Genomic DNA, 144179 nt, shown 5'->3' on the forward strand with positions numbered 1-144179 from the left:
CAGGACCACCTCGCCCAAGCGCGGAACCGGTCTCAGTGCTCTCCAAGCTGTGGAAGTGGCAGGACGTCAGGTGTTGTAAACCTCCGTGCGCCGACCGTGTCACGAAAGACCAACCGAGCGAAAATTCCGGGTGAACTTATGCAACGAATTGAAAATGAACCTGATTATTCGGACAACGGTATCAATTGTGATGAAACATGGGTTTTTGAATAGGACCCAGAAACAAGACGCCAAATATCTGAGTGGCACATCGACCAGTCCCCCAAGCTCAAAAAGGACAAGAAAAGACATTTCCGCTAACTGGCAACTCCATCACGACAACGCGCCTTGCCACAACGCGCTACGAGTCCGCGAGTTACCAGCCAAACGCCAGGTGCCAACGCTGCTCCACCCCGCCCTATACTCCTGACGTCGCCCCAGCAGACTTCTTTCTGTTCCCTCGGATTATGGCAGCCATGAAAGGAACCCTTCTTTCGTCCATAGAAGAGATCCAATCAGCCGTGACGAAGACCTTGCGAGAGGTCCCCGAAGACGCCCTCCAGGATGCGCAGAATCTGTTCTGCATATATATTTTTAAAAAAATAATTGCATTACTTTCGGAACTCACCCTGTAGATACCAAACTAATGGTTTTCCTGATGTGATGGAATGTTGAAGAAAGGGTGAGCAAAAAAATCATTATTCATTAACGCGCCCTGCGGACACAAAAGATACAGAGTGTCGTGCAGGCATAACGCATATGTTTGCTCGCACTCTACAAGCATGTGTGCATTACTTTTCAGCCTACCCTCGTGTGTGTATGTGTGTGTGTGTATATATATATATATATATATATATATATATATATATATATATATATATATATATATAATGGGTCGCGGTAGTCCAGTAGGTAGAGTGTTGGACTGCTGACCGGAGGGTCCCGGGTTCGATTCCCGGGCAAGGCACTCTGGGCACCTGCAGCTCCACCCAAGCTAAAGTGATTTTTCGGGTACCATGTCTTCCAGGGAAACCATAACCGGCACAGGGAAAGGAACTGGCCCCCCTACCCTGATGTGTGAATTTCACACGCCGTCGGGATTAGTACTGGGTGATCTCTACCATCACCTACTAAACCGACCTTCGGGTTGATTACTGTGTTTATGGTTTATCTATACACACACACACACACACATATATATATATATATATATATATATATATATATATATATATATATATATATATATATATATTGAAAAAATCACATCGGTCAACAAGTTAAAATTTATATGGCTAATATATGTATAACTTACAATAATTTCGGATAGAGCTCCATGAATCAATCGACTTCCACCCACCTAATCAAGCTAAACTTATGCGTTTCAATCCCCCAAAAGTCTGTCGTACTCTTTCCGCGCCGTCATTACGGTTTCAGCTTGGGTATTTTACCGCGACGTTCGTTCGTTCGGGGGTACCCGCCCGCTTACGATGGAAAGGCATTAGTTGAAATATATCGAGGAGGGTCGAGGGAGGGTGACTGATATTAATGGGGCAGAGTGCAACCCCTTCCGCGGCGAACGCGCCACGGCCGAAATTCCGCCCGGTGTAAAACATGGCCCTTGGCGTAAATCAACGCTAGAAGCGATTTTACGTCGGCGGAGGAGGGGTTCGCTCCGTGGCATCGTCATCTGTTAGGACTCCTTGGAATGGGGTACCCCTGCCGGCGAACCCTGACCCGTCCCTACATCTCCATTTCTTCCCGCGCCGGAGCGCGGCTTCCATTGCTTTTGCGATAATACGCTAACAAATCATGGCGAAACGGAAGGTCCAAACGACTTCCCGTCAAGTGAACGGACTGTTTAATGACATCCGGCGCCGTGACCGTTAATGAAGTTATTTCGATGGCATCAAATGGATTTATTTTTTGGTTCAATTTTGGAACATTCCTCGAACGTTCTGATATTATGTATTTGTGCAGAAGTTGACAAAGCAGCCTCGCCTTTGGAAATATTTGATGATGACTTATTGGCTCCTGGTTTTTACTTTAGAAAAAAACATTAGGCGGAGGACTATAATTGAACGCAAATTCGAAAGCCTTTTACGGTAAAGGGCGTTTTGGATTTTCAGCCAGTTGTGAGTGGATGATGACCGCACCTCTAGACGTTATTGTAATAATACTTTCTTGGCAATCAGTGACTGAATCACTTTCATTTTTTCAAGCAGACTATTATTTTGATGAAATTTGGTATTATGCACATAGATACCTAATTTAAATTAGTCATTGCATTTGCCATTTCTAACACTCACCTCTAATTGACAACTCATTGACTAGGAGAATGAAAAATATTTTAACCCATTAACTTCATCTACTGGGTCAGCAGCAAAACATGGTATGGGAGAAGTTCGACTGACATCAAGCGATGAAGAGCCCCAGCTAAGAACGCATGCATGAAGAAGAGGCAGTTACTATGTCTAAAGAACCTAAGGCTGAAAACAAGGAAGCATTTCGTCAAGACTTTCGTGCAGAGCATGGCGCTCTATGGTTCTGAGACTTGGAACATTGGAAAAGTGGACCAGCGAAGAATAGAAGCCTTTGAAACATGGTGCTGGAGGAGAATGCTGAAGATTCAATGGACAGACAAAGTGAGGAACGGCGAAGTAAATACATAGAAGAGCAGAAGAGGAAAGGATCATATGGAGAACTCTACGGCAAATAAGAACTAGATGGATTGGACACACATTGAGGCACAATGGATTGATTAGGAATATAATAGAAGGAAAAATAAAAGGGGAGATTCAACGAGGAAGACCAACAGACATGTAGATAGGACAAATTAAGAAGGATGTAAAACAAAGAAGGTATCAGGGATTGAGGGAATTGACATAAAATAGAGTAGAATGGAGGGCTGCAGTAAACCAATCTTAGGATTGAAATACTGATGATGATGAACTTCATAACCATTGCATTCACAAGTCGTTGCTCAAGTTAGCAATATCTCGGTTCGGAAATTATAATATTTTGGTGACTCTGAGCAATCGAGGCTCATTAATGAGCAGGATCAACGTAATTTGAAAGGATAATGCCTGAATATTCATTCTTCAATCATGGTCTATATTCTTCAGAAAATCGTGAATTAATTAGTTCACGACGTAAACTAAAACGCCTTCATCCTACTCGTGACCACACGTGCTGTTTGAACTTCTATCGTCATTTTCGAAGAATTCAGCGAGCGCGATAATTGGCGGTCAATTAAGCACCTTGTTTTCGCGAAGGGAGAACGGCATCGCCCTGCTTCCAGAGCGATGGCGTCCATTAGCGATAACGCCCACAGGCGATAGGGAACTTGTTTACGTTCCCTCTCGCAATGGGCCGTACTGCTCCTGCAGACAAGCAACGGACACGGCGGTGATGCGATAAGGGTCTCGGAACGCACCGCAAACTCCCTTGGTCTCCCACGACACGCATGCAAAGTGCGAATGAATGGTGAGCATGTCACAACACCACCTCTCAACGCGTAGAATGTCAAAATCAACGTGAGGAGCTACTTTAATTCACCCCTGATGCATTCCCTACTAATTAAGGGTTCACAGTCCCTTATCCTTCATTTTATTCCATTGGTTTCGGTGCTCATTTTGTGACTCAACTCTCATAACGTTGCTAAATTTTTAAATGGGAACCATGGCGATTTATTCGCAATAAAACATACTTAGTGATGACCAAAAAAATTAGTATTGAAACTATTTTTTAAAGCTGGTTCACGCATTAAAAAAACTACAGACCTTTCCGTAAGCCATTTATCGTCCCCGCATCATCTCCTGTGACTCAGGTAGTCACAAAACTATTGGAAGAATTAGCATTGCAGCCAAGTTGTTGACCGTAGGCTTAAATACAGGCTAACTTTACTGCGTACATTTGAGGCAGGTTACTTATCTGAGGATGTGAAAGGCATATTACAGGCCCCCATTTACTACAATAGATAAGATCACCGACGTGAAATCAGGGAGATTTATTGTAGAACGGATGGATTTAAAATGTCGTTTCATCCTCGTACCATTAGAGATCAAAATAGATATGAAAGCAATCGCGTAGGAGATGATTGTAATTGGTATTGTAAATATTTATCGATATCCTGTACGTTTCTCCCTGCATGTTGTTCTTTTTATTTCATCAACCCATCTTTTTAACAGTTCTACATCATGATTTGAATATACGCATCCTGATTTTTTAATAATGTTGCATGCGAGTACTTCCTTCCTTACGTTTGATTAGCATTTTTCGAGTGCATGATCAAAATAATATTTTTGCAGAGGTAATACGGCTGGGATTTTTCATCTACTTGGCCTTAGACCCATCACCACACGTCCTTGCGGTGGCCAGCGGGGTATTGTGCAGATAAATACGTATTCCGAATCCCACACGCGCTGCGCCATGTTGGCCATGCTGAGACGACGGCTGAGAACAGACATTCGCCAAGAAAGTACACGTTGAGGGGAGGGTGAAATGGTTTGAGGGAAATGGCCGAGAAAGTCGTGGGTCAAAGAGTCAATGGTATACGGTTTGACTTTGCGAAATCCCATGGTTTTAAATGAGAGTAAATGACTTATTTTCACGCGATTACGTTAAGTGAACCGTGGTTGACAATCGCGTGGAAAATAACCAAACATATTTCGTTTATGGGACATGAACGTCAAAAAGATTTCTCTCGAGAATGATAAAACGAGGCGGTGGAACAGAAGAAATAGACACATGGAAGAAATAAGTGCAGAGAATGGTATGCGCCTGTTTCCATCGACTTCCGCTCCAAAGGGAAGGCGATGCGCGTTCCTTTTATTGCCGTTAGATACACTGAACTTCTTTCACTTCGACAAGGTGTTCGCCCTTGATATTGTACCAAGCGGTGAATTTTCACCATGAAAGGAAAACATTCGGTATTTTTTAATTGTGATTGCGAAGGTCATTTCCTTACTGAAGGGAAAAAGCAAATACGTTGTTTATTTTCATTTCGTTGTCACCAAGAAAGACATCTAATGTTATCATTTACAAACTTGTAGTTAGCTTGAGCTAATAAAAATACACATAAAAGTTTTTTACATAAATATCCATTGTATATATATATATATATATATATATATATATTCATTCACATGGAAATAGATATAAGGAAAAGGGATAGGAACACATATAAAGGACGAACACCGGAGAGGTGGGGAAGGCTGAATCAAGCTGATCAAAAGCGCAAAAATATTTTCTAGACTGGGAGTTGAACACCGGATCTTTGCCGGGCGGATACTTTAACCTCACACAACACACGCAAACACAAACACACACACACAAAGACACACACACTCAAAGACACACACACACGAGGGTTGATATTTATATATTTAGTCGTGACAACACTAAGTGCTTTAGGCGCCTTCTGACGTTTTCATATGAAAGTTTGACCCTTTTAACGCTAACTCTCTCCAGAAAATTTTGTCGTTTGATCATAACTTGTGTTGTTCACAGTTACTCGAAAAATTTGTCCCAGGGGAAATATGGAGTTAAATCGTGAACACTCTCGTGCGATGACTTATTACGGCTTTCGCCCTGGATTATGAGGACAGGAGTGCATCGATCAACTTACTTCCAAATTCCTAAGAAACTGCGGGAGATGCCGCAACAGTAACTTTTAACGGAGTCATCCGCTAATGTGCATTTCAATGCAACAATTTCAGAGTGTAAAAATCATTCGCCTTGACTGGGATAAGTGACTGGGATCCCAGTCAAGGCGAATGATTTTTACACTCTGAAATTGTTGCATTGAACTTACTTCCACTTTTGGCGATGAAGCCCCATCTCTTTTGCCACTGTGAAACGCTGGTATAACGGATTCCATCGTGGCCGCCGTTTGCTCAGCGACGAAAGTCGTGAAGGTCGTCCAAAATCAGTTATTGTGGCAGAAAACGTTGATGATGTGAAAGAACTAGTAAAGTAAGGTCGTGATGAGGCTTATCCTGAGATGGAGGTATCCTTGGGGATTATTACTATCTCGAGCATCAATAAGATATTGCATGAACATTTAGCTGTGAAAAAGTTTGATCGCGTTGGATCCCGCATAATTTGACAAAAGCTCAAAAAGATGCTCGTGCCAATTGGCGCAAACAAATGCTCAGGAAATACAATCGCGGTGTATCAAATATGTGTATAACATCAACACAGGTGAAGAATGTTGGATCTATGCGTATGAGCCCGAAAGAAAACAGTAATCACCTGCATGGGTCTTCCAAGACGAGCCAAACTCGACAAAAGTGATTCGTGGACGAAGCACATCGAAGCAAATGATCGCCTGTTTCTATAGGCTAAATATAATAAGGCTAAAAATATAAATAGTAACCTTCGTACCTGATAGGAAGTAAGATTTCTGACAAAACAACAAACTCGTATTTTGTTTTTGGATTTGCCCACCCCGAAATGGAACGACGCGCAAGGAATGTTGGGATGAAATTGTTGGGAAACGTTGACAATTCGCGATTAGACGCATCGCGTCAGATCCCTTTCCCGGAAAAGTACGTAATTCGCCTTTCTCATCGTCGACCGCCCTGGAGGATTTTTTATGGTGCTCCTCTTTTTGTTCGGGGGGGAGAATGGGGGGGGAGGGGGTGAGTCGGACGGAAAACAAAATTCCCCGGCCCAAGCAAACCTTGGCCAAACGGGCCTCTTTAATGACGGAGCATTGTTGTCGCAACAAACGAAATTACGCATCGTTACTCACTCAAGCGGCTCGAAATTATTCTCCCAAGGTGCTGTGAATTGTTCCCCACCACCGAGTGAGAGAGCCTTCATTCGCTTTAGAGACGCGGAAAAGCAAGACGTCGGTTATGACCGCATTGTTAATCAAGCAATTAAGGTCACGTGCATGAAGGGTGCAATAATTCCGCCGAAGGGAGCAGCGAGCACAAATATATTTGCTGACCGAGGAATTAAGTTCACCACGGAAGTTGGGGCCATGAATGCTAATATCCTCCGCGTTCTGTATTTTGCATGAGAGCCATATGTATGATCAATGGATTGCCTAATGGAAGAGGGATAATTTAGAAGGGAAGTCAAGTTAACTTGTTGAGAGGGAACTGCTTAGGGCATCATTGGTGCACGCATTTAAAAATAATTTAAACCAGGGATGTGTTCCCCGAATTGGGTATTCGCCTAGGCGAAGCAGAAACGTTCCATCGCGTCTAGGACAGTTAGCATACGTGTTGTTAAAGATTCTTCCCCTTTCGGTATTCATTCCTGAAACGGTTGAACTCTCCGCTAAACCGGAGGCATACAGGAACGACTAATTATATTTGACAGACGAATTGTGTGATTGCGAACTGCTGCAATCACCATGGACTCAAAACCTGGATTACTCATAATCGATTACATTCAGCAATGGAAGCCAACGAACTTCATTGGAAACGGTGCCGCTGTGTTTAAACTGATTGCTAATAATCGCTTCCCCAAATAAAATGGTTCATTTATCTCTCGAAAATATTTCGGGCGATCAAACCACTTGGAAGTAATGAGAACGCGTACTCTTAATAAAGATAAAGGCTCTTTAAACAACGTCGTGTTGGTCATTCCTTGCGCCCGGTTGACCTGGGCGCACAATAACGTACGTCTTTCGCATGGCAATCTCTAAAAGAGAGACAGGAAAACAAAACCCGATGACCGAGATAGATGATTCGAGTGCCATGAGTAGAAAGATAATGAATGGCCGGTAAGAAGAATGGTTTCTCTCGTTTGCAATTCCATTCACTCGGATCAGGGATACCGAATAAAGTTTTTCAGACCGATCCGTGAAATTAGGGTGAGATAGGTGTAATTTGCTAAAATAGCCAATGACAAAACAACGAATGAACACCTTTTAGCTGCAGTATATTGCTATTCCACAGTTTCAACTCATTCGTATATATATATATATATATATATATATATATATATATATATATATATATATATATATATATATATATATATATATTCACATTATTATAAGGTAATCTACCGGATAAGGTAGGTTTTGGATGGACACGACTACCAAATATATATTTTGTGACTCTTAAAAAGCACAATCTAGCAACCCGCACTATATCAAGTCCCTCTTCATCTCTGTGTACTTCCGTCCTTCCTTCACCCCCCCAACATCCCTATCCTGTTCCTGTCCTTTCCTCGTTTGCCTAACATTCTCTCCTCATTTACAGTCTTCAACATCCCACTACCGCTCAATACACCCTTCATCCATTTTTCCTACCTCCATAGGATTTCTCCCAACAAACCCCTCTCTTCGCCCACCATACCAAGTACTTCCTCATTTGTTTTCTTCTCTGCCCATTCATTCGCATGGAAATAGATATAAAGAAAAGGGATAGGAACACATACGAAGGACAATCACAGGAGAGGTGAGGAAGGTGGAATCAGGCCTTTCGCAAGTGTGAAAATACTATATTTCCTTGACCGGGACTTGAACTCCGGATCTTTCCACTTGCGGGGCGGATGCTCTAACCACTTGAGCTATCGAGGAGCCGTAATTTACACTGTGATTAGTGGGTATTTTATATTAACCAAATGAGGAACAACACGAGGCACTAGAGGAAGAAAAGTAGTTAAGCAATCATGTAACATCATAAAGAATAGGAGCAGTGCATTTTGTGGCAGGCATAGCCAGAAGAAAGAGACGAGCCGCATTGAACTCCGACTCCGGTTAAATACACATTCAAACACGAAATCCCACTATATGGCGAACAAATATTCATTCACACGGAAATAAATATAAGGAAAAGGGATAGGAGAACATGTAAAGGTGAAACATTTCTTAGTTTCTCCTAACAAAACACCACCTGGCATCCGACACTGCAATAGGCCCCTCTTTGATTTCGCATACTTCCTTCCTCCCTTCATCTCTATCCTATTCCTGCCCCTAGCTCGATTAACTAACATCCTCCCCTCTATTACAGTCTTCAACACCCCACTGACAGTCAATACGCCCTTCATCCATTTTTCCCGCCTCCTTATGATTTCTCCCAACAAACCCCTCTCCTCCCCTCTCACCATACCCACCACTTTCTAGATATTTTTTCCTTTCGGACCATTTCACTTTCTCCATTCTTCTCCACATCTACATCTCAAAAGCATCCAATCTACGCCTATAACCTTTCTTCATTGACTATGTCAGCGCGCCGCACAACACCATGCTCCTCACCGAAGTTTAAACGAGCCTTTTCCTTACCACCCTCATTCAACTTCCCTCTCATCTTTTCCTGGAAGCTTCACTGTCCAACAAAATCCTTCCTCCCATAGCCCTGCTACTTTGACCGTTTTGTTACGAAAACATTTCCGCCAAAGGTAACCTATTCCACCTGATTTATGACCTCCTATTTTAATCTTTAACTTACCTTTCCTATATCTTGAAAACTGCATAGCTTTTGTTTTGTTTACATTGCTTCTCATTCCATATCCATCGCACCGACTCTCCAATACGCTCAGCAATGTTTGCAATCTCTTGGCGGACTGACGGACTTAATTTTGATCATTCGCATTCCTAACTGATTTTAGGAGTTCTTACACATTTTTCTCTTATCTCGAGTACATCCCTTCCCTCTTCAACCATTTCCTCCACGTACAGGTTTGAGATTACGGTTAATAATGTACATCCCAGTCTTGCCCCTAATCCTAGCAATAATAATCCTGACTCTCCATCCGCCACTCGCACGTGAGCAGTCTGAGACATATACAGTTGGCTGATAAGTCACCAATTCCTCCATTCTACTCCTATTTCATGAAATATATTCATTACTTTTAAACCATTCCCTCTATTAAACGATTTCCGGTACTCTCCGACAGAAAACCAACACATCCTGATTACATTCAATGTTCCTCTCTAATAGCGATCTCATTACTACTATGACATCACGCCTTCCTCTCCCTTTTCTGAGCCCAAACTGATCATCCCCTAATTAATAACTTGCCTTAACCAACATCCTCTTATTGATGATATCGAGAACTACTAAAGATGCATGGAAAATCAAACTTATTGTCCTTTAATCTGCAGAAACAGCCGCCTCTCCAATGTTTTGGATCTGTTAATAATACATAACGGACGAAATCTTCCGTCCAAACTCATCCTCATAAATGTTGGAAAACAGTCCATGAAATATCTTCCTTCCACGTTTTCCTAAACCACAAGTACTTTCACGGGAATTTTACTCAACCTCATGTCCTTGTTTGATTTCAATTTCCTTAATGCCCATTCCATCTCGCCATCAAGTGCGCCTGGACCTAAGCTCTCCTCATCTACATGAGGAGAGCTTAACTTTTCTTTCCTTGCCTACACTTGGGGGGCTTAATTAATTTACCATCCACCTCCTCCATTGAAGTGCTGAAGTCAAGTGCTGAATTCAAACCGTGCTGGTTAAGTGTGCGCATGATCGCAGATCGTATTGGCATTCATAAGATGGCAGTGCACACACCATTATCACCGAAAATTTGGCAATGCGAAAGATCTGCGTTAAACTCGCCCTCCCGAAGGTCTTTGGACGGACGACCAAGAAGAGAGGGTCTGCTTGCCCAACTCCTTCAGAGTCCTGACTTGGAACCAGCAGACTATTTCTTCTTCCCAAGGGTGAAATTCTCCCTCCCTCAAAGGAAACCACAAACGGACCCAAAGTGCCGTCAAAGAAGCTTGAACGCTTACCCTTAAGGACTTTCCGGGATCCGCCTCCCAGGGAGCCTTCGAGTCGTGGAAAAGTCGCTCGGGTAAAAGTGTGTGAACGCTCAAGGGATTTTATTTTTAAAGATTTTGAAGCATTGTAGCAGTATCTGAAATTAATGTATTGCTCCGAAATTTTCCCGATACTTTTTATACAAACCATATATCTTACCTGATAATCATAAAAGCTTAATAAAAACTCAAACAAAAATAACTTCGATATTTCGGTGTTTCCAGCCACCTTCAATATGGTACAAGGAGCCACACACACAGACACATATTATATATATATATATATACACACATACACGAGGGTCATCCGGAAAGTAGTGCCCGTTCGTGCCGCATGAAGTGCTGACGACGCGAGTAGCCGCTGGACGAGGTCAGATAGCTTCAGTGGCTTGTCTGCCTTCTCTGAGCCAAGTTGCGTGACGCTAGCATTGCCTGTGTTGTTTCTGTGATTGTTTACAATGTTTAAAAAAATTGAGAACGCCGCCAGTTGTGAAGTGAGGGCAGTGATTAAATTCCTCAATGCAAGAAACGTTCGCCCATGTGATATTCATCGCCAATTAAAGGAGGTGTATGGAGACAATGTAATGGACGAGTCGTCTGTTCGGCGGTGGTGTCGCAACTTCAACATGGGGAGGGGGAACACACACGACGATGAGCGTTCGGGGAGACCGTCTGTCATTACAGACCAACTGGTGAGCTCAGTTGACGAATTCGTGAGGAACGATCGGCGCGTCACAATTGATGACATCTGTGAGCATTTTCCCAATGTTTCTCGAACAATTGTTCATGAAATTGTTAAACACCATCTGCATTATGCAAAAATTTGTGCAAGATGGGTCCCTCGCGTATCTCAATGAGCTGGCGGCGAAGGACTATGCAGCAGGAATACAGAAACTTGTCACACGTTATGACAAATACCTTAATTTGCTTGGAGATTATGTTGAGAAGTAGTTTAAAGTATCCTCTTTCAAATAAAATTTTTTATGTTTGTTAATATTTACTTTTGTGTCTTTATTTCACGAACAGGTACTACTTTCCGGATGACCCTCGTATATATATATAGTATATATATATATATATATATATATATATATTACACACATATATATATATATATATATATATATATTACACACACACACACACACACATATATATATATATATATATATATATATATATATATATATATATATATATATATATATATATATATATAACGATTGTACGGAAAAACTCACACGAGCGGCACAATAATGGGCTCTTTTCTATTTGTGTTATATATATATATATATATATATATATATATATATATATATATATATATATATATATATATATATATATATATAACCATAAACACTGTAATCAACCCGAAGGTCGGTTTGGAAGGTGATGGTGGAGTTCACCCAGTACTAAGCCCGACGGCGTGTGAAATTCACACATCAGGGTACTGGGGGCAGTTCCTTTCCCTGTGCCGGTTATGGTTTCCCAGGAAGATCTGGTAGCCTAAAAATCACATAGCTTGGTTGGAGCTGCAGGTGCCCAGAGACTCACCCGGGAATTGAACCCGGGAAATTCACGGAGATATAGAGTATAAAAACTATACATAGAGGATGGTTGAATATTACTTACGAAATTCAAAACTATTTACATGATAAATATAAAATGCCGGCCTCGGGGGGGGGGGGGTGACGTCCTCGTTTGACAACCTAGAGGTCGCGGGTTCGATTTCCGCCAAAGTGGACTCGCCCTCGCCCAGGCCTTGGATGTTTGTGGCTGTACTTTTCGCTATTTCAAGTGTATAACGAAATTCATGAAATATAATCCGTTGCAGTGCAATGTAAAAGGCTTAAACTGTACTGTTTTCGGATCGGTACAATGTAATAAATACCATAAAAGCTGTGAGACCGAATATTTACACTTGCAAGGAAAATAATATCCTTCATTAAGGGTTTAAATCAGATCTACATTCACTTGCCTATTATTTTGTTGACGCACTGATTGAAAATAATATCTACGACGATATAGTTCAAGACTTAGTACACGAGTGTTGTTCTCTCCATGAGTTTAGCGACGTCATACGACATCGACAGACAAGCAACGGTAAGTGGAGGTGTATGAAGGAGCTTGGGGAAATTCCTACGATAAACACTCACGTGCCAACGGGAATGTCTCAGAGTAGCTCTGTTGCAAATCGCAATTAAAACAATCCTTAGGGAACTTTACTTCCAAATAGCTGCAATTCATAAAAATGGCTCACTGACAACGCGAGATCTTCAAATTCATTTCAAACGGACCCTCAAAACCTTGACCCGTAACGCGTCATCCGGAGGTGAACACAGAAAGGTGAGTATTTCAGCACGTATATGAAGCCATTACGCGAGTCTCAAATACGGTGGGAAATGAATAATTCCATTTCAAAATATTCGTTTGACAAGATAAGTCCAACCGGCGACCGTGCAAAATTCATGCGCGAAGTCGGAGAAAGTTCGGAGGTAGGTGAGGGTGTGAAGGGGAGAGGGGGAGGGGGTGTCAGCGCCGCGTTTCCATTCCGCATTAACGAGGTATCTTTGCATCTCCATCGCAATGAGAGAACTCTCTTTCGCAACCCCGGAGGACATAAAATTGAAATTAAATCATGAATCGCAGACCACACTAGTTGAATTGAGTAATTTTCCAGACGGATTGCCCAATTGGTGTCCGACAATGACACGGACTAATCTTCACGAACAGCAGCAGTGCACGCGTGCATATATCGTATCAACGATACCTTTAGGTGATTGGAACGGTTACATTTTGTAACAATTGGTAAGGGTACGTGGGGACACGGCTACAACCAATTGCAGCAGTCTGAATACCCCGGCCGCACGAAAGATCTCCCATCGCTCCTTTGACTCTACACCTTTCGGGTCAAGCCCGGTATCCTCATCCCCCAGCGATTTCATCTTTCGTTTCCTCACGGATACACATTTTGGAGCCGAAAACCAAACCTTTCGGTCTTCGAGTGAGGGTAAAGAGATAGAGATAGAGGTAGAGAGAGATAATCAGTGCAATCGAGGCTAGGTGAACGGCGAACACGAGCAAAATGTTTCAGGGAATGCGCGATGCTCTAGTTTCGAGATTTTTCAGTCGTTTACTTGAGAGCGCACCGCAAGTGCAGTGGCATAGCGAAGAACGCCCCCGCTTATCCGTGTTGGCCGGTGAAAGGGGGACGGGGGGTGTGGGGAGGAAAGAGGAGGGGATGTGGGGGTGGGTTGAAAAAAGTCGGCGGCGGAGGCAGGGGTGGGGGAGGGTGAAGGGGTGGGAGGAAGTGGGCAGGAGGGGGTGGGAGGTGGGCAGGTTGGAGGGAACACTGGCCTCACCGCAAGGAGGTAGGTCCTTCAAAAACTTCCTCTCTCGCTGGAAGAGCGGACGCGCGTGAACGGGGTCGACTGAATGAGTGGAAGCCTCGCTTTCAGTGGGGAAGGCTGCGGAGGAAATCGCCATGTTATGAAAATCGCTTGAGTCACACGCACCGGGACGCGTAGCGACGACAGGAGTGCCCACGGGGGGATCCCGAGAGAGAGGGGGGTGGGAGAGCGGCGGAGGGAGGGAGGGGTGTGTGTGTGCGGAAGAGAGGTTTGGGCGGAGGCCTCCTGGGTGAGCCGAGACGGAGGGAAGGAACATCCCTCCTCGATCCACCGCCGGATTATTATTTCGAACTCGTTGAGGTAAGGACGTAATACTCTCTAAAACTCGAAATAGCACCCTCCAAGTCTCTCTGGGTTTTTTGAATTCCGATCCGCGAATAAGCCAGGGTCTTGCGACTACTCTGTACATACTTCTACACTTTTATTTAGATAGATTTTAAATGGGGAATTGCAAGTCGCCGCTAGGGTGTGTGACAGGGGTTGGATACACACCAGACTAATTTTGACCCGAATATTTTTACCCCTACCGCGGTCGGACAATGTTATTCCGATCCCTTACAGTTCGTGGAAAAAAATGGCATCTTTACTCTTATCTGTTCTACACTTAATCTCTCTAATGTTATTGACATGAACTCTCCTATCGTAATACGATGGGGGTAATGATACATTTTCAATACCACTACTAAAGAGTCGCCCTTCCAATTTATGTGCAAGAGATTTAATCTGTAATTTAATCTTCTCTCCGGGAGTAATTCCCAGCCTAGCTCCTTAAATATTTTGGATACGCTGCTAAGTTTATCATAATAAAATTTTACAAATCTAGCTCCACTACGCTGCACGCGAAGAAATTCGGTCATTTTCACTTGTATACTTAATAAAATAATATTTAGCAATGATGAGGAAGATTTATTATCATCATCCCCATCGCACTACGCTAGGAGAGATCATTTCAATAAAATTCGAGAAATTAAATGTAAAACAGATTTGAGATGTCATTTTTTCCCACGAACGATGAGGGATAAGAATAAAATAACGTTTGTACGACCGCGCTATAAACTAAATACGCTTCCACAAGCTGCTTCAAATTTGCCAACATCTCCCACGAACATGTAACCCGAAGGTATTTCGAAAGGATTCTCATTTTGAAGTTTGCCCACCAAGTTGCTGACCCGTGTTTCCCCTCCTTGCTTCCAACTCCCAGGTTAATTCCGGCAGAGCATGATGTTCCCCTTTACTCTAGAGAAGGATCGTGCATGCATTAAACGCACTAGACCTCCAAATCGGTATTGGATCGCCGATTTAATCAATCGATTTCACGAGAGAATCTCTAATGCTACCGGAATGTAATTTATGGACTAGAAAATGTTGTCGTTCATCAATTATAAATACTGTTATTTCCTGAATTGTGTTCGTAAGTTTTCATTAAAATTCGGTTAAAATACTGACATATCCAATCCGATGGCAACTTTTTAACGTAAAACATAGCGATTATTCTGAGGAAGGATTATTTTCATGCTGAAAATGATCTAAATTGAAAATATTTTTTTAATGTGTTGCTGTTGGTTAGCAATATCCCCTGATATTTGAACCTGCCGTAATTACGCTCGAATTCTCAATTAATTTTGCATTCATGATATGATGTTTTTATGGTGCATTCAGCGACCTGGAACGAAAGTCAAGCCATTCCATTATGGAGTAGCAATGAGCGAAATCATTCGTATCATATACTATGAGGTCATACATTACATATCCGAGGTTATCACGTCGTGATGTAACGCGTGACACGGCACATGATCGTGAGTTTTCAGATGAGCTTCACTATTTCTCCAAAATGGTCCAATTAATAATAAATGTTCTCGGGTGTGCCCAATCGTGGAAATTATTGAATAATCACGCGACGAACCACGTGACAAACAATGGATTATTGAACGCGTTCGATTGCCAGTTCATTATTTCGCGTAGTGTTTTCTTAAGGAATTATGAATGAGATGGGCTTCAAATTCATGTCTCTCCTGTGAGAAAAAAAACCGTTTATTATGACAGCCTGAAGAATTTTTGTTAAGCTAAACTACGATACGCCATTGCAATCGATAACTCCTTGCTTTCATTATTTGATGAAAGCCTTATCGGAAAATGGGTGAAAATTAAAAAAAAACCATTTACGATTCGGTGATTTTTGAAAGTGATTTTCATAAATCCTCTTCAAAATAATTGAATGAATTTTTGTCACCGTTTCATTATTGAGCGATGAAATAAATATTTCAACGTAGAATGGCGTTAGATTTTCCGATTGCGGTATTTTCCACTGATAGAGCGTGAAGAACTAACTCATTGAGTCATTACACGTATAAAATTTGAGGGAAACCGTTGGTTTTCTTACCCACGCCATTGTCCCAGACCCTCAACGGTTAATGGCATCGGGTAAATGAGGATGGTTAAGTGCACCGCTAGGAGAGATTTTATTTTTTATTGTCGTGTCAGCCTCTGTCACAAGCGTGAGTGATGGATCGATATGAAACTAAAACATTTACTATACAAGATAGCTTCCAGGGAGTCAGTGTTCTTTAAACGCGCGCCTATGAAAAGGAGAGGGTCGATAACAGTTCCATTTTCTCACGACAGAGCGCTCTCGCGTGCGGCCGAAGAGCCTCTGCGTCAGAAATACACAATACAGTCACTGAGTGGCGCTATGTCGGAACAGGTGGACATTTTGCTGTTTTGATGTTGTGTTTGTTGTCTTAAAAAATGACAGAAGAGGAATGCAGTCTGTCACTCCGCTCAACTTAGCCTCATCCTGATCTTTTTAATGTTCTCACTCTGAAAGGAATCAAACCAAGGTTAGTTTGTCATGCTTGCTATTTTATTTTAGTGAGTTTATGCGTAACATAATCACTCATCGAGCGAGGTTCGAGACGATACCTGTGATTTTATTATTCCTATGGTAACAGTGACGATATTGAAGTGCATCTCTTATGAAAAAATGCGAAATGTGGATTCGAATATTAGGTTTGGAAATGTGCTAGGTTCTGCTTGTGAAGACGAACTGTGCGTTTTTGGGTTGAAGGTGGAGCGCGAGGCTGGTTCCTTGCGTTCCTTCTATTTGCAAATGAAATCGCATATGCTTTTCTTTAAATTAAATGGGTGGGGGTGTAAATTGTGGTGTCTATGGTAGAGTAAAAATAATGGCCATTCAATTAAAATGTAATCTTTAATTGATTTCTGTTAGATCGTCCGCAGACTACGTACAGGTGCTACCTTGTGGCGGAATTTCAAATCTGAAGGTGTAAATTAACGCCTCCGAGCGATTATTTTGGCCTCCTATTATGGTTCGTGTCCCTAATTTTCAAGGGTTCCGTTATTCTGGCATAGATATCGATGTCACTTGCATCACTTCATCGCCTTGCTTCGTGCATTTAAAATTTAAGAGTCGAAATATCGGATTACTTTCGCATAGCGTCCTCATATTATTCCGCGATAGTGGTTCAGTGACCGTTCTCTAGTAAATTAAGCCTCAAAAACCTTTCTCTTAAATTGAACTTTCGTTTAAAGTACGGAGCCTTTGTCGTTCGGGGAAAATATTTTTTTGACCTTTTTTCGCATTTTCATTATTTCTTTCGGTCAGTCTTGATTGAGGGCATTATTTGAGCACATTTAAGTCGGTTTTTTGTTTTACTGTCATCGAATTAGCGTATATATATATATATATTCCCTGTTTTATTATTAACATACAATGAAGAACATTTTTTCGTGTGTTGCCTGATGACACAAATTGAAACGCCCTTGGCATAAGCGTTAAAGATGGATTCTTGAATTTTACTCGAGCAATTTACCCGTCGGAGTATTAAATGGATTAATTTCCCTCAATGATTCGCCCAGCATCTCTCAGCACTGGGCGATGGCATGAATTTTGACGTTGAAAAAAAATTCCCTTCCATCCAGTTCGCTTTGACGTCAGCTGTTCCATTTCCGTTACGTTTACGAGCATAATCAAGTTTGAAAATTCGGTTGGTAATACGAAAATATGTCCGCGTGGTATGTAAGTCTGTGATCAATAATTTATTTCGGGGATGTCGACTACCAATAAAGTGATCGGTCGATTCTTTGCCAATGGATACTACGCTTAGATTTCCGTCTGGCCTATCGTCCTTTACCTCGTGGACCTACGTTACTCACGGGACTTCCCAACTTCGTCCTACTCCTTTCTCTCTGCATCGCCGGCCATGCCTCCATCACCACCCACTCGCTCCCATCCTGCTGGTTGGAGGAAGCGAAAGGTGGTGTGGGTGGGTGGGTGGGTGGCTTGGGAGGAGAAGTGGTACCATCCATGATGTTTCGCAATTTCCTTCCAAGGAAGGTTTGCCTCTCCGGTGAGCGGCGCGTGTCCCCTCCCCTCCCTCCCACCCAACCCCTCCCCGACCGCTCAGAACCGTGAAACCGTGAAGCGCCGTCTTTCACCTGCCCCCCAAAGCACTCCCTTCCTCCGGACACCACCCACCCTACCCCGGTCGCCTCATGACTCCTCACATCTGGTTTCGGAACTGACGTCTCCGCTTTAAAAGCCAACCGCCACCCAGGGGGAGAGAGACCGTGACTTCGAGTGACTCAAAAGTCACCGAAAAGGAAGTGCGAGCACCGGGAAATGGACGCCTTGCCCGCCCTCGTTGTGTTCACTTGCTCACGCGAGTTCGATCACCAAACGGCAGTGACCCGTGTTCCACGAGAGGATTCGGTTTTACTCCTCGCCCCATACAGTGTCGTTGTTCCTATCTCTGCATCCGACGCGTCTGGGGCGGTTGGTCTTTCTTTCAACCAGTCAGTGACTCAACCTTTTTAAGTGTCCGCATTTTAAGGTGCGGTGAGGGGCCGTTCCCTTCCAACCGGCCGAGCCTTCCATCCCTTACGCAGTGTACGGTTCTTTTCCGGTGCCTTTTTCTTTCATTCTCTCTCTCTGGGGAGTGTTTCCGTAAAACCGACTGATTTGTTCGACGGGAGGCATTTGAGTTGGCGGAGAGGGAAAGGAGGTCCTCCGCTTCCATTCTCCGAGGATCCTCGGAAGGAAGAAGGTTGCCTTCCCGCCGCTATCAGTCGGAGACCCCGCGTGTGTCGAGAGTGGAACGAAGGGGTGTGCGGAGGGGGGCTGGGAACTCGGCTGCAACAGATGATTGTTTCCATGGACACCGCCAACGAACGGTGCCTCGCGACTGGAGCGTGGGATTGTGAAAGTGTGCTTCTCTTTATTAACAACAATAGCACGCGCCTTACCCACGAATTTCAGTGACTTGGTGTGAAAGTTCGTGCGTCGGAGGACTGGTGCTTGCTCCCTCTAATTAAGTTGGTGAGATAAATCTGTTCAATTATTTTATTTTTTAAGAGCTCTTCTTTCAACTTCGTGGGCGGCAGTGGTTTTGCTTTGGGGTGCGTCGGTTCGATAATTCCGGCGCGGTGAGTCGTCTTGGTGAATCATCGCGCGATGCGTTTTATTTTCTTTATTCTTGAGGCCATCACGCCGGCGCTGCCACCCATCACCACCGTTTAAGCGTCCGCCAAGTGGGCTTTTAATGATTCCCATTATTAATATCAATTGCCGACTCTGTGCGCGAGTTGTCCGCAAGGTCGGTGTCATGGTGTTGCTCAGTTTTCCCTCCCGACTGTTCACTTTCGTCTTTTGCGCGGGGAAGATCCGCGGAGGGGCCGCAATGGCTTCATTGGCGACGTGCCGCTAAGTGATTCTGCAAGTCGCGAAACTGTCCGCCTTTGATTGGCCTTGGTGCCCCGGTGAGGGGGGGGGGTGCCTTTTCTATTGAAATGGTCACTCGCCTCCTACGTGCTCGGCATGTCAAGTCTGTGGACTTAAGACCCCGAAACCTATTTCTCATTGGGATCACGTTTTCACCCTCGATTTCCTTTCTTATGGACGTAACGGAAAATGCTTGCCAATTTTTTTTAAATACAATAGGTTCGCAATTTTAAGTTCGGGAGTGCTCCTTACTTAATGGAGCTTCCAATCAGCGAAGGCATCAGGCGATGACATTGAAATGCACTTTGATTAGCGTAGTTTGTCTCCTCCCGGCGCGGGAGGTGTTTCTTTTGTTGGTACTCCAGAGCCTTTTAATTATATCTTCCGGGTCGGAAGCGCTCGTTGAGATCACCGCGAACTCCTCAGTGAATTTGGAATCCTCCCCTTCAACCTTTTATAGTCATCGCCATAGTTACCAAGGTGAAAAGTCACGCGTTAATCAAATAATTTGTTTATGTTCTAGTTTTTCTGCCTTGTGTGTTTTCACGAAGTATATGCACATTTTTTTTCGAAATTTTAGAAATCTCGTCATTTTCTCTCGCAATGGACTTAAATAAATTACACATAAGTGGTTAAATTATACTTATGTATGTTTAAATATATTCGAAATAGAACGCTCTTCGGCAACGCACAAATGTATAAAAAAACTGGTGTAGATTTTTTGAAACATAGAAACACAAAGAAAAGACGTTCACATATGTAGTTATGACAATTCTACGGCAAGTTTCTGATGATGACCGCCGTGCCGTCAAAATGTCGAAACTAAGTACGTGAGTTTCCTTTCTTTGTGGATCTATGTTTTAAAAATCAATCTGTATTTCCATGTAAATGATTGTGTCTCTGTATATGTGTGTGTGTATATATATATATATATATATATACACACACACACACCAACACACAGAACAATAGGTCTGATTAGGCACGCAGCTAAATTTGTTCTCAGGATCATCAACAAAAGGATAGAGAGTAGGGCAAATAATTACATAGGGGATGATCAGTTTGGGCTTAGGAAATGGAAACGCGCGCGTGATGCCATTGCAGTAATGAGATCATTAATCGAATAGAATACAACCAGGTGGTATTTGCCTGTTTCGTAGATTTCGGAAAAGCGTTTGATGGAGTGAATTGGGAAAAACTAATGATTATATTGCAGAAAATAGGAATAGATTGGAGGGAAAGGAGACTAATCCGCAACCTGTACATGTCTCAGACCGCTCACTAATACTGCCCATCCGTTCTCCGGGGAGTCCGGATGGGCAGTATTAGGAAGAGACGTAAGGCAGATTTGCCCATTATCACCGGTAATGTTCAACATATATGTGGAGGAAATGATGAAAGAGGCATGGGAAGAACTGGAGGTAGGAATGAATGTTGGAGGGGAATGTTCAGTTAGGTTTGCTGGTGACCAAGCTCTAGTTTCTCAGTCAGCCAAGGGGTTGCAAGCATTTCTGAGTGAATTGGAAACTCAGTGTGACAGGTATGGGATGAGAATCAATATTAATAAAACAAAGTTTATGCGATTTTCCAGAAAGAAAAAGGCGAAGCTAAAGATTGAAATAGAAGGACAAAAACTAGAGCAGGTAGAACAGTTTGCGTATCTGAGAAGTAATTTGGACCAACACGGTCAAAGTAGTAGGGACGTAAGGAGAAGAATTGCGCAAGGCAAAGAGGCTTTCACAAGGAGGAGGGAGTTGATGACAAGAACGTTGAGTAGGGACGTTAAGAAAGGACTCGTAAAAACTTTGATATGGAGCGTACGGCGCGGAAATGTGGTAATTGAAGCAGGAGGATAGACGTAGACTGGAGGCATTTGAAATATGGGTGTGGAGAAGAATGGAGAAGGTGAAATGGACAGAAAAGAAAACAAATGAGGAGGTACTTGGTATGGTGGGCGAAGAGAGGGGTTTGTTGGGTGAAATCCTATGGAGGCAGGAAAAGTGGATGAGGTGGGTATTGACCGGCAGTGGGATGTTGAAGACTGTATAGAGGGGAGAATGTTAGGCAAACGAGGAAAGGGAAGGAGCAGAATAGGGATGTTGGACGGAATGAAGGGAGGAAGAGTGTATTCAGAGATGAAAAGGGACCTCGTATAGAGTAGGATGCTGGATTGTGTTTTATTAAGAGTCACAGAGTATTTATTTGGTACTTGTGTCCATCCTTTTAACATACCTTAACCGGTAGATTACCTTATGATATATATACACAGTAATCAACCCGAAGGTCGATTTGGTAGGTGATGGCAGAGCTCGCCCAGTACTAAGCCCGACTGCGTGTGAAATTCACACATCAGGGAAGGGGGGGTAGTTCCTTTCTCTGTGCAGGTTATGGTTTCTCAGGAAGATCTGGTATCCGAAAAATCATATACGCGTATAAATATAAGCGTATTCTTTGCCTCGACTTAAAAGGTTAAGGCAATAGGGGCAGTGTTCTATTTATCTTCAAATGTCTCGCCTTAATCTTTTCCTTTATCTGTTTGGAGAGTGGATGGAGTGCGGATATGTATCGCCCACGTGTACCAAAAAAATGTTTCTGCTTTCCTTTTTGCAGAAACGATCATTGAAACACACTTTTAAGTGATGACTCATCACGATTGAGAGACCAGGAATTCAGCAAACAGATAACATGAGCCACATTTACGCAGTGATTTGACTAGACAGATGTTTGTCAAAATATCCTCCCTTTATCTCCCTTGTTTGGTGTTGTGAAATTAGTAAATAAGAGTTTGCTACCGCCCGACCACGTTGGTTAATGTCGAAGTTTATTCTATGCCTTTTATATTTTCAAAACACTGTCCCATATGAGGTGGTACTCGTCTGTGCGTATGAACAGGGAATCTGCTGACCCCCTTTACCCCCGAATGGATTTGGAAGCTCTTAAAAAAAAAAAAACCATCGGCTCGAATAGTATGTCACACTCGGAGAAACACATTTGTTGTCGCGCCTGCATTCCTTGGAATTAACTGCCGCCGCAGTCGGAGGCGTCGATGTCGTGTTCGAAGTATTTCACAATGCATTTTGAGTTCGCTCGTGGGTGAAGTGGACACTATCGGCTCTTTTGAGTGTTAGCGAGCAATTTTGCGGGTGATTTGACGTCGATAACCAAGAGGCCAAACCAAAAATATATTTTAAAACTCTTGATAGACGAGAACGATCGGTAAATAAAACCTTTCAATCCCTTTCCTCTGGCACATTGGCTACACGATATAAAGTTGAAATAATGTCAATCAGAAATGCTTTATCGACGTCTTTAATCTCTTATGCAATGCGCAGACATGTCGCGGCGTAACTCAGGTCCCCTCCTCTTTATCTCGCAAGCCTCATGGTCAGAGAGCGGACGTTTTAAACCCGAAGGTTACCATTGGAGGCTCCCCTCTCTTCGGCTAAATACTCATATCCGCGGCGCGTGACCGTTTAAAAAATAAAAAAAAGCACGGCCTTAGAAAACTCGGCGGTTCGCGGCATTTCCGTTTAAATAAATTAGACAAATATAGTGCGTCTTCTGTTAATCGCGTTAGCGTCTACGACGATGCTTAACCCTAATGGTGCCTGGCCTGGTTGGCGAAAGGGGGAGATCATCTCTGTTGAGTATATATGTTACGTTATCAATGGAATTGGATTCCGCGCAGTAGGGTGGAGTAACCCGGGCAACCGCCAAAGGGCCCACCGTACCTAAAGCCGTGACGGACAGGGCCAAGTTTCTGTACAACATTTTTATCCGACATTGGGACGAGAAAACCGCGTACGACGACTTGGAAGGGCTTAGTGTGACATACCTCACCTTCACTGCCGCGAGGGCTTTGATATTACTCCTCTGTGGGGGAGTGAAATGTCCCGTCTTATTCCGACTCGTATTTACGTATACTTGGCGCATCACAGGTACCGTTGTTTACAGTTCTCGCAATTACGTGCGTTGTTTTGTCATTGTTGACTACGCCACCTCACCATGCTCGCTCCTCGTTGGTAGTTGCGTAACATTTCTAGACATTTTATGTGCGTGTACTCTTCTTTTCCGTCACGCTAATCATACTCTTTCAGTTTAGTCCAGTATGAGAACTGCCCTTAGGAAACTTTCCCCGTATTACCCCCGGCATTTTGGGACGAAAAATGTTTTTATGGGTAAAAATCATATAGACGAATGGTCTTTGATATCGACGCAAAAATCCGCACAAAACGTATCCGAATTAAATTGTTATTTTCGTCAAAAATCATCGAATGATCTAAAATAGGTTAAAATAAAATGACAGTGAGTTAAAATAAAAGTTTTTTCGGTTCTGAAGGGTGAAGAAACTAAGAGAAAATATACCGATCTGGACCAAAAAGTTCGAATAACTTCGCGTAGAATCATTCTTCCGGACCCGGAAAATTCACAAGGGCATCAGGTGAACCCAGTCGTAGGGGACAGTTTGCAATTTGCAACTGCAAATTTCCCTACTACGACTTAGGCCGAATTGAATTGTACGTGTATATTCAGCAGATTGAGGCGAGATGTCGTGGAAGTTCGTCATTATGGGAAAACAATATTTGCACTTTTCCACAGATTTATTCGTAACGTACAATTCGCGTTTCAGTTCATCGAACCATCTTCAGGTGTAAGCCTTGCACCTTAAGATGTTTCAATGAACTGATTCGCGTCGTACGTTGCAAATAAATCTGTGGAAAAGTTCAAATTTTGGTTTCCCATAATGAATTATACGTGCATTAACCGAAAAAGTTTTAATCTACTTTTAATTACCTTAGTATCGTAATTGGTTTATAATTAAATGCAAAGACTTTCTTCGAGAGCGAATTCTTGGGAACAGCAGAAACACAGGCCCATCGCTTAAGAGAGAAATTAACGGAACAATAGTTGGAGAAAGAAAATGGCCCACATCTGAAAAGAATAATTAATTCGGAACACGAAGCTCTTTTTAACTTTTAGGAGTTCTGGCAAAGAATGACGGCAGCTACGACTCCGATATCCTGCCTCTAACAGGCGCCTAATTATATCCCTATAATTTATTAACGGATAGATCGCATGGTTTTGGAACCCTTTATTATTCTCTCTTAACCGCGTCAAGTCGAATACCGCGATTAAAGTTTTAGGAAATCGATTTCAAGCGTCCCATTATACGACCTCATCCAATGGGAATGAATCATGGCCGTTCCCTCGCGAAGATAGACGATCGAACACAATAAAATAGAATTATTGCGCTCGGGTTCATTGCCGGAATAAAAACTGGTGCCGTTGGTGATCGTGTTCATCGACGGGCCTCGCCCACACGAAACCACAGAGGACCTCATGGTCAATCTCTATTTCCCAAATGCAATAAAAAATTACGATTCGAACACTTTACCTTTGGCCATTAAATAATATTCCGTCTCTGGATTAGCGATGAGGGAAATTCCTTGCTTCAAACTTTTTCACTACCGCGTGAGGAAAGTTTTCGACCTCTTTGCATCATTAATTACTACCACGGTTAGATTTTGAATTATGGACACCCAAAAACGTACAGCAGAAAGTAATGCTACGTCCTGATTGTGTTTTTTTAATAATGTCGGAATCCGGACTGCTCTCGAGCAAAGTAGAAAATGTTACCGGAGACCTTCGCAAGAAAACTTACCCACCTCCCCCACGGGGGGGGGGTGGAAGGGGGGGAAGTGGTGCAATCCATTACATGTAGTTTCGCGCACGCCATCCGAAATGCAATTCACCTCCCCGCTGGGTGTTAAATAATCTTCTTTGTTTTTTCCTCCTCGTCATTTTTTTTATGACTCACGACCGGGAAATGAAAGAATTTCCTTTCGCGTGCCGCTGAATTTCACGGCCCCTCTCCGCGATCCGTTTGTTTGCCCACGTAAATAATTTCCCCAGCAACTTCCGTCTGGGCCGGGAAAGGGCGCCTCCTCGCGGGCGCCCTGCCTCCGTCGTCCCGTCCCGTAATTAAAAGCCCCCCCCTCCCCCGTATTGAAACGCACCCGGACGCCGACGCCTTGTGGTGCATTCCGCTCCTCTTATTTTATTCATCCCGATGACGAGAGGACTGACGTCGGGGAACCACAGGGGAAGGGGTCGGCGACTAGTTCGAAGGCTTCGCTTTGATTATTAGGTGCATTGTTTTTCTGTAATTCGGATGGGAAAGCTCTTCCCCAGAAATATGTCTCGCGTGGAGAGAGAGAGAGAGAGGGGGGGGGAGCTTATGACGTGCCATCGCCATAAGCCCTTATCGGATGGGTCGTTGATCCTTCGGAGGAAGAAAAATCGCCGTGGAAATGAGGAACGCATCACGTTTCATATTTATGCTCTGTCCCAAAAGTAGTAGGACTGAGCCGATTAAAAGAACATTTATTGTCAGAGTTGATAAATTCACTCAAAAGTCTTCCAAGTAGTACCCTTTTGCGTCCACGCATCGCTGCCAGCGGGTTTCCCTCGCTTCGTACGCCTTCTGGAATTAGGCGCCTAGAATGGTGATAAGCTCCCTCGTCACGGCCTGTTGTAGCGCGTCCACCGAGTCGTCGTGACGTCCTTTCAGCACGGATTTGAGGCGGGGAAGAGGGAGAAGTCTGGTGGGGCGACGTCAGGGCTGTAGGGTGGCTGAGGCATGGTCGAGAAGCTCTTGGCAGATCCGCGTGCGAGTCTCCTTTTGTTCATCCGAGAGCGTCCGCGGCATCAACTTCGTACACACCTCTCTCATGCCCATGGTATTTGTCAAAAGTCGATGCACATGACTTTTAGGGATGCCAAGTCTATCAAAAACCTAGCAAACACTTAATCTGCGATCCCTGTCAAACAAAGCCTTAACTTTTGCAAGATGCCCGTCGGTTTTTGAGGACTTAAGGACGTCCTGAACGTTCGGCGTGATAAGCACTTTTCAAAATAAACTTTTCGCTTCCCTGTATCTCTTTAGTTCGTTTGCAAACTGTGTGCAAATCCCCCTTCCCTGCTCGGAGATCTACAGGTAATGAATGGTACGCTACAATCCCTTCACTGGCGTGGAAATACTGATCTTTGCTTTGGTTATCTCAAACGAGTACTGACCTCATGGCATCCGACTTCCATTCTCTTCCCTGATGGTCTAGTCTTGTCTTCAATATTTCCACGTCTTTAATATTTAGATTTCATTCTTTGCCTCACTCTCTTGGCTCTTACAATTCGCCCCTGAGCGAGAAGAACGCGTGTGTACGTGACGAGCATAACATCCATCATTACGTCGTTTGATCGAAATGCGAAATCGAAATGCAGTAAAAAGTGAATAATAATATGCGTGGAAAATGATCGTCGCCCGTAGCTGTGGGAAGCGAGATAGTTTTAAATTGTTACAAGGAGGGATATTTTCACTTTACAATTATTTCAGTTTAATGTCAGTTAGTCATCTTCTAAATCATTTCATATAAATTAAATTTTCATTAGATTAGATTTAAATTAGATTACACATTTTTAGGCACAGTATTGAAACAAAATGAAATAATTTACTTTGTAATTTTACACACAAAAATGTGAAGAATTAAAAAATTACGGTTTAATTGGTGATGGTAGAGTTCACCCAGTACTAAGCCCTATACGGCGTGTGAAATTCACTCATCAGGGAAGGGGGGGGGGCAGTTCCTTATTACGCTGTGCCGGTTATGGTTTCCCAGGAAGACCTGGTAACCGAAAAATCATATAGCTTGGGTGGAGCTGCAGGTACCTGGGTTGGACTTGTCCGGGAATTGAACCCAGAACCTCAGTAGTCAAACGCTCTACTCCCTGGACTACCGCCACTTACACACACTTGTATGTGTAGCGACAAAATGCTAGTGATCTGTCTAAATATTAGTGCTGATGGCACATGAATTTAATGGCAGTATTGATGGCTTTATTTGAGGAACATGAGCGAGAGAAATACTCTCTTGTAGTTAGTGTTAAATGAATAAAATATTGGTCCAAACTCTGACCTCCCTTCGGTCATTCCTCCGATAGAGATAGGTGAAGTCTCTCGCTCTCCTTACTGCTCCCATCATCTGTATCGAACGGAAACTTTTCCACCTGGCCTGGACACAATCGCCATCATTTGCACTGCGGAAATAATTCCCCTTTTGAAGATCGCAAAACCAATGCCACTCTTCGGAGTTGCTATTTTCGACGCGAAAAGCGAATTTTTTTTCGGAAATGAAATGAATCAGTATTAAATTTTTATTCACGTCATCATTGAGACCCGAGAGTCAAACAAGGGACGAGAGTCACAACCTCCATCTAAATCCTTGCTCAAAAAAACCTTGAAAAGCAATATTATGCATTTCACAGTGATTTATTAATTCCCCTTCGATGACTTTCAGGAGCGGTGAAGGGACGAGTCACGGATTTTTTTATCACTTATGAATTTCCATTGTTAAAAGGAAAATAAAACATCTGTGCCCTAATAGAGAGCAAGTTTTACCTGGTTTAATTGGGAAACATGGACGAATAATATTAATTTTCTTAGAGTGCAAACGTTTCAGTACACCACGTTATATGCATCACAGGTTGTTAAGACTTCCTCTCAAGCATCTCAATAGAACCGAAACCAAAATGTACATGCTCTGTTCCAAAAAATAAGTAGAATGAATCTGGGGAAAACCTTATTGCGGATCAAAGTACAAATCATTTAAATCTTCAAAACAGCACCCCCTGTGCATCAACACACTGATGCCAGCGCCTCTGCCACGCTTCTGGTACGCTTCCTGGTAGGCCTCGACTGGCATGTCGTTCAGGCACCTCGTCACGGCTTCTTTGGCATAATGCATTGGTCCAAAATGGCACTCAGAGGGGTTTTACTTGGGTCCTACTCAAAGGCCCCAGTAACCACATGTTATAAAATTCGGGTCACAGTGGTCCAAGAGGTACAGGGCAAGATTGTCACACTAGCAGCAGTCTTCCGATATCACCTTGGAGATCATCTTAGCACACCTTTCTCTTGGCTAAATCTTCTGCGAGAATGCAATGCGCTTTGGTTTTCGGAATTTTTCTCTCTTCTGCTTTCACATCCTGACACTTTGGGGTCAATTGGAATTGAGCATGTGTCTCACTTTTTGCATATTTCATCACACTGTGTTGTTGTTGATGGATGTGTCGAGGGCAATCCTTGTCGCCAACCTCATCTCTACCCTCCCGGGAACATCCTGTACGAGTAGAAAACCATCACTTGGCACATTTCTCCATCTCCATAAGTATCCTTTACCATGGCCATGGTCTCCGAACACCAATTTCCCGAATTTAACACAAATCATTATCACATATCATTGCTTCATAGAAAGTGGCATCGTGAATTCGTGACGTGACCGTAGAACAGAGGTCCTGTCTAGCAGTAATCCGCCGACTGTAACGGCCCGCAGACATCTGACGCGGGTCGTGTTGCTTTCCCAAGATCTCTCACCCCTTTTCCCGCCACAAATCGTCCCACTCCACTCGTCGACTTCGCTAGGAAGAATCGTTTTACTTACTTTTTGGGACAGTCCCGGTATACCTGCTACTGTGGCGACCACAAACGACCTAACAGCCTTAAACGAATTTGAGAAAGTAGGTTAATGTCCTTTTTTGTGAGTTTATCCACGGGAAATGGACCTTGCCTATGTGTTCATGCCAAAAAAATGAATTTTCTAAGAAAAAAATAAATTGGTTCTGCCACTGTGCCCCCGCCTATGCATTTCTGCTGAATTCTACGTCCGAAATCTGTTTCAGTGTTAGTCTGGCTTGAAAACAGCCGATTTCAATTTTATTGATACAGAAAACAAATTTGCAAGCGTTCCGGGACGTCAACGACATTACAATGAGGGAACCAAATTCCAAGCTGTTTTAATGGCGTCGTCCGAGACAATTCACGTATTATAGCACTCCAGAACACCTGTCAATTTTATCCAATGAATGCATGACTATGAACTATGGCGAAAGTGTTTTTTTTGCGAAAAATATTGTTTGCAAGTTTTTTAACGGAGAAATGTCGTTGTACATCTCAATCGGGAAGTAACAATTTTTTATCGTTGCTTTTCTATTATAACCGTTTGGTCCGAGTTCGTTTTTTATTGTGAAAACGCATGTATTGTTCTTCTACATCACTTTTAAAAAGTGCCTTTCAAATGATTCAAAGAACACAAATGGAAAATACTCAAATGAGCAAATATTTAGGAGCTTTACTTCATTTATCATGTTCATCTTACTCAACTATTTGTGTTTCAGCCTGTGTCGGTCGGTGTTCTTCTTTCTAAATTGGTACATTATAAATTGAACACATCCCCGCCTGTGGTGGTAAGATTATACTGGCGTTAAATCTTTGCCTTATTGGGAAATCAAGCTGTTGTAGGTCAATTTTATTTTCGGCCCGTTTATTCTGGAACATTAAGTGCTGCCGACCTCTCCGACGCACTTAAATTCTATCGCTTACCTAATAAATAATCGGAGATGTTTGGGAGAAAAAAAGATAACCAAAAATACATTACGTGGAAATCCTGCTTAACATGAGGGAGGGAGGCCAATCGAACGCTTAAGAAACTCATATCTCGGGGAAAGCGATATTTAATCACCGCTTGCGAAGAGGGAGACATTTTAAGTTATTATGGTCGTTAATAGTGAAGTATGTTGTTACATTTCCGTGCACTAGCGTGGCTTTTTGCATGTTAAACAGTTGAAACGAGCGATTGAAAAAGTCGCTGCAACGTTCCCCGGGTAATTGTGAACTGAAGGGCGCATTCCACCGGAATGGCTGTTTATTCAAACGATTCGTTGCTTTTCTTAAATCAAGCATCTTGTTTTATACCTCTGAATGTATATTTCCATAAATGAAATGATTTGTATGAAGACATTCCGAAACGTTTTGAATCCAATTAAAATAAAATATTTGAATCCGATTTCGCATACGTTTTGACATTTTTGTGTTTATGCGACGAGTAAAATTCATCTGATTACGAGTACAATTAATGCCGGGGTGGGATGTGAAATATTCAATAAAAAACGTCGGCGATGTCAATAGAAAAGACTCCCAAGCCAATTTGTGCGCCAAAAGAATACTCAAATACTAGCATGCACGGTATGAGAAACAGAATCTTAGTATAAACATTTACATAATACCCTTTAAGCCGCCGAAAGGGCGTGCGGTGGGGGGTGTTTGGTCACCACCGGTAAAAAGGAACAAAGCCACATGCAAAATCAACACATATGTACACGCAAAACTAAACCCACAGTGGCGTATCCATTCATGCAAATACATCTGCTATCATCTAACAATAAATTGCACCTTAGGATACTGTAAGAAATTTATCCAATAACGTGCAAGCTGGAATTTGAAAAGTAAAATGGTGGAATTCCACTACCACATGGACATATAACATACAACGGTCTCCTCCCTCGAAAACACAGGTAGGGAATGTGACCCAACGCTGCAGGTAGCGGGAGGGTCCCCCCACAGAGAGAGAGAGACGAGGGATGATACATACGTATTGTCTTGGGAGTAGCTTCCATCGATATCAGTGAATGTTTAATTTGAATCGCTTTAAAAATGTCTTAAGTAAGTTTTCAATTCCATTAGTTCGACATTTAGTTTTTTCTTTCTATTTAATACTTTCTATTTTTAATTCCTTAATTGCGTGCATGTAGACACACTTCCCGGGTAATATCTTGTGTAAACATATTATTTGGTTTACGTTGACGTAAAAATACAATGTCGTATTGAGAATAAAGTTTAGTTTGGACCAGTAAAAGAGACAAGGGATTAATTACCCACAACACACAGCATCTCCAATCTCCCGATATTCGCACATCTCTTCAGGTGTAATCACGTCACTTCCGATGGAGTCGGCGGATTGTTGAGAGCATCTTTTATTTTCTCTGGCGTTTCTCAATTAAGCAATTCATTAACGCCTCCATCGTATCTATGAGTGTACAACCGAATTTTGCGACGCCGATTTTTCTCTCCCCCACTTTCTCTAGGGTTCAACTTCCTTGCACCTATATACAGGGTAAGGCGCTTAAATCCGGACAAATTTCAATTTGAATTTCCCGTCTTATCGTAGTTCCACTGGATGTCGCGACTGGCGTTCTTGAAAGCTATAGGCATCTAGTAAACAGTCATAACCTCACCCTGTACATAATAAGGCGCCCTCGCGTCACCACGACCGTTGTCGGCATCCCCCCCCCTCCCCCCCCCTCGCACCCCGTAACGCCAGAGCGGTTTCCTCTCTCATGAACTTCACACGCCCTCCTCTTCATAACTTTGCGGGAAACCCTTGTACTTGGGACGAAAGTTTCAATTCGTACGGTCCTCCATTTTCTTATCGTCCGCCCGAGGAACTAAGGTGGAAATTCGAAAGGATAAGAATATTGAAGAATCAGCAAATTTCCGAACAGGTTTGGGAAATATAAAACCTTTTTCGCTCTTTCCGCGATCCAGGCCAGATCTACATCCATGCACTACCCATGAAAGCATTCGGAAGGACGTGTTGCGGGGGGTGTTATGTCACCAGCCGTATTATCACATACGAGGTGTGTCCTATCCGACCTGCGTTCATATCTCCGCATGGGTGCTGTACTTCGTCATCCGGGCCGTGTGGCATCCTTCGAAGTAGTCCCCATTTGATTGAACCACACGCTCCCAGCGGTGCTTCCACATCTTAAAGCAGTCCTCGAACGCAGATTTCGGAATGGCCTTCAGCTCGCGCGTCGCATTACTCTGAATCGTCTCGATTCAACCGCTTTCCTTTGAGCGCCATTTTCAATTTTGGGAACAACCAAAAGTCGCAGGGTGCTATGTCGGGACTGTACGTAGGCTGGCGAAACTGCAGAATCTCCTGAGTTTCACCAAAAATTGCTGCACAGGGTTCGATGAATGCGCTGGCGCGTTATCGTGGCGAAGAAGCCAGTCACCAATTGACCAGAGACGCAGTCGTTTTCTCCTCACGGCATCACGCGATCTTTTCATAACTCCAACGCAATATTCTTTGTTGATCGTCTGACCTCTTGGAGTATATTCGTAGTGCACAACACCCTCATAATAAAAAAATAATTAAAAAACGCAGTTCGGATACTTTTTTGGACACACCTCGTATATTGCAATACTTTCTCGAAGACACTGAGTCTCCCCATGAGACACCGAAAGGGCAAGCGAAATTGAAGCGATCGAACTCACCATTCATGAAACATTCGTTTTGCACATTGCAATGGTTTTACTGTTGGTAACCGCTCCACTGGTTGCTCTTAACAGGGCAAATGAACAAAACCATTAAAAAGAGTCAACTGCAACGCGGTCAGCAATTGATATAAATTATCTTCCTATATGAATTATCTTCTATTACTCTGAGTGCCTAATCCCAGAGAACGTGAGCTAAACATGACGACCCCTCTTCAAAGACAGACTTGATTTTCCCTCCCCGCCGAATGAAAACTTCTGTCAAGGAATTAGTTCGTTAAAACGGTGGAAATTCGAGGGAAAGCAAACTTTTCTCTCAAGAGGTTGAGAAACCCTGGAGTGAGATGAGGACGACACGCGTTGATACTAAGCGCCTGTTTTATTCAATAAGGAAATGAGGGAAGAATTAAAGGAGCGTGGAGGGCGGAAACTCAGACGAATCTTTCGTGCGTCGCATTTTGCGCGGACGCCGCCGTAAAATATGCATCGACAGCTTTTATCTCAGTCAGCAGCAAATGTCATTCCATGCCCTTTCTCCCTAACACTCTCAAATCCACGGTTTACGGCACGGAAGTGTTCATGATCGCACGGAAACGTGCCGCGTTAACCCCTCTGCTGTGAAAATACATTTGTCTCGGTCAATCAGAAACAAGTTTCCACGTCGATGGCCTTTAATGCGCAGATGAGCAAGTGACCCTGGGGACATTTGAAAGAGGAACGGTGGGAAGTGGTTTTCCATTAGCGCGGGCGACGAAACATGCCAGCTGAAATACATATATATATATATATATATATATATATATATATATATATATATATATATATATGTATATATATATGTATGTATAAATATATATATATACACACACATATATATATATATATGTATGTGTATAAAAATATATATATATATGTATAAATTAATATTATTTTATTTCATTTCATCGAAAAAGTTTTCTCTGAGAGAAACCAACTGTGAACATTTTTCCCTTCCTTCGCGTTATATATATATATGTAATGGAGAGGAATTATGGTCGATATTTTAGGGGTCGGTTGGCCGAACTCCAGATAAAAACGAGTCCGGAAGCCGGTCGCTGTGCAATTCCATTTGAAATATAGTACCTTTCGAGATAGAGGTAAATTTATTAATGCTAAAAAAGATTTAACCAAAAAAAGGTGGAGAAATCTTTGCAGTGGGTTCAGTCCAACTTGTGGTGAGAAGAACAAGATGGAATCTTATTCTATTGTTTGTTTGCTCTCTTTGGTATCTTTCACACTTAAATACTGAACCGATTGTCGTCATCACAGCCGGCGCAAATTAAATGCAACGTGGCCCTCGTCCAGGTGGGGGGGGGGAGCGCAAGATAGTAATTGGCGATGTTTATTGCCGGGAATGTTACTGAAGATCCACACTCCAAAGAACGTGTGAGGGGCAAAATATTGAAGACGAATCTCGCCCGGCAGGGATTAGCTTCATTGTGATTTTGAGTCCCGTTTTGGTTACGTCAAGAGGAGAGCAAAAGTCCTGATTGTCCTCGAACAAAAAAAAAGTCGGGGGGGAGCAAATCGTCAGAATGCACACCGCACCAAATACCGCCTTTTCGGACTCGAGGTCAAGACTTTGGCATGGTGTTGCTCCCGCAAGGCTACTCTACACGCCGTGACCCACAATTGTACCTGCATAACCTTAGACCGACCGTATGATGGTGATCATTCATTGGCTGCCCCTTGGTCAAAGTCGAAAATGTGCACAGGACTTAGTCGTATTTTGACGGGTTCTCATTTTTATTTTGCTAAGAATACCCGATTGCAAAATTTAATTGGCTACCGATTGTTCTTTTGTTTTAATTTTACTGCTCAGGTGGGGTGACTTTCTTCAAGAAATCATGAATATTTAGAGCATATGGGGAAACCGAAATTAAGGTATCTAAGTGTAAAATATTTTGGGTCGTTACGTGCAATTAATCTCTTTAAGTGTTCACTCAAGGGACTGGAAGCGGACAGCAGCCTTGCTTCCCGTATCGTTAGCATTTTCTAAATTAAATGAGAACGTAGATGTAGCTCAGGAAAGGAAAAAAAAACTCCACTTTAAGGCGCGGAAGGGGCGGATAGATCATTTAGATAGAAGACCCCTGGAGGCCTTTTAATAAAAACGAGAATCCCGTGAATCAACATTTAAAAAAAAAACCATCGAGTCGTGCCTTTTCATTTATTTTGCACTTTCTCAAAGAGTGAGATGCTCAGAAAGTGTACATATCCGCGATAAAAATCAAATTTAATCAAAAAAATGAATATTTCAAGGTCTCGGGTCACGCATTGTCCGTTTCAGGGATCTGCCTGAACGCGCAGACCACTTTAAGCATCAATTGCGAAACTCTCGCGTTCAAAACGACTCCATTTTTATCAGTTGATTATTAATGTTTGTGCTTACATCGCAACATGTTTACACCAAGATTACGTAAGAATCCCGAAGAGGCGCTTTTTATTTTACATCCGAATGTGTCTCATGTTGGAGGAGATGTGTGCGATATTCAGCCACGACTGAGGTCCGTTTTGAAATGATAATTAATCTCGGGAAAATCTAAGGACGGCGTCGTGGCCTCTATGGCACGGCAGGGTGTTCCTTCGGGGTGGCCGGCGAGGTGAACGTCAAGGGAGTCTAGTTGCGACAATGAGACATTTCCCATGAATAGAATATTTTGAGGCGTCACTTTGTGGAAGCGATTATTCATATCGGAAAAGAAAATACTTTGTTCGTCCACGTATATTTTATTATGCACAATTTAGTTTTCGACTTACGAAGTCATCATTACGAGCCTACTTTTGAAATCGAGGAAATACTCCGAACAGGTGTGCATCGGCAAATAGTATGACCGCGCTGGAAGCATAAAATGTAGATCGATTGCAAAAGAAACACATTGACGTAATCTTTCTTCGCTCGCATTGATCTCGATTGATACACGCCTTGACTGAAGCATTAAGATCTGGAGACTTATTAATGATTTCTCCGTCTTTTTCGTGAATAACGTCCCAGCATGCCTTGCGCCGTTTCCTTCGTGGTCAATTTCCAGACATACCATAATTTCCACAAGTGTGTCGCCGGCGTGACGAGGGTCGGGAAGAGGTGAAAACGTTCTTTGTGTGGGCATTCATTGGCGATCTGGCCCTTCGGACCATCAGAGTGACGTAAACATATCACATGCCAAGTGCCTACAAGTATTGAATGTCAATATAACGAATGTTTTTACCTTTCTCCGGTTACATACACACATGTAGTACCCTGCAAGCCACCGCTAGGGTGTGTGGCAGGGGGTGAATACACCCTTATCGTTCTTGGGAAAAATTAAATCTAAAGTCTATTTGTTCTAAACTTAATCTATCTCATTCATTGACATGATCTACCGTAGTAAGATGGGAGTAATAACAAATGGTCAAAATCATCGCTAAAGAGACATCCTTCCAATTAAAATGCCAGAGATTTAATATGTAATTTCACCTTACCTCAGCGAATGATCTCCAAGATCGCCCATTCACGGATTTTTTGTGAATCCGTGAATGAAATAAGGTGCAGTATAGTGCGTCAAAATGAAACTTCATTGGTAGCATCGAATTGGGGTGGTTTTAAAAATATTACCCATAGTAATCAACTCGGTGATTTGTGTTTCAACCGTTCTTCGATTGAAAATATTCAAACCAATGGAAATGCTCCTCCTCTCGAGAGAATGTTCGCGATTTACACCCAAAAATAGTCAAACGGCCGACAATTTATGTTTTCGTATTCAAGCAGAATTATCGCCTCGAATTATTGCAGTCGGTGGATGTGATTTGTTGTCTCCGGCGTGACTTTATGGGACTCAAATATCTACATCTACATAATACCCCGCAAGCCGCCGCAAGGGCGTGTGGCGGGGGGTGTTAGGTCACCTACCATAAAAAGGAAATATACCACATGCAAAAGAAACAACACGGAAAATTACACCCACAGCAGCGCACACACTCATGCAAAAATCCCTTCATCCAATACTCATGCAAACACATATACCGCAAAACAACTAAAAACCTGCACCCCATGATGCAGCACGAAAGCCATCCTACAACACGGAAGCCAGGACACAACAAGCAAGAAATTGAAACATCACTACCACATGAAAATGTAACACGAAACACTCCACCCCCAAAGAGTCTGTAAAAGGCAAGGAATGCGACCCAACGTTGCAGGTAGCAGGAATTTCCCCCCGCGGAGAGGGACGAGGGATTGAAAGGGAAACTTAAAAACAGATGAACAGAACACGAATGAGGTCATTCGGAAAGAATGGGTTATTATAACAAAACGCATAAGGTTAGTGGAAGAGCATGCATTTAAATACAACTAATTATTTTTTATACGCTGAGGGTGGCAAGTGGAATTTTTGCTATCTATAACCCTGCAGTTGCTATCCCGTATTGTCCGTGGGAAGAAGGAGTCCTTGAGTCGGCTAGTTCTGGCATCTATTTCCCGAATTTTATATGCATGATCCGAGCGACCAATGTATGTGGGAGTACGAATAATTTGCGAGACCTCGGTGCTGAAACATGCGGATCTAAATTTATTTAATAAATATAAATTATTGAAATGAAAAAATCAAATGCGTATGGTTTGGAATGTTTGGTTCGCCAATGAGCGTGCAGATCGCCTTTGGGTGCACGCACAGAGCGAATGCTGTGCTGGAAACCATGGTCCCCTGCTTAACAGAAGATGAATTCCCTCCTCCATGCTTGGAACCGTCTTCTGGAAAAGAACTACGTGGTCTGGGCAATAAAAGCGCAAACTGGTGCAATCTGACGGCCATGACGCGGACTACAGCCCCGCCCACTAGCGCCGCTAGTTTCCTGAGACCCAATGAGCCACCTGTGTTTGGCGGATCGTCGAGCTGTGCGTATTGTGCCAGTTATGCTAGTTTCTGTTGTCCTTGTTTTTACTGCTTGTCGAAAATGGAAATTGAAGAAATCGCGGAGCAACGAATCAAGTTTTTTAATGAAGTGCGGTGTAAAAGTTTTCAAGAAATTACTGAAATGTTGACAGCTGTTTACGATGAAAATGCTCTGAAGAAAACATCCGTTTTCAAGTGGATTAAGCGTTTTAAAGATGGCCGACAAGACGCCACGGATGATGTAAGGCCGGGACGACCGTCAACCACGTGTGTTTACGACAACATTGATCGTGTGCGGTCCCTTGTCCTTACCGATCGCCGAAAAACTGTCCGAATGATAGAAGCTGATGAACTGAATTTAGGAAAATTAACAGTGAACACAATTTACTAAAACTAAAAAGCCAAACTTCCCAGGACTTAAAAAGTTTTTATGGCCTCAGCTCGCGTAATTTTTGAACAGAGTAGTATTTAAGAAAAATCATTTCGACCTGCGGTGTCTGTAGCAACCTGCAGAGTAAGATCATTGCGAGAGTATGAATGCCAAGCTGCACCAATACCTCGTGCACCGAAAGCGATGCGGCTTAGGACTCTTGGGAGGTCATTTAGGACGATGGTGATCGCAACGGTGGGGAATGAAATATTGTGGCAATAAATTACGCCGACCTTCATTTGCGGTTTATCTTAAAGGAAAAGGACGATTTCATTGGGATGCATTAAGTCAGGAGTTGGTGATTCGTAGCTTTCGGTGCAGTGTTGGCCAGACGTCTTCCTTTCATTCCCCCCCCCCTCTTCACTAGCGCCCAGAGGCATGCCGGGAGGAGAGTTTGACGCCCGAGTCTGAGTCTCTCTCTCACTCTCCCAATGGAGGAGGGACGCGATGCCGCCGCAAAAATCCTCGCTCCGGCGAGAACTTAAAAGGTACAGCGAAATGGGAAAGCCGCCAAAATGAACGAAGTTGGTGCGAGTCGCTGGATGGGTCATTCGGAGAATCTGTTGCGGGGGTGGGGGGGGTGAATGGGGGAACAATATGTTCCGGTGAGATTCCAAATGCGTTCTCTCCTCTCCGCACGACGGGCTGAATAATCACGGCGCAGTGCTGCCTGCCCCAAGTCGGTCACGCTCGGAAACGGAAGCGAAAGTAACGGGAAAATCTTCAACGGGAGCTCATGAACGAGAAAAATGGGAAATTCACCAGTGCCTCGCTCCACTTCCGCTCATTGCCGCTCGAATGGTTTAACATTTCCCCTCCAACATTAGCATACTAATGCATGACAAAAAAATGATGGTAGTCCAGGGGGTAGAGCGTTGGACTACTGACCAGAGGGCCCGGGTTCGATTCCCGGGCAAGACAATCTGGGTACCTGAAGCTCCACTCAAGCTATGTGATTTTTCAGGTACCATATCTTCTTCCTGGGAAACCATTACCAGCACAGTATATTAAGGAACTGGCTCCCCTACCATTATGTATGCATTTCACACGCCCTATAGGGCTTAGTACTGGGTGAACTCGGCCATCACCTACCAAACCGACCTTCGGGTTGATTACTGTTTATGGTTATAGATTTTTTAAACATAGAAATACAAAGAAAGTACACTCACATATGTAGTTTTGACGTTTCGACGGCAAGGCCGTCGTCTTCAGAATGGCGTTCTCGGGGAAGAGCGGATAGGACATGTGCGGGGGAGAGGTGAGGGAAGGAGAGGTAAGGGACCAATAGGAAGTGAACAAGGGGGTGGGAGGGGATATGTAGGCAGGTATATGATGCATTCAGTGGGTCACTTTTATTCCCACATTGTCCCTCTGTTTCGTTTAAACGCCCGTCGAAATTGCGAGACATCTTCAAGTCAACAAAACCAACTGCGAGCACCCCCGTCTCTCCCCCGCCCCTATCCGCACCATGCAACCGCCCACGCTGCAAATGCTGCCACCTTCTAAGACCCTCCTCCTCACTCAGTACCAACTCCCAACCGGTCGCCATCTGCACCTCAAAAATTGTTATAGTATATCGCCTCTCCTATAACTTCTGCCCTGACTTCTACGTAGGCGAATGCACGACCACACTTTCCCTCCGCATGAATAACCACCGATATTCCACCAAATCCCACCTTTCTTAATTATCCCATCCCTACTCACACTGCTTCCCACAACCAATCTTTTGATGACTGCTTCTCCGTTTCGGTGATTGAAACCCTTCCCAAAGCTGCTAGTATAATAGAGGTGAGAACCCGCGATATGGCGCATATCTGGGTGACCCAGTCATTTAAACCGCCCGGGCTGAACCAAGCCCACCGGATGGCTCTGTTCGATTGCCGGGCAATTCTCTCTCCAGTCAACCTATGTGATTTCTGGGCACCAGATCTTCGTGGGAAACCATAACCGGCGCAGGGTATTGAGGAACTGGCCCCCCTACCCTGATGTGTGAATTTCACATGCCGTATTGAGTACTGGGTGAACTCTACAATCACCTACCAGACCGACCTTCGGGTTTATGCTCTGTTTATAGGTTTTTTCATTTCAAACCAAGGAGCGAGAAGGCGATGGCCAACAAAAATGTAGAAAAACAGGAAAGGGCACTCACACGCATTCTGAAATTTTTGGTGGCAAAACCGCCTTCCTCTGCGTAAAGAAGGAACTAACTGAGAAAGTGTTTTCATATATTTTTGTTGATTATATTTGAATAGTTGGGGTTGCATCCGTGAATCCGCCCAATTAATCCGTGCCGACCGAGAGTTCACGGTTGTCGTGAGATCGTCATCCTTCGGATCCGATCACCCGGGAAGCTGATCCACCCCCATTCGTTTCCCCCGACTCCCCAACATGTGCCGTCGTCTAGTGCTGCTTCGCGTCACAATGTCGGACGCTTGGCGACGGGGCGTCCCGGAAGAGCTTTGGCCGGTCTTGGCGTGATTCCACTGTATCTCAGCAATGCAAGTGCCCAAGTAATGAAGTGACATGTGCCATTTGCCATAATTTTGTGGATGTCAGGCCTAGCAAGTTGTATTAATCCATGATAACAGATGGAACAGTTTACGTTTTACTATTAACATTTTACTATTTGGTGCAGCACGTTTCTTCGTAATACGGCGGGTCATTGAATACATCGGGTCGAAGAGCATTAGTATGGTTTGCGATACCACCTCAAATGAAAACTGGCAAGCGTTAACATTACTCCGTAGGTTTGACCCATCCTCGAATATGCGACTAGCGTGTGGGATAGCCTACAAGTACCTGATGATACCGCATCGCGGTTAAGCGGCGTCGCACTAAACTCTTTCCGAGTAAACGCCCGTTGATCCTTCTGTTACCATGTTCTTCTTCAATTCTGGATTCACGATAAGCATTGTTTATGGCTCTTGGAATCACGTGGGTAATTAGAGAAAGCTCGCGTTGCTTCGACGCATGAGTTTTCTTCCCCATAGCGACACGCTTTGCGAGCCACTTGGCCATCCAACAATGCTATTTCACATTAACCATGGGAAGCACCTGGGTGGAAGGAGCTCAACGGATGATGAATAAATCCGCAGCTGAGGGGGCGTTTATGATTGAAAAAAGGGCAACTCGAATTCTATAACTCGCATGCTTCTAAAATAAATATATAATTCGTATAATTCTAAAATGTCTACTTCACATTAACGGCATTGATTCCGTGGTCATAAATGTGATGAAAAGGTCAAAGAGAAACGTTATCTGTCGCTGGTTAGGCCTCATTTAGAATATGCTGCAAGGGTATTATGGGATCCTCGCGAAGTTGGATTAATTGCCGAATCGGACGGCGTGCAGCGTAGAGGAACTGGGTTTGTAAAACGTTGCTATGAGAAACTTAGTAGCGTATCCAAAATATTAGAAAAGCTAGGCTGGGAATAACTCGCGGAGCGAAGGTTAAATTACGGATTAAATCTCTTGCACATGAATTGGAAGGGAGTCTCTTTAGTAGTGATGTTTAAAATTTATTATTACCCCCATCGTACTACGGTAGGAGAGATCATGTAAATAAAATTAGAGAGATTGAGTGTAGAACAGATAGATTTAAGATGTGATTTTCACCACGAATGGTAAGGTATCAGAATAACATTGTCCGCCGCGGTACCGTCATATTCGGGTCAAAATTAGTCTTGTGTGAACTCACCCCCTGCTAGATATTCGGGTGGTGGCTTGCAGGGTACTAAAAATGCTAAATACTAAAAAGAAGGCAGGACAACAAGCAATAAAGTAGTCCGTGAAAACTATTGATAAGTGCTTCAGAGGAATGGGCGATAGGAATGAAATCCTTCGAGACGTTGTGCTGGAGGCGAATTCTGAAGATTAAATTGGCAGATGAAGTCAGAAATGCGAAGTGTACGAAATAGTAAAAGCGGAAAAGGCCAAATGGAGCAACTTGAAGAATAGAGGAACCAGGCGGAGTGGACGCAGCTGGAGACGCAACGAATACGAAAAGAGCATAATAAAAGGCAAAATAGTTAGATGAGTCTCGCAGGAATCAGTGTATGGAATAGATAAGAACGTAGGCTCAATTGGTTAGTCCTTAAATAGAAGAACTAATTATGTTTGGTGGCAATAGGCGTAGCTTTGCTTAACTTTGTGTTGGGAATTTTTTGTTGTAATGGTTCCATGAAGAAGAAAGATATCAAGTGTGTCGGTATTTTTTCGAAGAGGTCAGTAGTTGTAAAAGTGTGAGCGTGTGAACGATTAACTGTGAATTCGAACCATAAAAGATTTCTTCAACATTAAATTAACCATTCCTGCTTAGTTTAAGCCCAATAAAACGTAGGTATGCTAAAAATGTGTCTTCGACTTCATAACTGATTTTTGCTTCGAGATATATTACTTGCTTAATGTGAAAACTATCAGTATTCATATCTCAATTAGAAATTATCTCCCGCCCTGAAAGATAGCTGTGGGCATTATAGTATGTTGCCAGATTCATTCCTTGGAAACCAAAGTCCGTAATCAACAATCACAACTTAAAATGTTTTACCTGCAAAGTCTAAAAATATTATTATAATTTACAATTTGGAAAATGGCCCTGGCAATTATCTATGCATGTAAATTCCCTTTGAGGTGATAAGAGTTAAGCCTGCTTCTTAGGTGAAAACCCTGCATCGATTCAATCCTCGAGATACGTACGCGTATGTTGAATGTAATACCAAAGCAGACGTGAATTCCGATGGGTGGCTACCAACTGGGAAGTCATAGGTTCGAAACTAGGTCATGCCTTTAGTCGCCTCCGGCTAAGATCAAGCGGTGTCATTTTCTAGATACAAGAACTTCATGGGAAATAGCAGGTGACGCACAGGGATAGGAATTATCCGCAATGTATCCCGTGTGGGCGTGCGAATTACACACGCCTTAGGGTTCAGTCTGAGGTGAGCTCCGCCCTCGCCTTTAAGAAAGCACTCAGTTGAATACTGAGGCGGGCGTGAATAACTAACATACGTATTGCGACATCACTACTCGTGAGCACAGCGTGAAATAAATTAGTGAAACTTCAAACATTGGTTTGTGTTCCAATGCCTATATTGTTCGTATTAAACAAAAACGCTATTAATATCTTTGAGCCCAATACCTAAAGCTCGACCGAATGTGATGGCAAGATATAAATCCGAGGATTTTCTTATTCGACGTAAGGTGGACTAATCTTAGAATTTTTTCACGTTTACTCCTCGATCCGTGCATAGTTTCAAACAGTGCACTGTCTTTTTTCAGAGTTCACGTTCAAATATGTCGTAATCATGGTGGGAATTGAAGAGATTGGCGTGGAAGAATATTCATGAATTAGCACGTGTCAAGCTATGGAACGTGTCCAAAAATTCGAGCCGGAGTCAATGCGTTACACTTTCTTGCGCCGAAACGTAAACAGTATACAGGGTCCGTACCATAAGTATCGTGACTGGTTCGCTGTAGTCTCAACGGAGCGGTGGAAGGGGGTCCGACCGATTGGCTCGGTAGAGGGGTCCCCCACCACTCAGGCGCACTTTAGTTCAGTCGCCTCCGGGCATGCGTTGAGACAGGAGGTGGATTTTTGTGACTTGTGATTGTTTGTGTTGTCGTCGCGCCAACATGGAGCGCACCGTCGAGCAACGGTACGCTGTGAAGTTTTGCGTTAAACTCAGGAAATCCGCGTCGGAGACCCTTGAAATCATTGAACAGGCTTATGGGGATGATGCCTTAAGCCGCTCAAGAGTTATTGAGTGGCACAAAATGTTTAAGGAAGGCCGGGAGCTCGTCGAAGACGAGCACCGCGTCGGACGCCCAACGACCGCTTGAACCGATGCTCAGGTGGCCAAAGTGAAAATATTTTTGGACTCTGACAGGCGTTTATTCATCGCCCTTATCAGTGAGGATACCGGCCTTTCAGTCGGAACCGTCCACAGTATTGTTACAGAGGATCTTGCGATGAGAAGAAAGTGTGCGCGAAGTTGGTGCCGAAAGTCTTGAGCGGGGAACAAAAACTGTCGCGGTTGGAAATTTCGCTAGAACTAAGTGTATTGATGCAGGAGGAATGTATTTCGAAGATAATTAAGTAGTTGTAATGATAACTGCAATAAATTTTGATTTTTGGAACCAGTCCCGACATTTATTGTACGGACCCTGTATGGATCCATGGGAACAAATGTTCGCTTGAGAACATGTTGGCCGCCCATTGATGTTTCATTTTTTATTTCTTTACGAGCAGGCAATTTCTGTGGTGGAACAGGTCCAAAGCGTGCACTCGCAAAATCCAATTAAAAAACGAAAACGCATTTTAAAAACAAAAATCAATTTTAAGATGCTCGCGATGCCCGTCATTGTTTCAGTCTGTGAGATATCCGCCGTCTTTATGTTTTTTTAAAAACATTGCACTCTTTCTTGTAAATGTACTTACAAATTTATCATGAAGGGCTTAACAATAAGCTCAGGTAACGCGTTCCATTCCTTAATTTTTGCATTTCAGGAAGGAATTTTTCTATATCTCCGGTTTATGATGCTTACATTATATCTTGTTTCCATGAGCGTTCCTTAAAGATACCCATAACGCCTTAACGGCGAAGTCGGTAATATCTCTCTCTCTCTAAAGGGAAGAAAACTCGACGCCAGTTAAAAACTATTACCAAGGTATCGAACGAGCGACTTATATCTTGCGACATCGACGAAGCAATCCAAGCGCCGGGCGCAGGTGTCCGCTGGCGTCAGTCGAGGAACAAGAAAGACTGCTGAACAGTGCGATTCAAAGACTCGTGTTCAGACCCTTCGCAGAATTTGCGAGCACAACACAAACAGAAGGGAACGCTCTCGCATGTCGGGGGCATTGCCCCCTTTCGTTCGCCCACTTCTTTGCCTCACAATCACGTGGCCGCTGTCCCAACAACCCACACGCCCTTGAGAAAGCTCATTGTGCAGCATGCAAATTCACGTGTATGTAGATAGCTGCGGTTAGGCTTATTGCTTATTGTAGCGCGTAGCGTACGAGAAAAGTGTTCAGAAGATAACGGGATTTTTTAAATTTCGCTGGTTTGGAGATTCCAATTGTCAAAATTTGTCTTTATTATGTTGGTATTCATGCTCCTTAAGTACGATAAAATTATCAGCCGTATTGATTGTTTACTTTGTGTGTGTTTCTAAGGCTAGCCGTGTTTTCGTGTGCTCAGCGATTTTCGTTTGTTGAAAATTTTCGTTGATCAAAGAATTTGCATCAACCCTTAGTTTCGACGTCATATCCGTAAACCCATTTTTCGTCACCTGTTATAACAGTGATTAAGTAATTCTGCATCGTTGTTGACTTCATTTTGTGACTCCATTGAGCCACTTGCATTCACTTACCCTGTTTTTGTTGTTCAAAATTCAACAATTTTGGAACAAATTTTGCTGTCAAGCGTTTCATACCCAAAACATTCGAAAATATTTCCTGGCCTGAGCCAATCAACATACGTGCCAACATGCGATCGGCGACTTCTCTGATTATTGTGATTCGACGATCAATTCATAACCATTTCTTTCGCTTTTTCTTTCACGTTTTCATCGGTTGTTGATGTGCTTGGGCGTCCGTTCGTCATACTCTACGTCTTCACGGCCATCTTGGAAACACTTAAAATACCACTCGTACACTCTTGTTTTACTCATACTAGCAGACTCTGCATATGCCTTCTTTATCATTTCACCCACTTTGTTTCACTTTATTTCATTTTTTACGCAAAATTGGATGCAAATTCTTTGATCCATATTTTTAACAAACGAAAATTGCCTTTCGAAGATCATAAAAACATGGCTAACCTTAGACACAGAAAAAGTAAACAATGAATACAGCTGAAAAATGTATCATAGTTTAGGAGCATGTGAACCAACATAATGAAAAAGATATTTTAACCATCAGACTCACCAAACCCGCGAAATTAAAAGAATCCCGACATTTTCTGAACATAACTCGTATATTAGTGAATTATATGCTTGCAACCACGTAAAAACGTACGCGTGTGTGCGTTAACTGTATGCAAACTATGGCGAGTGCGTTTAAATATATTTTAATGTCGTTTTTTATATGAATATCATTGATAATGTAATCCTTGTAAATGATGCATAACACCCAGAGATACACTCCACGCTCAAGACGTTTTATTTTTAAGTTTTCACGTCTTCGTCTAAACTCGCAATTGAGGAAATATCGAATTAATTGTATCACCTGTTGAAAATAGAAATTGACGAAATCACGGAGCAACGAATCAACATCAAGTTTTCTGGTGAATTGCGGTAAAAGTTATCAAGGAATTACTGAAATGTTGACAGCTGTTTAATGGTGACAATGCTCCGAAGAAAACATCCGTTTCCAAGTGGATTAAGCGTTTTAGAGATGGTTGACAAGATGCTACGGATGATGCAAGGCCAAGGCGACCTTCAACCACACCTGTGTTGACGACAACATTGATCGTGTGCGGTCCCTTGTCCTTACCGATCGTCGAAAACCTGTCCGAATGATAGCTGATGAACTGAATTTAGGAAAATGAACAGTGCACACTATATATTTTAACCGGACTTGATGGATGGATCCTTCACCATGACAATGCACCTGCACAGTCAGCATTGATTGTTCGCAAAGTTCTGGCAAAAAATTCAATCTCCATCCTTGATCATCCCCCTTATTCGCCAGATCTCGCCCCCCACGCGACTTTTTATTTTTCCCCCAAAAAAATGCAAAATCTGAAGAGGGGACATCACGGGGAAGATGTGGAAGGCACAATAAAGCAAGAACCAACGAAAAAATTTAAAAAAGCCCAAATGCCGAGGACTTCCAAGGGTGCTTTAAACAGTGGAAAAGAAGATGGAATAAGTGCATAGCAACGAATGGAGATTACTTAGAAGAGGAAAAAATTAATTTAGCCTAAATTTTGCAAAATAAAGTTTTAATGACCTCAGGTCGCGTATGGACAGAGTGGTATTATGAACTCGTATCGGCGGATTTCAGGTCAATATTTTTACGTGTAAAATCTTCCTCGGAATAATCGTGCAGTTCATCTTGGACCGCGCCTGCGCACTCCAAGAACAATGCTAATTGAAATTTCCTTGGAGAAGTAGTTGCATCAGGGCACGTCCGTTACCTGTTCTGCCACCTGCAGACGTTTCACGAATGTACCGCCCCCCTATGTAACTCGAGTGGAGCCGTCAGTTAATGGACGGATAACTCCGGTCCATCCGCTTGACGGGGTTACGGCTAAATAGCACCGGTCAGCACGCAGGTGAGAGGTCACCCTCTCGAGATTGTCGATAAAAGAGACGAATCAGCATTCCATCCCCGGGATGAGCTTTCTTTCCGACGTTTCGGTGGAAACAACATCCGTGCTATTTGAGATCGAGGGGAAGATGCGATCTCTCTCTCTCTCTCTCTCTCTCTCTCTCTCTCTCTCTCTCACGATTGAGATTAGGGATCACGTCAAATTAGTCGAATCCCGTGTTTGGAGATAACGCGATGCGATGAGATAAATTTCAGTTGAGTTCGCTCGGTCAGTTGACCACTTCAACGAGGTCCTGTGCTCAAAGCACTTTTAATAGTCATTATTTATTCTTGGTTGATCGATGAATTTTTCTTTTGACTCACTGTTGAGTGCGCATGCCCTGAGGAAGTACGTACCTGTATATCTATCTCCTCGGGAAATTTGATCGCCGTGCTTCGTAAACGGCGGCGGATCGTCCCGAGATTAAATCAGATGGAAGCATTTTATAATTCTGAGAGGAAATGCAAGTACGAGTAATCCTTTGCCTTCCCGGAAATCATTACGGAGAGGAAACTATGACCTTTTAAGATAGATTAACTTTGTAAAGGAAATTACGAACGCATTTAGCCAAAGAATGAAATAATAGTTATTCATGCCAGATCATCGCTTATTGCGCATTAAATGAGGAACACAATGTATATTTCCACTGCTCTTTAAGGATATTTGGGGTAATTTATAAACGTTTTATAAATATTCTTTGGAATTTCGTGGTGTGGTCATTCGGGAATTTCTCAATTTTTTCGATGTTGATGAAGTCAGAACACTTGTTTATACAGTCACTTTTATTTGTCACTACCACTGTGTTGCCTTTGTCCGCTTTTTCAACGATTAGATTGTTGTCTTTTCAAAAACTGTTTCACGCGAGATAATCGAATTTAGCTCTTGAGAATAGAACTTGCTTTTTGGGAATTCCAAATTGAGAATGGATTTAAACTTCCTAGCTATGATCATCTTTGAGCCTATGTCTTTCTTCCTTAGAGCAACTTCCGAGTCCACGACTAAATTTTCCAATTCTTTTGCTCCAATTGGAATATTCGGGACATTTTTAAAACCATGATCAATTATTTTTTGTGCTCGACATGAAGTTCTACTTTTAACATGTTCACGACTCTGTTGTGAAATATTGATGGTGTAGTTTCTGCTGTGGGCTTTCTTGAGAAATGCTTTAAACATTCAAGACGGTTAATTTTTTCACAGATGACTAAACTCTTCTTGTGCGCAATTTAATTCAAATAGAAATTGTGTTCTTAATTTAATGAACATGAATTTCCCCAAAGTTGAGCCTGAAACAATTTAATACGTATGACGGATCTTGGAGAACGAAAATTCGTATGGTATATTCTCAGCCAGGTATTATGTTGATAGTTCCATGTTGATATTAAAGGAATGGATAGATATAATAAGGAAGGAATCATATTCTCAAAGTGTTTGGGGAAAAAATAAAGACGATATGTTATTGTTGTAGGCTAAACAGAAAACAGTACAGTATTTGGGTAACATGTTGATGAACATAGTGTTTACAATTGAATAAGGTTTTGCGTTTGGGAAAAGAAGACTTGAAAAAGGGAGTGGGATATTTGTTTTGGTAAAGTTCCTTGAGGGAAGCGGGACTTTTGAAATCTGGGAATGGGAGAGAGGATGGAGGTGATGATCTGGATAGGGCTGGAGACAAGCGGCAGACGCGGTTGGGCAAGAGAGGAAGTCGCTGTGGGAAATTAGCAACGGGGGTTGGGAGGGGGGGGTGAAAAGGCAGATACACGGAGAGATCGCGGTGTGTTGAAGACAAGAAGGTAGAAGTTAGGCAAGCGGGTGTATAGAGGAAAATAATTTCACACGGAATTAATGGCAAGGGGTATTATGTAAGGAAAAAAGATTGACTAAGAAACAGTTCAGGGAAAAAGATATTTACAGTGAGCATAAGTGCTCAAGTACTAGATTGTGTTTTGTGAAAATTTTCAGGGCCTGCTTAAAACTGATGTCTTTTCAGTATTATGCCTGGTAGTCATTTCGTAGATCATATTATTCTTAAGCATTTAATGTTAGTTTATTTTAAATACGAATTTCGCAAGAATGAATAAAAATATTTTTTACATTTAATTCAAGATTAATATGGAATTTAAATCAACTAGTGCGGCGAAATGGCGCAAAATAAAATTAGCTATTATTCGTCAAAATTGAGCAGTGTGAGAAGCTATGCGTAGTGTTGTACGATCCCTAATTACTAAAATAGATGTAAGAAAGTTCTTCTAAATACATGAGCTACGGAGGGTCTTTGGAAGAAGATACTGGAATTTCAAATGTGCTTCGTTTGTAATTAAGTTCAAAACCGTTCAAGTGTTCCTTGAAATTCAAGTTTATCGAGTAAATTACCGCAACCTCTCCGGCAAGAAGTGCCCTCCCGCAGGATGCCATGGGTGAGCCTCGGGCGCTGTTCTCAATGGGCGCTGTATTTTAAAATCTGCAAATGACGATGCACGCAATGATTTGTTCAAAGTATCTTTCGCTCTACTTACGGGTTCCAAGACGGATTAAAAAGAATTGGGCGATGGGACGCGGGGAAATCAGTTCTGCCAGAATGATTCCGTACATGAAATGAAAGAGTTTTGCGAACGCATGTAAAAATAGCATGGGTGTATACTGATAAACAGGCATACCCTATGCAAGAGCGAGAGAGAGAGAGATAAAAGGCTGACAGGTCAGCTAGCTCGCTATAATTGATTATGTAATATTAATTGCATGCACCCAATCTTTACGTAAAACAGCATGCTATGTAGTTTCTCCCTTACGGAAACCTCGTCCGAGTGAAATTATTAACCAAAAATCCGTGGAGGAACATTTTAAAATAAGGATGCAGCTTTCTCACGTGTAAAGGGAGACGGATTGTAAGATTATCTGCCATATTGAGTAGCACTTTTCCAATTAATAATCAAGTGGAAAAGTGCTACAATCAGTTACTCAGGAAGTTATTGTATTTTCAATTACCTTCCTACCTGGATGTGATTTTAAATCATAAAGCAATGAGTTTTTTTGCGTTAGTGAAATGTCTTTGGTGCAATTATTGCAGGAATAAGGTCAACAATAAATTTTGCATTAATTACCGAAAGGCTAGATTCACGCGTTGGGAAAATTTCCGCGCCAGCGGTGGTTATCTAAAGCGTCGGATGTTCTGAACTTCATTTGCGGATACTTTTTGTTTTACAGATTAAGTGCTTTTCCTCCGAACTTCTGCTCGAGGAATGGGTTTTTAAGTAATGCGAATTAATCCACGATATAAAAAAAAACATGCATTGGCTCTCATCTCACCAAGGCTTCGACCTCGCGGTTTTACATATTCCCGTCGGCGAATCTTTTTTGGTGAAAACTTTTCCTCCAGGCATGGAATTCGGAAATTATGAACAGCATAGACAGAGTAAATCAGCTACAGGTATTATTTTACTCTGTCTGTTCCATTCATAAAAATATCTTGAATACGGTGGAAGTGTTGAGTTCACGAGGTATCAGGAAATGTAAAAATCGATGTTCCCATTCCACAAAGTAATCGAATTTAAAGGTGAAAAAATTAGCGTTAACAAATTATTATCAACTTGGTTTTCCAAATTTTATATTTATATTCACATGTACTCCAGTCGGACAAATATTCAGTTCAAAATTAAAAAAGAGTCAGATGGACCAAAATAGTTAAAAATCACATACCTAACTCATGGTTTTTTTAACATCTCTAACCTTATACTATGGGAAGAACTGGAGGTGTACCCACTGGATAATCAAGTGGATGAAAGTGGGCGGGGAATCCGTAAAATCAGTTAGGTTCGCTGATGGCCAAGCTTTAGTTTGTCAGTCAGGCAAGGGGTTGCGAGCATTGCTGAGAGAATTGGAAACTCAGTACGACAGATATGGAATGAGAATCAATATTAACAAAAAAAAGGTTATGCGATTTTCTAGAAAGAAAAAGGCGAAGCTAAACATTAAAAGAGGAGGACAAAAACTAGAGCAGGTAGAACAGTGTACGTATCCCGGTAGTGTTTTGGACCAGCACGGTCAAAGTAGTAGGGACGTAAGGAGAAGAATTGCGCTATGCAAAGAGGCTTTCACAAGGAGGAGGGAGTTGATGAGAGGGACGTTGAGTAAAGATATTAAGATAAGACTCGTAAAAACTTTGATATGGAGCGTAGCTATGTACGGCGCGGAAACGTTATCATTGAAGCAGGAGGATAGACGTAGATTGGAGGCTTTTGAAATGTGGGTGTGGAGAAGAATGGAGAAGGTGAAATGGACAGAGAAGGAAACAAATGGGAAGTACTAGGTATGGTGCGCGAAGAGAGGGGTTTGTTGGGAGAAATCCTATGGAGGCAGGAAAAGTGGCTGAAGGGGGTATTGACCGGCAGCGGGATGTTGAAGACTGTAATAGAGGGGAGAATGTTGGGCAAACGATGAAAGGGAAGGAACAGGATAGGGATGTTGGACGGGATGAAGGGAGGAAGAAAGTACTCAGAGATGAAGAGGGATCTGATTTAGAGTAGGATACTGGATTGCGTTTTGTTTGGAGATAGGTTTTTGGTAGTTGTGTCCATCTAGAAACCTACCACAACCGGTACATTACCTTTAATAATAATAATATATTTATACTTTAAGATTATGCTTTTCAATAGTTTATAATATGATAGGGATATATAAAAAGTCTTGTGGACTTGACTAGGTGTTTTTTTATTTATAGAATGACTTACCAAAACGCAAAAAGCTCTCGGTGGCCTTCACCCCTAATTAATTGCTAATATGAACGAAATACCAACAGTAAAAATAACAACAGAGACGAGACCTCTGGTAGTTTTCCACTTAATAATATTTAATTGCGTGGAAAATTGCAATTGAGTTTTCGTCTCTTGACTATTATGGAACAGTTCCACCACATATGATACACCTGAATCTGTAATGTATACTGAGGATTAAAAGTTAATTGGCATCCAAAAACGTTTGCGTCATTCCTCCGGCGGTCATTTTCCTCAATATTGTTCTTCGAAAGAATTAAACTCTAAATGTCCTCCTCATTCCAACATGTTTCACCGAGCATCCCCAGGCGAGTCACACATGCAACGGAAAAGACACTCTAAGGAGTCCTGTACAATTCCACCAGACTCATATTCTGGTCATACATCATCTTCGTTTTTTTTTGTATTTTCAACCCTCTCTTTAGATCGCTGGCATTCATTCGATTCCACCACCTCCCTTCTTTGATTTTCTCCAAGCACGCCCGTTCGTTCGTATTTCTTCGACTCCTCGCCGCCAGGAGACCTTTCTCAAGAGCATCTCGCATTGAAATCGCGCAGGGTCTCGCGCAAGGAAAGGTCAGGGGCCATGTTTCTTTTTTTTTGTAGCATTCAGGGGGAAAATGTGGACGGGTCATGGATACGCCAGCGATCCGAGCTCCAGCGATCCCCGCCGTTCAAATAGCGGAGAGAGGCTGAAGGGAGAGAATCGTTCGGAGATTAATTCCTCGATTCTTGGAGATCCTTCCAAGGGTATAAGATAGGGCCGCCATACTTTTCGGCTCAGGATACCAAATACGTTATCCATATTCTCAATCGGGCAGCTTCCTGGCTTAACCCTAGAACGGCAACGGCTATTTTTTTCACCCTATTCTGGTAACGTGTGTTGACAATTTTCAAAAATTCATATCTCACCCCCTTTATGACTACGAGAGTCGTATTGGAACTCATTTTTTCGTTTTTTTTAAAATGTATAATCATGTGACACATTGATTGACCTGAATTATGGTTGAGGTTCCGAGTAGCCAACGTAAGCCGTTTTCGTTTGGCGCGAGATTTCAACCCACCCTGGGGTCTTTTTCACCCCCATTACCATTCAAGGGTTAATGATCACGCACATAAAGTTGAAGAAAATAATTCCACGTGATGTGACCCCGATCCTGCAATAGCTGTTCCTTTATATTATCACTTACAGCACCCGAGAGCCGTCTTTGCCGATTCTCCTTGTTTCCTCACGGCTCACAATCGATTTAATTCGCCCGGGAGTTGCCCTCTTTCACAGAAAATAAGAATGCGTTTCTGAACAGATTTTTTTTCCGTTCTCTGCTTTTCAATTCTCTCAGTGCGCGCGCCCACGGAAACTAATTCAAGTTGTTCTTTCAAATGCACCTTTAAATAGCAAGGTATCTTAAAAAAGCAACGTCCATTATCATCAGTTTGCGTGCATTGCGAGGAGTTTAGAAAGAAAACGAAAATAGTTCGTTGGCAAAAACGTTTAGTTCGTAGCGTGTACGAGAGGCGATGTCATATTTTGCCAGGAAAATTTCTTTGTTGGATCGAGAGCTGGTCTACGAGATACCAAACACCTCCATTGTTAAATTCCTATCGTGACTTAATTATGCTATACTTATTCTCCATTCAATGTTTCCTACTCTCCCGGGGGAAATTCCTTTCAGCACGAGCAAGTTAACTCGCCGATTTTTCACCCTAAAAAATGCTCGGTTCATATCGTTTGGAATGATTGCTGCTTGGATTCGAGGGAGATGATAGTGAAACATCCATGTCGGCATCATCCAGCAGTCGGATGAAAAAGGGAAGCTCACCGAAACTGCTTCTTGCGATTGGATTTATTTGCGAACGATGAAAAACGGTCGGAAAGCGGGAGGTAGAGGGTTGATTGGTGCGTTAACAGCGGAAAACGCGTCCACGGGGTGTAAGGAATCGACCTCACGACGCGAAGGACTTCGCCCAACGTTCCTCCTCTGGTTGCTCGGATTACGTGCGCACCGCGTTCGTCTGCTATCGGGTCGACCATGTCCAGGAGTGGTTCACGTCCGACATCGGGGGCGGAGAGAAAACTTCCATTTTCTGTTGCATGGGCTCTCGGTATAATAAGCGGGAAGCGAAAGGAAAAACGGCCGCGGAGTACGGCCTCTCCCCTCCCGTCCGTCAACTCTCCTTTGGGGGGTAAATAAAAGTCGTCACTCGACGAACGCGGGAGTGTCTGCCTGCGAAATGAGCGTGCGACTCTCGAGCCGACCTTAAACCCATAACACATCCTCGCGCCCTTACGTAACTGCAGCCTTCCACGGTTTCATTATTTCCCTACGCTCTTGCCCAGCGTGTATCGTCGTGTTTTAACAAATTTAGTAGCTTCAGGCGTGATGTGGTGGAAGTCGAACATAATGAATAACCGTTCGAAGCACATTTCCTCTTGATACTATTGAGTGGAAAAGTGTTTCGATCAGTTATTTATTCGTCGTGTTTTCTTTAAAAAACATTGGGTGCCCAGGGTTGCTGGCCCTTGGCACTCCCATATGATCATCTCCCCCCTCTATTGCAAACCCCCCTCCCCTCCCACGTACCGTTCTTTCTCAATAATTCCTAGTCTGGTCGACTAATGGACCTCGTGGCAGTGACGTGAATATTTTCGACGGGAGGCATGGCAACGAGAATCACAGATTATCTATCTTTTGAGTGGCATTTAAATGAGGTTCGTTCGTCAAAACTATTTCTATGCCATGAATTGTATTTTTTTACCGTTTCATCAGTAGTGGTTCAGTTTTAACGCCCCGCCGATCGATGTGCGATGGATTCTTCTTTTCCCCATTCGCTCAGTATACTCAAATCACATCATTAGTGACGTACATTTTCTTTGAGCGGTCTTGGGACGGTTTACTATTATTTCAGGCGATTTGTAAAACCGAACTACTTTCTACGGCGGCGGCAGCTAGTGTTTCTTCGTTCAATTTAATTTTTTTAATTTCGCACTAAGACTGAGTGATGATTTCGGTAGATTTTTTTCACCATTTGACTTAAACAATAAATCGTTTTTCTTTTTATTTTGAATTTTTTAATGAAAATGTTCATCCCTTCCAGTGAATAATAACTCGGGCAATATTCGAGTTCCGTGCCATAGTATCAGAAAGCCGAATTGTGGTGAGGTTTATCGACTAAGGTAACGAAATCCTTGTCTCGCAAATTGTGTGCAAAATGGCATCGCATTCCGTGTTTCTGAATCTGAAATCGATAAGATTGATTTTGAAACTGACATCTTTGGAAAGTTGGAATCGGAAATCCGTAGGCAGACATCTTTCGTAACAAATCTCTTTTTTGATTCTTCACTCAGACGTCGTCTGCAGTTTCAATCAAATAAATAATATTCGTAGGGTGGAGGTCTCACTGATCGTCAGAAGCCTTAGAGACGACCTAGACTCATCGTTTTCATCTCTTTATTCGGAATGTAATGATGATTTTAAAAAAATGCCCAATAGTATTCAATTTACTACTCATATTTATTTCGCTTTGCTAAGAAAATACATTTGTTAAGATATGCGGAAAGTGTATCAATATTAATCAATATGAAAACTGTTTAAAAGTCATTAATGTAACCGCCACCAATCTAAAACCCATCCACTTAACTTATAACAAGTTGGCTCGATAGGTGACGGTATAACTCGCTCCGTAATAAGCCCTATCCCTGATATGTGAAATCCACACATTAGGGTGGGGGATCAGTTCCTTCCCCCTTGCCTCCCCTCCCCCGTGGTTCCCAAATACCTGAAAACCTTAAAACCCTAGGTGAGGGTGCCCCGACTTGTCTCCCGGAATCGAACCTGAGCTAATCAAGTTCACAAACCCAGCGCTCCACTCCGATTGCTTATTTATGAGGTAGATAATTCAACTCAAGAAAGTGGTTAGAGCACTGGGCCACCGAATAAAGGGTCCAGGATCGATTCCTGAGGACGCCTCTGGGCACCCTCACCCAAACCTTGTGATTTCTTTGGGTATAAGGTCTTCCTGGGAAATCAAAGGTGAGACAGGGGAAGGAACTGCTCCCCCCGCCTCCTTATTAATACCCTAATTCACGCCATTTGGGTTTGGTGGTGCTAGGTGGGCTCTACCCTCACCTATCAAACCGACCTTTGGGTTTTTAACTTTGGTTAATTGGCAACTTAAACCCAATCTTGGTGTGATGAATTTAAAATCTACCAGTTAAATTTCCGTTCTCATGAACAGACACATTTCAATGGAAGAGCTAATCTAGTAAAAACTAATAATGTTTTATTAAGTAGGCATTGTTTTTTTAACCCTAGAACGGTAAAGGGGGCGAAGAAATACCCCAGAGCTGGTTAAAATTTCGCGCCAAACGAAATAGGCGAAAAACGAGTACGATATAAAAAACGAAAAAATATGAGCCCCCATGGGACTCATAGTCACAACGGGTGCGAGATACGAATTTTTGGAAATTGTCACTCCCTCGTTATCAGAATAGGGTGAAAAAAATAGCGTTACCGTTCTGGGGTTAAGCACGTGCAAAAGTTTCGATCAATGCAATGATTGTGTAATTTTTGTAATCCTTTTTAAGCGCGATGTACCACGTGCAATTCCACGGTGAGAAATGATGAAAATACGTGACATTGGAAGGTGGTGGCAGTTATAAGGGGTGCTTCTATGTAGCGACGTAATTCCTTACACCCCCCCGTCGAATTGGATTTTTGCGCCCTCTAGGTGGCAGTGGGGGTGTCTTCGATGGAATCCACTGGCCCCCAGGGCCCCCCTCTCCCTCCGAGAATAATAATTCGCCCCCTCGCAAGGCGCAGCCGCTGTGAAGCCCATACGACCACCCTAATAGAATTACGCCGCCCCTTATTGTGAAGACGTCAACGTGTGTGGCCGATTGATTCTGCCCCCCTCCCCCTCCTCTCGTTCAAGCCACGGCTCTGTAAATTTATAACGACTCACTTCTCGAGTTTGCGCCCGAAGGAAAATTCAGCAGTAGACCTTGACTTTCATTGGCCCACTCCTTATTTAGACGCCAATTGCGCTCCATTGAGCGTGTGCGTAGAGAAAAGTGCCGAAAGGATAAGGCAGTCACGATGCAGTCACACTCCGAGCGAATTGATAATGCGAAACGGAGTCGCTATCAAAAGTGGGAAAAGCAATCAAACCATTTCAAAGAGTATATGTATTAAAAATCATTCGCCTTGACCTGGATTCGAACGCGGATCCCTCTAATATCCGTCCGAGTGCTTTAGGCCAGTTAAGCTCCCAAGCCTCGGTAGCTTAACTGGTCTAAAGCACTCGGCCGGACATCCGAGGGATCCGGGTTCGAATCCCGGTCAAGGCGAATGATTTATTATACATACACTCTTTGAAATTGTCTAATTGTAATAAAACATTTTAGCGGATGGCTCCGTTAAAGGTTACTGTCTGTTATCGCGGTATTTCCCGCAGTTTTTTTGTAAATATTGGGAATTCCTAATGGGAGTCACCCAAGCCAGCGTTGGTGTGCTTCTGTTTCAATGTCGGGTTACGTAGGGCGTGAATGTTTTTTTGAATTTCGTTGGCATGATATTTTTTTTAATTTTCGCCCTCTACCCTACGAATATTTCATTTTCAACGACTTTATAAGTAATGGCAAGTTTTTGTCGGTATAAGTAAGTGGCTTTTTTGGATTCGGAATTGGTCTTAAAATGAATCTCGCTCGCAGCTTCCATTTATTTGTACCTATAAAAGAGGTGCAACGTCTGTTTCCCATATTTTGCCTGAAAATTTGAAAAATAAACAAACTAGTTTTGTTTTTTTTTATTGGCTATAAATAAAAATTTGTTGGTAGTAGTAATTTAAGGAGATGGATTTGTTTGTGCCCGCCAACTACCGGGGTCATTGAAACACCTCTCACCACCCAATGCGTTCATAAAAGCGATATGAAATTGGAAGCTAATGAGAGTACTGTCAACACTCGAATAAAATTCAATCAAGATGCGATTAGTGCCTCGCATGGAGTCGTGGGAGACTGGATACCTTTTCCTAGGAAGCGATCACTCGGCTAAGGACATCTGGGTTATCGCCCAGCACAGAAACGAGGTCTCCTTCTACACATGTCTGCCTACACCATGTCCCGATATTTCTCGCACGCCGTCAGCAGGTGACCGATGGTCATCTGCTGGGGAGTCACACAAGAGGTGGATTATTCCCTCGAGTTAAGAGGTGAGATTGAACCAGAGTACGGCGCCATAATCCCAATTGCACAACGGTGACCTCTTCCCTCCCTGTACTTCTGACGGAATATGACCCCGCCGAAGTCACGGGTTTCACGGTGGGAAACTTGTTCCCGGTTACCTCCCTCCACTTGTGTCATTCCACTTCTCCCGGGATGTATTCTCGGACGCCCCTTTAAGATCCTCAGGCGTCTTCACCCGAAGATTCTAGGTCGGTAGTGTTCAGGGTCTCATTAAGCCGCTGATTCTCCTCTCCGGCAATTCCCACGTGCCCACGGAGAAGTTTATGTAACACCCGGAGGCTAAGGAAGGATGACTCTATTTCCTGGGTGATGGGAAAAACATAATGGAAAAAACAGGATATGCACCGAGGACCATTCATCGAATCGTTGCGAATTGGAATGAAACTGCACTTTATGCACCCCCGAGAGCCATCTTGATAGCGATGAATCCGGTTTTAGCCGTCTTGTGTTACACGTAGACGAAGTCCGAGTTCCGATTCAGTGGCTCCCGGAAACACACCTGATACTCGGATGCACTCGTGAGGGATTATGAGGCGAGCTGTGGGATCTTTCAAGCGAATGGTCCGAGATATACATCCGGGAGCCAGACACCCTGAGTCCTCGATAAAATTATGAAAACGAATGCTAAGGAGGCTTGTTGCTCTTGTCCGTCTGTTATTATATATACGTGCATATATGCATATCGTATATTAACATATGTATGTATATACATTCATAAATATATGCACACAAATACATATACATAGAGACAATCTCAGTTCCTTCTCTCCCTGGCGGAAGGTGGTTTGGCCACCGAAAATTCAGAATACATGTACGTTTGAGTTTCATCTATGTGTGTTTCTCTATTGTTCGCTTGCGCAATCTTGCTTCTCCGTTTACATTATATATACACACACATATATATCCCTCCCTTCATCGTTCCCTTCATCCCTCCCTCCCTTTATCCCATTCCTGCTTCTCCCTCGATTGCTTAACCTTCTCCCCTCCATCACAGTCCATCGACTCATCTGCGTCATATTCTCTTTCGTTGTCTAAACTTGCTGGCCTAGCGTCTTTATCATATAGTTTCTTTATACATTTGCGCCATCTCTCTTGAATATTTTCTGGTTCAATTAATAATTTTCTTCACCTATCATTAATCGTTGCAGATCTGATTTTCCCTTCTTACTTCCTGACGGTGCTTTCAAATTTCTCTGTCGTGGATCAATTTCACCCTTCCTTCGTAAACTTTCCATATCCTCGAACCATGTCTTCCACCACGCTTCTTTCGTCCTATTAGTTTCTCGCATCATATTATTAATTAGTTCGTCGTGCGTTCTTCGTAATCATCGCTTCAGTTATCCCCGCTATCCTTCCATCTCACCTCTCACAACCCCTAATCCATCTATATGTCCTCTCTCCTAATCTCCAGCTCAATATTTTTTCCGATTTCCCTTCCCTAAACATCGTCCTGACACTATTCCGCCTGGTACGGTCCTCTTCTGGGCTGCTGCTGCTGCTCATTCCGTTCTTTCCTAGGATTTCGTGACTTGTCAGATCGACTTGCTTTCAAACAGCCAATCAAACCAAACCAAAGGTTGTTGAGTGTGGAGATGAGGTTTTCTAAGTCTTATCATTTAATTGATTTTTATATGATTTTCATTTTCTCCAGTCGGTTCCCTATATATGTTCAAACCACTGCCAAAGCCAAAGTATGTATAATGAAATTTATCTTATCTTTCATATGAAAGCAAATGGCATTCTAGCTTCCGTTCGCGTAGCTTTAAAAACGGCAGATCAAACTTTTCTCAGAAGTTTTAATTAAACTATGCACTAGATTAAATTTTTGTTCGGACGAAAGAAAAATTAATCCCTGGGGGAGTAAGGATGTATATATATATTTCTAGTATATACGCGAATTGCCAACGGGTCATACACTCAGTTTGGAGCAACCTCGCCTCCACATATCAACTTATATATCACATTACACTTTTCCCAACCACTTCTTCGGTAAGCCAGTTAATCTCGTACGCCTACCACGACTTTGCAAGATTATAGATCAAGATAGCCGAAGCTTGATGCGATAAAAAATAGTCGGTTGATTTGATATTACAAATGACCCTGACGAGGGAATGACCTGGTAAGTTTGCCGCCCATGAGAAATCTGTACTACTCACGGTTTGAGAACTACACTATATATTCGGAGACCGTAAGACTATAAACAAAGGATCAATTGGTGGACTGTACTGAATATATCAATTAAACTAAATCGGTGAAAAAATAGTGATTATACAATTAAAGTGATCGTTGCTAAGATCCGCACGCATTTAAAATGTCATTAATGTCTTTTGTTTGTTTCAGTGAGATTGAATCTTGGAATTATAATTGAAAAAACATCGTAGATGCTTTGCGGCAAGTCGCCATGCATTGCATACCACCTCACTTTCTACACTAAGTTACCATAGTTAAAGAAGTTACTTGTGAGCATGATTTTTAAGAACAATTTCAATTTTATTACGCATTTGTTTTCGTTTAATGGGCATTAAAAAGGTCTTAAGTTTATAGCTAGTAACGGAACGAAAGTTTATTATTAACAGGTCTTCCCTGGGAATGAATATTCTGCTATCCTTGTATAAAACAGCACAGCTTGAGCACTTAATAGAATGAAAGTCGCGTATTAATGGAACGACATCTTTGAAACAAATGTGAACTCACAAATAAATTGACAGTTGCAAAGAAGCGAACGCCATTTCGGTGTTATGTATTAAAATTAAATGAAGAATACAATGTATCTTTCCACTGTCCTTTATTCACGTACAACCGGTTTCAACGCTCAAGCGTCATCATCAGCTACAAATTAATCAAGTCGATGTCCATTCATGTACCATTCATGAGGGAGAGGAGAGGAAAGAAAGTGAGGTTGCGATCGACGTTGATGGGGAGGGGGGAGAGGGGTGTTTAGCGTCTTGAAAGGTAATTGGTTGGTTTACAGTGGGGTGGGGAGTTTGTTGGGTCTTTCTGTGAAGGAAAGGGGTACTTCCAGGATTGGGGAGAGGAATTCAAACAATAAATCGTCAACCAAATGACCTGTATTTAAACTCTTCCTGATTTCCAGCTCTTCCCAGTTGTCCCTCCTCATTCCTTTTTCCATCTGGTGTAAGAGTTCCGGGTTGAAATCACTCCCATGGTTCTCTTCCCATAGATGCTTGGCGAAGTGTGATTGCTTGAGGTCACAGGTTCTAAAACAGTGTTTGTGTTCCTCCGCCCGTGTTTTTAATGATCTCCCCGTTTGACCTATATATATATATATATATATATATATATATATATATATATATATATATATATATATATATATATATATATATATAGCACTACAGTCCATACAAATTAGCTTATAAATGCCACTTTTATTTTGTGTACATATTTTGTCTTTTGTAGTATTCAAGAATGGTTTTAAGTTATTCGTATTGTAAAAAACTATTCGAAATTTCTCCCTAGGAAAGAGGTTGGCTAACTTTTATGAAATCAATCCATAATACGGGAGTTTGCACTATTTATAATCTATTTCCTCCACATTAATTGGTTTGAACAAAAGATTGTATGCTTTAAAAGGAACATTTTATTTGCAGTATTTTGTCAATTAAATTTTCTTTGTAGCCATTTTTCATTGCTAAACCTTTAATCGTTTTGAGTTCTTTATCAAAATTACTTTTGGAGAGAGGAATGGCCAACAGTCTGTTTACTAGGAAATGAAAAGTGGAAAGCTTGTGCGATACGTGATGGCGGGAGTTGAAGGGGATGATCTGTGGTGGCACTTTTCCGAAAAATTCAAAGTCCCATCCCTTTCTCGACACTGTGATACCTAAAAAAAATTATTTGATCATTATGTACTTTCTCACAAGTGAGATTGATACTTTCGGATTTGGAAGTCAGGTTGTTCATAAACTTTTCTGTCTATCAGTGCATGTCCATATAGCAAAGATATCGTCTACGTTTCGAAACCAACAGTGAATATTCTTGGTACAAATTGAGGGGCTGCTGAATATTTTACTTTCAAAATCGTCCATGTACAAGTCAGCAAGTAGTGGTGATAACCGAGACCCCATGGCTAATCCTTCCGCTTTTTTGGAGAACTCATTGTTAAATTGGAAATAATTTTGTCCTACACGCAATCTCAAAAGTGACATGAACTCACTGAGGAAGGATGGTTCGGCCCTAGCACTTTTTAGCACCTTTCTACATTTAATAAACATGAATTTCCACAAAGTTGAGCCGGGAACAATGGAATATTTATGCATTGAACTTTGGCATCACAGTGATAAAAATTTCTCTCTTTAATGAAATAACTCATGCACTGAATCCATGTTGGAGACAATCGTTCCGATTGAGTTCTTCTCTAATGTTTGTCTCCTGAGATGAGTCATTGGCGTGCGACCACGTGAATGTTATTCCTCAAACGTGACAGAGAGACAGCGCAAAAAAAAGTGTCAGCATGCATTATTTTGATGGCTTCCCGACTATTCCTCGTTGGAATTTCTTAATTTTTTCTTTAAGCATGAAAAATAAAAAAAATATGGAGGGGCAACCAACAGTCTTCTTTCCGCAAGGTCGTCCCATTCACTTGTTCTCAGCACTGAATTTTGCATTCGACTTCGCTTTTAGCACGATAATGTAACCAATGAAGAGAAAGTGTCATTTGGACAATTTATTTTCGCCAAATTGTCGATGACGCATGGCCTAAGATTTCTTCTTAGCTCTAAAGATTTAGCCCTCGAAGAAAGAGAATTATTTAATGCTTTCCGAACGTATTTCTTGACGTATTCTTTCATAGAGATCATGAAAACATTTGTAAAAAAAATAGGCAGATGATATTTATTAATGATAAAATTCAATTGAAATGTGTAACTCGCCAGTAAAGAAGGAAATGCCTTTTTTTATCCCAGGGAGAGGACGGCACTTTTTCCTAATCGGGATCATGTGGTCTCCTTGATATTCCATGTTGGAATGTGGATAGAAATCCTCTATTTGCGCATATAGTCCAGTGCTATTTTTAGACGTCCTTCTGTTTAGCAGTCCATCGGGTCAGGCAACGGGTGGGCAACGTGTTCACAAGGTCGACGACTCCAGTCTTCTTTGGGTATGGAAGCTGCATGACGTCTTAGTTTTTCTTGAATTGTCGACAGTGGGACAAGATCTAAGTCATCGGAGGAGCCCTTATGCATACATAATATGAAAGAAATACAAGCAGAAAAGCTACTTAATTTTTTTTCGAAGTACTGACTGAAACTGTTGAACATCATCATTGAACAATCGATAGCCCCATCTCACGTTACATACTGGGATAGCAATATTGGCTGACGTAATGTTGGCCTCTATGTATTTAAGTACATCACGGAATCATTTTTGTATGATTTGGAATTGAGTTCTGGCAGCAAATCCAATGCAGGAGTTTGAGGAATAGCTTGCTTCTCTCACTATTTCATCACTCTATTTTCCCACTCTGCATTTCACGAATACGATGATGCTCTTTAAGTCGGTGTTGTATATACAGGGTGTATTCCAAAAGTAATGCAATTTTTTTATTAGTTTATTGTAGAGATTTGCTCAAACACTTAATATTCTTCAAAGTAGTGTTCTTGGGCTCCATGCATTTTCCTGAATGTACTTCACGCAAGTATCTTATTTAGGCAGCAATGCAAGTTTCAGCATCTTCTAGTGTTTTACGTGTATAGTTTTGTTGGCCAGTTCTTTTTTTTTAAGAATTACATTATTGCAGAGATTTTGGAAAGGAGTTGAAAAAGTTTAATGAACAGATAGGAAAACAAATGATTAAGTATTCTGCATGAAAGAGAGAAGGGAAATCACTGGGAGGGATTAGATGAAACCAGGACAGATGAGCGCAGGAGATACTGAGAGGCAATGGGTTGCTGAAAATCATTTTAGAGGGGAGAATGCTGGGAAAGCAAGGTAGAGGAAGGAAAGTAATAGGTGTTTTGCATTAATTTAAGGGTGGAGAATACAAGGTATGTCCCAAAAATAAGTAGAATGATATTTTGCCATCAATCCAGATGGCTGGAGCAGGATGATTTATGATGGGAAGGGTAATGGGAGATCTTGGAAAAGCAACACAACCCACGTCAGTTAACTGTGGGTACTTACAGTGTATAGATTTCTTCTAGACTGGACCCTGTTTGACGGTTACACCACATATTCACGGTGCCACTTTCCATGGTGCAATGATATGTGATCAAATTGTGCAGTAATCTTGGAAAAATGGGTTCAGAGACAATGACCATGGTCAAGGATGCTTACGGAAATGGAGAAATGTCCAAATGATGGTTTACAGCTTCTGCACAGAATGTTCTGGGAGCGTAGAGAGGAGGTTAATGGCCCTGGACACATGCATAAACAACACAGTGTGATGAAAACGTGCAAAAAGTAAGAGACATGCTCAATTCTAATTGACCCCCCCCCCCCCCAGGGTCAGGATGTGATAGCAGAAGAGTGCAATATTCAGAAAACCGCAGTGCATTGCATTCTTGCAGAAGATTTAGCCATGAGAAAGATATGTGCCAAGATGGCCCCCAAGGTGCTGTCAGAGGGCCCCTGCTTGTGTCACAATCTTGCATTGGACCTCTTGGACCACGGTGAAAGTAACCCAAATGTTTTAGAATAGTTAGTCACTGGTGACGAGAGATGGGTCTTTGAGTACGACCCAAGTACAACCCCTTTGAATACCATTTTGGACCATTATTGAAATAGAAAAAAAGACTCGATTATGTCAAAGAGGCCGTGACGAGGTGCCTGAATGAGGGTCCTGTTGATGCCTTACAGGAAGCGTACCAAAACTGATGGAGGCCCTGGAATTGGTGTGTCGGTACTTTTGGATGCTCTTATAAAGAATTTTATCAATTCATACTTTGATCTGCAATAAAATGTTGTCCTTAGATTTATTCTACGTATTTTTGGGACAAGCCTTGTATATGCAGAGCTAAAGGAGGAGTTCCAATGAAACTATGGGAGCCACCTCAAGTGTAACTGTCAACGAAGTCATCTGCTAAGTGTGCATTGCCATGCAACAATTTCAGAGTGTAAAAATCATTCGCCTTGACCAGGATATGAACCTAAGTTTCAGATTTTAAGAGGATGCCTCAGTAGCTTAATTGGCTGAAGCACTCGGTCGAATATCAAGGGATCGGGTTCGAATCACAGACAAGGTGAATGATTTTTACACTCTTTGAAATTGAAATGAAATTCTAAAGGAGGAGGTATTTTGTAATGTGTATTAGTGTTTGATGATATTTTGTGTCATATTAATTTAGGCTAACAAATACAGTAGTGTATAGTGTCAAGGTCCAAACCAAAACCAACCCTAATCCAGTGGATTACTATGAATAATAAATTAGTGTACTCAATATTAAGTGAAAAATCATGGTATCTTCAGGGAAAAGTCTTAGATTTGCCTTATGCATGGGAATTGACAAGGGCACCATTATCCATGTAGCTGAACTGCATTTATTGTTCCTTGACATATGGTTTATGTCTTACAATCAGGTAGTTGTGCTGATTGGCGGCTTATTGGACGTCTTGGTGCAACAATTCAGCATGCAGAAGGACCTTTCTCTTCTTCCAGCCAGGTGATGTGGACTCTAGTGCAGACATGACCCTACATTGGTGGATGCACTGGTTTTGGGTTACTCTCATCCATTCCATTGGTGAGTACACTTTTGATGGCATAACGTGAACTATTAAGGTTAGTCAATAAATAACTCGGAAAACTGGAAAGAGGCAACAGTAATCAAAATAACTTTCTGATATAAATTTCAGTTTCCTACATCTGAGAGATGATTGAGGAAACTTTCCACTTTGTAGAAATCAATTTGTAAAAATCAAAGGCTTTGCATTTCTACACAGATTTTCCTGTCTCTGATTCAAAGTCTTTTATTTTCTTCACCTTTCTGCTTGTTCACCCGGCATACTCAGACACCAATCTCTTTACAAATTGTTGATAGCGGACAGCAAAGAAGTCTTTTGTTTGCTGTCGCAGTCAATGGGTGACCCCTTGGACAATGGCATCATCATTTTCGAAACATCATCGTCCACCCAAATGGTTTTTTTGAGGCTTGAATAGGTGAAAATCACTGGGAGCTAAGTCAGGAGTGTACAGTGGATTTTGCAAGCGTTCCCAATTAAATGTTAATAACAGCTTCCTCCTGTGTGTTGCTGATGTTTGCAACTTATTGAATTACCCTGGTACAATATGTCGTACTGCAACACACTGCTCTTTAGTGCAGCATTAAAATAACCGGCATGACTTGATGAATCTCATTTAGTTCAGATATAAGTCTAACCACGTTTTCAATGACTCTCAGGGGGGATTGCGATGAATTTCCAAAATTCAATTTCAGTGAATAACATCAAGTAAATAAGAAAGGGGAAGAAAACTCCAATGGCCGTAAAAATTTTTACGGCCATTGGAGTTTTCTTCCCCTTTCTTATTTAATTGAGAGGCCGTCGAGCTCATTATTTCTTACAACATCAAGTATTTTAGTATTTTTAGTACCCTGTAAGCCACCGATAGGGTGTGTTGCAGGGGGTAAATACGCAACAGAATAATTTTTACACAAATATTTTTACCTATACCACGGTCAGACAACATCATTCTGATCCCTTATTGTTCTTTTTCATCCAGTTATTATAAGGTATCATAGTTTAAGCGTACACAACATGAGCTAACACTAGATTAAAAGATATCTGCAGAGTAGTACAACAGGATCACCAGGAAAAGGATTCTATTCGTGATATCAAATTCATGAAGAGTAATAGACTTCACTTACATTCATCCTTGGCACTGCCGTTTGTGCAGAATCTAGGTTTCCTCTCTCATCAGGAAGATATCCTCTCAATCCCTCTCTCCCGACTGCCTTCTCTTTCTTGACACTTGGTCTTCTGGCACTCGTACCAGATAGATATGAATAACAAAAGTCATTTTTAGGTTTTTTCTCTAAATTATTAATACATTTTAATACTCATTCTTATTATCCCTTGCCTGTTTATTAGTATCCTTTCTCATCTTCTCAAAAAGTTCTTTCCTTCTTGATGTCCAGGTTTCTGAATCCTAAGGAATTACTGGCCTCTTAAGCTGTGCCGTGCATTTTGCCATTTGTTGTTTTTGCTTTAGTTCTCAAGTTATATAAGTTCTGAAGGGTGCCATCAATAATGATTCTTTTCTTTGGTGACACAATCCCTATCATTTCACAGATGCTTGAACTGATTGGCATCTTTAAACTCTTAGTCACTCTTATTCCACCTTTTCCTAATTATTTCTCTCTGAACACATCACTATACATTTAATTTTTTCCCATATCTGTTTTGATGTCTCTTTAGTTTCTCTTCAAGCTAACCAGATGTAAATCTTTTTTTGTCTATCAAATCAAATTTTTGTCTCCCGCATTTCCTTAATTGCTCGGAGTAGGTATTGATATAGTCTATCATAGATTTTTCCTTGAAGTTATTATGAAACTAACCAATTAACTTTCCTCATTTAGGCATTGAACGAGATGATGTTGTATTAATTTGTCTCAATCGTCTCATCCACCTTTACAGGGCATTTACTTCCCTTCATTTTGATACTATCCAGTGAGTTAATCTTATACAAAGTATTCTTTTTATACTTTGTACACTTGACCCTCCAGATAGGCTCTATACATCATTTAAGTCAATGTACAACTAGTGAATGTTCACATGGCACTCTTATTATGCCGCAAGTATTTAAAGACTAATGAAGATGTGATCAATTGTCAATCTTCCACTAATCAATCCACATTAGCATTCTTCTAACTTAATCTCTACTAGTGGTCCCACTCTAGAGATGCAATGATGTTTATTGTAATAAAAATGTTACTACTATACATTATATATACCTCTCATTTTATTCATTGCAATAGTCATGTGCGAGTATATTTTCCCTAACTTGAAATGTCTTTAACTCAAAGCATCTTTCTACTTTTTTTATTCATCAAAAGATGCTGAAGTTCATCTATTAATATTTAGCACTGCAGTATCATTGTACATAAAAAAGTGTCACAGTACAAAGTTCTTATAGGCCATTGAATAAAAATATTTCAGAAGCAAAGTGTACCCAATTCAGTAAACAGGATAGCCAGTCATGTCCTAGATTCCCATTCCTGACTCTTCCCAAATCCTCCTGATAAACATGGAATCATTTTTTTCTGACTTTTATCTCGAGGTTGTGGAATCTGAGATCAGGTACTTTTTGTGGAATTATGCCTCATCGCTTTGCCTTCATAACAAACATAAATGGATCTAATTACTGAAAGAAACCACATTCATATGAATTTTATATGGAGATCATAAATTTCAGACTTGATAAAAGAATTTGGCTCTTCTCACAATTAAAAAATTAATAAACCTAGTAAATCTCGACTTTCTTCTCATTTCCCTGGCAGAATAGTCACCATAGTACATCACAAACTAGTGGTATGATTGGATGAGAGCACAATTATGTGATGGCCACTTCCTCCAAACTGCTTCTGACAGTAGAATATCATGCAGCTGGTAATACAAGTATGGTTTCACCAAGTTTATTTCCAACTTGAGTCCCTCATTATTCCTTTCACTACTGTAGGGTAATGTTTCTTACAATAGTCTTCAGATTATTCATGGCCAGGTGCGGAAACTGTAAGTCTAGTCCAGCCCTTCCTCCACCCCTAAGTTGGACCCCTTCTTCGAGACATGCAAAGGATCTCAGAGGAAAAACAACAAACACATTTGACCCTCCGGAAGTTAGACCACATCTCTCTCCTATGGGTAACAGGAGTAGTAGTATTTATGGATTTATGGGAGGGGACCGACAGCTGAGGTCATTTGCGCCATTAGGGATGGACAGGAAAGGATGAAGGGTGGAGAGAAACCCTGCATCGGCATTAGCCTACTCTTTACGAAAGGCGCCAAGGGGTCCGCAGCTTAACGTCCCATCCGACGGACGGCGTACTCACTCAAAGTGCCCTCCACAAAGCGCCTCAAGTAGGGATCGAGATACCGCTAAAAAATATTCAACACCGCCGGGATTTGAACCCAGGCTGGGAGCTTTCTGGGTGGGAAGCCAGTACGTTAGCCCCCACACCATCTCGATCCCCGGGTAACAGGACACCTAGAGAAAAGGTTGAAAATGGCTTGCAGTGCACCCATTAAGTCACTGCACAAAAACAAAGAGGCATCAATGTTCCCACTCACCTGGCGGTAACTTAGTGGAAAAGGTTTTCACTATGCCCAAACATTGTGCAACAAGAAGTACTCCCCACTTCTATGACTCCAGGGCGGGAAGAAGAAGAAGTAATTTCACGCATGAACGAACTGAATCAGATACTAACGGTAGTAGTGGTGTTGTAGATTAGGGTGCACTCACGGCTTAGGTCATTTTGCACCACTGTCATATAGTTTATAAAGACAAACGGCTTTTAAATAAATAAATACTTATCAGATTGCTACGCAGCATTAGTCTGCCCCCTCTCCTGAGCATAGGTGCCTCGCATTCATCAGCTTGAGCAGCTGTGTGTGTTTTCATTGCCATTGTAGTTTTTGGGCAATAATAATATACAGTGCGGTGCTTAAATCCAGACAAGCACACATTTCCTCGAATGAGATTTCCTCGCCAGGTTAGCGAAACATTCCCAGACTTCTCCAAAGCATTATACTTGGCCACAATATCGTAAACAGTTGATCTTGAGTACCCAAAGAATCGAACTATTTAACTTCGCCCAGTGCAAACACTTTGAAAATAGTGGCTCTTTGATTGTACTCTTTGCTTATATGTAACATCTCGGCCATTTTGAGGTTATGACTGTTTACTAGATGCCCATAGCTTTCAAGAATGCAGATTGCAACCTCTGGTGGAACCAAAATATGGTGGGAAATTCAAATTAAAATAATCTTGGATTTAAGTGCGACATCCTGTATGTGTGACAGAGCAAAGCCCCTCCAAGAAAGTGTTTTTTATCTAGTTGTGCCCGATGTGGTAAGATGAGTATCATTCGTAGCCTCTTAACTTTTGAATTCTCCCGACTGAGAAACCTGTGGCAAAGGAGCAAAGCAAGGGCAGCGAGGAATGGAAGGGGAGAGTGGGCAAATAGGATCCGATTATGATAATTGGCCTCCAGCCAATGTTGCTTACTCTTCGGCCCGAGCCACTGCTGTTTTCATCTTGCGTGGGGTGTCTGGCGAAGGGAAAGCAAGAGTCCTGGAAATGGGTGGAGGAAGATGGGGGATGATAATATTGCTTATTGATGAGTTTTGTTTTCATCTAGATCACTCTATCAACATGGAACATTATACTTTTCATTGAGTAAATGTGATTCTCTTCTTTCAAGAGCATTGTTTTGGTATAGACGAAGGAAATGTGACCTTGGATATATGTAAGAAAGAGTCTGATGGGAAAATATTAAAAATATGATTTATGCTTAGGAGGATAATTCCTTTTCATGGGGATTAGGAGAAATTTTGTGGAATGAAAACTAATGGTTTATGTTTCCCTGCCGTGGCTGTTTTAATATCAATTCTGGCTCTTTTATTTCTACTGTTAGAAAACAAAAAGTAAAGTCTTTGATAATACCACATTTTTGGTGTTTAAAATGCCTATACTATGCCTTTCATTTCCAATGTTTGGTGCTCCTTTTTTTTTATGTAATGTGGAATAGATGTTTTTTTATATCACATCACAGTAGCAACACTTACTATAAAATTTCATCCCAGCTGAAACTTCATAAGACTTTGAGTGATGGGACCGGACGTACGTAATTGTTCCCCTTATGCAACGACGGCATTTGCTGTAAATGAAGGGTTTTCTTCCATCTGGCAAATTTGCTGCAAAAACCCTGCTAATTTCATAAAAAATTTAGGTACCAAAGAATTCAAGCCTGGTGAATGAGGATGATAATTGATTTTGTTGATCTAGGAAATAATGAAAAGAAAAACAAAAATTTGTCTCCAGCCATGTAAGTCTTCCAGGGGTCTTTTCACGCAGTATCTTGAGGTTATGTGGGCATGAGGTGTAAATCATAAGATGGGATAAGGAAAGGGGTCTTTGAGGGGTGGTCCGAGGAGGGAGAGCCACATGAGGAGGAGGTGAGGTTGTGAGGAAGGAGGGCTTAGGTCCCTTCTCCCTCTCCTCCACCCCTTGGCTGAACTTGTATGGATTCATTCCACGGCTGTACACCCCCCTCCGTCGTCAACCAAGAGAATTTTCCCCTTCCCCCTCCCCCGCCACCTTCTCTCCCACGAGCCAACTTGTTAATTCGTTCTGCCCCCTTCCCCCTTTCGCCCCATTCGCGTGGCCTGCAGTGCTCTCACTGTCACCAGAGCAGGGACTCAAACTCCTACATCCACCTCTGTTGATTGTGCGTGATTGCTTAGCAGGCGGGTGGTGCTGTCATTTATATATTGTCGGGGGGGAGGTAGGCCTATGGATCGTAGCTTCCTCCATCTGCTAGTCCTTGGTAAGAATATTTTTCATTTTTGAGGCATTTGCTTTATCTTGTTTTCATTATGCGACCAAGTTGGGTCATCGGTTGTTTCAGCAATGTCGTTAGTGTGAGATGCAAAGATTGGTATTGCCCTGCGCATTTGAGTTTCATTGTGGTAGTGATCCATAGAAGGTGTGTGTATGTGCGTGTGTGTGATATCAGTGAACTCAAATGCCTCACATCATGATGGAAATCTAAAGTCAGTGTGTCCGAAGACGATGAGATGAGTGATGACGATACTACCTTGATCAAAAAGTTCCCGGAATAACCACCGTGTGGCGCTCCCATCGTTCCGATTTGAGTTCTGTTTTTTTTTTGTTAAATTGGTACATCTGTTGTTGATATTCCCTTTAAATCTTAGTGTCATAACTTGACATTTGCAAAAGTTACGTAGCCAAGAGTACATCTATCTCTGTGTGTGTTGGCGATTTTTTACAATTTCAGAAATGGATTTAAATTTTCAACAACGAACTTGTATTAAATTTTGCGTAAAAAACGGATTTAGTGGCGCACGGACGTTGGAAATGTTGGAAAAGTGTTTCGGCAACGATTCTCTAAAAAAAACGGTCGTTTACCAGTGGCACGAGCGGTTCAGAAGTGGTCGTGAGTCAATCGAAGATGATGAACGCAGTGGCAGACCATCGACATCGAAAGTCGGTGACAAAATTGATAAAGTAAAAGAAATGTTGGTCAATAACCGCAAATTAACCATCAGAGAAATAGCGGAGGACTTGAACATTGCCTATGGATCCGCCCAAGACATTGTGGTTAATGATTTGGGTTTCCGTCGTGTAGCAGAGCCAAAAGACCTCAATTTCATGCAAAAAAGAGACCGTGTTGACGTCGCAAAAGACATGATTTGCGAGGCTGAATCCGATCCCACATTCATCAAAAGGATCATTACTGGAGACGAGACGTGGGTTTATGAGTACGACACGCAATCCAGACATCAGGCAAGTGAATGGCGTTCACCAAATGAGCCGAGACCAAAAAAACCACGTCGTTTTCAGTCAAAAAAGAAGGCAATGCTGACGGTTTTCATGGATTACAACGGTGTAGTGCATCATGAATTTTTGCCAGAAGGCCAGACAGTAAACAAAGAGTATTATTTGGGCGTTATGAGACGTTTGCGTGAAGCAATTCGCCGAAAGAGACCAGAAATGTGGGCAGAAAACTCGTGGATTTTGCACCATGATAACGCACCGTCGCACAGTGCTATCATTATTCGTAATTTTTTGACGAAAAATGCAACAAATACCATCCAACAGCCACCGAATTCACCTGATTTGGCTCCCTGTGACTTCTTTCTGTTCAATCGAGTTAAAAAACCATTACGGGGAACGCGTTTTAGCAGCCGAGAGGAAGTAATGGAAAAATCGCAGGAAGCACTGATGGACATACCGAAAACCGACCGTAACTTTTGCAAATGTTAAGTTATGACACTAAGATTTAAAGGGAATATCAACAACAGATGTACCAATTTAACAAAAAAAACAGAACTCAAATCGGAACGATGGGAGCGCCACACGGTGGTTATTCCGGGAACTTTTTGATCAAGGTAGTATGTGAAATTCACTTGTATGGGCGTACATGATATCATGGTGCATTACAGGAGTTTCAAAACTAAGTGTTGAGAAACTATCAAGATATTTTCATTAATTTTTCAATTTTCATGTATTGACTTAATGGCTCATCTTTATAGATTCTCTCCGAAATATTCATTGACTGCCCAAACAGGCAAGTATAAAACGTCCTGGTGAGTGTAGTCTCACCTCTACTGGCTATTGTGAATAAGAAACGCATGGCATTGAAAGAAAGAAACATGGCCGAAGTCGAAGTGTAGTTTGCAAGAAGGACAAACTTAAAACTACGAATAAAATATGAAATCTTAACTTAACAAGAAAGGAAAGCCGATAGGGAATGGCTTTACACTTCGACAAGGGGAAGAGGGTGGTAAGCAAGACTGTGAAGCGGATAAAACAATACCCAAAATAACTTGGAGGACCCTGGAAGAGATCTGTCAGGCCGTGAAGCAGCTTATGGCTATGAAGAATATTTAAATTACTAGACATAGGAAAGACTCACAGACGAGAAATCTCTTTAGGCAGTGTTTATGTGTGTTTCTGTCTGGGATGATAGTCCCAGATGATTTGTAACAGCGGATTTCCAGATGTTACAAGGCTGGATTGAAATGAGGCGACTTGCAAGCGAATAAACTCCATCACAGATGAGAGTTTATGCACCATTTGTACGTTGGCCATTCGAGTGAATCAACTCACTTGGAGTAGCGCCCGAACAGCCATATTTTGGATGGTCTCAAAGTGCTGCCAGAGCGTTTTCCGAATGGCAAACACGGGGTTAGTGTACAGACACTGCAAGCGAATGATCGACCTGTAAAGCGGCATCCTGTCGGCGTGACCCAAAGGAGAAATCATAGAGGAAAGGCAGCCAAGGCAGCTCTTTGTGAGCAGTGCCTTCTGATGGCAAAAGTCGAGGAACGGCTGGAAAGTGAGCTGGTTGTCTAGAATGACAGCATGAAATCGGTGCAAAGAAGCTCTCGGTATAATGTGTTGCTGGAAGAAAAGAGGAACGTGGGGTGTGTCTTTTCGTCTGCGGGATCCTTATAGATTGTAAACACAAATGCATGTTTTAATTTCTAGTGTTATGCTAGTTTTTAGGTTCCATTGATTCTCAAACAAATGATTTCTACATTATTTTTGAAGAAATTAGCATATTATAAAATCTTGATAGTGTCACAAATTTGTTGGAAACTGTATTGTTACCTAAGAATTTCATTGTGTGGTGATTCCACCTTTTCGACCCAACTTTTATCTTAACTGTTTGGCATCAATGTGGGTCAAGTGTCTGGCACATCGTTTTGGTATGAGAAATGAGAATTACCTAAGTATTGAGGATATGCTGCATGTGTGACTGAAGTACTTATAACTTTATAATAGATAGAACATGTCATAGATAAATGATATGAATAAAGTAAGTGTTTCCAATAATGCATTTTATATTACTAGTGTGGTTATAATATGCCTTAACACTTCAGGTGTAATTTCACTATGACTGAAGGCTTCCACAGGTGATGTTAATTTAATATTTATTTGTAATTAATAAAAAATGAACTAGGTAGAGCGCTGGCTATGATAAATTCCAATTTGGACAATGAAATAATTAAGGTTGCACTTCAGTGAATATGATTTTAACTAAGCCACAATAATTGATCCAAATTATCCAAATGTTAAAGGGATTGGTGAGGGTTGACTCACACTGATATTGGCACTAAGGGTTGGTATCTGTGTGGATTCTTTTGCGTCTGCCACCAGCGGTTTCCAACTGCGATCTTGTACACAAAAAAATCACAGCTTGGGTTTAGTGGGCGTTTTTCAAAGGCATCACCCAGATTTGACCCTTCAGTCAGTAGCAGACTGCTCTACATAAAGTAGAACACCATACCTCTATCAAATGTAACTTTATTTGATCATTGCCCAAAGCAAGATATGCAGACCCGAAAGTGGATTGAAGTGGTTTTGTCACCTAACCAGTACTTGGTATGAATTCACATCAGGATAATGTCTTCCCTGGAGCAGTGGAAGGTGGTGAAGCAAATGAGCTCTGGGGCCATAAATTTTATTAAGTCCCCCATAACCTATTTAATTATTTGTGCTTTGAAGAACCTACCAACAGTGATGAGTACTTCCAAGGTGTGAGGATGGAAAGAGAAGAAGGAAGTGCTAGACCCATTATCACTGCTAATTCGTCATGCCTGCAAAGTTTGTGCCATTATTCATTATTAAATTATTTAAGGTAATTTGGGCGACGTAAGCCTCTGCAATGGACTCACTCCCAGATGGAAATACTGCCCTCGGCTATCCGCTTAGGAGTGATGAACTTCTTGGTCCACTACTCAGCAAATCATGAGCATGTTTGTGCAGATTGTGTATTCAATAAAAGATGCCCTGATCCAAATAGTGAGCCATTCTCTATTAAATTTTTTTCAGCTGCATTTCCTCTGCTGCTACCCAGCACCTACTCCATCCCATCACATGCAGAACTGCATGGCATACAGCCTCCATTGAACTCCCCTCCCACCGCACCTGGGACCGAGGTTTCCTTGGCCAAGGGACATGAACTTTCAGCGAGCAGACCAACACTAGCAGAGAAGGTTGCTGCTGAGATCGTAGCCGACTCCCCGCACGTTATCGGCCCAAGACATGACGACTATCGTTATGTGAGCACCGAGAGGTCATCGATTGGGGAGGAGCACCACATCCTGCCCAGGGAGGAAGATGACCACGAAGATGACAGTGCTGGTGAACGAGGCAAGGAGGTGCAATCATTCCTCGAGGAGGAAGGTGAGAGGGGATGGGGGTTGGACGATCCATCACCCCGTCCACCATATTTCCTGCAATCATCCGAGTTAGGGGAACTTTACGAAGCCGAGGGGGAAAATGATGATCTACATGCATCAGATGGCATTCCATGGTTTCCTCCCATTATCCCACGTGCAGTCACGGAGTGAGTATTACTTTTATTATTACTTTTGAAATTATTTAATTACTTTTGCTCTAAAAATACTTGAATTAACAGAAATATTACTTGAAAGGTTTCCTCAAATCGTGTTGTGTTAAGATAATGGCCAGTTAGTGAATGATAAGTGGTTGAATGACTGTTAATAACAGAATATTAATAAAGCGTCTTTATTGAAATGATTGAGAGTAGATAACCCCTTCTTCCACCAAACCCCTTGTAATTTTACATGCACTAATATGTCAACAATCATTACAGCAAAGTGTGTAGACATTTTGAGAGTTATTATTAGTAAAATATGAAATTAAAAGAATAGCTAACAATTTTGCATTGAAAAGAATGTGGTATAGTTTGAAAATAAATATACTTTTGTGGGAAATGTATAGGGAATGTGGACTGATATCATTAATGGAAAAAACCCTGCAATAAAACATCCATACGGGAAGGGGGATATGAAAAAACTTCAAAATCTACAGAGATATGACTAATATGCTGTTACCTAACAGCAGTCAAAGGGTGATACAAGAGAATAATAAGAAAATATATACACATGTATTAACAAACAAAATGGCAAGATAAATATATGGAACTAATAATAATAACAAAATTTTATTAATATGAAGTATTATAACTAAACGATGAGACTTACATAAAGAGTTCAGTTATTCATTACGTTCAACTTCCACCATATCATGCCTGAAGCTACTCAATTTGTTAAGATGTGTGTTCCCTTTAGGTTTCTAATTCATTTACAAATTGACTCCTAGTGAGACAATTTACATTAAATTTTTTTTTGTTTTCAAGTGAAATCTGTAATTATGCATCAGTAATTTACTGTAGGAATCTATTTGAGTATGTTAATTGTGATGCATTTTAAGGAACTAGAGTGCAGACATATCGAATTTTGTTCTAGAAGTGAGTATATGTATGCTACAACGTCATAGCATTAATTTCATACTGCAGCCCTGTGCTTGAACAAAAAATATTTCCAGTCTTCTGAGAGTTTTCTCTATTTTTCTCAACCTCCCATTAATATTTATCCTGGGTTTCATGAAAGTCCATTTCAGCTGTAGATCTATTAGATTCATCTTTCTTCATTAAGTGCAAAACTAAAACAAAATCGTACTTACCTATGTAAAATGATGTACATATTATTATGCCTGCTTCATGAAAGCTCATGGAAGAAAGCCCCAGGCATTTGCCAAAGCAATCTGTAGAAAACATTAACAAAAACTACATTTCAACCCCATTCATTAGTATTTTTACCCTGATAACTTCTAATAATCAAACCAGTGAACTATGCCATGAATGTCTCTTGTAATTCCCAAGGATCAAAATTTGCATATATTCATGCACATGCAAACCATTCAGTGAAATCCACTTTGCATGGCTTGGACCATGGTTATCATTAATAAGCAAAGTGCAATATCATATAGTGTAGAACTGATTACCAAAGCTAACAATTTTTTTAAAATGATGAAATAAAAGTGTTAATTCTTCAGTCTAACTAAGCATGCATGCTTAAGAAGAAATTTGAAACATCTCACAATACTGCAAGTGAGTTGAGGTTATAATATTAGTGATTGTTCAGCAGGATTATATTTTTTCTGGCAATCAGACAGCTAGAAAAAATTCCCAGCCTACTCTCAAGGTCAGAGTAAAATTAATCAAATATAATGCACTTAATTGGTTTCCACTCAATAGTCGATTTATGCCCAATATTTCTCTATATATACCCTTAAATATGTCATTTATCAGTCTCATTCTGAGTCTCACTTCAAAATAGGGATACTCAAACAGTTAGCTGTTAGCTAATTCCCTATTTATTTCATGCTTTTCCTGAAAACTATAAAATGTACATACTAACAAGTATTATGCTAAGGAACAACATTAATATGTACAAACGTATTTATACCGAAAACACTTTGTGAAGGTCAGAAAAATGGTCATTTTTGATAGTCATTTCAACATCATTTATGGTGGAAAATTTCATATTTAAAAATCCCAACCTCTTTCAGTTCACCTCACCACCCCATCCTCTTGCCCTCTCACGAGCCATCCCCAGCAAGCGAAGATCCATGGCCATCCGTCGAAAGCATTCCAGTTGGCTCCTCTGCCAGCCCAAGTCATGCAGAAGACATATCGTCGGGGGAGGGGAGTGGTGTCAGGGGGCCACGTGACCAGTCGCAGCAACTTGCATCCAAGTCCCAATTTGATTCGACCCCATCACCAGAGGCCAACCCCAATCCTGAGAAGGTGACCTCATCTTTGCCCTTGTGGAACCTCTTCAGTTCCCCCCCTCCGCCGTCCTACATAGTCAGTTCTCCCCCATCTTCTTCTCCTCCCCCTTCGCACTTCAACTACGACCCCTCATCCCCTGCGCCATCGATCCCCGAGAGCTCCACGCCCTCCCCAGTGCAACCCGAGGCCACCCTTCCCCCCTCCCCATCTGCATTCCCCGATGCCCCGCCCCCCTCCCCCAGCCCCCCCATCCCGAGTGATCCTCCGTCGGCGGATGCAGCCCGAGGGAGGGAGGGGAAGGCCATAGGCATTGGTCACATGGACCAGCAGCCAAAGCAGGAGGAGAAACACGCCGAGGGAGTGGCCATTGGGGATCTGGCTGGCTCTACCACTGTGATGCCGACCAAACTCGATGTAGATTCTAGTCCAGAAAAGTCTTCCTCTAGCTTAAATGCATCTATATTAGTAAGAGAGGAAGATGAGGCAGATTTGGGGACTGCCTCCGTTGACCCCAAGGACGCAGTGCTCGCAGACTCTTCAAATTTGAATGACAATGAAAAGAGGGACAGCAAGGAAGAGTCCAGTGAAGTGAAAGATTCTTTGAGTGTGATTGAGGAAGATGCGGGGAAAGTGGATGAACCAAAGGTTGTGATTGGGCCAAAGTTGGAGAAGGATATTGACTCGACAAACGACGACAGTTCAGGTCCAAGGGAGAGTGTTTCAGGTCAAGGTAAGCCAATGCAAGAGGATGATGTCTCCTCCCCTGTTGAGGTACCAACGGCCGTGGCTGTGAGGGAAGGCGGGACGTCGGCCGAGAAATCAAGGCCCGAGGAGAAGAACATGGGAGGGGATGAAATGGAACCACCAAATGACAAGGTTGGCAAAGAGTCTGCGACAACGGTGGTCAATGTGCAGTCCAGTGTCCAGCAGGGAAGGATGACGGCACCAAAGGCCCTTGATGCTGCTTCCATTGTTGGAATTTCCCTGGGAAGTGTCCTCCTTGTTGGGGCAGTTGCTGGTGAGTGCCTTGCCTACCAGGTAGCCCATGATATTCCATAATAAACCTAAATAAATGTAAAATCTTACATCATCATCATGGATTATCAATCTGAGAATTGGTTTTTTGCAATTTTCTAAGCCGTCCTGTCCCTTACCTATCTAATAATTCCCTAAGAACTCCCAGATGTAGTACTAATTTACTTCTTAAGGTCCTCAAACGACTTAGGTGGGATCGAGATGGTGCGGGGGCTAACGTACTGGCTTCCCACCCTGAGGGCGCGGGTTCAAATCCCGGCGGTATTGAATATTTTTCAGAGGTATCTCGATCCCTACTTGAGGTGCTTTGTGGAGGGCACTTTGAGTGAGTACGCCGTCCGTCGGATGGGACGTTAAGCCGCGGACCCCTTGGCGCCTTTCGTAAAGAGTAGGCTAATGCCGACGCCGGGTTTCTCTCCACCCTTCATCCTTTCCTGTCCTTCCCCTATGGCGCAAATGACCTTAGCTGTCGGTCGCCTCCCCTCAAAACTACTACTACTACGACTTAGGTCATTTGCACCTTACTGGGTTTATATTAAGAAAAAGAAAGGGAACAAATATGTGTAGAATATGCTAATTTCTTTGATGCATCATGCACAGCTAAATCCATCATAAAAGGTATCACACGAGCTGGAATAGGTTGGCTTCATTTTGATAAAATTACTCTTGAGTACAGCTTCAGTCAGAGCTCCTTGCGCTTACAGTTTCCATTATCCACTACTCATATTTCAGCCCAGTCCTTCCCCTGTAGTTCTTTCTCTCTGTGTTGCCTACAGTCATGATTGATTTTAAAGGGGATCGATATGGTGCGGGGGCTAACGTACTGGCTTCCGACCCAGAGGGCCCGGGTTCAAATCCCGGCGGTGTTGACTTTTTTACAGAGGTATCTCGATCCCTACTTGAGGTGCTTTGTGGAGGGCACTTTGATTGTGTACGCTGTCCGTCGGATGGGACGTTAAGCTGCGGACCCCTTAGTGCCTTTCGTAAAGAGTAGGCTAATGCCGACGCCGGGTATCTCTCCACCCTTCATCCTTCCCTGTCCATCCCCTATGGCGCAAATGACCTCAGCTGTCGGTTGCCTCCCCTAAATACTACTACTACATGATTTTAAATTGACTACTGTGCCTCAGTATATACCCAGTCAATTACCCTCTTCTCCTTGTAAGCATGCTCCATAGGCTCACCCAATCTTCAAAGTACTTATTCGTTCGTTACTCTATCTATTTGATTTTCAGCTTTCTCTTAGTGGTAGTGATAGCTTTATTTGTGTGAACTGACAACTAAGGTCATTAGCATAATATGTTCATAAGAGAGATGTGAAGCTGTAACCAAATAAGTGTAATACCAGCATGAAATTAAGAGGTGATTTGTTGTTTGTCTAGCTTGCATGTTACTCTAGTTGCAGGGGAATAGATTCCTTCAAAAAAGTTATTATTCAATTAAAGACATTTGGGTTATCACTTAGGACATAAACAAGCATTCTTCTGTAAGACCCAACTTCCACTGCCTCTAATCCCCTTTTCTCAGCTGCTCCGATTGCCAAAGTCTCACATCCATAGAAGAGTGAGACTTGGATGAAGGAGCAGAAAAGAAAAGAAGATTGGAAGTGATGGAAATTTGGTGCCACAGAAAAATGCTGGATGTGAAATGGATAGACAATAGCAAATGGCATGGTGCTTCCAAGTACTTCCAATAGTGCTCCCAAGAGTTGGAGAAAAGATACCTTGCATAAATAGCAAAAATTTTTGTCATTGGCTCAATTAGTCAGTTTATTCTCTTCCTGCATCTCTGTCAGAAAAACTTTACCGTAAGTTGGCAGGGTAATGCATATGAATAAAAAGTGGAGTATTTCAAGCCTGAGAGTTGGCAAATTTATATAAATTCCAATTTAATTCAGTAAAACAACATTTTCAGGAACAAAATATGAACATTTGTAACCTTGATTGACCTCCTGCACAAAACCTATGGCATGCATGCCAACAGTCATGCTTGAAGAAGAGTAGACTGTAAGAAAAACTTACATTTTAGATAGGAATCTCCACAAATTTAATCCACGTCCAAATGGCAGACTGAAATGATTCAACATCATTGGTTATAGATCAGCTTTCTACCTCTTCTCCTAATCAGTTTGGAAGCGCATGTTCCCCTCTGAAGCACTTTATTAAGTACCTATTTGTGCTCTTGGCATGTAAAGTTTGAAATGAAGTCATAACAAATATCCATGTGAAGAGTTTCAGGTTCACATATACCCATTGCATTGTAAAGATGATTACTCTGGAACAGTGATTATGTTTTATGCAAAACTTTCACGGGAGTGAAGAAAAATCCCCTTTTGTATTTCCTGGTTTTTATCATACAGTTTTTCTTTCATGAGCCTCTACTAAAACTTCACACCAATGCCAGATGATGACATTGTATACTTGAGATTGGGAGAAATTGTACAGCCAATAATTGACCCTTCAGGGAGCATTATTCACATAACTTCATATTTCCCGCACAGATGGTCCGGGTTCGAATGCCAGAGGTGGCAGGATTTTTCACTGACATCCAATCCCTTTTTGAGACGCTTGTGGAGAGTACTTAAATGTAGTAAACCGTCCATCAGATGGGGCGTTAAACTGTTGACCCCTTGACACCTTTCATTAATTGAGTGGGCAGATTCAGATGCAGGGTCTCTTTCCACCCTCACATAATTCCCCTGAATATCATATCCCCCCCCATCCTCAATGGTGTAGATGACCAACCCCAGCTGTTGGTTGCCTCCGCTAATTAGCTACTCTTACTACTACCACCATCCATGTCTAAAATAGCTCATTTTCTTGAATATCATCTTGCATTATTGCCATTCATATTCATTCCTTTCTTTATGACATTTTTCCATTCGGACATTTTCTATTTGTAAAAATCGTATACATGATGTATTCCAAGCTTCTTCACCTTAAGCAGATGTATGGCTTTATATGTATTGACAGAATCTTTCCCTTTTTTCACCCTCTCTTCCTTCTTTCCTTACCCTCGCCATCTCTTTTTTCACAACAGCATCACCTTTTTTTTAACCCTAGAATGGTAATGCTATTTTTTTCACCCTATTCTGTTGAAGTGGGGGTGACAATTTTCAAAAATTGATATCTCACACCCATTATGACTACGAGAGTCATCTGGGGGCTCATTTCATTCATTTTTTAAATGTAGAATCACGTGAAATATTGATTGACGTGAATTATTGTAAAGGTCCCGAGTCTCAAATGTAAGCCGTTTTCGTTTGGTGCGATATTTCAGCTGACTCTGGGGTGCTTTTTCACCCCCGTTACCATTCTAGGGTTAAAAAAGAATTGAGTAAAGGAGTGCACAGTAAGAAAGGCCATTTTAAACAATGCTTATAGATGAAAAAAAAATTAATTTTTCTCATTAATAAATTGACTTCACTTGAAGCAAACATTCTAACAAGTGATCCTAAAAGGAATTACTGAATATTTATCATCACTCTACTTCTTTTCTGAGAGATGTATTCCAACAAATGCACATGTTATATATAATCTGATTCAAGTTCATGACCACACATGCTGGATGAGATGCCACAGTTCCATGCCATCCATATGCCTAATTTACATCACCTTGTCATGGTCATGTCATCACATATACATCGCCTTTCTGTATGCAACAAAAATATAACAAATACATTCACAGTAATTAGGAATCAATTATTGAATAATTTGATTTTATTTGGTTTAGAAGCTGACATCTTCCACAAAGGGAATCACGTTATTCATGCATTAAAGGAGACTTTAATGGAGGCATCACTATCCAAAAACTTCAATTATGTGCTTTGTGAAATCTTGTTGTAAGCAATGTTGCATGGTGGGGTTTAAACACAGTTGGACAGTGTATATGATGAACTTTTCTTTTCCTTCATTATCATTATCAGCAGGGATAGTTGTCCCTGAAAAAAACACTTGGGGGGAAATCATAATGTGTTCAGAAAGTCAAGACTATTAAAGAAGTACATATGTTTCATATTGTGAACCAGAAACATTGAAATGACCAAGGTCTCATGCTGAAGATCTGTCATATTTTCTGTGAAGTAATTTGGGCTATGAAATTTCTATCTTTGCATGTTAACGCATTTGCGATAAACTGAAGGATCATATTCAAAATGTATGCTCCAAAAAAGAAGGAATATGGTTGTTATGGTGGCGACATTATTCAGTTAGATATTCAATCATTGGCTATTCACTGTTCTATTAAGTAATATAGTGGTGGCTTTTTGTATTTGAATGGTCAGCTCTTTTAAATTTGATCACACTCTGCTGTGTGGGGTAAATGGTAAAGGAAAGGGCCAAGAGGAAAGTGAGGGCAGTGGTAAAAGAGGAAGGCCAATGTTTGTGTATGTCTCTGACATATAACTAAACCTCCTGGTGTGTGTCACCAATGCCTGACAGATATAGTGCCGAATGCTAATTGCTGGGACCTGCAGGTGGTGGCCCTTGTCATCACCAATTATGCATACATTTCCATTTCTTGTCCTCCTGCAGTTCTTTATTCTGGTAGTACACTCTCACAGACTGACAGTCCTTAATTTAGTGATTACTTGGATGTCTCTGAACCTTTTTAATAATAATTTCACCTCTGAGGCATCAGTTTGGTTTGCTAATTTGGTGGGTTTATGATTGAAAACTCAAACCATCACCAGCAAATCACTCGACTCACAATCAAATACAAATTAAAAGAGAAAAAATAATGAAAAATAATCCTTGGAACCATGGAGAGACATAGAAAAAAATCCACTCAATAACAAGCTAAAAACAAAAAAAACGAGAAAGAAAAATGTGACCAAACTAGCATAATCATACTTAATTGTCAAAGCATTAAAAACAAAAAAAGTAAATGGGAGTGCATTTTCCAAGGCATCAGATCCGACATAATTTTTAGTACAGGAAAACACAATTAGAAAGGATTTCTGAAGACTGTAAAGTTTTCTTTGCTATCGAAACATGCTAAAAACTGTGGTTGTAAAATTGAAAGTGTTTCACACATGATGCAGATAAGCATTCACAAAAACATAAGACATCTTCTCATTCTGTAGGTCCATGAATCCCATCACATTACTGTCCTTGATAGCTATTGCATCAACCCTTGCCCCTTGGCAAGATTTAAAATCAAAATTTACCCCTTGGCCAGAAAATGCCAGTCATGCAAGAAAACACAGGACTCACTGACCACAAATTGTATCAATAGAGGAAAAATATGACCCAGGAGAAAAGATTAAAATTCTCATAGCAGCACACCAGCCTGAAATAATCTCCCAGTTGGGTGCAAGTGAAGGAATTGGCATGTACAAAGCAATGTACTTGCAGAGAAACACAAAATAAGCACGCAACACAACCGCAAGTTATTTAAAGGTCAATCAATGATATCATGGTTTTCAATTTAAATCCCTCCTTACCCCTCTCAGTACACTCATAGAATGAACATCCCTTAAATTAATATCACATTTAGATTTAGATATTAATGAACAAGAATGAGCCTTTTACAAAAATAAAGGCAAAAACATACATTATTTCCAAAACATTTACATACGGGTACAAATTACATAAAGATGCATGCTCATTTTTGAGAATCAATATATAATTTAAGAAGAATCTTGAAGTTCTGGGCGAGCGTTACATAAAAGGTGTGCGTTATTGATGGGAAAATATGGCAGTATTTGTTACAGGCCAGATGATGGTACCAAATGATAAATGTTAGTAGTAGTCATTAAATAGACCTTGTGGCATCTCTTAAGTAAATTTTCCCAGTGGGCATTGGGAACAACTAATTGACATTTACAGATATCCACACGGCAATAATTACCATTCTAAAATTCTTCAGGTATTTTTAATTAGATTTTTTTAAGGGATCCAGGTGAAATAGAAAATAGGTCAAATAATCACAACTGTTGGAATCTCTCATGACCTGGCTCCCAGGCAAGTAGGAAGTGTACTTTTGTGCATGACATCTAATTTCAAAGAGTGCTTCATACCTTGTGTTATGTGAAGGTACTCGGAAAGATTGTATCATTTGGAGTTCTAAGCAATCAATTTTGATATGCAGTGATTTATGAAGAAAAGGTATTTTATCTCAATAGTTTCAGCCTCAACTTTGTGGAAGTTCATTTTAATAAATGAAAAAGAAAAACTTTGTTCCAATCCACCACTTTATTATATTATTAAAGGTATTTTATTAATTTTATATTTATGAAAGGAGGGAAGATTCAGTAGAGGTAGCATTTCATGATAACTGTAAAGATCTTTGTGAAGACTTTAAATTTGAATGCAATTTATGTACAAATTTTCTTTGAACTCGTTCGATTGTGTGAATATGGAATTTGCAGTAAGGTTCACATTGTTCTCAACCCTCTCTTAACAGTAGAGCAGGACATTTTTGCCTCAGGTCGTGATGGTGGCTGTGATTCAAATGGGAAAAGGGGAACTTACTTGAGTCATGTTTTTGGGTTTTTCAGGTGGCGTTGGATTTGTGCTGTATCGAAGATCCCTATATGCAAATAAGCCTCAGACATTGAATGATAAGTGCAGCAATCCTGACTCCAGTGGTTACATAGATGACACGCTCAGGGTGAGTTCTGGATGTCCTCCACAACGAATGCCAAGACCCATGCCCAGGTCTGGCACAGAGTTGACTCGAGGTTGTAGCCAAGGAAGGCGAGGAGGGGGTCGCGGTGGGGGGGTGGGGGAAGGGGGCAGACCACAGCAACCAGGTGGAGCTAAGGTAAAGGCTGCAAGACCCAATCCTTCCCTCTCCCTCTTAAATACCTGTTCGAAGTAACCTGATTTGAGTAGTCTGTGCAGAAGTACTGATACTGGTGTGAGCAAGTTTTAAAAATCAATGCATTATCCAAGAATTGTATTTTGCGGTGCATACCTACTTATGCCATTACTTACTCTGTGGAAATAAAGGCAAAACTCCTAGCAATGGTGTAAATTTAACATGCTGCATTATTAATTGCAATGATAATGACAAATAGATATAAATCCACAGTGGTTAATTATGAGAGGATGGTCAGGGAACTCTACTTTTAATTGGTGTAAAGATTAACAACAATTACACAATCGTAATGAAGTTACCTACATGTCTAAATAGAATAAAATATTATAATATGTACCATTCACACACTTAAGCATTCCTGGATGTGGCCAGATAGCTATGTAATGATAATTTTTATACTCTTTGATTGAAATAACATTTTATCTTTGCCTGAATAAATTCTTTTGGAGCAATAAGATAAAACCATCTTACTTTTTGATTTTTTCAGTTATCATAACCTATTTGGGAATTAAATATTTTATATTACACTAAATTTTGCCTTAACATAAAATTAACATTTGTAACAGCAGTAAAAATGAGAGCTACATAGTTCACTGAACACTTTGGCAAGCTTGGGATTTAATGGGAGATTTGTTGAAAAATGTCCCGAAAGCTTTAAAACTAACCAAGTTATTGCAAATGGAACCTTTTATGAGCTCTAATGGAAAATAATTTTTTTCAGTTTTGAATATCACTGTTTAGTTTTTTATTATATATTCAAGACCACAAGTTAATAATATCATTGAAAATTCTTAGAACAGAAATAATAGGCTCATCTAGAATCGGAATTATGTTAAAAAAACATTATAAACTGCTTGAATTGCAGAAATATCTCCAATGCAAATGGATTAGCTTTCCTATGAAATTTTGTTTTTAAATAACTTTTTTCTGTCGTACCTTTTTGAAGAGAGCTATTGTAATTTTTTTAATTAGTATGATCTGCTTTATGAATTAGTAAAATAATTCAATACTTGGTCACTTAGATGTTTCATCAACTCTCATTTAATATTTAAAGTTAACATATTTTGCATTTAAAGTTAATGCCATATGTCGTCCATATTGAGTAATTGCTTTGTTGTTATTGCTAGTTGAAATGCTAGTCGAATACGTACCATAGCATATAGATAATTTGTTTTCCATGTGTCAATAGACACAACATCATATCTTATTTTGTTTGTAACTAACCATTTACGTATATAATTTAAATAGGTATTTCTTATTGTTTCATTAAAACACACTAGATGCTGTTTTTTTTAGCCTCATTCGAATTATTTTTTTTATGAACTTGCTGAAAGTTGTCTTTTTTTGAGCTAGCGCCATCTCTCCCGACTCTCAAGAGCCTCAAGGGGGATTTTTAGGGCTTCCCCCTTGAATACCTCCAATAACCCATCCCACTGCAGCCAAGAGTAAGTAGGGCAGCCAAAGCCTGTGGTTGGTTAATCCTTCTCTGCCTACAGCTATTTTTTTTCCTATTTGGCTCTTACCTCAGGTCACTGCTTTTACCCTCCAGTGACTCCTAACTTGTTGGTGCTAATGGTTTGGTTGCTTACTCAATTATAATGTAAATATGTAAAAAAGGATATTTATATGACCTTTTGATATTTTGCATCATAAAAATGTGAGAGTTCAAATAAATGCAATGATGAATTTCATTTTTTTTAATAAGAAAATATTACCACGATTTTTATATATATTCTATTGCTTCAGGCTAAATCTGTGGAAAAGGACAAGTCTTTCTTTTTAGTATGGACAATTTTTATAGTTTACAACATAATAACACACAGAGCTACGAGGCATGCTCATTAGGTAAGGGCCGTTTGGTCACAGGAAAAAATATACTCTTATGAAACACATTTTATTGGCACTTTTAGTTAGCTACAAACCTACTTCACTTCTCTACATAATCGCCGTTCACTTCTAAGCATTTTTCGTACTGCTGCACCAGCTTCTTTAACCCCTCTGCATAGAAGCTCGCCGCCTGAGAGTTGAACCAATTGGCAACGCAGTTCTTGAGTTCGTCTTTGGTTTCGAAACGTTGTCCACCGAGCCACTGTTTCAAGTGCAAGAAGAGGAAGTAGTCGCCAGGTGCAAGGTCAGGACTGTACGGTGGGGGTGGGGGGCCCAAAAACTCTCGTCCACCGGACATTCTTTGCTCTTTGTGGTGGTCAGTGAGCATATTCGGTACCCATCTTGCCCACAATTTGTGGTATCCGAAGTTTTCTGTGACAATATTGTGTAGACAGTAGTGCGTCCAAGTTGAGGATCTTGATCAGCCAGGCCATTAATCGACAATCAACGATCACATTGCAGTTTTTGTTCCACTTGCAAAACAATTTCATCGGTCAGAATACTGGGTCTCCCACTTCGCTCTTCGTCTTGGACATTTCTTAGTCCATTTTCAAAATCATGGCACCATTGTCTAACCTTTCCTTCATTCATAACTGTAGGTCCATAAACTAGGCATAATTCCCGATGAATTTCAGCAACCGGCAATCCTTTTGCGTACAAGAATTGTGTGACAGAACGCACTTCACAGCTGGCGGGATGAAAGATTGTCGCGGACATTGTTGTTTGCATGCACGGACAAGCAAACGACTTCTGAAACAAAACAAATGCTGCGAAAGCTTCTCGATGAATCAGTTGATGGCGCTGCAGGAGTAAAACTGTGTTCTGAAGCGCCAATATTTAAATATAAACAAACGGCCCATACCTTATGAATATGCCTCGTATTTCTTTCATTTAAATAATATGGATATTTACCAATACTTTTTAATTTTTATATGGCAATATGTACATCTTTGAGTGTGTGTGTTTAGGAGTGTATGCATTTTCAATGGTCTGTGTTTAGGAATTCCATTTGGCCATCATTCAGAGCACATTACATTTTTCAAATAATGATATGATGAGCCAAAATATCTGATGCTGAAAAGCATTGATAATTATTCACGAATGCTATCTTGTTTTAATCCAAAAATATGAAAATCTGTTGAGAGCCATTCATATCAATGGGTTACACAAAGCTCATTTATTAACAGTTACTAGAAACACAAACTTTGGTATTATGAGGGTAACCACGTAAGGAAAGTCTCCATTCTTTTTAGAAATGGAAATGTTTAATTTTTATTTATTTAGTCCAAAACAACATCATGCCAATTATATTGGATGAACAACAGTGTATAAAACAAGTGGCAATAATAAAACTTGATGCATAAAAACAGAAGTTAACAATACAAATCAACAAAAATATAAAAGCACCATGTAAAAGATGTTCAGTTTTCATCCTTGAGGAAGACAAACTGATTAGTGAAGGAGGAGGACGGAGGAATGAAATCAAGCTGGAGTTTGAATGGGTCAGGGAATCGTCATTGCATTACAGGCTGATGGTGGAAGTCTAAAGATAAATGAGTATTTTGTGTGATTGAGGGTCGAGGAGAGCTGACACAATGTAAGAGGACATTCAACTGTGCCGTATGCAAAGGCACCAGTGGAGGGGAAAAGGGAAAGAAGTTCAGATGACCTATAAATTACATTGACTATTTATAAGAAAAACTTCATGTCATTCATGGAACGGCGGTCAGAGAGGGAGGAAATGCCAAGAGATGGCCTGATTTATCGAAATCTAAAGAGAAGTTGTGGAAGAGTAAACGGCAGTGGCAAATGATGGAGAGAAAGAAATCCAGCGGGCGGTCAAGCCCAAGTTTGAGAAGAGAAGAGGAAGGAGTTATGGCCCGCATTTGGTAGCAGCATTCAAGGACAGAAGAAACACAGGCAGAGAAAAAAGGGAGGATAGCTGGCGAATTAGACACTTCACCAAAGCAATATATTAAGCCCACCAGTGACATAACTTATGAAGAAATACTTTTGATATGATCACGCTTTGAAAGTTTAGTGTCAAAGATCACACCCAAATTTAGTTGTGAGTGCTTGAATTATCTGATTATAAATATGATAATCATAAGCTAGGAGTGATTTACGGCGAGTGAAAGAAAGAAGATTTGTTTTTGCGGGATTTGTTTTTAGGTACCAATTATCGGAGCATGCAGCAAGGGCATTGATGGCATTCTGCAAACAAGTGATGTCGTTGATGGAATCAACTTGTTTGAAAATTATGAAGTTTCTGTGAGAATAAAAACTAGTAAACTCTGTATTTCTCAGTGTTATGTTAAGTTTCAATAATTTATGCATTCACTTTAAAGTTTGAACACTCCTGTATTTTTCCACGTTATTGTCATTTCAGCAGATGCATTTCTGTCGGTGCTGGGTTAGTTTTTGTATGCCCCTGCATGTCAGCTTGCCATTAGGTTGTTGAGAAAGCAAAGGACCTCATCCTTCACCTTGTCATTGTTACTGGAGCCCCTTTCAGCCAAATGTCCTTTCACCTTCAGGTTTTATCACCCATAACAAGTGATTATGATGAGGATAAAGATTATATCCAATGCTTCATCAATGGCATCGTGGCGAGCTGGTATGAAACGGTCGTAGAAAAACTACCTTAGTGCCTAAAAAGACACATTACACCAAAATGGCAATGGGGTGGAAAAATAGAGGAATATTCAAGCTTTAAAATGGGTTATAAGTAATTGAAAAATAATGATTCTTTCCATTTCTAAAAAAATTAAAGACCCTCCTTTTGAGATTACCTCGTACATTGTAGTTGCATACATTTTTTTCATTACAAGTTAGTTGAATTTCTGGTTGTTAGCTAAAAATTTCAAATGTAAATCTACAAAACTAATCAAATTTCCTTAATTTTATGCCATTATATCCTATTCTATGCTATTTTTCCCCCTAAATTGCCCATTTGCAAATAATTTACAAATCAAGCTTCATTTGGAAACCAAATGAACCTAAATCTATTTCCCCATTCTCCATTTTAAATCCATAGTCAAAAGGCAATCACATGCCGAGTTTTTTTGTCACATTGATCATCTGAGGACTATAGATGTAAGCACTGATAATTTCACCTGTGTATGGGGAAGTAATTCAATTTTCTTTTTATTGACTTAAGTTCATACACTTAAAGATGCCACATATTTATCCTATATATTTCTTCTCTCCCATTTTTTTAGCTGTAGTGTATAAATATGTCTGTGATAATTATATATTTTGTGATTTGATCATAAAAGAATTTCAAGTAGATGTGTGTCATTTGTTTACAGTTCCTATTAAAGGTTGAAATCCACTATTGCTTTCCCTTGGCAAAGCGATGGAAATCTTTTGTTTGAGGCAAAGTGTTTTTTACAATGCTCACGACCCTTAATTTAAATAATTTGACAACCCTGAATATTAACTTATTTTATTGCCCGCATATTCTATTCTTTCAGAAAAGATAGAGAATTTTTTATCAGTTTCTTTCATAGGTATTCTTTTTCATTTCTTCAAAGGAGAGGAATATGATTTCATGAGTCAAAGTTAGTCATCAATCTGAAGGTTTTGCATTCATAGATGAAGGCAGGGCTCATTGAAAAGTTCTTGAAAATTTAGTTTAGTTCAGCGTTTATGCAAAATAAAAGATTTCTATCCCATCCATGGTTTCCTATAAGTATCAGCTCAAAGAAAACCATGAGCCAATTAGCATTCTTGAGTTGAGAGTGCTCATCGACAAATTTGGATGGTAGTTTAGTGATATTCACAGAATGACCTCATGGAAGTACTTTTCATTAATGAATGCATTAACACTGAATGAAGAACTCGAAAAATCTTTCTAATAAAAATATGCATATTGCCATGTAAAATTGTATGCGCGTAACATTAATACAAGTGAGCTTTGCCCAAAACTAAACATTTCCCTCATCCTTCACACTTTAATATTGTTTTCATATGGCTTGAGTTGTTTTTATTACATTAGCAAGACACTGATAACAATGAGTAAGAGAAATTGCTCCTGAGTAGAAAACTATGAAGTAATTTTGGCCAAAGTATTAATTTTCCTACTTTCATCTCTTGTGACTTAGCTAATTAATTTCTATTATTTTCTTAATGCTTTTATTGACAGGAAAACTCTGAAGAAATGTATAGTCTGGATAATGATTCCTTCCTCAACAGCTTGGAGGCAATGACAATTCAAAATTATTGGACTGACAGTGTGAAGCATACAAAGTTGTGAACCAAGGAAATGAAAATTGTGTTTAGGATACAGGAAATTTCTAAGGAAAGCACAGGAAGTAAAAAATCTGCCTCTTAACATCACAATCAATTTATTTCCTCTTTTATGTAAAACTTGTAAAGGTACTACATATTAGAAAAAAAAGGCTGGACCTGTTTTGTTGAGTTCCATATGCTGGAAAATGTATGTACATTTTATGTAGTGTTATGTAACTTTACTCTCAACGAGTAAATTAAGAATTGGTAAATATGTAATATTTAAGAAATGTTTAACTATATTTCAGACTTCATTCCTTCTCATTACTGTCTATCATAAAAACTATAGTACCTGAAATGGATTTGAAGACTATGTGTGATGTATATTAAAGCATACGTCTTGTTACAGACCTCATCCTTCAGAAACCTGTTTATCCTGATAGATATTGATAGACATTATTCATCAGATATCCATTAAAAGAGCAAATTTCCATGCTTAGTTTTGGTAAATGTATAGGTAAACGCAAAATTAAAAGCATGACCAAAGATAATCAGAATACTGATGGATGTTAAACAGTATGGCAAGTGCCCGTTGCCTTTCCTTCCTATTTGAATATCCTGATTGATACTTGTTAATCCAATACTAAACTGGCATGGAAAATTACACCATGTTCATACCCCTCTCATGACTTCATCTTTTCCCTTTTGAGTTTTTGAAATGAGTGTTTAATAACAGTACTTAAAAGAAATTGTTTACTTGTAGATCATGGATTGTGATTAACACTGAGCATAAGAATGTTGTTGGTGTTTTGTTTACAGTTGGATGATTGCCATCTTATTATTCAATAGAAACGTTTCGTACCTACTTAGTTAAAGCACTTAGTTAAAATTTAGTTCACACAAACTGTACCCGGCTGCACCATTAATCAGTGATACATAGACAACCCAATAGTTCACAATTTTTTCTGTTAAGAAATAAATCCATTAGGATAAAAAAATCAATCATTAGTGAGAACCAAATGTTGGCTATGTGATATTATTTCAGGCAGTGAAATGCATAAGTTAAACTAATACTTTTATATCAACATATTTCTCAGCCTGAAGGTACTCGGATACACAATGAAAAACTGCCCAAAACAACCTTACATTATTAAAAACAGAAAATAAGTTAAATACACTCTGATCATGAAAGTTTGATTTTGGTTGTATAGAAAACATAAAATTTTAACTATGTATTTGGTAATTTTGCCACACATTGAATCATTACATGTCCATGATCTCATCCAATTGCAAACAGTTTAACAGATACTCATCATTCTGCATACTTTACAATTTAATATATTTCGCAGACTTGGTGGTGGTTTGCAAGAGATAATTTCCTTTGGTTAACCTTAAACAAAAATGTATTATTTCCAGTCTCTATAATAGTAATCTCCTAACTCCACATAACTAGAGAGCCGAATAACTTGTATCCCCTAATTGATGGGTTCTGAGAAATCACAGAATTGCTGACGATTATAAACAGTTAAATAGGTTCTGAAAATGCACTGCCTGAACAAAGATGGTTGCATAAGACGTAACAATGGCACTCAAAATCGACCACTTTCCATTATAGATTCATATTAAATTACTCATAGCTCTTATTCCACCAGCCAAAGTGATTCCATTGAAGGGACACATTTTTCGACTTTTTAAAATTGTGCCATGGTGAAAATACGTAAAACGAGAACATACAATACCTCTAGGTACACAAGTTGCACTTTTGCATGAATAAATATAGTTTTTTTCTTTGATTTTTAAAGGAAGAATTTACCCTAATTGCAGGGAAATATGGTAAAAACAGCATCAGGTGAAAATGTAATTTTTTTAACTTAACTAATGATGCATTCTAACCTTACAGGATTTATCATTTATGCTCAAATGTTTCTTTACCAATGGCAATGATGAAGACATTTTTATTGATTCCCATGAAAGCTCTTTATGCTTGGGGATCTCAACTTGAAGGCATTCCAGACAGTTACTTGATCAGGCAAGATTGAGGATTTTAATAGCTTGGAAGGGAAGAGAAAAAAATCACTCCATCATATTTGATTGACTAATTGACCAATGTCTCATGACCACATGGCCAAGTTTCATCAACTGTATTAAACTTTAACCCATTCAGCAAATATATTAAAATATATAATGTTCAAAATTAATAAAAAACAAGGTTTTATGTACATATGCTAATTATTGCCAAGTCTTGTTGAGAAAAGATAAGCATGAATAAGTTAAAATTATCATGAATATTTTTCAATTAATGCTCCCATTCTCATGTAATATGTTTTCTCTCGGGTATCCTATATTAAACATAGCAAGTGATAACATCCTATCATTGGATAGTCTCAATATCTGATATGTTTCCTAAATATTAACCTGATTAAAATGTAAGTATTAAGTAAACAGCATTGTTTTCCTGTAAGACTGAGGTGAAGTGCATGAGAATTGCATATAGGGCTAATTAGACATTCCTGTTGCAGTATTATGGTAATAATGTCATGTGAAATCTCCTGAATAACTTACTACTGGAGCAATAACTAAAAACTTCCAAGATCGAAGAAGATAATGAAGCAGCCACTCTGCATAAATCAATGTGTTTATTTAAACACATTGGTTCATTGTGAAGAAACATATCTCAATGAAATGACCACTTGAAGGGTTCTTCATTTGTTGATGTATTATTAAAGCCTGTATCATAAATTTTGGCCCTGAACATAAGTTGTTTTTATATAAGCTTTGGAATACTGTTACATATATGCAAAAGGATCAACTTTATATGGAGAGCAACCAACTATGAAAGATATAGTGCATACACGTGTGCATAACTCTTATAGAAACTAACATTGTACAAATGATTGTTCATGCTTTCATTCACCTGAAGTATTAAAGCCTCTGTGTGTGATGCAATCATAGGTTTCGGAATTATGATGTATAATTAAACTGTACAAAGCTATAATGTGAACGCAAAATCAATTGACCATGCCTGTTTTCATCACTGGTGTACATTATTTAGTAAAAAAAACTATGTGATATTCAATGACCATGTGCAGCTATTTGGAGAGTCAGTGATCTAATAAAACAGAAATAACTATCAATTCTTCTTGTTATTCCACTCAGTGTCACCGAAAGTATCCACATATGAAAGAAAGTTTGACCCTCAAAAATATTTTTTTTAACCACCATGAAAATAATAATTAATAATTCTCAATTATTATTTAATGTAATGAAATACTTTTAATCTGTTTGAATTATGGTTGTAGCAGGATTAGACTATTTTTTTATTAATGCCAAAAGTCAACTCTACTCTGAAACGATTATACATTAGATAATATAATGCTATTATATGGACAAGGAGCGGTGCTTAAATCTGGACAAACACGCATATCTTCAAATGAGATTTCCTCACAGGGCAAGGGAAACCTTCCCCAGACTTCTCTGAAGCATTATAATTAGCCACAGCATCGTAACCAGTTGATCTGGGGTACCAAAAGAAGAATCGAACTATTTTGAAATATAACGCCCAGCATGAACACCTTCAATAATAGCAGCCCTTCAGTTGAACTCCACACTTGTTGGTAACAACTCGGCCATTTTGAGGTTATGACTGTTTACTAGAAGCCTATAACTTTCAAAACCACCAATAGCGACCTCCAGTGAAACTACGATATGGCGGGAAATTTAAAAATTGAAATTTGTCTGGCTCTAAGTGCCACACCCTGTATATTAGATTTTTCAAATAAATAAAAGCAAAACATTTTATTTCTATTCCCAGACCTTAAGAGTGAAGAGATGCTTGCCAGTAAGCTCCTGCAGAATTGGTTTTGGCACTCCTTGCCAGTGACCTAGTAGAAGTAGATTCATGGGCTTGCTGTATTAGAGTAGTTGTAGTGATGTGATGAATAGTACTCACCTTATTGTCTGAGTTGGAAGTTTGACTGTTTGATGCCTATTAATCTAGGTCGTTGTTGTACTAGTGGCGATGTATACGTTGTTACTTAAGTTTTTCAGTGATAGCCACATATTCTTTACATATCTTTCCGAAAGTGGCAAACATATACATTTTCAGGAAATCATCAAATAGCAGAATGGCAATTTCTAAAGTTAAGGAAATCATCAAATAGCAGAATGGCTGTTTGGTTAGCAAGTGTGATAGAATTGTAATGTCTTCTACTCGACCCACAAGCTCCAGTGCAATGATAAGTGTATATCTCTAATTGCTTATGTCAATTGGGTTGGACAGAATCATGTCAAGGGCATAATGAAAGCTCACTGTGCCAATGGGATACTGTGCACATTCACCCTACTATAACAAACAGCAAGGTCACTGAGAAGCTGCCCAAAGGTTCAACTGTTTGATGAACAAAAGGTGCAAATCTGCCAACCAGAAGATTCAGTGGTTGCCTTCCAAGTGGCAGGGTAGTGGTCAACATTATGCAGCAATTAGATGAAGATGCAAATGTTGACCTCATGCCTCCGGTAGATATAATCAGGTCTTATCAGAAGGTGCCTCATCAGCATTCAAGTAGTAGTATTAGCTACAGTTTTGTTTTTGGAGTGCGTTGATAGCTATGGTCATTTTGCACCACGGTCAAAAGTTTCATAACCTCAATATCCTATTAATAAATAGATAAATACATACATGAATATTTAAAACCAGAAGTCTAAAAAAGGATTCCACAGCTATGGTTTTCCTATTAGCCCAGCTTCCCTTTACTAAATCTTAAAACTTTAACTAAAGTAGTTAGGGTCATCCCATAAAATAATACTTAAATCACTTCATATTTTAAAGGTGCCTCGTGCCCTCTGTTTGTATTTGTCTCACTGTGTCAGTATATGGTTCATTGTCAGGGGCAGGTCACACTCTTCCCAGCGAGGTCGTTGTTTTTCCTCCGTGAAGAGGTACGAGTGTGTGTGAGGGTGTGGTGCCTCATCTTCAGGCATGCAATTGCCACCTCTTCCCTCCAGCTATTCCTTACGGATGAGGATCACTGACTTTATACTAGTATCTACAGGTGCTTATTACTCCTGACATTCAGCCATGTATCCTGCCATTGCTTAAGCACAGAGTTGCACAGTGCAGCTTTGAGATAATCCTCTGACACCAACATACGTGGTCTGTAAATTAAATGCGCGACCTGGTGCTATCTGGCGGCCATGACACGGAATATAGCCCCGCCCACAAGCGGCGACAGTTGACGAGCCGTCTGTGCATGGCGGATCGTCGAGCTGTGCGTATAGTGTCAGTAATGTTAGTTTCTGTTGTCCTTATTTTTACTTTTTGTCGAAAATGTAAATTAACGAAATTACGGAGCAACCAATCAACATCAATTTTTCTGGTGAAGTGCGGCAAAAGTTAGAAATAAGTTACTGAAATGTTGACAGCTGTTTACCGCACCTCACCAAAAAACTTGGTGTTGCTCCATGATTTCGTCAATGTCCATTTTCGACAAACAGTAAAACGAGGGCAACAGAAACTAACATAATTGGCACCATACGCACAGCTCGACGATCCGCCAAGCACAGACGGCTCTCATTTGGTCTGAGGCAACTAGTGAGCGGGGCTAGTGGGCGGGGCTATAGTCCGCGCCAGACGACGCGGCCTGTATATGCCCCGCGGGGATATAGGCCGCCAGATTGCACCAGTTCGGGTATTTTTTGGGCAGATCACGTATAGTTGCTCATTAGAAAGTTTCTACGCGTTGCCAAAGTCAGCGTCGCCTGAATCACATTACAATACTCAATACTGGGGTCGTCCTGAAAGCGTCGATGTTCACACCAAGAACGCCATCGTGAACTACGGTCAAAGGTCTTAAATTCTCCCCTCCCCTGAAGAGAGTACGATCGAACCATTATCTAATTTGGAGATCACCAAATCACGGTAAATGCACGGAAGGACGATCTGCTCCCAATGCGGTGTGGGGAACTTAAAAACCTTATATTATTTAGCGTTCGACGGCACTTCTCCCTTAAGACCCGGATATTCTCTATCCAATTTAGTCTGTACTCCAGGACCATACCTAAGAAACGGAAGGGATATTTCCTCCATTCATACAGTGTCGGTGGGACGAATAGTGTCCGCGATGTCGATGGACCTGGACGCATTTTTTTATGTCAGTAGAGAAGCAGAAACCCATTACTACGCGCCCCGTCTCCCGATTCGTTCAGAGTCACCTGGACATGCCTGGAGAGACTGGCAAGTCTGGATGACCTGCCGTATATAGCGAGGTAGTCGAGCAAGAGCGATCCCATCACTGGCGCCATGATACTGTCCATCACGTCGTTGATTGCAATGGCTAATTGGGTTACACTCGGAACGGAGCCCACGTTGGAGGCCCACGTTGCGTTTTAAATATTAGAGGAGCTAGGCCGGGAATTACTCAAAAGAGCGAAGATTAAATTACAGATTAAATCTCTTGCACATAAATTGTTAACGGCGTCTATTTAGCAGGGACGTATATATATATATATATATATATATATATATATATATATATATATATATATATATATATATATATATATAATATAAAATATATTATTAACCGCATCGTACAACGGTAGGAGAGATATCATGCCAATAAAATTAGTGATATTAAGAGTAGAACAGATAAAGTTAAGATGTCATTTTTTCCACGGATAAGGGATCAGAATAAAATTGTCCGTCCGCTGTTGGGTTCATATTCGGTTCAAAATTAGTCTGTTTTGTATTCACACCATGCCACACACCCTAGTGGTGACTTGCAGGTTGCTAAAATATCTAAAATATAACATGCTGACATCTCCTAATTTAAAAAAGGCGCGAATTTTAGAAAAATATGCACTCTTCCATCGTGACGACCCGACGACCAACTGAACGGATTAGTTAATTGAAGGAATAGTAGGTGACCAAGACCGTTGGATGACGTCATTTGTTGAATTTGAAACGGCCAATTAATTTAAGTTATTGAAATAAACAAATATTATTAAAAAAATTCAATTAGGTTTTGATAATATGATTTTTTAAACTTTTTCCACATCAATTAACATATTTTTATTTCAATAATAAATGTTATTTGCGATTCAACTTTTCGCCATAATCTGATATCGCAAAACAAGATGGCGCCAGGGGAAATTGTTAACTTCTTGTACAATTAATCTCAGGATGCTGACCGCAACACAGCGAAGGCGCACAGCGGCAGAGATACGCAGGCACACACACTTACCTGAATAATATCTCCTGATCCTGGTCCCTGGGTCCATCCCTCCCTACTAACAAGAAGTCCTCCTGTCGTCTCTTCTGGCAATCAGGGTCATTCTTTTCCTTTGCAACAATCACGATTATTTGATATTTCCCGGAGAACATTCACACAGTATCTGAGATAATCCGCCTCCATTAACAACGTAATCAATAATCACGTGACATTAAGCACTCGCTCTTGCTTCACGAATCGTCATTCTGTAGATGCGATGAAGTATTATTGATGGACACTATCCTGCCAGAATTGAAGGCACTTTATGAACATCCGCAGGCGAAATATGGAACATACTCCGTCATTGGATTTGGGTACACTCCGAGGGGAAACTATTGGGTTCCCAGGCGCACCAGAAGTATCTAGAAGTACCCCTTTTGCCCTGGGTTAATCCAATCGTAATGTTTGGCGAAGTGCCATTACTGCACCCCGTCCCAGTTTTCAATCACTGCCCAACCACGACCATCATCTGTACGAATCATCCTTAGTTATAACAGTCTACTGTAAAGTAAAATTAAGGTTTATCTGTGGACAAGGGGCACTTCCGAACGACATACTGCTTGCAGGCGAAGAATAAATAGATCACCATCGCGACTCTTTCAGTTGCTATTCTGGGAGTGACTAAACGGGCTCTTCACATTGAACATTGCTGGACGAAACTCTTCCCCTCTCAGAGCATAGCTTGGCAGTTTAATGCCCCAGTATCGTCATATTATTGAAAGTGGGGCGCAGTAGAATTTCCTCAGTGATTAAACTTTCATGCACAGCCTGATATTCACAGCGTGTAATGCATATCATTGAAGTAACGGCAATAACTCCCGTTTTATTACCAATAGCTGAAAAACTATATTTCATTTCAGCTTGCTCTTAGGAAAGTCCCGAGTTTCAGTGTGGCGGAACACGGGCGAGAGGAAAAAGCAGAGGCTATTGTCGGTTTCGAGAGGAAGGGGTCATCGGTCCACATGGGAATATGGCAATGGTGTAAGGGCAGAATTGCTCTTGTGAAAAGCGGGGTTTAGTATTTGAAATGCCGAACCATTTGATCGCTATGCCTGGAAGTAAGGGAAACAGGATGTGACCTTAGAGTTAACACATGTATTTTGCCTTACCGGGCGTAGTCGTCAGTTCCTCTTCTTATTTCACATGACTCGGTAGGAATTGTGAGCAGGTAGCAGTAGATATTCTTCGGTTCCTTTTCTTAGTCTCGTCTGAACATATTGATGCGTAGTGGAATCTTATTTTGAGAATCCTTGAGCTGTGGATCCAGAAGAGAGTGGGTGAAATACCGATGGTAAGGACGCATTCCTCTCGAAAGTGCAAATGATCTGATTTTAGGTATTGTCTCATGCTGATAAGTGAAAAGCGATATGCGTGGCTGAGATTGGTGTGGTTGCTCTAGTCTTGCCTAGAAACGCAAGGGGACCAGTGAAAGAGTGGCTGCTCCATAAGGATCATCCTCGATTTGATTTTAAATAGCAGTAAGCAAACTAGGTAAGTAGCAAACTAGGTAAGTAGCAAACTAGGTAAGTCTTACCGGCGTCCCTCCCATCATACCTATCTCAAATAATAAAAATAGGAGAATTCCAGACGCAAATGTGTACCGTAAACGTGTCAGAAAGAGTTCTCTGTGCATTTCTGATGGTTGAAAGCACAGCGAAGAGGATGAGATAAATCTGTTTACGTCGAGGTGAGCGGCTTAGGAAAAATCAGAATAAGAAATTTGGCATATCAGCCATATTGAATGGCATGGGATCGAGTACTGAAAAATACGAGGCCTGTCCACTGAGGCCATTAAAAACTTTCTTTTGCGAAATTTAGTTTTCATTGATTTTGTCCACTTCAAAGTACTCTCCATTCGTTGCTATGCCTTGTTATTCCATCTTATTTTCATACACTGTTCAAAGCACCCTTGGAAGTCGTCGGCAGTTGGGCTTTTTAGCTTTCTTGTCGTTTCTTGCTTTATTGTGTCTTCCACATCTTCCCAGTGATGTCCCCTCATCACATTTTTGCATTTTGGGAATGGGAAACAGTCGCATGGGGGCTCGAGATCTGGCGAATAAGGAGGATGATCAAGGATCAAGGTGATTGAAGTTTTGACCAGAAACTGGCGAACAATCAATCTGCATGTGCAGATGCATTGCCATAGTGAAGGATCCATCCATCATGTTCCTGTTAAAATAGTGTGCACTGTTGATTTTCCTAAATTCAGTTCATCAGCTATCATTCGGACAGTTTTTCGACGATCGGTAATAAGGACAAGGGAACGCACACGATCAATGTTGTCGTCAACACAGGTGGTTGAAGGTCGTCCCGGACTTGCATCATCCGTAGCATCTTGTCAACCATCTTTAAAATGCTTAATCCACTTGAAAACTGATGTTTTTTAGAGCATTGTCACCATTAAACAGCTGTCAACATTTCAGTGATTTCTTGATAACTTTTACCGCACTTCGCCCAAAAATTTGATGTTCATTCGTTGCACCGTGATTGCACCAGTTCCCGGATTCATTGCACAGACTATGTATTTCGGGGAATAATGGAGACATTATAAAGATTGATTCTACTTCAGTTCAATGCGCTCTATCCCTATGGTGCTCTTGAAGGCTTGGTATTCGTTTGAAGCGAATAATCAGAACGAGAAAAAAGTGTTTCTGCTGTGGTAGATGTCTGGAAAAGTCTGAAAACACAAAATTAGAAACTATTATGGGTTTAACGTTGTGTGACGTGGAACTGCAGAGTATTACTCATCAACAAGTTACTCCAGTTAAAATGTTTTTTGGTTAATTCTTTTTGTGAATGCTTGTATTTAAAATATTTTGAATAATGCTATTATACTTATGATAGAAGTAGTGGCGTATCCACGGGGCGAGGAAAAAGGGAGAAGTCCCCACAAAATTCTCAAACGGTGCGCGCAATAAATAAAATTCAGGATTTCGGACGTTTTCATGGCATCCCATCACTGACTGATTTAATCGGTGTTAACATCACTTAATAGCGCAAAACACTTTATTAATTAGTTGGCGATAGCACAATCAGGTCCACGAGTATAGGATTCCGTGTGCAAATTGCAATTGAAGGTGATTTTCGAAGAGCGATACATGAATGTTTTACTTTGAAAATACAGGGTTGCACCCAAAAGTGGTAGGACTGATTTTCTCTGGCGCGAACGGAGCGGTGGAGGGGGATCTGTCTGGCAGGGTAAGGTGGAGGGGGCTCTTAGCAACAGACCAACACCAACCTCAGTCGCCTGCGGGCTGTCGTTGAGTGAGGACACCGTTTTTAAAGAAGCAAGTTTTTTGTCCGCGTCGAAAAACAAAATGAATCTGAATTTAGAGCAACGTTATTCCGTGAAGTTTTGTGCGAAACTCGGGAAGACGGCAACTGAGACCCTCGATGTGATCAAGCAGGCTTATGGGGACACTGCCTTAAGCCGTTCCGCAGTATTTGAGTGGCACAAGTTGTTTAAAGAGGGTAGGGAGCTCGTTGAAGACGACCATCGCTCCGGACGGCCGTCGACGGCAAGAACCTGTATTAATCTCCAGCCGTCGGGACTTAAACTGACGCCGAGACAAGCTGACGACACCGGTCGTTTAATTTAATGTCCTCTTATTTACTTCAATCCAGGTATTTTGTTTTCTCTCCGCGCCTGGATGTTTTTGCTAGTTTTTCCCCCCAAAAGAAACATACGCACACTTCGTTAATCAATTTGAGTCCCAACACCGCACTGGAAACCGCCGCGAAGAGCCACCAGTAACTTCATGTTGAGTTTATCAATGCCCTAATTCAGATCATTGTTTGGTCATTGTTTCTGATAGTTTGTATAGCATTGTATGGTAATAATCATTGAAGTGCGATAATGCTGCGCGCGCATGGTGTCATCCCTGGCCTCGGTAATTTATTGAAGCGATAGAAGGAATTTGTACTTGTTTGAAAATTGCGTAGCATAGAGAGGGAGATGGGCGATGATTGCCAGATATTTCATTGAGAGTAAGAGTTATTGAAATGTGGCGGTCCAAATCATCTAAATACGTAATAAAATACATGAACAGTCCGATCTTTAACTAAAATTTCAAATTTGAAGTGTACTTCAATAGTTATGGAAATCTTCCGAACATTTTGTACCTTCTTTGAATTGCATCGCCAGTGTAATTAAACGAGAAAATTATTTTTTTTAACCCGGTAGTAATGGATTCGTAACTTTATACACTTGCATTGAAGTATTAATAATATTAAGAGTAATGCCTTCGTTTCATCGGCGTATTCCCCTCATGTGCCCGCAAGGAAAAGACGAGAATATGACGACATGGTACGTATCTGGGAAAAGTAGTAAGATACAACGATTTATTTCTGACAAGACCATTCTGCAGAATTTTATCGTCTTGCTTGGAACTCTGATGAAGTTTATTCCCTCGAGCATTTTTAACAGTCAGGAATATTATTCACCATGCAGACCCATTGCTTCAAAACCCTGTAAGGGCTATTATGTCTCATTCCCAGGGAATGAGTGGGCCAGGGAAATAACTAAATATGTGGGAAACATGCGGGCGCAGGTCGAGAGCGACGGTCAGTCAGTGCCTCCTCAAAATCCAAGTTTCTCTTTCCGAATATTGCGCCTTGCTGAAGGAACGTCTTGATGATGGCTACCAACATTATAACTTCAGTGACACAAACTTTTACCAGTTAAAAAAAACTTGGGGGATGAGTAGTCCTAAAATACATTCCGCTAGTATATATCACATAAGAAACCACCTCAATTATCATTCCCAAGTATATAATAATGGACAGTATAGAGAGCAAGAATCCAGGCAATATGTGAGAATATGAGTCGTGGTAACCATGGGGCTCGGCCCAATCGGCCGTGTGTCGAGCCCGGCAGCTGGAGATGCAAGGCTTCCGCGGACATCATCTCACGAAACCCTTGCAAGGGAAAACCAGCAGCAGCAGGACAGAAGACGCAGAAGACCAATTTAGTTAGAATAGGAACTTGGAATGTAAGGATAAGAATAGGGACAGGAAAATTAGACAATATTAAGCGAGAGATGGTAAGAGGAAATATAGATATTATTTTAAGTTTATGCGAGGTAAGATGGAAGGATAGCGGGGACAACTGGAGTGATAGCTATGGAGTAATATACAGCGGAGGGGAAGAGAGCCAACGAGGAGTTGCCATAGTATTAAATGAAGAGGTAGGAAGAAGCGTAGTCAACATAGAGCAGGTAACAGATAGAATATTACTAGTAGAGATAAAAGCAGAACCGACGAACTTGGTTATTATTCAGGTATACATGCCACCGAGCAACCATACGGAGGAAGAGGTCGATAGGATATACGATCAGTTAGAGGAATAATCGCATGTGTTCCTGCAAGGAAACATTTAATAGCGATGGGGGATTGGAATGCGGCGGTAGGCGAAGGAAGAGATGGTTATGAGGTGAGGGACTACGGTTTAGGTACGAGGAATGACCGCGGGGAGAAATCAATTGGGTTCTGCAGGAGACAGGGGTTAGTCATCACCAACACTTCGTTTAGACACCACAAAAGGCGTAGGTATACATGGAAAATTCCAGGTGACTCAGAAGGGTATCAGTTAGATTATATCCTGGTTAGACACAGGTTTAGGAACAGTGTGATAAATTCGCACAGCTTCCCGGGAGTGGATGCGGACTCTGACCGTAACTTCGTTGTTATGAAGCGTAGCGTCCGTTCCAAAAAGATAAGGCAGGGGCGGCGAGTTAGAAAATGGAATGTAGAAGCATTAAATGGTTTCAAAAGGAAGGAATACAAACAGGCGGTAGAGGAAATCATTGAGGATGGTAAAGAGCTAAGTACTATCGAAGAAAAATGGGAAAGTATCAAGAAGGGGTTGTCCAAAGCCGCAAAAGACACTATTGGAACCGTTAATGGGAAAAGGATTAGGAAACCATGGATTATGGATGAGATGATTAGAAAGATAGATGAGAAAAAGAAAATGGAAGTACGAGGGTCATCCGGAAAGTAGTAACCGTTCGTGCCGCATGAAGTGCTGACGACGCGAGTAGCCGCTGGACGAGGTCAGATAGCTTCAGTGGCTTGTCTGCCTTCTCTGAGCCAAGTTGCGTGACGCTAGCATTGCCTGTGTTGTTTCTGTGATTGTTTACAATGTTTAAAAAAATTGAGAACGCCGCCAGTTGTGAAGTGAGGGCAGTGATTAAATTCCTCAATGCAAGAAACGTTCGCCCATGTGATATTCATCGCCAATTAAAGGAGGTGTATGGAGACAATGTAATGGACGAGTCGTCTGTTCGGCGGTGGTGTCGCAACTTCAACATGGGGAGGGGGAACACACACGACGATGAGCGTTCGGGGAGACCGTCTGTCATTACAGACCAACTGGTGAGCTCAGTTGACGAATTCGTGAGGAACGATCGGCGCGTCACAATTGATGACATCTGTGAGCATTTTCCCAATGTTTCTCGAACAATTGTTCATGAAATTGTTAAACACCATCTGCATTATGCAAAAATTTGTGCAAGATGGGTCCCTCGCGTATCTCAATGAGCTGGCGGCGAAGGACTATGCAGCAGGAATACAGAAACTTGTCACACGTTATGACAAATGCCTTAATTTGCTTGGAGATTATGTTGAGAAGTAGTTTAAAGTATCCTCTTTCAAATAAAATTTTTTATGTTTGTTAATATTTACTTTTGTGTCTTTATTTCACGAACGGGTACTACTTTCCGGATGACCCTCGTATGTAAACACAGAGTAAGGAAAAAGGAAGCACAAAGAGTTAGATAATAAATTAAGATGGGCAACAAATAAAGCAAAAGAGGCACAGTGGGAGACGCAGTGCGAGGATATGGAAAGTTTGCAAAAGAAGGGTGAAATTAGTGCACTATACAGCAAGGTTAAATCAATTTTGGGAAGTAAAAAGGGAAGATCTGTGCTAACAGTTAGAGATAAGGCGGGTAAGATAATAGTTGACGCAGAAAAGATCCAAGAGAGATGGAAGGAATATAAGGAAGACCTTCATGGTAAAGAACTTGGGCCAACAAAGTTAGACATAGAAAACAAGGAACATGACGTAGATGAAGATAGCTTAGGTCCGGGCATATTCTACGATGAGATAGAAAGGGCAGTAAGGGAGATAAAACTAAATAAGGCCGTGGGGGTAGATAACATTCCCGCGGAACTATTGAAATGTTTAGGGAAATGTGGAGGAAGAGGCTATATGGGCTGATTCGTAGTATTTATGAGGAAGGAATCTGGCCGGAAGACTTTGTGAGATCAGTTTTAGTTCCTATTCCGAAAAAGGTAAAGGCTACATCATGTGAGGACTACAGGACAATAAGTTTGATATCCCACGGAGATAAAGTTGTTCTCAGGATCATAAACAAAAGGACAGAGAGTAGGGCAAATGATTACTTAGGGGGTGATCAGTTTGGGTTTAGGAAGGGGAGAGATACGCGTGATGCCATTTCAGTAATGAGATTATTAATCGAGAGGAATATAGAATACAACCAGGAGGTATTTGCCTGTTTCGTAGATTACCAAAAAAGCGTTTGATAGAGTGAATTGGGAAAAACTAATGAGTATATTGCAGAAAATAGGAATAGATTGGAGGGACAGGAGGGTAATCCTTAACCTGTTCATGCCAAAGACTGCTCAGGTGTGAGTGGGGAACGGGGAGTCCGGATGGGTGGTGTTAGGAAGAGGCGTACGGCAAGGTTGTCCGTTGTCACCGGTGCTGTTCAACGTATATGTGGAGGAAATGATTAAAGAGGAATGGGATGTTGAAGACTGTAATAGAGGGGAGAATGTCAGGCAAACGAGGAAAGGGAAGGAACAGGATAGGGATGTTGGAGGGGATGAAGGGAGGAAGAAAGTACTCGGAGATGAAGAGGGACCTGATGTAGAGTAGTATGATGGATTGTGTTTTGTTAGGAGTCACGAAATATTTATTTGGTAGTTGTGTCCATCCAAAACCTTCCTTAACCGGTAGATTACCTCAAAAAATCTATATATCACGAGACCGCTTTGACTGCTGTGCGCAACTTCTAAGAAATCATTACGATTCAAAATTGACAGCGCTCGACAATAATGTCCATAAAAGCCAACTATCTGATAATTTTGAGTCTAAGACAGATTTACTACCGATGCTAGAGAATCCATTCATTTCCGATTGTGTAAACCAATCCTATAATCAGCCGGCATAACTTGAAATGATAATAAATTATGAAACACCCAAAGAAACATAAACTGCTTACTTAAAGGCTAATAAATTTCTCCTCCGAAAGGAAATGAAAATGTCAATTTCAAAGAAATGTAAACAAACTCGGAAGTGCCAGGGTTGGTGGGGGAGGAGAGCGGACTGTTGGGAGAATATGAATGCAAGGAATTATTAGTATTATTATTGCTCAATAGTTCCCTATAAACAACCGTAAGTGGTTGTGTGTGAGTGTGTGGCAGGGGGTGATTGCACATCAGATTACTTTTTACCCAAAATATTTTGACCCCTGGTGCTTTTTGGGGGACCCTGTTACAAAATTAGGTCAATAATAATCGGAATGAAAAATGGCTGATTATGAAGTCGGGCAGTGTTTTGTTACGAGGATAGGCTGAAAACTAATGCACACATGCTTGTATACCACAAAGAAAGTGACCTTTAGAAGTACTCCTAGTGGCATGCGGAAGTAGCATTACCTCTCAACACGCATGCGCAGGTTTGAGGTCTATTCATTCATCCAGTGTATTCGAGAAGCGGAAGTATGGAGACGTATTCTAGTGCTATGTCAACGCGAGTTAAACGGCGTGCTGTTATCGAATTTTTAACTCCTGAAAAAGTGACTCCTACTGAGATCATCGTCGTTTAAAGGCTGTTTATGGTGACGATACTGTTGATAGGTCTACTGTAAATCAAAGGGTAATAAAATTTCGTGGTTGCGGGCCTGGAAAAGCCATAATTGTTGATGAAACACGCAGCGGACATCCAATCACTGCCACGGACGATAAACATTGTATACTCGTCGAAGATTTAATTCAAATTGACCGGCGAATCACTCAAAAGCTTATCGCAAACCATATTGGTCGAATTTGTCGTGCTAAAGGCAACCTGGCGCCAATGATCTCGCAACATGACAACGCTCTTCCACACATCTCGCGCGCAACTGGAGAGGTTCTGCGAAACCTGAAATTTGAACCAATTCCACACCCTCCTTATTCCCCCGATTTTGCGACTTGCGATTTTTATTTTTTTCCTCGACTCAAGAGACACCTCAAGGGTAATCATTACACCTAGGACGATGAGGTGAAGGCAGCTGTAGAGTCCTGGATTCGAGAAAAGTTGGAAGAGTTTTTCAATGACGGAATGAAAAAACTTGTTACACGTTGGGAGAAATGTGTAGCCTTAACGGTGATTATGTTGAAAAATAAATATATGATTTTGAAACTTAAGAATCGTCAACAAACAACGACCACGTCAATATAGTGTGAATTATTTAGAGCGTGCAAACTGGGGGTTAAGTTTCAGGGAGATTATCAATGAAGTTGACATTAATGTATTATCGCGTTTCACAATTTGGACAAATTGTGGTGATGTAGCTCGCGGCTTCCAAATTGGTGCCGCGAGTGTTAACGGATGAAAATAGGCGAAAATGTGTTGACATCAGCCGGGAACTGCTTGATTGTTCAAACGACAACCAAAACTTCTTTGAAAACAATCGCCACAGAAATCTCGGTTTATGATTACGATCTGAAGCTTCCTGTCTTCGCGGTGGAAGGGGCTTAACCTTCCCCACGACCCAAATAGCTCGGATGCCACGATCGAGCGTGGAGTGGCTATCGTACTAGCTTCCGACCCAGAGAGCCCGGGTTCAAATCCTGGGGACAACATATATTTTTCAGTGGTATCCCGATCCCTACTTGAGGTGCTTTTTAGGGAGGGCACTTTGAGTGAGTACGCCGTTCGTCGGATGGGACGTTAAACTGCGGACCCCTTGGCGCCTTTCGTCAACAAGAGTAGGCTAATGCCGACGCCGGGTTTCTCTCCTTCCCGCTTCTTTCCATCCCTAATGGCGCAAATGGCCTCAGCTGTTGGTGGCCTCCCCTAAATACTACTACTACTCGAGCGTGAAGTTGATGTTGATCTTTTTCTTCGATTGGGAAGGGATTTTCCATTATTAACATGTCCTCACGATACGACAAATAGTAAATAGGCAGCACTATATATAGGTAATGAAAAGATTAAGACACGTCATGTTACAGATGAGACCACAAATGTCAAAAAAAAAAAAACAAGTCTCGGTCATTTCATCGCGAGAACGCCCACACAATTCATTTTCACTGAGTTTTGGTCAAAAACAGCACACCGGTAATCCTCCCAGCCACCCTCTTCTCCAGCGGCCTTTTTCCTATTTCTTACAGGGTCCGTACAATAAGTATCGCGACTGGTTCGCTGTAGGCTCAACGGAGCGGTGGATGGGGGTCCGATCGGTCGGCTCGGTAGAGGGGTCCCCCACCACTCAGGCGCACTTTAGTTCAGTCGCCTCCGGGCATGTATTGAGACAGGAGGTGGATTTTCGTGACGTGTGATTGTTTGTGGTGTCGTCGCGCCAACATGGAGCGCACCGTCGAGCAACGCTACGCTGTGCAGTTTTGCGTTAAACTTTGGAAATCCGCGTCGGATACCCTTGAACTCATTCAACATGCTTATGGGGATGATGCCTTAAGCCGCACAAGAGTTTTTGAGCGGCACTAAATGTTTAAGGAAGGCCGGGAGCTCGCCGAAGAGGAGCACCGCGTCGGACGCCCGACGACCGCTCGAACCGATGCTCAGATGGCCAAAGTGAAAAGCGTTTTGGACTCAGACAAGCGTTTATCCATCGCCCTGCTCAGTGAGGAGACCGGCCTTTCAGTCGGAACCGTCCACACCATTGTAACAGAGGATCTTGCGATTAGGAAAGTGTGCGCGAAGCTGGTGCCGAAAGCCTTGAGCGAGGAACAAAAACTGTTGCAGTTGGAAATTTCGCAAGAAATTTTGGACTGCGTCCAGGAAGATGAAGATTTTCTCGACAACGCTATTACCTCAAAGGATAGCTCAAAAGGAGCTCAAAGGCTCCTTTCTCAAAAGTCGATATCGGTTCGACGCCGGAATATTCCGGAAACCGACTTCCAGCGTGCTTTTAACGAGTGGCAGACGCTCCGAACTACACGTGTATCGATGCAGGAGGAATGTATTTTGAAGATTATTAAGTAATGTTAATGATAACTGCAATAAATTTTGATTTTTGGAACCAGTCGCCATACTTGTTGTACGGACCCTGTAACTTGAAATCCACCTTGATAGAGCACAGATTAGAAACTATTAAAGACATCCAATATAATTGTACTGCCGACTTAAAGGCTATCCCAAAAGAAGCATTCCAAGTGGCATTTTAAAGTTAAAAAACGTTTGGAGCATTGCATTGGTAGGCAAGGGCTGTATTTTGAAGGCAGATAGCGTAATTAAATGTGAAATACTGAATCAAGTATTTATTCGAACTCGCACATTTTTTTCAACATACCTTGTATTCTAAAAATTAAAAACTGCTGCAGTAATTTCTCCTCGTTTCAGTGGGAAAAATCATAGCTGATTTAAAATTCTAGAATAATAGATTAATTTCTCATTTGGCTAGCAGAAGTTATAGGGTATGAACAGAGCGACCAAGTTGCCAAGTTGCCAAGTTGCTCTGTTTAGTTGCCAAGTTGTGGCAACTAAACAGAGTCCACATTCTGCATCTGACGGCATGCACTTTCAAATACCTGGTACCAAATCCTATTATTATCATGTGAAGTAAACGTTCTTCCATTTCCTTCTTTAATCCACCCCCTTGTCTATGTCTATTGCCTATGGCTTCTCAATTCTCATATTGTCTTTGGGATCCTTATCTTGCCAGGGAGATTAAACAATTGGACATAGTCCAGCGGCTAGCCACCATATTTGTGATGGGAAATTTCATAAGAAATGCTAGCATTACTGAAATGATAAAAAAGAAAAATTGGCAGGGAATCGTTGGACTCAAGGAGGAAGAAAGCACACCTAAAAGTGCATGCACCAATCTTACATTTGGGATGCTTTGTGGAAAGATATTTCAGAAAGGTTGGAAAAACCCTGTTATCTGGCAAGGAGAGACCATAGTTTTAAAACAATAGGGTCATGGAGGTATTTTTCGAATACAGGAAAACATTCCTCTTGAATTACAGGATAGAAGATTGGAATGCTCTGCCCAAAAGTATCTTAGAGCCGTTCCCAGGCAATGCTACAATGTTTATGACTACAATAAAAAAATATTGTATATTTTTTTAAAAGTATTTTGTTTATGTTTCGCTATATATTTTTTGATTCCTGTTATATTTATGTCAGTTCTCTTTTGACACCTCATGTCATCACCCAACCAAATGGTTGAATTGTTACCAATATTGTATGCATAATAATATTTTTTACCATTCCTAATGTTCATTTTGTGGCTTTTTCTAACCCATTTTCAAGATCAACCTTCCATTTCCCCAATCTTTTTATTCCTTATCCTCATATAGGTATATATTAAGCATTTTATGGTATTCATGGGAAATTGAAAGGCAAATGGTGATCGGGATGGTGGGGTGACTAACGTTTTGGCTTCTCACCCAGAGGGGCCCAGGTTTGAATCCCATAGGTGGAAGATATTTAGCAGTGGTATCCCCATCCCTACTAGGGGTGCTTTGTGGAGGGCACTTTAAGTGAGTATGCCATCCATCAGATGGGACGAGATTAAACTGAAGACCCCTTGGCATCTTTCATCAATAAGGGTAGGTAAATGCTGATGGCAGGCTTCTCTCCACCCTTCCTCCTATCCTGTCCATCCCTAACGGTGCAAATGACCTCAGCTGTTGGTTGCCTCCCATAAAAACTACTACTTATAATTTTATACCAGACAGGAAAGTTACAGCAAAGCTCTATAAAGTAATTATGAAAATGCATCTGCACCAATCATTTCCAGAAATAGGATAACTTACATGATATTGGATTACTGAAATATCCAATTGGTAAAATACATGAGTTCCCTTAACAATTTTTTAAAGTTTTCAACATCCTTGGGCCCATGAGGGTCAAAGTTTAAGAAGTACAAGTTCGAAGAAAATGTGCCACCACAAGGAGGGAATTTCTAATGAATCAAAGATCATTACAAGAAATGTGCATTGGAAGAATCAACAAGATTCAACAACTTCAGCAAAGATAAATTTTTAAAGAGAGAGTGTTCTAGGTAGGGAAATCATCCAGAGACTTTGAAAATCAAAGATGAAGGAATTTTTATTCAAAGCACATTAATGGAAGGTAGCATTGGTTAATCAGAATAACCCCTGGGACCCAAGTTATGACATACAAGTCACTTCTGCATCTCTCAAGAGAGGAGGACCTCCCAACCAAGTCAGTAACTTATTTCTCCTCAGATAGGACAAAGATGAATCACCCATAGAAAATGAGCATTCCAGCCCGATTTCGTACCTAACAAAGCAACTGCCACAAGACTCAAAGGGGAGAATCTATCACATCACTCCAGAGAAGCTGCCTTAAAGTTTTCTCTCTATAGAGGAATTGCATATTGCAGCAGAATTCTTTGTTAAATTTGAACAGCTATTAGAAAGTGTTGGGAAAAAAAGCAAAAGGTAATGATTTCCATAATCCATATCCTCCTAAAACGATCTATCCTTTAAACTTAGAGAAATTCTGTGTTGGTATGGATGGACTTCACTTATCAGCTGGCCAACCAGAGAGGCTGCAATCTCTTCCAGCAGTATCGACATTGTTGTCACCAATTTCCACTTAAGTGAAAATGATTACTCAAAGGTTGTCCACTTAGGCATTCCTGACCATTATGCACAAACGGTATTTATCCCAAAGTCAAAAGGATGTGGTATGTAAGAACTATCAAAGGTATTACCCAATCAATAGAGTAAATTCTTTCCATGAGCAATTGGGTAAGATGTCGTGGGATACCTCATACAATTTAAAGGGTGTACAAGAAATGTACATATAAGTTTTCATTTCATAAGCATGGTAAAACTCAACTTTGAAGAATAGTTCCAGTGAAAGGCTATATGAAAACTAAGTGCTGGGTGGCAGAAGAGGTGAGAGTAGCCGGCAATGAATTTAGGGAATTACATGCATTGAAAAAAGGGCAGGATGATCCTGGCTTCATCAACTACTTACAGAGCTATAAAAAAAGATTGTGTCTTTATTTCTTCATGCAAATAAATCATTTTATAACAAAGTCATCAGCCGATCTAAGAATATCACTAAAACATCATTGCAAGTAGTTAATAATGTCACCAAAGTATCTTGGATTAAATCCACAAGAAGATGGCCGTACAAAAATAAAAATAGCCATAAAAATCATTGAAAATTGAGAATGAGGTGTGAGCGTGGCTGATGCACATACAATCGCTTGACATCAAGAATTTGCACTATCATCAAGAACAAGAAAAAAATTAGGGATATGCATAGATGCAAGAATATTGGCCCAATAGTTATGTATTCTCAATTATATTGAAAGGTTGTTTCTCTCATATGGATACACCAAATGCAACTGCAATGTGATACTATTAACAAGAACATCATATGTGAGAAAGGGCAAGTCATTTTCACTGACCTCATTATGAAGATGCCAGGACTATCAACCACTGAAGACGAATTTAAAGGGAGCCGTGCACAGTTCGAGATATTTAAGAGAGGAAATGGAATCACAGCATTGTGAGGCATTGGGAAGCAATGAGCTCAGACTCAAAGGCAGCAGAGAGCATCATCAGTGGCTTCAAGAACCTCTTAGGCTCTGCGGATTGCCGACCACAGCGGGTTTTTTCCTGGAAAAAGATGCCAAAGGGAATCTTTGATGCAACACAGGAAAATAAATTGCCCAGTCACAATCTAATGAAAGACATTTTCACTCTGTAATTTTGTCCTAATGCCAGCAGCGATTTGAAAACTAAACCCCTGCTTGTTAACCATTCAGAAAATCCACAAGCCTTCAAGATATGCAGTTCAGAAGGGCAAGCTAGTAAATATGACATGTTTCTTGATTTTCTTTAACGATTTGGACTGCAAAGTGAAAAGTAAGATTAGGATGCTAACAGATGACACAGTGATTTAATGGGAGATTTCTGAGGAAGAGGAAAGATTACTATTAGCAAGCAATTTAGATTGTATTTCGAAATGCTGTTTAAAATTGGGACTGACATTAAAACATATAACATTTTGTGTTAGATTTCTTTAAAAGATCAACAGAATTTGTTCACAAACTTGCTGGAGTTGACCTAGAAGTAGTTCATATGGTAAAATACCCAGGTGTTACTATAACTGTCAACTTAACTTGGAGCACTCATATATGTGCATTAAATCTGTGTACAAGCAAATTAATTGGGATTCATTAGATACATCATTGGCAGGTGCAAAAAGCCTCATTCAGGAAATTGAGGTCTTCCTCCAACATTAAAATAATTTGCATTTTATTCAATGTTTTTTAAGTGAACATTTTTTTCCCTTTTCCATTCCCCTCTCATATCCTGCCTTATCCATACCACCTGGTAGAGTATTTAAAAATCCAGATAACCTCCCTCTTCAACTACCTTTATGATTTCCAAATTTTAATTTGTATTTTTTTCTTTTGGCTGTATCTGGGTACCTACCGCTATTGGCTGCTACACATAGGTAGAGATAAACCATAAACACAGTAATCAACCCGATTGTTGGCTTGTTTGGTGATGGTAGAGTACCCCTGTACTAAGCCCTCCATGTCGTGTGAAATTCACACATCAGGGTAGGGGGGCCAGTTCCTTTCCCTGTGCCGGTTATGGTTTCCCAGGAAGATCTGGTACCGGAAAAATCACATAGCTTGGGTGGAGCTGCAGGTGCCCGGAGTGGCATGCCTAGGAATCGAACCAAGGCCCTCTAGAGAGTAGTCCGATGCCCTACCTCTGAACTATTGTGACCCCGCACATATTGATATTATATTATTAATTAATATTGTGAATACGAAGTACAAACAACATGCCTAACGCAAACTGAATGCCATAACAGTATAAACGGCTTGTAAACACCTTCTATCTCTCCAACATGATTTCTTATTAATATTATTAGGTAATATGCCGGTTAAGTTAGCTTTAGGATGGACACAACTATCAAATAAATATTTTGTGACTCCTAACACAACACAAAATCCAGTATCCTACTCTACATCAGGTCCCTCTTCATCTCTGAGTACTTCCTTCCTCCCTTCATCCCGTCCAACATCCCTATTCTGCTCCTTCCCTTTCCTCGTTTGCCTAACATTCTCCCCTCAATTACAGTCTTCAAAATCCCGCTGCCGGTCAATACCCCCTTCATCCACTTTTCCTGCCTCCCTAGGATTTCTCCCAATAAACCCCTCTCTTCGCCCACCATACCAAGTACTTCCTTATTTGTTTTCTTCTCTGTCCATTTCACCTTCTCCATTCTTCTCCACACCCACATTTCAAAAGCCTCCAGTCTAAGTCTATCCTCCTGCTTCAATGACCACGTTTCCGCGCCGTACATAGCTACGCTCCATATCAAAGTTTTTACGAGTCTTTTCTTAACATCCTTACTCAACGTCCCCGTCATTAACTCCCTCCTCCTTGTGAAAGCCTCTTTGCCTAGCGCAATTCTTCTCCTTACGTCCCTACTACTTTGACCGTATTGGTCCAAATATTTCTGAGATGCTCCACCAGCTCTATTTTTTCCCTCCTCTTTTAACGTTAACTTAGCCTTTCTCTTTTTGGAAAATCGCATTATCAGATTTCCTATGAGAAATGTTAATTGTATGAAGATGAAACTCGACAATCAAACATAAAATATTTCATTTCCAGGTGTATTTACTCGAGAACGAAAACTTAATATATCAAGCGGTATGCCACAGAGACCGAAGACATGCCCTTTAAACGCATTTGTTTCTTGTCATACCTACGTTTTCTAAAGGCGGGAGTTGGTAAAGAGCGCAACAAGTGGTCGAACGGAATTAGCTATCACGCTAGTGATGCTTCCAATATTTTCTAACAGATGGCATTTAACGAAGACGAAAGGATTTCCGTAAACCGAACCGAACTTCAGCCTTTGTCGGTGGTGGCGTTGCTTTCAAAATAAATGGGTTACTTCTTCGAATTTCTTGAGATTACTTGCTAAGGTGCGATCAAGTCAACGTCAAATATCGTGGAAGTCTAAGTGCCCAACTTGGATGCTTTTTTAGTGGATAGCTGGTGATTTTTCTCTCATATCACATGCTGCGGGAATAGGTGAAATTGGCGCTTTCTTCAAGAACGGTGAGTAGAAATCTGCTGCAAATATTAATAATTACTTGCCCCCATTTATTCATTGTATGCTTTTGGAGTACCAAGGGATCTGCAAAAGTTTTAAAAGGACAACGAAGCTCTAATTTTACCGTTGGTACTATCATATCATCAATAAAGTTACTACTGTAGAAAATTCCATTTAAAGGCGTATTTGTTTAAGATTGACGACCCAGAAAAGGCGGGATTTTGGAGTGTTATTGTATGTTTGATGTCATCGTTTGTCAACACCTTTAGGTATACTTTTTCTTCATCGTTTACGGGTGAGTAGCAGCATCATTAATTATGGAAAATGACAGATATTTAATGCAGGAAGAGAACCAAAAAACTGCTTGATAGCGTCAGAGTCGAAAATATTGCTTATGTCACGACGCAGTCTATTTTAAAACACTAATCATTTGGTTAAATTTTCAATAGTGACTCGATTACTGAAATACATTCCTCGATTAGCCATATAATATTTTGTAATTTAATATTGCTTTCCTGATTGGGAAGCCAATCAAGTATTCTTCATGATTGCTTCTTAATAATTAATAATAAAATAAAGTCAAATTAACTTAACATTAGCTCAGCTTATCCCTTCTGGTCCTTATGGAGAATAGTGCAATGAGTTCGTCCTGAAAAATAGCTAAGTTTGGGGTTCGCAGTTTTCCGAACAATTGGTAGCAAAACAAAACTACATGATAGGAGACGTTTTCTTCAAGCCTGTTAAGCATTTATGTCGAAATTCCTTTGTGATATGATACATTGTGCGACTTCATACCGATCACCCCCCCGCATCTACGCGGAACGAACCAAAGAATCGCCTGCTTTGGAAGATGTAAAATTATCATGCGTGATTGTGTCAATCGTTTTCATCGCACCGTATGAATATTTAATGATAACTGTTCCGTTGCCTTATCAAGAGGGCAAAATCGTTCTCAGCATCGGCCCGGAGTTGTTTTCTACGGTCCAAACTAAGAGCGTATATACTTGTATCGTTTTTTTAGAAAAGATAGGTGGACAGGATCATGAAAATTACGTGGTCACCTCCGATAGACTCATTACTTCCTGAATTCACCAACCTCAAGATAATGAACTATCAGAATTTACTTCTTTGTAGCAAAATAGCATTTTATCTGCTTGAGTAGCCTTGTTGTTCCCTTAACGGCACGCTCTCTATTTATTTACTGGAACGACATTCGCAAACACCTCATCGCGATTAGTGAAATGCATACGTATAGACCGCAGGACCTTCACTTCCTCTGACCTTAGTCATCCTTTCAAGGTTCAGAAGGTTATTCTATTAAAAATATCTACGTTGTATATAAGGGCACGCATGCAATCTTGATAGAGGCCGATTTTTCAGCTTGTTAGAACTTTTTCTCGGTGTATTGAAAATGTTTACTATATTGGGTAAACTCTGGAATTAACGCTCTTTGTAGTTTTTAAGGAAGAACCGGAAGTCGAGGCCGTTTGCGATGTTGGGTGCGTGAGGTGGTGGCAGGTTGAATTTTTTTGGAAAAGACAGAAGAGAGAAAAATCCGTCTTAAGAATCGGCCAACATTATCATTAGAGGATAACTTTTCACATACATATCAATCTCATTTTGCAGCTTCATGTTGTGACGCGTACTGCATTAGTTTTTAAAGTTAGTTGCATCTTTTTTTTCATTGTCCGCGCCCTCCAGTAGTGATGAGGATATATGTCCACTTTTGGAAATAGTTCAACCGTTTGAACTATTCGATAAACTGGTCATTAATGACGCGAGTGCTGCGTGCGCATCTATAGGAAGATATTTCGCCAAACCTTGATTATTTAGGCACGTTAGTTAGGCCCCAACTTGAGTATTCTGCAATTGCATGGAATCCTCATGAAGTAGGCTTAATTTTTGAACTTGATCGGGTGCAACGAAGAGCAGCTAGGTTTGTGAAAAGTTATTATGAACAAGGTAGCTGCATCACGACACTATTGGGAGAATTGGGATGGGAGCCGCGAGTCGACTGTAGGCTTAAATACAAATTAAATTTACCGCGTACATTTGAGGCAGGTTACATATCTGAGGATGTGAAAGGCATATTAAATGACTTTACTTATTTACAGGTAGATCAGATCACCAACGAAAAATCAGGGAGGTTTAGTTAAGAAGGGATGGATTTAAAATTTCGTTTTTCCCTACTACCATTAGGAATCAAAATAGATATGACAGTAACCGTGTAAGAGATAATTAGAATTGGTAGTGTGTGTATTTGTCGCTGTCCTGCATTTCATTCTTTTATCTAATATACCCATATTTTTAACAGTTCTACAGCACGATTTGAATATACGTATCCTTTTATTGAATATTGTTGGTTATGAGTACTTTCTTTCGTGCGATTAAGGATATCAGAGTGCGCGATGAAACTAATACATATTTGTATGGAGGTAAAACGATTTAGTTTTGCATTTGGTTTTATTCTATTTTACGGGTGGTGACCTAACACCCCCCTCCACAAGTGGATTGCGGTGTATTGTGTGGATGTAGAAACCTGAAAATATTCGTCGAGTAAGTTACATAGTTCATTCTCCTGTTATTGGGGGTGGAGGACAACGAAAGGAAATCATGGAAATGGCGTCTTGTTGTTTCTTGACGTTCGTTCGCTTTGAACATTGAATACTTTAATCTAGTTATTAGTCAGTGTTCTTATCATTAAAAAACCTATTGATAATGGATCGCGATATGGCAGAAAGATGGAAGTTAACGGCCTTTCCGTAAATAATAGTTTTCACTCTATATTATCGCAATAATATTTCATTAAAGTGAACTTAGTTAACGAGGAAAAAATCGGTTGGGAGTCTCCTTTCGCCGTAGCATAGTGCGTGTATATTAATCCTCCTAGGTCGACCACTATTTATGAAGAATAAGGTATCTACATAATTATGCACTACGCGAAATAGCAGATCAATTGATGTCTACTGATCATGATAGTACAGTTGGAATGATAATATATTAAGAAAGAAATGGTAATTTCTAAATATTTCTTGTATTCAATTGTACCGTAAGTTCGTCCCGATATGTATTAGGGTGCATTGAAACTGCTCGGTGTCAGTTATACGAGTAGTATTGTGTACCTACCTAATTCAACATGCTGCTAGCGGGGATAATTGGTTTGGGAATTACTCAAGAATTTCTTACGGGACTCCTTGTAATTCAGGGCATCGGGAATTTTTGTGAAACTGAGGGCAGCGTGTTTTGTATTAAAACATATTTTTAATGCTCCGTTGCATTTTTTAATACTTCCAGTCACTTTTAAAATTTCTTATCTCTATCTCCGCACTTTTAAAATATTCTAGCACCTTCTTTGCTTGCTGCTGATTTGTATTTAGCAATTCCCGTATCTTGTAATTTTTTCCAAACATCAACATTGCTGACTTGTATTGTATAGTGCGGTAATATTCTATGTGTTGTTGGTTAGTGGTAATAGAATCACCACTCACAGATAAATTTATGTGGAAATATTTATTCGAGCGAATCATTCCCACTAAACTAAAAGGTGGTGCCAACTAGCGGTGTTCGAAGCAAGAGGGACGGCTGCAGAATTATTCCCAATTATAAAGGGTACAAGTGCTGGCATAAATGTGTGATTGTCTCATATAATTGTCTCATATAACCCACCAACTATTCCCAAGTGAACTAGACCACGAATCGGCGAACTAAAACGACGTTCACGGTTCCTAAACTATTCACCTGGACCTGATGAGCATAGTTCATCCCGGTTCCGAATAATTCGCCTAATTCACCCCAAGGAAGAGTTAGATTTTCAGCTGTTTAATCAAGAGAAACTCCCATTCTCTAACCTTCGAGTGATCTTCAAAGTTGTCACGTTTTGAGCTTTTACTGAAATCGCAATTAATCAAACAAAAGGGTTCGAGAAAAAGAATCTCTTTGGGAAAATACATCCCGATATAGGGTGGCAAAAATTCCTCTTCAGTCGGGAAAACCCACCGGTTTAACTCTACGATATAACTGCATTTAAGTAGTGAATGAATGCAAATGTTGGCAGTCATGGAGAGTGGTAATCATCATAAAGATCTGGCCCGGGTTTAAGGGTTCGTCATCAACCGCTCAGTTATACCTGAGGTGGTGATCCAAGGGCGTCCTTAATTGAAGGAGGAGCTAGGATTGCAAAACGATGATATGATAAGCTTAGTAGCGCATCCAAAATATTAGAGGAGCTAGGCTGGGAATCACTCAATGTAGCGAATATTAAAATACAGATTGAAGCTCTTGCATAATTAGGAAGAACGTCTCTTTAGCAGTGATGTTGAAAATGTATCATCACCCCCCATCGTATTGTGGTAGGAGTGATCATGTCAATAACATTAGAGAGATTAGGTGTAGTACAGATGGATTAAAGATGTCATACAGAATATTCCGCGAACGATAAGGGATCAGAATCACTTTGTCCGACCGTGCCTGGGGGAAATGGGGATTTGGATCAAGGATATTCTGGCGTGTCTTCACCCCCTGCCACACACCATAGTGGAAGCTTGTGCGGGATTATGTTATTAAATAAATCATTAAAAAATATTAAGTCGGATATTGGACATGACCTAGGGTTCTCCATTTTCTGCAGTCTTCACACGCCAGCTGAAGATTTCCAGGTGCAAGTAAGATATCGACATGCGTACCACACTCGTGTTCGAAGCGACACCCCCGGCAAAGAGGGCGATACTCTCCAAGAGCAACGAGATTACAACATTGCAACAAGCTCCCGTCCCTTTCCTCTTCAAATCTTTTCAGTTTGTTTGTTTCTCGTCCTTTCTCCTAACATCGTTTGCTCGTTTAGTATGAGGGAGTGAGTGATTGGGTTCACTCCCCCTGAGCCCCGCCAATGACGCAGTAGAATTCTCGGAACCCGTCGGTTTGTGGCATTCCATGTACATGTAGTATTTAACATGCGAAACATGTTCAGAGCAAGGTCGTTCCAATTCAATGTCCCCCTCCGTACAACAATTTAGTGATAGAAATAGGAACACGAGTGAGTCAAAGAAGAGAACACTGGATACGAATATAAATTCTATAGTCCATGCTCTGTAGAACGATAGTAGCGATCGCTCGATTCAATCGCATGTTTCCGAATTCCTGAACTCTTTTTCGTTTTCTCTTAACTTACCCCACGCCATCCGAAATCCAAGAGAGAAAGGATGATTGACATCCCTTGCCAACACAACATCTCTAACACCAAGCTCTTCTCGAACTTGGTGTTATTTAAAAAAAAATACTCCAGCATTAGAGCGAAGCCATGACGTCTTATAAACTGATGACGTCATGGAAGCCTTGGCGTCCCTATCAACTTATTTAGGTGGAATCCATTTTGCCGGAGCTCGTCCCAAGGTCGAGGACGGATTCGGAGTCCACGAATTTCCAGGCAATCAACTTGAGAGGCCTCTTCCTTCCACCTTTCGCGTGTCTGTTTCTGGCTAATGGCTTGGAATGATTTAAACCGATTCAGTCCCTTCATACCCACGCGTTCAGAATGGAGGATGAGATACTTCTTTGAAAAATAGCGTGGCTAATTACGTCCATGGCGACGGATCGCATCCGCGGAGGAACAAAGCTAATCTACATCTACATAGTACCCCGCAAGCCGCCGCAAAGGTGTGTGGGGGGGGGGGTGTTAGGTCGCCACCCGTAAAAGGGAACAAAACCACATGCAAAATCAACGCATACATGCAAACTAATACCCACACAGTGGCGTATACCTTCATGCAAAAATCCTTTCATTCTACACTCATGCAAATACCGATACTATCATCACAAACAAACAATTGCACCTTGAGATGGAGTAAAAAAAATATCCAAGAACGTGCAAGCTGTAATTTGAAAAGTAAGAAAGCGACATTCCACATGCAAAATCAACACATAACATGCAAAACTACACCAACAGTCGCGAACGCACTCATGCAAAAATCCCTTCATCCCGATGATGCAAGTGGATCTTAATTTATTTACTAAGTTCAACCTAGCATTGTGTCGTCTTTCTTATAATGATTCCCGTCACAACTCTATAAACATTTGTTTTATCGTGAGGGTTGTTAACGAAACGGACTCTGCCCGGCGTTGAACCTTCTCGATTTCCCGAATGAGGCCTTTTTCTAATGGATGGCGAGACGAAAGCAGGAAGATTCGATGAATAACTCGCGAAAATTGACGGATAAAGGCGAGCTCTCACGGTTAGTTAGATACGTTTTTTTTTAAACGGTCTGAAGGGTTGGCAGGTTTTATGTATCGGATAGCACAGTTATTCTCTTGGCTTGAAAATCACTTAGCAGATCTTGAAGGCTCTTGGAGGCGCTGTTGTATTTTCTACAATAACGTGCTCTAGCGCCCATCTCTCTGGTAAAAGCCTTCTCCTCTTCTGGTCGAAACGTCTATCTGAGTGTCGACGAGTCAAGCAGTGCAAGGGATCGCATTTGAAATGGAATGGACACTCTAATCCATCCGAAACACGTCGGGCCGACGGATTTCATTTCTTTTAGTCAACTCTAGTGTCCCAAGTGATGCTTTGGCTTCCATTGCAGATCAATTGAATCGCCTTTCTTCTTCATAACCAATAAAATAAGGGAATATATTTCAGCGATGGCCTGCGAAACGTATACAATTTGTGAGAAAAATATGACTTTCCGGCAGATGGTAAAGGAAGCCAGTTGGAAATTATTATTTCAATTAATAATATCATTGAGAAAACAATGTGGACTTTTCCCCGTAATATTTAATGTGATACAATGAGTTCGTCTTTGGTTAGAATAATCTAGGCATATTTTTTTGCCCTGCCTGGTCAAGGGGACCATCGCAATGCATTTAGGCATAAATGGCTCAATCGATTATAGTAAATGAATGGCGTCCATATAGGTGGACCTCGAACGTCCATCATGCGTCATGATTGGCCAGTGGTTCCCCGGTGAACTAATAAATTAATATCTGCCGGTTAAATGGCTTCTCTCGCGTATGCGATGTTTCTGAACTCATCGCCGCCGCCCAAGTTCCGCCTCTTTAGTCATTGTTCTCCGAGTTCATCGTTCGCGCGAAGGGGAACAATTCCGAGGGAAAAAATTGCTTACCCCGTCCCTTTCCCACACACGCGGAATCACGAATGAAGTGCTCAGAACAATGTATTGATGAGCACATTCGCATAATTCAGGCTGTGAGCCTCAATTACGCGAATTAAAATTACCACCGCATTGGGGAAATGAGAGCTGGGAATATTTTCTAATGGATAAGAAATTTTCATTACCGGGCGTAATTCAATGGATGAGGGAGAGCGGGCGAAAAGACGTCCACATACGTCGCGTTTGTTTACGTATAAAGGAAACTGTCATGGACGGGACATAGAGAAACGACTACACGAAACTTATTGCCCTACTTTTCCCCAGTCATAAGGTTTAACTTGGTTCAAGTGCCATGAAAACTACAGCAGTGAATCTGATACGGTTGTCACGACCTGATTATACGAGGTTTGTCCAATAAATATGCGAACTGAGGCCATAAATACTTTATTTTGCAAATTTTAGTCTACATCGATTTTTTCCCCTGTTCAAAGTACTCTCCATTCGTTGCTATGCACTTATTCCATCTTCTTTTCCACTGTTTAAAGCACCTTTCAAGGAAGTCCTCGGCAGCAGTTAGGCTTTTCAGTTTTCTCGTCGTTTCTTGCTTTACTGTCTCTTCCACATATTCCCAGTGATGTCCCCTCATCACATTTTTGCATTTTGCGAATAGGAAAAAGTCGCAGGGGTGGGGAAAGATTTGGCGAATAAATCATCAATGGCGAATAAATATATCAAGGATCAAGGAGATTGAATTGTTTGCCAGAAACAACGGCGAACAATCAATGCTGAATGGTGCATTGTCATGGTGAATCCAGGGCCAAGGGAGGCAAACTTCGCTGGAATTCCTTGGGGATCGAAAATATTTTACGGCGGTAACTTCTTGAAATGTTGACATCTAACTTTAACCTACAGATATGTGATCACATCGCAAACTTACATCGATAATCTTTCTTGGTTAATGCTTAATGACAGACGTCAACTTCATACACTCTCTCTACTTTATCAAATTCTGAAGACAAATGTTCCTCACAGTTTGTTGGAATATTTCAAAACACCAGACCAGGTTCATAAAACAGACACACGAAGGAATAAAAACCTGCTTACAGTATCGCAGCATCATCCACAATAAATCATTTACCGTTACTGCTTGGCGTGAGTGAAACAAACTCAGTCCAGCCTTGAGAGAAGCTCCTTCGATTGCATCATTCAAAAGAACCTTACATAAGACACTCTTAAATTCACAGCAGAATTGCAAGTAAAGCACTTCAGGAGCTCACGGTCATATCATATTCACACAAACATAATATTAATGTTACCGTTTAAATCTCACTCCTGGTGACGGGTTATAGTGAATTTTTTTAAATTATCATTTAACCGTACTGTAGTAATATTTTTTCTTTCATTTTTTTCCTTGAATAATTCTTACTTCTGTATTATTAATCTGTAATTTTATAAAAATTACTTTTCTCCACATTTACGAGGGTGGTCTGAAATTTTTCCGACCTCAAAAATTTTAGAAAATGTCGGAAAAAAATGTCTTGTAACTTTGTTAGGTCGGAAACTTATCAGGTCACTCATGTATATGTGTATATCAGTTCTCCTTTTGTTTCTTCTCTAATTTTTAATGAATTGCTTTATGAAAGACTACATTCTCGGGATGTCACCGCGCAGGTTGTTTTTCTGACAACAGTTTCGCCCGTGTTTTAATGAGCTTTTTCGGGTCGAAGTGACCCGAACCCGACCCAAAGTGACCCGAATGGACCTTCGACCTGAAGACGCTCATTGAAACACGGGCGAAACTGTTGTCAGATAAACAACCCTCGCGGTGACATCCCGAGAATGGAGAGTTTCATCTGAACGCCGCGAAAATCTACGATCCCATATCGAATTGCTTTATTTTTATTTTATTTTTTCTAAGTTAGTAAAGTATAACATTGGCATTATCTATCAGTAAAGGTTTTCGTAGGTGTTTCGTACTCCCCATCATGTGTGCGTGTTTTCCTGCCGTGGGTTTTTTTTTACGTCAAGGATAAAAAGCCTCATTCCTTACGTTTTTCCCACAATTTTGTATATCTTTCTACGCTCTTAGTACTCATGCATATTGATTGTAAGTGGATTGTCATTATCTAGTTATTTTTTTATATTATTTAGCACTCGTATGTAATTATATTTTCATTGAATGTATTTGATGGTGGGTTAAATGGAAGAAGGAACGGCCACAGTCTCATCCTCGCCTGAATTAATATTGTTATTATTATTATTATCTGAATAATACGTCGTTGATATTATCGCCGACAAGGAGCGGAGGTTTGAGTCTAACAAGAAGTGAAAATAGATGTGATGTAATTCTAATAAAATTCTCGAATTTTCCATGTCAGCTGTTTTGTTTCAATTTATCTATGGAGGTAATTTATAAAATAATACTTGTATCAATTGTGGCTCTGAGATATCGACTGATTGTGTCAAGGTTACCTAAAGGGAGGATTACTTGGGATTCCTCTTGGGGAAGCCATATTCCGCGAACTAATGCGAGTATAGCTTTCAATCCCATCTTATTTTTTGCGTTCTCAATCCGGGGATTGATTTTCAGGTGCCGACCATTTTAGTCTCTCCTTATTCCTTCTTGGAATCCTCGTGCCTCGGCGTTCAATCGATCGTCACTCTCAATTTTATTTTATCCGCACCTTGTTTTTTTTTCAATTACGGTCGTTTCCAACTCTCTTCTTGCAAGTGTTTCCATAGAATCGCCTTCCCATTCTCCCTTTGTAGTGCCTCTCCGTTCGTCAGTCGCCCTACCCCCATTTTCCTTTCGTAATTATCCGTCAGCAACACATTGCCGTCGCCACTATTATCTTCTCCACTCAACTGCGACTGTAACAATCTCTCAGCTACGAAGTGAAAAGGAAAACTATGGAAATATTCGATGAAAGCGTGGAATAACAAACTCCATGCAAGGACTTTTGATCCCTTGCCATAATAGTTCGATCTAGTGCCATTCGTTGTCAGTTGTTTCCTTCGATCGAATGCCTTCGTATTTGAGCTCCCAACTTCTTACTACATATTTCCCCCCTCACTTCTTCCATCGCTGGCGTTCCTGTTGTCTTCATTGAGCGTAGCCAAATACTTTAAATTGTACAATATTCGCCATTTCCATTTTAAAATGTATTCCTATAATCGCGCACAACCATTTAATCAAATTGGAATCAATAAGAAGCTATATTTTTCATTTTTATGATAAGAACACAAGTGTGATTGGTCTCTTAGGGGACTTAGGCTGGGAGACACTTGATATACGAAGAGAACAAACGAGACTTATGGCTTTTAGAAAGTTTCAGAATAAACGAGTTTAACGATGAAACTAAATCATAGGAATTATAATGATCCCACAATATATTATAGGTAGATCAGACCACGAAGATAAAGTAAGAGAGATAGAGTCCAGTAGAGATAGATAGAAATACTCATTCTTTCCGCGAACAATCAGAAATCATAATATTAAGAAACCGAAGTCATTTTAGAACCATTAAAAAACATTTAATTTACAAGTCGGAACAAAATTAAACATTTCAATGACATCATGTATATCTGTAGGTGCGCGTGTATGTTAGTTGGTAGTTTTGTGTGTTTGCATATGTGTGGGGTGTAGGGGGTTTTTACATGAATGCTAATGATAATTTGTTTGTGGACTGTATAAATTAATGGCTTTTGCATGCGGTGTTTTCCTTAATTACGAGTGGTGCCCTAACATCCCCGCCGCACGCCCTTGCGGCGGTTTGCGGGGTATTAAGTTGATGTAGAAGTAGATGTCGTTTGCGAAACTCAAAAATGAATCTCCGTTCCCCATGTATCCGTATCCAACATCTTATCATGTCCTTAATCTCCTATGACGCCTCCGTTGTTTATGTAGGTCACGGGCGATAATGAGCATCACTACCTAAATCCCATTCTTAATTTAGTCCTCTCTGCTCTCATCACTGTCGCCTCTTCCCTAACTGGAGCGTGCACGAGTCCTATTCCCTTCTAATTTTCTTCGTGATATGTCCAGTATTAGTTCCAGTTACAAGCTCTCTCCGCGTCTAAGAACGCAAAAAAAATGTCGATTCATCTTTTTGTGCTAGCTTCCCTGTGATAATGTTGAGAGCAAGATTAGTGTCTGTGGGTTCCCTTGGTCTGCTAATTCCAAATTAAACGTCAGTTAAATATCCTGAAGGTTTCACATACCTTCTTCAGGAGATCATTTTTTTCGTTCTCTTCGATTCGTGGATAGTCAGATTAATACCCCTAAGTTTTCACATTCCCAAATCATTTCATTTTCGTTGTAAATCTGTAGAACAAAGTTTACATATCTTTCATCGTCATCCAAGAGCATTAGATTACAATTTTCGCAGGGAAACAGGGGAAAACCCAATTGCTGGGAGGGGGGAGGCGAAAGGGGACAATTTTCATTAAGTTTTACTTTTAAAATTTATTTGAATATTTGTATTTTACTTTTACATAAACATCCTGTTATCACGGTGTTCAGAAACTCGAGGTCAATGTTGGTTATGTCCAGTAGAACCTGTGTCGGAGATGAGTCTCCAGTGTACGAGTACGACCCAACAAAATCGACTCTTTCTGGTCATTTCGAGAGATATTGAAGAGCGATTGAACACTACGCATGACAGAGACCCACTCGGGGCGGCCATTAGGCAGGCTGGGTCACCGCCTCACTCGAAGGCGGAGAAAAAAATAAATTCAAGCATACCCATTTAAAGCTGTCTCCTTCCACCGTGCACAGTGGCGCCACCCTAACATCACTGCGCTGCCCTGGAAAATTAAAGGTCGATTCCTTTTACGACAGGTTTTATGTAATAACGTTTGGGGGGACGAATTCGGCTTCGCGTGGAGGGGAGATAATGAAATAGGGTTTATTTTCTTTGGCGCGCGTGAGGACGTTCATTTTATTCACTTCCTCCTCATGGACCGCCCCTCACTGTTTACTGCAGTGGCTGAGGAAGATAGATAGATACTCGTATCTTTATTTGGGCGAAATTGAGACCTAATGGTCCCTTCTTCCATTCGACCTATCGACGTAAACATATTATATCTGGTAGAAAATTTATAATTACATGCATACATACATATAAATACATATAGACAGGCAGGCATTCATTATGCACAGATTTGCACATCGAAAAAAATATGTCTATGTATAAATAGTTATTTATTTTATGTATGTATGCATGTATATATATATATATACATATAATATATAAATACATAAGGTATATATATATACATATAATATATAAATACATAAGGTATATATATATATATATATATATATATATATATATATATTTATATATATATATATATATATATATATATATATATATATACATATATATATATATATATATATATATATATACATATATATATATATATATATATATATATATATACATATATATATATATATATATATATATATATATATATATATATATATATATACACCTTAACATACACACATACTCAAAGTATTTATTTATTTATCGACGTAATTGGGCGAGGTTGTGACTTAAAGTCCCTTCTTCCACCTAACCCTTACATTACAGACATTCACATACAACTAAGCCCTAGATGGAAGAAAATCCACCTAGGTGGGATTCGAACCCGCGACCTTTGGTTTGGTTGGCGAGGACGTTACCCCGCCGCCACCGGTACGGCAAGCAAATGACAGTGAAGAAAGAGAACAATGAAATAGGATTGCTTAGTTAGCAAATAATGAGGTTTGTGGGAAAAGCTATGGAGAGCGTGGCATTGCTCACCTAGTAAAACTCACGTAAGACGTACAGATGTATTAAGCCGAGATAAGGGGGGGCACACAGACATAGGGGCGGCTGACGACGCACCTGCGTCCGTGAGGGCACTCTTCGGTCGCTGCTTTCAAGATTCCCTCCCTCCAAACGTTTCGCTAGGAGCTCGATTGGCCTTCCAGGGGAGCCAACCCCCGCCAGCGTTTCCCCTCTCTGCTGTGCCTTCTGGTTGAAATTGAATTCCTACTTCCTCCTGCCTCCCTCCCACATTGTCATTTCCTTCCTCTTTCCTGCCGATGAAGGCAGGAAAGAGGAAGGAAAAAGATTTTCGGAAAAATACGTCGAAATTTTCAACTCATAAGAATGAAGTTTCGGGAAGAAGGGAAAGGAAATGGGATCGAGAGACAGACATATTTGAGAAGAGGAACTGTGGTGTATCCCGAAGCCACTCATTTAAAAGAAAAACCACGGCCTTGGGCGAATTACTGGGTAGACCATAGGGATGGGTTATTCAAGTTCGCCATTAAAAAGGGGATGGGCGGGCATTGGCCGAATTCAGGCGTGGGCGGCGTGGGCAGCGTGAGCGGCCTAAAGGCCCTGTGATGTCGACGGGGCCCAGAATTGCGATTTTGAAGTGGTGGGGGTATGGATTCAAAAAAAAGGTTAGCTTATCCCCACGCTGTCGATTGATTAAACTTCGATTGCTCGCCATGTTCTTGCGAAATCGCATTGTACTCACTGTCAAACTGCAAACCAGTGGATTATGTTCCACTGAGTTGTTCTGGTGCAAGTACACTGCGCCGTCGGTTCCTCATAGCGGGGAGACCGACGGATATTTCGGACCTTCGCCAATTCTGTCTACGCCCTCTCTGATGGGATATACTATATATATTGCGGTGCTCTTATAATTCTTGATGCCCGGGACCCACCCTTTTTTGGCTTACGATTTAGATTGATCGGAAATTCCATTTATAAGACCTCACATCTTACTGTTAATATTGTTGTTAACCGATTTGAAGTTGGTTTGTGAACCATGCGTGAAAAATAATGCTCATTGTCGAGGGCTTTTGTAGGACTGGAGTCCTGCGCAGCCCTTTTTCCTATCGTCCTACTTTGTTTCCTTCTCTAGTCCCTCGCGCGTGTTCCCCCGCAACATGCCTCCGCCTCTTCTCCCCTTCTCTCTCTCACTCTTTCCCTCCGAGCGCAGCATTCAATCCCAGTCTTCAACTTCCCATTAGCTCCATCCACCTTTTTTTCTTTCAAATTGCCCCAAGCAACTTCCTCTCGTGTCCACACCTACCGTGTACGATATCACTTGTTTTCTTCGGTCCGTTCGATTTATCCTCTTCTCCTCACTTCTCCACAAGCAAATCCCTCAATTTGCGTCCATTCTCTTGCCTCGAGGCTCAACTTTTGGAACTACACAACGCCTCATGTGTGAAACAACGTGTAATGTTCATTTATTCAGTCTTCGATGGACCCAGTCTTCTTCGCTGGAAAGCGCCTTTCGGAAAAGAAAGCACTTTGTTCTTCCACATATATTTCATTATTCACAAAATATATGCGGAAGAACGAAGCATTTTCTATTCCGATGCGAATCCCTAACACTAAGTGACGCCTCAAACCATTAGGCCTATTCAGGAAGGGTCTTTATTAATAACCAACACCCGTGCCCTGTGCGTGTTACTCCTCGAACGAACGAACGACGGGAATGTGATAATGGGTCGCTCACTGCTTGATTCTTCAGAACTGCTTCCACAACGTACGTGTGCGCGACGCGAAATTGCATCCCGTTGAATGTCTCTTGTTCTCTTCCGCGTTGGTCCACTTGCTACGATTATAATTTCGCAGGCATTTCCAATCGTTTCCTTCAAATCGGAGGAATCCAGCTCCTCCTCCTCCTGCGATATGACTCGGAGTAATTCCTCAACTCCAGCTTTCTTCCCGATGTTCTGTTCCCAATCGAGAATCTGACGATTCCGTGAACTAATCGTGGCAGCTTCGCGTGAAACAGTTCGTACCTTCATATCTCATTCATTTCATATCTCCACGGCTCGCCCGCGACCTTTTCCTCCCCTCCCTCCTTTCCACAACCCTCTCCCACCCACCCTCCTCCTCCGCCTATTATCTTCGCCTCGGCAACTTCCGTGTTCGCGCCCTCTCTCTCTCTAGCCCACACTCGAGTATGTATCCGCTTAAGCTTGTTTTTTTCGCATTCCTGCGACGTCACGGTCATTTTTTTTATTCAAGATACAGGGCCCGTACAATAAGTATCGGGACTGGTTCCCTGTAGCCTCAATGGTGCGGTGGATGGGGGTCCGACCGGTCGGCTCGGTAGAGGGGTCCCCCACCACTCAGTCGCACTTAGTTCAGTCGCCTCCGGGCATGCGTTGAGACAGGAGGTGGATTTTTGTGACTTGTGATTGTTTGTGGTGTCGTCGCGCCAACATGGAGCGCACCGTCGAGCAACGCTACGCTGTGAAGTTTAGCGTTAAACTCGGGAAATCCGCGTCGGAGACTCTGGAAATCATTGAACAGGCTTATGGGGATGATGTCTTAAGCCGCACAAGAGTTTTTGAGCGGGACAAAATGCTTAAGGGAGGCCGGGAGCTCGTCGAAGAGGAGCACCGCGTCGGACGCCCAACGACCGCTCGAACCGATGCTCAGATGGCCAAAGTGAAAAGCGTTTTGGACTCAGACAAGCGTTTATCCATCGCCCTGCTCAGTGAGGAGACCGGCCTTTCAGTCGGAACCGTCCACACTATTGTAACAGAGGATCTTACGATGAGAAGAAAGTGTGCACGAAGCTGGTGCCGAAAGTCTTGAGCGGGGAACAAAAACTGTCGCGGGTGGAAATTTCGCAAGAAATTTTGGATTGCGTCCAGGAAGATGAAGATTTTCTCGACAACGTGATTTACTCAAAGGATAGCCCAAAAGGAGCTCAAAGGATATCGGTTCGACTCCATCGAGGCGGTTCAAGCGGAGACGACAAAGGCTCTCAACAGTATTCCGGAAACCGACTTCCAGCGGGCTTTTGACGAGTGGCAGATGCGCCGAACTACAGGTTCCGAAGATGATTTACTGATTGTAATGATAACTACAATACATTTGAATTTTTGAAACCAGTCCCGATACTTATTGTACGGACCCTGTACTATGATCTGCGGGAGAGGGCCCTTTCCTCGCCACCCCGAGGCTCGATCCGCGATCCCCCTCGATCGCGGATCGAGATCGTCCACTCGAGGCCTCCGCGCCGATTTTGAGCGCTCCGCACGTGACTGATAGGGTTATTTGGTTCTTGCGCGTCATCACGACGAGACTGCGATGACGTAGATCAGCGGGACGAAGCGAGGACGTTTGCTTCATGGTGTCAGCCGCCCACGGAATGAGGCGCGAGCCAATGGCTGGTGATTGACATTGATAAAAGTAGATGCACCTAACCCCTGCATGCGTATATCAAATGATGATAAAACTAGTATTTCGGTCACACACTTTAGTTAGTAAGTGGGTTGTCCATGCGAAAGGAATTAATTCCGCGGAGAGATTTATTCTCATTTAAGACTTGACTAATGACTTGAACTTCTCACTTTTCTAATTTATTCAAATAATAATCGACATTACCTAATTATTCATTGATTACTAATTTCGTTTAAACATTGTAATGTATCCAATGCATGCAGGGTGATTTTCGGTTTGATGGCAGTGATTCAGGGTTCTCCTCCGTTAATATCGTCCACAAGATGAATGATTGCCATGGCTACTACATTCGGGAAATGACAAGAGCTGATTGTGGCATTATGCGAAGCGAGTGTTCGCTGACATCCGCGATGCCTCGCAAATCTCGCCGACGGCATTTGACCGAGGACGAATTGAGAATAGACAATGGGCATTACTCGGCTATCAAACATGAAATATCGCGGGCGTCGCAAATCATAAGGAGTACAGATTGACCGCCGTAGGCTACGTACGAGGCATGTTGATTAAGTAAGGGCCGTTTTTCAGGAGGAAAAAATATACTCTTATGACACACATCTTTTGGCACTTTTAGTTAGCTACAAACCTACTTCACTTCTCTATGTAATCGCCGTTCACTTCTAAGCATTTTTCGTACCGATGCACCAGCTTCTTTAACCCCTCTGCATAGAAGCTCGCCGCCTGAGAGTTGAACCAATTGACAACGCCGTTCTTGAGTTCCTCTTCGATTTCGAAACCATCAATGTACTCATTGTACATTGTACACTCATATATTCAGTAGTCCACCGAGCCACCGTTTTCAAGTGCAAGTAAGTGCGCGTCTCGTCCCGGGTAACAATGCGAGAAAACAAGTCATCTCCATCTTGTTGGTAACGGCCCAAAAACTCTCGTCCACCGGACATTCTTTGATCTTTCTGGTGGTCGGTGAGGATATTCGGCACCCACCTTGCGCACAATTTGTGGTATCCGAGGTTTTCTGTGACAATATTGTGTAGACAGTAGTGCGTCCAAATTGAGGAAATAGTTCAGCCAGGCCATTCATTAATCGTCAATCGACGATTGATGGCTTGGCTCGTATATTAGCAGGGTGTTGAGAAATGGAAATTGAATCGCCAAATCAGGGCGACGCCATCAACAGCAAATCCTGCCCTTAAAAAGAAAGCTTTAAATATCATATTTTGGAAGACTAAAGTTCCCTGTTTCTAATAATATTTACGGTTTTTTTTATCTTTTATCAGATTTATGACGGAAAAATCAAGTTGACAGATCTTATAACTTCGCCGCATTGGGATTTTGTTGTCTTTGTCCGATCGGTTGTTGCGATTGCTTCCGGGGGTAATTGAATAAATTGCATATGTAATCCTGCTCCCTCTAATTCTCTAAAAACAATTTGAAAGTGCTGGTGGTTGAATTTTCTCCTGGCAAACGATTATCGTCTCAGGTCTTAACGCTTGGAACTAATAAAAAGCTTAGTTAGATATCAGTAAAATCTTTAATGCCGTGTAATTTGTTCCGTCACTTTCGTGACATCTTCAGATACCGTCACCTATAATGTGAAACTAGTTTCACCAATTAAAGTGTCCATGAAAGCTGCAAAGTTTTTCAAGTCATGTCTCAGCATGGATTTCCGTAAGGGGTGAGCTTGTAACTCTTGAAATAAATATTGCAATCGCTTATGGTCCTCCTTGGGCTCCACCTTGGCCGTCCGCAATTAGATACCTCAATCCCTCAAGCATCACAAACTACGTGACCAGGTTTTTCCACGAAAGAAAATATAATATGACCTTGATTCTTAGGTTTCCGCAGCGTTGACCCGTTGACTTTCTCTCCGTTTTTTAAGTCTTCAACGCATGCGTTGGCATTGTTGACAACAGTTTCTCTGGAGTTCCAACAAGTGTCTTCGGTTCGTAGGTATCAACAGATAGAAGTTTTGGCCGTCTTTACATCGGGTATGCCGCGAACTTGCTGCTTTCTGATTGGCTCTTTCTCGAAGGACTCTCTTCCAAGCGCTATGGAAGGGACAGGTGGGGGTTTCTATGATTCCTATGGCTTCCCGTATAATCGCCAACGCCCAAGAACATGAACAGAGAAGTCTGATATGGTGCTTGGAAGAGAGTCCTTCGGGATATAGCCAATCAGAAACGAGCAGGTTCGCGGCAAAGCGCACAATGTAAAGACTGCCAAAACTTCAATCTGATGATGCCTTCGACTCAAAAGACGCTGGTCGGAACACCGGCGAAACGCCAACAGTGTCAACGAATTCAACGGAGACTCGAAAAATGAAGAGAAATTCTAAATAGTTAAACTATATGGAGTTGTTTTCAAGTAGATAGGGGGATCAGGATGGTGCGGTGGTTAAATTATAGGCTACCGGTAGAGCTTACGACTAATCCCGGATACGACCTTACCGCGGTCGGACAATGCTATTCTGACCCCTTATGGTTCGTGGATAAAAATAGCATCTTAAATTTATCCGTTCCACACTTAATATCTCTAATTTCACTGACATGATCTCTCCTACCGTAGTACGATGGGGAAAATGATACATTTTCATCAACATCATTGCTAAAGATACATCCTTCCAATTCATGCAAGAGATTTAATCTGCAATTTAACCTTCGCTCTAATATTCTTAATTCGTATCCAGTGATCCCTTCATTGACTCAATCATCTTCCTATTTCTATCCCTAAATTGTTGTACGGAGGGGGACATTGAATTGGAACGACCTTGCTGTGAACTTGTAAAATACTATATGTACATGGAATGCCACAAACCGACGGGTTCCGAGAATTCTACTGCGTCATTGGCGGGGCTCAGGGGGAGTGAACCCAATCACTCACTCCCTCATACTAAACGAGCAAACGATGTTAGGAGAAAGGACGAGAAACCAACAAACTGAAAAGATATGAAGAGGAAAGGGACGGGAGGTTGTTGTAATGTTGTAATCTCGTCGCTCTTGGAGAGTATCGCCCTCTTTGCCGGGGATGTCGCTTCGAACACGAGTGTGGTACGCATGTCGATATCTCACTCGCACCTGGAAATCTTCAGCTGGCGTGTGAAGACTTCAGAAAATGAAGAACCACAGGTCATGTCCAATATCCGACTTGATATTTTTTACTAATTTCTTTTATAACATAATCCCGCACAAGCTTCCACTATGGTGTGTGGCAGGGGGTGAAGACACGCCAGACTACCCTTGATCCAAATCCCCATTTCCCCCTAGCACGGTCGGACAATGTGATTCTGATCTCTTATCGTTCGTGGAATATATGGCATCTTAAATCCATCTGTACTACACTTAATCTCTCTAATTTTATTGACATGATCACTCCTACCACAGTACGATGGGGGGTGATGATACATTTTCAACATCACTGCTAAAGAGACGTTCTTCCTAATTATGCAAGACATTTAATCTGTAATTTAACCTTCGCTCCATTGAGTGATTCCCAGCCTAGCTCCTTAAATATTTTGGATACACTATTAAGTTTATCATAACTAAGTTTTACGTATCTATCTCCTCTACGCCGCACGTGGCCATCCAATTGTATGCGATCTATCCAACTTCCGTGAGGCGTGCATCGAGACTGAGAAAATACGATTTGGGAATGAATACAGTACTTGTGTACCAGTTTCTGTCTGGGTTTGATTCCCATTGGTGTGCTCTTGGGGCAACGAGGAACTCTCCCACGGGTTGTATTGTGTGAATGTACGTTCAAAAAATTTTCTTTTCTAAATAAAACAATTGTTGATTGGAACACCTTACCTGCAAAACTATTCGAGCCCTTTCCTAACAGAGTGTATACTGTTAAGAAAAGATGTAAGGTATATATGTAATAATTTTATTAATGTATGTGTATGTAACAGCTTAATTTTTTTATTTCTCTTTTTTTTCTTGCTGATTGATTAATGTTAATGAGATGGGGATTTTCTTGCTTTGTGAAAGAAATTTGTGTTTGGAAGTTCCCTTTAATTGTACTTTTGTTTAATGACTGATTTTATGTATTATCTTTTGTGATTACTTGGGACTCGTGTGCCTCCTGACGCTGTCTATCAGCACATGTGGATTTTAATAAATAATAAATAAAATGCGACATACTGGACTCCGTGCCGCTCATGGCGGTAGGTTGACTGGGACCTCAAAGCTCTTCACCATTCATGCTCCTTCCCGACGTTTCTCTAATTACCCACGGCAGTGTGGAGGCCCAGTGGGTGGAGCGTTCCTCTGCCAAAACTGATCGATTTGCCGTGTACCAGAATTTTGGCACGAGGTCCTGAATACCAAATACGGTGCAGGGAAATTGGTCCCGTTCCAAACACGAATTGGTGAACTGGTCCACTGACGTATTTTATTTTACCTTTACCCCCCCCTACCCCCTAACCTGTCTAACAAGCCTTCGGATCGTTGATTATGATTTGATCTTAGTTACCCGAGAGTTCTGAAGGCTGCGAATTGCCTCTAGCATTCGCGAGTCGTCCTGACAAAATCAACAGCTAGTGAAAAATTATAGTTCGCGATGATACGCATTTTTTCGGAAAGCATCTTGTAATTTGATATTTCGACATATGCTGCATAATCAGTTGAATTGTGGTTGTCTTTGCTGTCACGTTGTCGCCTCCTAGTCTTTGGTTCTCTGGTTCGGATTCTGTACAGCTAGGTATCTCTCCGTCAAGGGCAAATGTTTGAAACAATTACGTCGTCGCGGCCGTAATCAGTCTAAATCCCTTCTCCAGCCGGCAAACGAAATGTGCGCCACTCGTCTCTGATATGTTTAAATGCCTGTATGTTGAAAGTACCGAAATCTTCCGACGACCGCGGTTAAACATTCTAACGAACTTTGTATGGATTGCAGCGCTACATTTAGAAACCCCTGATCTGTGGATTGTTCTTCGAGGTGCTCGGTGCTCGTTATTTGTCGATTAAATACAATTTGGCTACAACCTACGCCGTTGTGAGGGTTCCCTTCCTGTATTTAATAAAACAAAATCTTGTCATCCTACCATGACCTATATGAACTTCGGTCCCGGTCCGTTGCGACGCGCATTTTGTCGGTGTTTTCATTCTGTTTCGTTTGTTTGTCGTTGAAAAACAACACCCCTTTCTCCTCCCATGTGCACCACCGCTTCGATGCGAGCAGCGCGCAGGAGTCCCTTTGCCAGGCTTCGCCACCCTCCTTTCCCCACCCCCCTCCTTCCTTCCCCCCATTCTCCCCCCTCTCCCCCGCCCACAACCCGCTCCCATTTCCCCCATAACGGGTCGCGTGACGCCATGGATCGTGAAGGATTCCATTCCTGCCTCCGCGCCCCCCCCCCCACACACTGCTCCCCTCCCAACAACCGTTCCGTTCTTCTCTTTTTCTTTTTTTTTGTTTTCACTCTTGCTCATTTCGTCCCCGTTCGCCTTAAGATGGGGCATCGGTGTGACCAGACATCAGTTATGTCTTAGAAAGAGAACACTCGTCGTAGACGGTGAGAAATCCTTGGTCTCTATTAATCATTGCGGGTCCCAACGAGAAATCTCTCTTGTTTTATTTGGTCCTTAATCTTAATTGGTTTCATATATTGATTGTTCTAATCGTTGTCTCCGAGACCACTGAACGCCAAAAAATGTTATCGTACAATATGTTGTAAAGGATTGAAGCAAGATTTTAAAAATTATAATTAAAAAGGATCTCCCAAAGGTTGTACAATCAATCGGGCATTGACAAATCAGGCCAAAGTGTTATTAAAAATACTTTTATAGCGTAGTAATACATGTCTTTTTTCAATAATGTCGCTGTGAAACACCAAATCTTACATTCACTCAAATGATTCGTGAACTAATGGCTTCTCACTTGAATATTAGAGTGGTCCCACGAAATTTGAGTGATTACTGTTCATTGCATAGCATTTTATATCTTTATATTCGACTCCAATGATTTAGATTTTTCGTTATTGATTTCTCCTTGTCCATCCTTTCGCAGAAATGCATTTTTTAACTTCCGCCCGCTTCAAATGATTCTCCATCTCTTACAGTTAGTTCTGCGATGTCTTGTAACGGTACTTCGCGGAGGTGCCTGGAAATGTTTTAGGGATCCTGGAGGCGTCGTTCGAAAATTGTTTGGGAACCTCTTGCGTATTTTAATATTTTATAACCCTGCAAGCCACCGCTAAGGGTGTGTGGCAGGGGGTAAATACACGCTAGACTACCCTTGATCTGAATCCCCATTTCCCCTTACTGCGGCCGGACAATGCTATTCTTATCCATTATCGTTCGTGTAATCAATCACATTCTAAATCCATTTGTTCTACACTTAATCTCTCTAATTTTATTGATATGATCGCTACTACCGTAGTGCGATAAGGGTAATGATGCATTTTCAATTCCAACCCTGCTAAAGAGACGTCCTTTCAATTCATATGCAAGAGATTTAATCTGTAATTTAACCTTCGCTCCTTTGAGTGATTCCCAGCCTAGCTCCTCTAATAGCTTTGATGCGCTGATGGGTTTCTCATAGCAACGTTTTACAAACCAAGTTCCTCTACGCTGCACGCCGTCCGATTCGGCAATTAATCCAATTTCGTGAGGATCCCATAATACCCTTGCAGCATATTCTAAAAGAGGCCTAACCAGCGGAAGAAAACGTTTCTCTTTGGCTTTTTCATCAATACCTAATGCTCTTCTGGGAAATCCTAATTTTTGTTAGTTTGTCCACGTATTCCCCGTATGTGTTTTATCCAGGAGAGATCGTGAGGAGGGTAACGCCTAGGTATTAATAAAGTCTGCACATTCCATTTCGGTGTTCTCAACGCTCTAGGCATTGAGGGGATTGCTCTTTTTCCAAGAATTCATCACCACGTAATTTTTTGTTTGATTCTAATTGCCAAGTGTCGCATCGGCGTTGTTAAGTATTTAGGTCATCTGATAAAGCTGCTGTGTCTTCAGGATCACGGATATCACGGCAAACCACTGCATCATCGGCAAATAAACGTATCCTACTAGTAACTACGGAGTCAATGTTGTTAACGTAAAGTAGGAATGAAAGAGGTCCGATAACACTTCCCTGGGGAACACCCGAAGTAACTTCTACTGAATTTGAGCTAACTCCATCTATGACTATTCTTTGTTCCCGACCATTCAAACAGTCTTTAATCCAACCCTGGATATTTTTATATTTGCCATGTGCTTCTAGTTGTGCGAGTAGTTTACTATGAGATACTTGGACGAAGGATTTCTTAAAATCTAGAAAAATCGAGTCCACCGGAACATTCCTTTCTCCCAAAGTAAGAATATCACTAACAAAAAGCACAAGTTGTGTCTCGCAGGATCTACCTTTTCGGAAACCTTGCTGATTTTTCATTAATGACTCCTGACTATCTAGGTGTGTCACGATCGAACTAGCAAAAAAATGTTCCATAACCTTGCATGAAATAGATTTGAGGGAAATAGGTATGTAATTGCACGGTTCCTCCCTGTCTCCGTTATTCATTATGTATCATAAGCTATTGACTTGTGTGTAGCGTTGAGCATGGCGCCTCAAGAGTTCTATTCCTAACATCGATCGTAATAAGACAGGCGAAAGAATCGGCCGGGAGTGTGAGAAGTCGGGAGAGCGTGGCAGATTCACTCCCCCCTCCACTCAATCTCTCCGCCGTCAAAGATTGCCTCTTCACTCATAAATTGATCCTGTTGACATGGCATAAGAGTTTACATGAGTGTTTAACATAGATATTATTTTATTTTCGAGATTTAAATCACTGAAACTACTTAAAAAATGTACTATTTTGACTGAATCAATTCTGATTCAATATTTTCACGCGAGGAATGTCGTATTTTTTCTGTGAATTTCCTCATTGTTCTGAGGGATGTCTATGTCGTAGTGGTCAACCAGGAGGGGATATGACTGGCATTTAATGCCATTAGGGCAATCCGCAATAAATCAGGCATGCTGAATCACGTTAAAAAAATACAGCTTAAGCTAAATTTTATTTAAATAAATTGTTAATTTTTCATTTTATGGTTTCTTAATGGCGCGCAAAAGTCTTAAAGAGAGCAAAATATTGTCTTTTAACTTCCAGGGCCAAGTAATTGGAGAGTAAACTTAGAGGCGGTGTATTGTTGATAAAAGAGTTATGATTGGAGGATTGAATTCCTGGCCCGAGATTGAACAAGATCTGTTGTGAAGTAATCAAGAGTTGGAGGAGAATGGATAGTGTTTTATGTGGGTGCATCTTGGTAAAATTTTGGATTTGGCCGGCTTAGTTGCGGGGATTTATGGAAGGGAAAGGATGTGTGGGGTAATTGCTGACTGGGAGGGAAGCGTGGAGTTGAATGGAACGTTTTTATTTTGGTTTTATGGCGGGTTTTCAGGGGAAGGTTTTAGAGGAGGGCCTTGAGATTAAAATAACATTACATTTACGAACATTTTTGACCATTTTAGCTCATCGGTACACTCAAATAAGAGGATTCCGTTTTTGGAATATTTCGGTGGGACAGACAAAGTTTATGAGGATCGGGATGGTTCGGTGGCTAACGTACAGGCTTCCCACCCAGAGGGTCCGGTTCAAATCCTGGATACAACAAATATTTTCCAGTGGTCTCTCGATCCCTACTTGAGGTGCTTTGTGGAGGGCACTTTGAGTGAGTACGCCGTCTGTCGGATGGGACGTAAAACTGCGCGTGACCCCTTGACGCCTTTCGACAATAAGAGTAGACAAATGCCGACGTCTGGGTTTCTTTCCACCCTTAATCCTTTCCTGTCCATTCCTAATGGCGCAAATGACCTCAGCTGTCGGTAGCCTCCCTCAAATACTACTACTACTGTGTATTTTATTCCACGGAAGTCTCACTGATGTGAATAATTAATGACGTATAACTTCCGGAAATGTCAGAGTTCATTAGTGTGTCCCCTTTGCAACCATAAGAGAGAGTCAATGCCCTCCCGAAATTTACGTGGCATACGGTCGCGGAATTCAGTTCGGTCGCCGCCGGGTGAATCGGCAGGGAATGAAAGGCCCGTGGTCCAAAATGCCGCAGTCGACCTTCCCAGAATCCCTCCCACCCCATCCAACCACCACCACCGTGAGCTGCCCCCGGGAGTGTCTTGCTCTCGTCCGCCGTCATTCGCTGCACCCTTCCACCCCACTCTTCACCCTCAACCCCCTCGCTCCAATCCGGTCCTCCATTCTTTTCTCCCGTCGATCGCCGATTCCCTCCCCGCCGAGGCTTCCCGCTTGCCTTGCTGGAACGTCCCTCCTCGGCGCCCTTCCCCCTTGCTGGGCAGGAACCCAGAAGGGCGTGGATTCTTTCAGCTGTCGGTTCGTTTTGGGAGGCGGATCCCGTGTTCCTTAAATGGGTCAAGGGGTTTTGTCTGGTGCGTACGGAGCATATTTACCGGAATTTGGATTCTCCGTTGAAGAAAAGAAAGGGTTTCGTTGTGTCACATGCATTAATTGGACCATTTCGGTCAGGACGGAAGTCCCTGATGAGGAAAGTGCTCATACGTGATTGTAGGAATATCTTGGGAGTATAGTAAGTGGAGTAATTGAATTATTGAAAATGGGGAGAGTTAAGCCGTATCGGGCCGTTACATTTAATTATATGACATAGAGACATTGCTTGTCTATACATTGGTTAACCTTTTTTATGAAAATATACCTCGTGGAAAATTAAAATAAAAAATAACTTCCGTTTGCAATAAATATACAAATACAATTCGTCTCGCCAATAAAATTCTGCATAATAAACCAAGAAAACTTTTTAAAATTACTTGAAGAAGATCCGTGTAAATTGAAAGCGGAAGGAATTGAGCATGGAAAACATTCAATTAAATTTGCTAAAATTTTATTGTGTGTTGAAATAAGTAAGTTTAAAGTAAACTCGCCAAATTTTAAGCTTTCAAACGGATTAGTCAGCATTTTCTGTTGCTTAATTTGTTGAAATGGCTATGGGAATACATTTCGCATTAAAATTTGTGCTTTCAATCCTTTCAAAAAGAAGCATATTTCGTGTGAACGAACGATTGCCAAAGATTCTCACGTCTCTCTCTCTCTCTCCCTCTCTCTCTCCCTCTCTCTCCATATTACAGAATGACCTCTGCATCACCATAGCCACAAATCCCGTCGCATTCTTTGTTATCGAATCATAATTCATGAATTCGAATCAACATTACACGCGTGGGTCGTTCATTAAGTGCTGAGGAAAAAAATAGAAAAACAAATTATTTTTGTAGATTATTAAAAATATTTTCA

At 41.2% G+C, this 144179-nt stretch overlaps 2 protein-coding genes across 7 annotated transcripts in view; both read left to right on the top strand.

The window, feature by feature from the left end:
* The first annotated feature begins 16824 nt into the window (after positions 1-16824).
* Positions 16825-96113, top strand: LOC139688377 (uncharacterized). 5 transcript variants are annotated; one of them, XM_071585917.1, is made up of 6 exons: positions 16825-16970; positions 66239-66399; positions 76233-76749; positions 78780-80020; positions 86537-86802; positions 92894-96113. In XM_071585917.1, exons 2-6 carry the CDS (start codon positions 66345-66347, stop codon positions 93002-93004), a joined length of 2190 nt encoding a protein of 729 aa, XP_071442018.1. In that variant the 5' UTR covers positions 16825-16970; positions 66239-66344; the 3' UTR covers positions 93005-96113. The 5 variants fall into 5 exon arrangements, with proteins under 5 accessions (XP_071442018.1, XP_071442022.1, XP_071442020.1 ...); XM_071585921.1 differs by having other exon boundaries at positions 86537-86649; XM_071585919.1 differs by having other exon boundaries at positions 66243-66399.
* A 21304-nt stretch (positions 96114-117417) lies between these two features.
* The window catches only part of LOC139688378 (sphingomyelin phosphodiesterase-like), a 126436-nt gene continuing 99674 nt past the window's right edge, over positions 117418-144179 (top strand). Inside the window, exon 1 of one of the 2 annotated variants that reach the window (XM_071585923.1) lies at positions 117418-117572. The gene's annotated coding sequence lies outside the window, so the exon portion shown is untranslated. The remainder of the gene's footprint in view (positions 117573-144179) is intronic. The other variant, XM_071585922.1, reaches the window with a different exon arrangement.

The sequence above is a fragment of the Hetaerina americana genome, unplaced genomic scaffold (assembly GCF_022747635.1).
Source record: "Hetaerina americana unplaced genomic scaffold, ioHetAmer1.1.p SCAF_2, whole genome shotgun sequence".
Taxonomy (NCBI): Eukaryota; Metazoa; Arthropoda; class Insecta; order Odonata; family Calopterygidae; genus Hetaerina; species Hetaerina americana.

Excerpts from the sequence above, each read along its gene's own strand:
- LOC139688377 (XM_071585917.1), top strand. The coding sequence starts at position 66,345 with ATGACCCTACATTGGTGGATGCACTGGTTTTGGGTTACTCTCATCCAT. Across the intron at positions 76,750-78,779 it reads ATCCCACGTGCAGTCACGGA|TTCACCTCACCACCCCATCC; the intron begins GTGAGTATTACT and ends AACCTCTTTCAG. Across the intron at positions 80,021-86,536 it reads CCTTGTTGGGGCAGTTGCTG|GTGGCGTTGGATTTGTGCTG; the intron begins GTGAGTGCCTTG and ends TGGGTTTTTCAG.